We start from the raw sequence: 132436 nt of genomic DNA, 5'->3' as shown, positions 1-132436 counted from the left end.
AATAAGAAAGCTAAGAGTTAGGCTGTGTTCAACTGCCTATAAATAGGAAAGGATAATACATTTCTAACTTTTAAAGCACAATTCCTAAGTTCTACTATCTAGGGACAAGTACCTAAGTTAGAATGGTTTCACTACATGTAGACAAAGATTACTCTAGCCCTCTAAAGTCTAAATATAGGATTTAAGAGACAGTAGAATAACTTATTTAAACTTATAGTAGAGCACTTAACAGCGTATAATATAGAAAGAAAATAGAACCCTATCTATACCCTACCTAACACTATCCTAACTTAGACCTAACCCTAAACAGTTAATGTTTAGCCTTGTTCTAATAACCTACTTCTAACCTAACCTACCCCTAGCATTTAGAAGCCTTTAACATCTACTCTACCCCTAACTAGGACTACCCCCTAAGCCACACCTGTAAGAGAGCTAACTCTAGGCAACTGTTACAACTATAGTAAGGCAGGTTATTTTATAAAAGATTGCACTAGCCCTTAAATTTAAGAAATCTAAGTAGATACTAAAGACTACGTTAATGCTAAAGAAGACTTTAAAGAGGACCTAATACCTAAGGGAAACAGTTCTGCCTAGGAGGATAACCTTACCTAGGCCTGAATTAATATAACCTATCTAACCTCTCCTTATCTTATTTGTTTAGTAGACCCTATTTTCTTATTCCTTCTATTCTATTAAATTAAGGGCTAGGCGTACAATTCAACTTCTTAGTTAACACTAGTGCCTAAGGATTTTTATTCCTAGACTTAAAAATTGCGTCTTTAGTCTTGTTAGCGCTTAGGACTCCTATCTAAAAGCTACCCTTTAAGATTACTGATAAAGGATTCTAAGACTAAATTATAACCCTAGTAAACTAGTATATACAGTTACATCTAATAATTAATAGGCATAAGATATATAACTGCCCCTTTATAATTATTAAGCTAGAATCTTAGGATTGTATTATTAGTATTAAATAGTTAAAATATTTTAAGCCCTAGCTTAATACAGAACAGACTTAGCTAATATAGCTAGTAAAGTATCCTTAGTTATATAACCCTACCACTCTATTATTAATAACCCTTAACTACCCTACACCTTAAGCCTATGTCTTACAAGATATATAAGGTAGAGATTACTTATAGAATATAGAGGAATATTATTAGAGCTAAAGCCTAAACTATTCTATCTACTAGATTAGAGGAAATTTACAATTACTGAAATCTTAAACCTTAGCATTAGCCTAGACCTAAAAGGCTGCTAACACGCTTCTAACCTAAGCTGTAAATTTTATTATAACTTCTATAAACTCCTTTTACTTTTTTATAAAAAAACTATAGAATAAATTCTTTACTTCCAGTCTATATAAGATTAACTACCTTATTAATAACTATCCTAACCTAGACAATCTAGAAAACGCCCACCTCCTAAGAGAGTAATTGCTAGTGAAATATGCTTAATATACTAATATGTTCAGCAAAACAGAGTCTAAAACCCTTCTAGAACACCACCCTTATAACTATAAAATTATCTTAGAAGGATAATTACTAAATTCCTATTTGCCCCTGTATAAGCAAAACCTTAAAGAACTTAAGGCTACTAAGAAGTTTGTGCAAGATTAACTTAAACACAGTTAGATTAAACACAGTTAGAGCCCTTTTATGTTACTAATACTTTATATTTGCAAACTAAATAGGAACCTGCGCATTTACTTTAACTATTACAAACTTAATACTCTTACTAGGAAAGACTCCTATCTAATACTACGCATAGATAAGCTACTTGCCTAACCCTTAAAAGCTAAGATCTTTACTAAGTTTAATATCTAAAACACCTTTAACAGAATCTGTATAGACCTCACGTTAGAGAAGTACACTACCTTTTATACCTATTACAGCAGTTATAAGTGCAAGGTTCTACTTAAGATCATGTAATAGACTAGCTATGTAATAATAATATATAAATAACATTCTTATTAAATACCTTAACAACTTCTGTATTACGTACCTAGATAACATCCTTATCTACTCTAAAGACCTAGCCGCATATAAGCGCCACGTTAAACTAGTATTAGAACGTCTCTAATTAGCTAGACTACAAGTAGACATAAAGAAAAGCAAGTTCTATGTTACTTATACCAAATACCTAGAATATATCCTAACTAAAAGGGAATTAAAGTAGACTCTAAGAAAATATAAGCTATAAGAAATTAGACCCCTCCTACTACTATTACTAGTGCGAAGTCGTTCTTAGGCTTTACTAGGTTCTATCAACAATTAGTACCTAAATTCTTATATATAGCTAAGCCCCTTATCGCCTTATAAAGCCTAGCAAACCTATTTAAATAGACTGCTTAATGCTAATCTAGTTTTAAAAGCTTAAAAGAGGCACTATTATCTATACCTACTCTCTACTACTTTAACCCTAAGTATAATACAAAGATTAAAACTAATACATCTAATAGAGTTATTACAGGAGTTATGTCCTAACAACACCTAATAAATGGATAGTACCTAGTTGCTTTCTACAGCTAAGTACTCTCTAGTACTAAGCTTAACTAGGAGATACATAATAAGGAACTATTTACTATTTTACAAGCATTCTATAAGTAGAGATCTAAACTTACCTCCGCTACAAAACAGATCTGTGTCTACTCTAACTATTAATCCTTAGAATATTTTATAACTACTAAAGTTCTAAACGCTTAATAAGCACAATAGGCAGAAGCTCTTACTCTGTTACACTTCTGTATTAAATATAGCCTAGGAAAGAATAACAAGCGTGCTAATATCCTTAGTTAATAAGAACAAGATCTAGTAAACCTTAAATCTGTCTAGAAAGATAACTAATCCTAAGTACTGTTAGGTCCGCAGCAGTTACACAAATAGATTAATTCTAATTTAGCTTAGAAATACCTAGCTAAAACTAACCTAGCTGTATCTACTATCTAATCAATACAACCTGTTATAGACCTAGATTTGCTTAAATTAATCTAAGCCCTTATTAAAGAAAATTAGAAGTCCTTTAAGCAAGAACGCTTGTCTCTAGCATCGCTATATTAGATCTATAACAGACTCCTACTCTATTAGAATTAACTATGTGTACTAGCTAAATCCACCTTATGCACCTGCCTAATCAGAGAGGCCTATAACCAGATATTAACAGCTTATCCTAGTGCTAAGAAGACTTATTAGCTACTGTTACAACAGTACTACTAGAAGGGGATAAGTACTACTTATAAACGATATGTCTAGAATTATATCCCTTATTGTTAAGTTTACCTAAAACAGACCTAACTCCACAGATACTTACATCTCTTACTAATACCTAACAAACTAATATAACATCTGTGTATTAACTTTAAAGACTTCCCTAAGGACAAATTAGGCTATAACTAGATTATAGTTATTATTATTTGCTTAACTAAATAAGCTATAACAATCCTATGCTATAAAACAATTATAGCATATAGGATAGCAAACTTATTTATATAATAGGTATATTAATTTAGACACACCCCTAAAACTATTATAAGAAACTAAGGACTACAATTTATGTTAACCTTCTAGTTAGAATTCTGCTAGATTATAGGTGTAAAGGTTAAACTATCTACAGCCTATTATAAGGAAACTAACAGCTAAACAGAAATTATAAATAGATACATAGACTAGCAACTTCGCCTATTTGTCTTATACTACTAAGATAACTAGTCTAAACTCCTCTTAATTATTAATTGTGCCTAACTTACTCTGCCACATTCCTTTATTAGAATATTACCTTACTAAGCTATCTATAGTAGTAAGCCTAAACAGAGTTAGAATTAGAACAGTGCTAATTTAGGTATAAACCTAATTAAGAAAATTAATTATAAGGATGCCTTAGTATTAGTCGCCTACATGTATAACACCTAGAAGATAGCTAAAGAAAATATAGAGAACGCTTAAGACTGTATGCGCTCTGTAGTTAATAGTCACTATTACCCTATAAACTAGACTGTTAGTAACAAGTTGTATCTTTCCACCTAGAACTTAAAAATAGAGCAACTAAGCCAGAAGCTATCTAACAAGTAGGAGGGTCCCTTTAAAGTCCTAGAGCAGGTAGGTTACTTATATTATTTAAAACTTCTACTAGGTTTAAGAATATATAATGTGTTTATACTAAACGTCTTATGTAAGGATCCTAGCAACCCCTTACCTAGACAAGAAGCCCTAAAACCTGCAGGTATCCCTATCTAAGGCGTAGAAGAATAGGAAGTTTAAGAAATTTTAGCTAGTAGGATTATCTGCTAAAAGCTCAAGTACTGCGTAAGCTAGGTTAGCTACAACCTAGACCTAACCTAGTATCCTGCAGAGAACTTTACAGGAGCTCTACACAAGCTAAGGTTATACCACAATAAGTACCCTAATTAACCTAGGCCTCTAAAGGCACTAACTAAGTGGATTAAAGCGTGGGAAGAAGGCTAGGAGATTTAGTAAGCATAAAGACATCTTAATTCAGAAAAGGACAAAGGAAATCTATTAAAGCTAAAACGCCTCTAACTGCGTTGTACATCAGAAAAATAAAAGAAAGAATCTTCCTTACTGTATAAATAAGGAAACCCTCTTACAGTCCCTTAATGTCACTTATAACAGAGTTACTGTTAGCTAGGATGTCTAGCTTATTAGCACCACCCTTCTTCTTAGGAGGTAGAGCAGGTGCCGGCGCTACTAACACCTCTCTAACTCTAGTGCCCTAACAGACAATCTCTCGTTGCAGCTTAACTACCTCCCTAGTTAACACCTCTACATTCTCCACTAACTCTGCTATCCTCCTCCTCTCTAACACCCCTCTCTTAGTTAGGCTAACATAGTACTAGTGTAGCATTATGTTAGCAGCAGAGACTCCTTTAAGCTAGGCAGTTACTACCTATACTACACTTGCTAGATCCTTTACTAACTCTGTAATAACACGCTAGGCATCCTGCCTTAACTCTACTACCTCCTCTACTAACTCTGTATCCTCCTCTTCCTCCCTTACCTCCTACCTCTACGCAGTTAGGTTGCCTAAAAAAGTTACGTATTCTAGACTAGCGTAAACTAGAACCTAGAAACTATTAGTATTAGGTACAAACAGGAAGAGATTATACTTACTAGGTAACACTTCTTATTTTTAAGTGTGTAATAAGCATACTTAGACAATAACGCCTTAAGGAAGCTGTAATTAACCTCCCTCCCCCTTATAAAGGCTTAAACTAAATAAATATAGATAACCCTGTAGGCCTCTATAAGAGCTCTAGGCAGGACTAGTATTAGTATAGTAACTAAGTAACAAACCTATAATTATTAGTAAGAATATAAGGCAGTATAGTAAGTATGCTTATAGGAAGGAATAGTGTCTATTAGAGTAAGGAAAGGTATAGGAATTAACTGTTTATATACACATATAATGCGCCTAGACTATAACAATAATAATAAACAGATAGCATACTAAATAATAAAGAAATTAGCTTGTTTATACCCTAAATTTAGGTAATAATATTGTAGGCAAGAAAGAGTTATCTTTACCTTAGAAAAAAATAACAATATAAAATTAAAACAACATAATAGTAAGCTACTAATATACTAAAACAACACTAAATAGGTATAATCCTGCTAGAGGATAATAATAAGGATTTTTACGCGTATTAGGACAATCTGCCTATATAAGAGGGGGGGTAGTATAACACACTAGTCACCTAAAGCCTTATCTAATTCCTCTCTAACTTATTACTAACTTAGTGCTGTTACATCTGTGTCTACTCTACACCCTAGGCCAGCACTCTAATTCTTCCTAACTCTTATAAGGTATAAAAGGCACAAGGCTAACAGGTATAGAGAGCTAGTTTTTAAGTTTTCTTTCGTACAAGACCTATAGAAATAGAACAATTCTCTGTGTAAACTATCCTAGTGCTCCCATACACCTCGTAGCAGATACCCACCCCTTTTGGAGACTTCTATCATCCTGCGTCGTTACAGTAGAGATAAGAACAGAATAATGTGTTTAAGGCACTTAAGCAAGCCTGTATTACACCTCCTATATAAATTATGTTTTGCAGTAGCAAACTAATACACATAGAGACTAATACCTTAGATCTTGCATTAGGCGTATGTATTATATAAGAAAATAATAGACTATAGCACCCTATTGATTACTAATTATGTAAGTTCTTAGGACCTAAAGAACGCCACAATATGCATAACAAAGAATTACTTACAATTATATTAGCCCTAGAACATTAGCACCTATACGCAGAAAGCTGCTTAGAACTTACTATCTACACTAACTATAAGACCCTAGTATACGTTACTACTACTAAGGTCTTAGATAAATAGTAAGTATGTTAGTCTAAGATACTTAGGTAATATAAGTTTAAGATATTGTATACGCTAGGCAAAGATAAGGGTAGAGCTAAAGTACTTAGTAGACAACATAACCTTACTAGAGAAAAAACAATAAACAAGTTCGCAGTACTAGGAATTAACAACAATAGGTTACTTAGACTATTGCAGTAACTAAACAATATAATACAAATTAATAACAAACAGCGCATTACATTAGACGTACTAGAAGAACTTTATAATAAAATTATAGCTAATTACTATAATAACCTGCTACACAGACACCCTAGAATTACACGCATAATAGAACTTATTAAGTAACACTATAAGTTTAGCAATATAAAGGACAAGGTTACTAAATATATTAAGAACTATATTAACTATTAGTAAAATAAACACAGGACACACGCAAAATACAGAGAAATACAGGCAATAGAGCTACTAACAGCGCTATAGATAAACATTACAATAGACTTTATTACACAGTTACCTATCTTAAGAGACCCTGTTACTAGATACAACTATAACTTAATTTTTATTATAGTTAATAGATTTACTAAGTACACTAAAATAATACTGTTTTAATATAGCTATACTGCAGAGTAGCTTATATAAGTGTTCCTAGATTAACACATAAGGCATTATAGCATACTAGAGTTAATTATTAGCAATTAAGATAAACTCTTTATCTTAAATTTTTAGACTACACTCTTAGCAGCTATTAGTACTAAGAAGAAGCTCTTAACAGCCTATTATCTACAGACAGACAGATAGAACAAAAGAATAGATTAGACTATAGAAACATACCTACAGATATACAGCAACTAGCAGAAATATAACTAGGTTTTACTGTTACCTATAGCACAATTTACATTTAACAATTAATTATTAGAAGTAATAGAAGAATTACTATTCTTTCTAAATTACAGGATGCACCTAAATCACTTTACTAGAAGTCTAGACACACTAATTTAGACTAAATTAGTAATATCCTTAGTAGTAAGACTAAAGGAAGTACATCAAAAAGTACTATAAAACATTAGTAAGGCTTAAGAACAAGCAATCTTATATATTAACTAAAAAAGAAAAACAACACCTTAGCTAAAAGAGGGGGATAAAGTCTATCTCCTTATAAAAAGCCTTTGCATATAAAGACTAATAAGAAAACTAGACTACGTTAAAGTTAGAACCTTTTTTATTTCTAAGCAGATAAGCCTAGTTAACTATAGACTTAATCTGCTAAAGGATATAAAGATCTATCTAGTGTTCTCCATATTACTATTAGAACTAGCTAACCCTAGAACGCCTATCTAAGAGAACTTCTATTATTAAGCTAACAGCAAAGATAAATAGGAAGTTAAAAAAATAGTAATATATAAGGAAAATAGCAATTAATAAAGGTATCTAGTTAAATAGTTTAGATACCTAGACTTAGAAAATATATAGGAACTACCTACGCATCTTATAAGCTGCTGCTAATTAGTACGTAAGTACTATAATGTACTACAGACTCTTTAATTAAACTTAGAGCACCCTAGGTAGCTAGTAAGGCATTTATGCTATTCGACGCTACAGGATAATTAGAATTAACCTCCTTAGCTAGGTCTAACTTACTAGCCTTAACTTTCCTATTTGCTAAATATAACGCCTTTTATCGCGCACGTTTATTTGCCTATTTTAGGATTTTCTTATTACGTAATAATTGCGCAATTACAGTCATAAGGAGTAACTTGTCTACTTCTACCTTTTTCTTATACTCCTTATAAGTCTTATCTAATAACGCCTAAGACATGTTTATATATAGCTTGCTAGCCTTTATACACTTAGCACACTTTAGACCTTTTAGACTACTTAGCATAATATAGCACTTATAGCCGCGAAAGAAATAACAATTACAGGGGACTTTAGTAGGTATATTAGCTTAATAAGTTTCGAATATAAGCTAGATGTTATAAGTGTGTAAGAACGTTTAACTTATAGGTTACTAGATACTAGGATTACAGATTATATAAAACTCTAATAGACAATTATATAGTTTAAGGACAAACTAAAGAGGAAGGGGGGATAGTGTTATAATCCTGTGCTAGGGCACAGCACAAACATAAGTACTAGCCAACTAAGACCCCTAACTCCGCCCTGAAGGAACAAATAGAAGAGAACAATAGAATAGAAAGGGTTATTACGTAACTGCTTATTAATAAGCATAGTATAATATACTTATCTATAAGCACCCTTATATATTTTATTAGATTAACTCTAGTTACTTATTATAAAGTATTATATCTCCTTAATATATAGTTAGTAGGAACACAACCCTTATAGTTTGTGTTTAACCTTGTTAATTAAGTTTGTCTTTAGAATCTTAACCTGCGCTTAAACTAGACAGTCTACTCTGTACTATTTAGTGCACCCTATCTTTACAAGCTTTGCTTAGTTAATAACCCCAACTAATCCACCAGTACTCATCCCTAAGAACCAATAGAATTAGTGCTTACGGTCTTTAACTAAAGTACAACTTCAACAACTACTAGTGCAGTGGCATTGTAGGCTGCTAGGGGAGCTATTATAAACTCTATAGATAAGTCCCTATTCTACATCCTATTATTTATTAATAGGGCAACTTAGGCTAACATACTAGTAGACTTAGGGTGTAAATACTTTAGCGTAGTAAGTAATAACTTTACTGCGCGCTTAGGAGGAGACTTTATTAAGGTGCTGCAATAACACTTAGCAAAGTAGTAGGTACTAGTAGGAAGTCTATAATCTTCTATTTAGTCCTATTTAGGTATAACTTAGACAGGTAGCGCTTACAGGCTGTAGCCTACGTAGTGCTAGGTCTAAGCTAGGATATTATTTTAGGGAAACCCTAGCTTTAATAAGAGGGTGTAGTATTAGACGTAGAAAAGGGCATACTAATAATATAACAGGTAGGAAACCTTATAGTCTAGAAGTTCTTATAGTATATAGTAAACGTTTACGTAGCTCTTCTATTAGTAACTAAGTTTAATAAGACCCTAGCTAATAGGCTCTAGAAGCACCTGTCTAAGGACTAGTTTGTCTCTATAAGCATCTATAACATTACTAAAATCCTCTTAGTCTAATCCCTAGGAGCGCAAGGGACGGCAGAGGAGGTAGACTCTCTTCCCTCTAAGTTAGTCTAGTTTTAGGACCTATTTAATAAGAGTAAGGCCTTAGGCCTCCCCCTATATAGGGGCTAGATAGATTACTACATATAGTTACAACGCAACTAGTCTAGGAAGGATAAGCCTCTACCCTAGGGCCCTCTGTACAACATACTAAGGGACTAGCTACTTAAGCTATAGAAACAGGTGTTAGCACTAATAGACAAGGGGTAGATCTGCGCCTTCTCTTCCCTAGCAGGGGCCCTAGTCCTGCTAGTTAAAAAGTCCTTTAGTAGATAGCGTATGTTCGTAAACTATTATGCACTTAATAGCATTATAATTACTAACTAGTACCTACTTCTTCTTATTAAGGAGACCTTGCGTACACTAGGGGGTGCCTACTAGTTCTCTAAGGTTAATATTTATATAGCGTTTTACTAGATTTATGTTATAGAAGGAGATAAGCACCTTACTGCGTTCTGTACTTGTTTTAGGCTCTTTAAGTAGCTAGTCTGCCTATTTAGCCTGGCTAGAGCACTAGCGTCCTTTTAGCGTTGTATTAACAGCGCGCTTTAGGAGATATTAGGCAACTATGCTACTGCGTACCTAGATAATATCCTTATTTACAGTAGTAGGTCTAGAACAGACTACTTAGAGAAGGTTAGCAGAGTCCTTATGCTCCTACGTAATACAGAGCTGTATTTAGATCCTAAGAAGTGTGTATTTATAATAAAGGAGGTATACTACCTAAGATATATTATAGAAGCTAGAAAGGATATCTATCTTAATCCTAAGAAGGTTAGAGCTATCTGTAATTAGGAAGCCCTATAGTCTTTATGTAGGGTCTGCAGTTTCCTAAAGTTTACTATCTTCTACTAGGACTTTATCCCAGCCTTCTCTAATATTACTGCTCTACTTAATTAACTTACAGGGAAGAATATCCTGTTCTAGTAGGGGCAGGAGGAGGATGCAGCATTCTACTAGCTAAAGAACGCATTTATAACAGAACTAGTCCTAGCCTAGTAGAACCCTAAGTAAGAGACACTACTAGAGGTAGACTGCTCTAGCAAGGCGTTAGGCAGCTGCCTTTCTTAATAGAATAGGAAGGTGCTCTACCCTATAGTATAATACTCTGCTACACTTATAATAAAATAACAGAACTACACTATCTATAATAAGGAGTTAACTGCTGTAATAAAGTGCCTAGGGGTCTAGGCAGCTAAATTAGGGTCTGTTGCTAGGCTATATACTATCCTAACTAATTATAAGAATTTCTAGTACTTTACTACAGCATATAGGCTAAGTAAGAGGTAGTACTACTAGGCAGAGGAGCTGTTAAAGGTCTGTTTCTACCTTTACTTCTGCCTAGGGCGCCTTACAGCCTAACTAGATGCGCTAAGCTACTAGGAACAGGACTATAATAGGAGGTTAGGGGAGGTCTATAGGATAATAACCCTAGTTTTAGTATTAGCAGTTAGTATACTAGGCTCTAGTATACCTCTACTTTTTATTAACACGTATATATAATTACTATAGGATAAAGGTGTTTAGTAGGACGTAGGGTATATAGCGCACCTATGTACTATCTATAATAGGGCCTACTAGTTCCCTCTTAAGGCTAAGACTACTTAGCAAATTACAGATTACACGCTTAGTGCTTATAGCACGCTGCTGTAGCGCAGGGTTATATAGGTTCTATGTTAGGAACTACTTATAACTATAATAATCTAAAGGGCACACAAATCTAACCTAACAGGCTATCTAGGTGCTAACACCAAATTCTAAATTGTTAGACGCAACTTCTACTAGAACGGGATGTTATAGAACGTTTAGTGTTATATCTATAACTACTACTATTTTAGCGCGTATGTGTTGTAGCGCTAACAGCATGGCCTACTCTAGCTATTACCTATTACTAAGTATTTTTAGTCCTAGATTTTAATAGACTTTATAGTTAACCTTTCTTAGGCTAATAAGAACGTACTGCACTATCTTCTAGTTATTATAGATTATCTCTCTAAGTATATACAACTAGAAGTAATAACTTCTATAACTACAGAAAATTACACTAAGGTCTTCTAAAACATATAGTAGTAGTTCTAGGGCTTTCCTAGCGCTATAATTACAGACTGTAGTTTAGACTAGCTAGGACATTTTTAGATAACGCTGTGTAGCCTTGTAGAGGTAGACTAGCTACTCTCTACAGCCTATTACCCCTAGACAGACAGAGAGACAGAGTGCGCTAACTAAGAGGTGTAGGTAGTCCTATAGGTTATAGTTAACTTTAAACAGGATAACTAGCCTAACTATCTTCTAGCCTACTAACTAGTACTTAACAATTATAACTCTTTAGTTACTAGAGTTAGTTCTAACCTACTCCTCTACAGTTATAATGTAGACCTCCTACAGATAACAGTGCTACTAACTATTAGCTAGAACACACTACAGGGATAGGCAGTCTATTTCCTAGACTACCTCTAGTAAGGTATAGAGCTTACCTAGGCAGCTATAGCATAGATACAACAATATATCTAAAATGTAACAGACTACAGCTATAGGCCTATAGAGTAGTACTATATAGGAGATAGGGTGTAATTTTCCCTCTGCAATGTAAAAACTAACAGGCTAAGTTAGAAGCTTAACTAGCTACAAGCCTAGTACACAGTAGTTACAGTTCCTACTCCTCTAACAGTTACCCTAGATTTACTAGGTAACTTCTATAAGATAGTGTATGTAGACCTACTAGAACGTACAGCTTCTAACCTGTTACTAACACAGCGCCTATAGGAAAGTAGACTAGGCCTACTAGTTGTTCTAGAGGAGGACAACCTAACCCTAGCTAAATAGGAGTTAGAGGCTATCCTAAAAGAAAAGAGGGCTTGCAGATAGAATAGGTTATAGGTTCTAGTTAAGTAGAAGGGATATATAAAGCTAACATAGGAACTACTAGAAGCGTTATAGGATATAAAGGCCTAAAAGGCCTTTACAGTAATACACATAGTACCTAAGAAGTAGATATAGAAAAGAAAAAACTTTTGTTATTTATAATAACCCTTATAGAGTTCTATTAGGAGATACTGTATAGGGTATAAGGCCTAGTATAGGAGAGCTTAGGGACCTTACAGTAACAGTACGCTGCTACCTTACACACACACTACTAGGCAACTAGTAGTAAACCTTAGGACTTAAAAAAGATATTATTGTCTATAGATAGGGAACAACAGGTAGTAGTAGCTATATCTAGGGCCTAGTTCTGCATAATGTAGTAGTAGTAGTTAACCTTATAGTTATTATTACTGCCCTCTATATCTACCTTAATAGTGCTGCTATACGTTAACTAAAATATTTCCTTAAAGTTATAGTTAGGCGTGCGCAGCTTTATAGGGGAAGGTAAGTAGTAATAGTAGGTAGGCGTACGCGGCTCTATAGGGGAAAGAAAGCAGTAACAGTATAGGGGCGTAGGGGACCTTATAAGAAAGGGAGAGTAGCGCTAGCGCAGGGGCGTAGGAGACTCTATAGAGGAGGGAGAGTAGTAATAGCAGGGTAGTAAGTAGAGCTAGCAGACAGACAAGCAGCGCCTATTAGGGGAGTTAGAGTAGCAGTAGTAGGATAAGCAGGACAATAGGGCGTACTCTAGGCAGTAGCAGGGCATAGTAAGCAGGCGCTTTACTTAGTTAATAGTGTCTTTTAGATCTAGTTAGCTGTACACCTAATATAGACAGAAATTCTTATAGTAGTATAGGCCTAGACTACCTCTATGCAGTTTATATGCTTAGTCTAGGACTAGAAGGCTAACCCTATAGCAGCTATAAACTGTTAGAGGTAGGCGTCTAGCTAGTTACTGCTATAATGCCTAGACAACAGCGTAGCAGGCAGAGTAACCTAGGTACTAGGCTTAGTAGGGGAACAGGCAGCGTAAGAGGAGGTTAACTGCTTTGCCAGCGTAGGGTTAGCTATAGCTAGGTTAAGCGCAGCCTTATATACCTGCTAGTGCTTATAGTAGGCACCTAGTAAAAGTATTACATTAGAAAGGAAGACCTACAGTAGTAACAAAGGGGTAACTTATAGTAGAAGACAGGCCAACACCCCTGGTTAGCCTTATTACTGCCTATACCCTAGGTGCTAGGTGTCTTAACATAGGCGTCCCTAGCACGCACTAACGCCTTAGCTACTATTAGTTAGGAATAGGGGGCTAGAACAGGAACACGTACTTAGATGTACTGCTTAAGATTACACTAGGCACAGTAGAGCTTAGCGTTTATAGTAAAGAGGTTATTATTATAAATATAAACACACTTATACTTAGCGTAGGTATAGTAGGTCTTACTAGTGCCTAGAACGTAGTTAGCTATAGAAGGAATTAGCAGGTAAGTAGGCCTATAACAGACGTAGGCACTTATAAGACTAGCTAGTAAGAATAGTAAGAAGGCAGCAGAGGTAGCACAGAACAGCACTAGTAGAGATAGGGACTAGGTCCTTATTATCTAAGTTACCCTTAACTTTGTAGTTGCCTATATAATAGTAGTAAGCTTTCTACGTATATAGTTAGGCCCTATAACTAGATTAGAAACTATAGATAAGAAATACTAGAGGTATGTTGTAGGTAGAGGGGAGGGACTGTGGCAGACTACAACCGCCCCCTCTAGGGGGACTACTAGCTCCTTAACTAGTAGCCTAATAGCTATAACTAGAGGTAATAACAGATATAGTAGGTAGGGTAAGAGTACCTATAAATAATTTGGTAGGTATATTATAGGTAGTTTAAGCAGGAGTATAGAGTAGTACAGTGTCTAACTTAGGTAGGTGCGCTAGGTAAAACAAAAACAACCTAGGTGTGTGCAGGGACCACCCTAGGTAAACTACAGACTAGACAAGCAGCTAACCTACTAAGAGCTAGACCCTTACGCAACTACAACTAGCCCTAGGGTTTACCTGCCACTAGTATCTTCTAGGCCACGCTAAATATAGAAAGAACCTAATAATAAGTATATACAGCCTAGAAGGGATAGGGAAAGAAGGTATGTTATAGGCCTAGACCTTGTCTAAGCCTTAAGCAAGACAGGATGGTCACGTGCCCTATAGACATATTAGAAGGACACGCAACATTTTACCTCCTTAAGAGATACAATACTATATTAACCCTTATTGCATCCTACCCTAAGGCTAGTCTATAACAGGTACGTAGTGTATAGTAACAAGACTAATTACTAGAGTATTAGTAATAACCTCTAACACCTTTATATAGTCTAGGCTAACTAGCCCTATAGTAGCTTGCTAAGACTAGCAGAGGTACCTCTAGGTATAGCGCCTAACAGTAAGCCAATATAGTACTAGTGTAGCATTACAATAGTAGTAATAATCCCTTTAAGCTAGGTAGTTGCTACCTAAACTATACTTACTAGGACCCTTACTAACTCTATAATAACATGCTAGGCATTCCACCTTAACTCTGCCTCCTCCTCTACTAACACTAGATCCTCCCCCTCTTCTTTTACCTCTTACTTCTACATAGTAAGATTGCCTAAAAAGGCTATGTATTCCAGACTAGTGTAAACTAGAACCTAAAAACTATTAGTATTAGGTAAGGGTAAGAGCAGAAAGATATTATATAATTACTAGGTAACACTTCTTATTTTTAAGTTTGCAATAAGCATACTTAGATAATAACACCTTAAAGAAGCTATTATTAACTTCCCTCCTTCTTATAAAGGCGTAAACTAAATAAATATAGATAACCCTGTAGGCCTATATAAGAGCTCTAGGCAGGAATATTATTAGTATAGTAACTAAGTAATAGACCTATAATTATTAGTAAGAATATAAGGTAGTATAGTGGGTGTGCTTATAGTAAGAAATAGTGTCTATTAGAGTAAAGAAAGGTATAGGAATTGTCTGTTTATTTACACACGCAACGCACCTAGACAATATTAATAATAATAAACAGATAGCTTACTAAATAATAGAAGAAATAGCTTATTCTTACCTTAAAATTAAGCCAAAATGTTGCAGGTAAGAAAAAGTAAATTTTACCTTAAAATAAAAACAATAATATAAAATTAAAATAATATAATAGTAAGCTACTAACACTCTAAAACAACACAGGATAGGTATAATACTGCCTAAATGTATTAATATACTCTTTATGTGTATCTAGCACAATCTGCCTATATAGGAGGGGGGTAGTGTAACACACTAGTCCTTCTAAAGCCTGTCTAATTCCTCTCTAACTTATTACTAACTTAGTAGTGTTACATCTGTGTCTACCCTACACCTAGGTTAGTACTTTAATTCTTTCTAATTCTTATAAGGTATAAATGGCCTAAAGTTAAAGGGTATAGATAGCTAGTTTTTAAGTATTCTTTTGTACAAGACATATAGGAGTAGAATAATTCTCTATGTAAACTATCCTAGTGCTCCCATGCACATTGTAGCAGATACCCACGCCTATTAGAGATTTCTATTATCCTTTGTTGTTACAGAGACCTTACCTATAATGTAATATAAGATTAAAATATGTAGTTTTAATTAAGTGAAGTATAAATAGATGTTTAGTTATAATCTTATTAGGTTAAAATTATATATCTATCTTAAAATATACTATACTAATCCTATTTCCTTTTTTTAATAAACCTACTAGGAGTTTTCATTAAAACTTTTTTATAAAGCTAAAAGTTAGAAATAACCTTCCTATTACTCTATTTATTTGTTAGTATTCTATCTATTAACAGCTGGAACTAACTATTTATTGCTTTATTAAATTTTCTATCTAATTTACATTTAAAATTTTACAAAGCTTATACCCTCTAGTATTTTTACTATTAAGATATAGGCTTACTAGTAGTAATATATAGGATTAAAATTTAAGCTTACTAGGAATCTTTATTAAACTATATAAATTCAATACTATAATTTTCTAAATTTATGCTTAAACTAAACAAAATCTCTAAGTATATCTAGATTAATAGTATATAAAAAATTGGATTTATTAAATTTAGTTAAGGTATTATATCTAACGTACCCCACAGGCAAGCCGCTCAACAGGCGAGCCGCTCACTTTTGCCAAGCCCCCACCAAACTCCACCCTATTATGGCCCAAAACAACCTAGTTTAGTGCTGCAAAGTGCAGTATAGCCTGTAATACTATTTAGAAACTACTTCTACCTCTTTCTGACACGTTTGCGCGTTGTGTCCTGTCTAATTGCACTGTCCACAGCGTCTTTGGGAGGGCTCACCTCCTTTAGCGCGCACCTGCTTCTTTGCCTTCTTCCTATCACTACGCGCCCTAAACTCCTTCAGAGTTATTAATTACAGGCCATCCTTAACTGTTAGGGTCCCTTCTGCCTAAACTTGCTTTCTTTTGTGTAATTTTTGTTGTGTGGCTGCCTTATTAGCAGCTTAAAGCTAAGTAATCTCCTGTTGCGCCAACACTAGCTTATGCGCAATTATTGCTGCCCCTTTTGCTACCTTCTTAAACGCCTTAACTATAGAGGTAGGCAAACTATCTATATACCTCTGAATCCTTGTCTTTATAAGTGTTGATTGCAACCTAAGTTTAAGGGTGTTGCTTAGGGTTTGTGACTGCCAGAGCTCGTTGTTGACAGGTAGTAGTGGTAATAGAGTGCGCAACTTCACATTAAGGGCCATTATAACCCAGTCTGGGTCAAATAGGACTAATCTAGCACCTTAGAACCCTCTCTAGATATTCTTAGAAGTAATTACAGCATTGTAGGCGCGTATAAAGCATGGCAGGAACTCTGTCTTTATAATATAGTTAATCTAGTTATATATAAGTATTTTAGCTTAGCGCCTATACGCCTTCTTTAAAGCAGTAAAATAACCTATATTAAGGGGCTATGTAAGGTGTAATAAGTAAAAAGGCAAACAGAAAGCAATAATCTTGTTATTCTTGCAGTATTGCTAGAATTTAAGAGAGTTGTAGCTCTTATAACTATTAATAATAAGCAAACAGTAGGTGCTAATAGTACGCTCCTTTGTATGCCTGTCAAAGTGCTTTAACCAGTCAAGACCAAGCTTGTTAGTAGTCCAGCCGTTATTAGAGACTCTAATAACCCAGTTGTAAGGCAGATCCTCTTCTTTGTACCAGGCAGAGAGGTAGTAGTAGGCTTTAAAGATAAGGAAGGCTAGAATAGCCTATCCTTTGGCATTAATGCTTACTATAGCCGTAGCCCACTCTTAGTTGCCTGGCTGGATAGCCTTTAGCCGACCCTGTCGTTCTAAAGCTGTAACAACTGCTCCTAGGGAGATCTAGCCTATTATAAAGCCTGTCTTGTTAAAGTTGTACATGTCTTTATCCTAGATACTATACTTAGCTTTAATATTAGCTACTAGGCTAAACCAGCCCTGTAGAACCTTAGAATCCTTACAGAGGGCTCTCTTATAGTCGTACTTGCAATTAAACTTGACTTTAAGCTCTAGGTGTCGCTTAACAAACATACTAGGCCAGTTTACGCTAATAGGGCCTAGATTGTGCTTAGCGCGCAAAGAATTGGCTATAGTAGCTATATCTAAGAGCTAAGGGGAAAATCCTTACACATCTAGCTTAAGAACATGCTTAATAATTACCTCCTCCTTATTGTTGTCTAGCTTCTGTAAGTTAGCTATAGAATCTGCGCGTAAAGGTTGTCCTGTGTGTCAGTTGCTTAGTGTCTTTTAAGGGACCCTGTAGATAGCTGCAGCGCGTCACTAAGAGAGATTTGCGTCTTGTTTAAGAGCCTGGAGCGCAAGCTATATCTGAGCTTCCTTTAACGCGTCTAAATGGTGTTGTTAAGAAGACATTGGTGTAGGAGGAGAAGTTTGGTGGGGGCTTGGCAAAAGTGAGCGGCTCGCCCGTTGAGCGGCTCGCCTGTGGGGTACGTTAATAATTTTTTATATTAAACTAGAGTTTTTCAGCAAACTTAAACTTATAAACAGAAGGATTTTTAAAGTAAGTTCTTAAAGCTAATACACTATACTTTTTAACCTAAATAACTTTTATAATATTAAATTATTCTACATGAATTTAAATATAAGAACTAAGATTAATATCTAAAGATTTTTTTATTTAACTGCGTAATTATTTAGTAATTACTATTTTACTAGGAGATAGTAATTACTAAATAATAATTACTATTTCTAAAGTGTTACTTCACTATGTATTTTTACTATATAGTAATTACTATAACTATAGTGGAATAGTAAATACTTAGTGATTACTGTTTTACTATTTCCCCCATCCAAGCAGTGAAGGATCGAAGGGATGCGGCGAGTGGCTGCTTCCGGCAACGTCAGATGCTAGGCGCCGTTTAGCCGAGTACGTGGCTTGGCGCTTGTCTATCGTCATCGGCGTGCGGCCACTCAGGATGGAACGAGGGTGGAGCAGATGCGCTTGGCAGGATGGAACGCGTCCGCTCTGCCATGAGATGACGAGAACGTGAAACGCGGGCCTCGCAATGCTGCTGCGACTCGGTGGCGGCGACGGCGGAGGGCCCCCACAGCAACCCTGCTGGTGGCCCTGGTTTGTTCGACAGGTTCCGTGTACACTCGGTAGACACGGTGTAGTCGTTCGCTGCGCATTTGTCTTTCAGCGAGCATTCGTTTGTCTGTCTGTCTGTCTGTTTGTCTTGCATTTCCAGGTGTCGTTTTTCGAGCTCCCGCTTTTGCGATTAACCGTGTCACAAACGCCGCCATGATTGCGCGGTCCCTTGCCCTCGCCGGGCTGTACGTCTCAACAGCGCTCGCCGTCTGCACCAAGCTCGAGGACTGCCCGCAGTACGAGACGCTGAAGACGGCCGACTGCCAGCCGTACCACCACTTCCTCCTCCGCGGCTCTACCTCGCCCTACCCCGGCCATGTCATCGAGACGGTCGCCAAGGTGTGCGACAGGCTCAACACGGAGAGCACGCCCAAGGCCTGCGGGTACGAGGACATCCACTACGCCGCCATGAACGGCGGGGAGAGATGGTGCAAGAGCGCGCATGAGGGCGCCATCAACGGCGCCGCACAGATGCGCAACTACACGCAGCGCTGCCCGGACAGCCACCTCATCGTCATGGGTTTCAGCCAGGGAGGGAGCGTAGGTCTCGACATACTCGGCGGTGGAGGCGGCGAGCTCTGGGGCTGCATGCAGGAGAGCAACCCAGCCATGGACAGGTCGACCGCCCCCGGCTCCAAGGGTACCTCTCCTCCCTTCCCAGTGCTTGTGCGCATGCTGACATCCTCCAGTCGCAGCGGCCCTCATGTACGGCCCCACGCGCCGCTCAGCAAACCAAACCTGGACCGTCGGAGGCGGTGAGGTGAGCGACGGCGGCGCCCCTCGAACTGCAGAGCAAAACGCCGGCTTGAAGCCTTACGCCGACGCCGGCATCTTGCGCGAATACTGCCAGCCGCGTGATCCCATCTGCGCGCCCCACACAAAGGACACCGACATGTCCTTCCATCTAAGCTACTTCGACAAGTACAGCGACGAAGCCTCGGCCTGGGTGGTGGACCTGGCGAAGAAGGCGGCAAACAACAACACAAGCAACGATGAAAACCAGAGCGATGGAGACCACACGAGCGGGGCGGGCGGCATGTTGAAGGCTGGCATCAAACACCCCGTGGCCAACTTCGTCATTGGGTTCGCTGTCCTGATTGGGTTATTGTGAGTGCTCTTCACTGTTAGCAGTAGACAGCAAGTCAGCAAAGAATCACGAACTCATACACCACAGCTTCTTAATCCGACGCATCATGATGTGGAAAACGTCCTCGTCACAACTATCCTCGTACACGCCCGTCAACACGTCTGAGGCTGTTTGAGCCGCACGGCTGCGCCCGGAATACGAGGCAAACTGCGCCACGGTCTCAAGGCCTGAAGTCTTGGAAAGAGCTTGGCATTGCTGCCGGCAGCCGTGGTCGGTACCAATCGGCAACGGCATTGGACGGTCTTCACCCCTGATTGCATAGCACCGCTACCTGAGACCACGTGATTGATACGGCGACAGTGGCTGACACTGCTCACAAAGCCGCATGTACAACAATGCCCTTCTACCATTCACATTACAGCATATAGACTTTTGAATACCGGCCGGATCGGCACGATAATACCAACAGCTCTGCATGAACCTTCTTTCCTTGACTACGCAGAGACGCTGCTGTCAGCGCCACAATGACTCTGCGCGCGTTGAACTCGTCCAAAGGGGCTTTTTAATCGAACAGCTGGCAAACATGAATCAAACAAGTGTGCGAATTCGACATGGAGAGGAAAATGGCTCGTCAACCCATGAAGCGAAGTGAAAAGTCAATAGCCGACCCAAACAACCCATTTTTGGCAGCGGCCACCGTGGACGCTTCACCTTCACTTCCAGCACGCCCGAACCAAAGGAAAATCCCGCTTCTCAGCCCAAGACTTTGACCAGACGCAATCGCAACTCATACGCTCTCCTCACCCGCAAGTCAACTTTGATCCCCAACACCAACAATACAATGTGAAGTTACGACCGCTGCCCACCAAGGGCGAGGTGTTCAGTTTCCTAAACCTCCCAGCTGGTACACATACTACTATTACTGCTACTACTACTACTACTACTACTACTACTACTACTACTACTACTACTACTACCTGATAGAAGAACGCTAACGATCAGCTGTAGAGCTCCGCAACACCATCTACGAGCTTATCTGCAACGGAACACAGGTCAAGCGCATCTGCCGCCGGCAGAAGACCCACCAAACGCACGGCTACCAAAACCTCGCCCATGTCAACTGACAATTACGCCAGGAGTTCCTGCCTGTCTACCACCACAGCATCGCCCCGCGCTTCAACTTCGACGATGCAGTCGAGTTTACGCGCGACTTCCTCCTCCCACATGTTATCAAACTGAATAGTCAGATCATAACGCTCGATCTTTCTGGTATCACCGAAGACCAAAATCGTGCAGTCAATGTGTACCCATTGCTGAAGTTGACCACCGCCAACGCGGGCATGACGCTGAGCGTCCAACATGCTCCAAGATGGCAACAGCAGTACTGTCACACCATTCGCAGAAACTGTTTCCCGTTCATGGGTATATTCCTTTACGTCGGTAATCTCCAAGTTCTTCTAGAGACTCTTACCACGCCATCCAAAACACTAGTGCGGAGGAAGTGGACACAGTATTTCGATCGCTACGTCACAAAGCTCTGTATCACAATGCCGACTAAACCGCATGTACGTGTCGTCAAGAGTGCTGCGACAGAATGGTGGAAGGGCTGCGAACACCCTGCGCAACGAGATATGGATACCTGGATCCTGAAATATGGTTCTCGCGCCTGCAGAATTTTCAGTCCTTCGGTGCGAGACCTGATCCATGGACCGTGGAGGTCAGGGGTCCGTGAGCGGTGGCATCGATTCGACGAAGACGAGTAGGCCAATACACATGCCGTAAGTCAGCGACTAGACGACACTCAATTTCTCATGCTCCATCCCAATCAGGATCTCTGCTTCCGCTTTGATTGTGTCCTTAGGAGGCTTTTTATGTCGTCTTGCTCTTGATTTCGCGGATGTACCCACTCCTGCTGAATGCACTGTGCCAACAGCAAGAGTGCCGGCGGATTGTATATTCGCACAATAGTGGCACCGAAAGGACTGACGGTGTAAGACAAACAAGCAAGACTCTACATGAGCGGCAAACTCAATCCCTTCTCATGACCTGTTCCCGCCAGCTCGCATCTCTCCCCCTTCTCCCCTCGCACCCGCATCCCAAGTCTCAATCGCCAATGATCTCAAATCCCCCAAGATGTACTCTCTATTTTCCGTGCCGTACCTCCTTGCTACTTTCCACTTCCCTCTCTCGCCTCTCTCTCCATCCCTGCCGCTTAAACGCGCATCAGCACAGCCAATCCACAAGGTGATGCTACCCACCCTACCGCGGAAACCGCGTTAGAACATCCCAGTCCTCGTCGCTGTAGTATCGACAAGCCATCTGGAACTGTCCCTCGGGCATGCGAATGGTATGTTCGACGCCTTGGTCGTCTTTGTAAACCATTCGGTCTGGCTCTTTCGAACCCAGGCCAGAGCCTGGCACTTCTCAGCCGGCTTGGGGCATTGACCTCTCTTGTGGAGTCGACTGCGCGTGCCCGGATATGCTTTGGTTGGCTCGTATGGGGTTTTATCGCTGTGCTATGTTGGGCTGCAGAGCAAGAAAATTGCAGTCCAGGGATTGGATGCTGCAGGTTGACACTCTAGGTCCGCTGGAGGCTTTGCTGCGGAGGGAATGTCACGTCGTTTGGCTTTTTGGTTGGCGCAGTTTGGCCTAGCGATCGTGTCTGCAGCCAAAGGAAGCGTTCGCCCGCTGCTGCCTGGCGGTAGACGGGTTGTGTTCAACCAGTTGTCGAGGCTACATCCTGCATGCTCTTATGGTCTCAGCTTGTTCGTTCTACACCCGAGCTTCAACTTCAACACTACATTGCAAGGTAAAGCTAAAAGTTGATTGATATCAAGCGGAAGTAAACTACTCAATCGAATCTCAGGCAGTCGCCAGGTCTCTTACCAGTGCACGAGCTACCTAATACGACGCGACGTAACGCGACTCAACTGATTAAGAGGCGCGCATATTCCGTGACCGTAGATCAAGGAAACTACACGCCAGGCAGGTAACGGCAAGAAGTTGGTGAGGCGACAAAGAAAGTGCAAAGGGTAGGCAAAGCTAAACCTAAGCAGGTTGCTGACCCCTCTATCATCCCTTGAGGTGCGAGGTTTGGTTAGGCACAATGATGCCGTTTGTTACGTGTTAGAGCGCTCTTGAACCTGCATTGCTGTACCGCATGCTTCGAACTATCTATGGCTTCGTAGACGTTTCGCTGCATCTTGACGGCACCTCTCGCAGTCTTCATTGGTTACGAATGCGTGTTTGACAAGGCTAAGAAAGTCGGATTCGGCTACACGTCTGGGGTTGCAATACGGGATACTGATTGCAGTCGTCATCTGAGTTGTCGTAGCCAGCATGACATTGTCGCCGCATGGAAGCTGTTGGGTCTGAGTGCACGAGGCACTTATGTCTGCTGATGAGGTTTCACGGACAGATGGATGGCTCAGCAGATGAAATTATGCGCTGACGCAGCATTCAAGGGCGATTTTGACGCTTTGAGAGTTGTGCGTAATGTTATTCCACTGGTTGACGAACCACCAATAACAACACCAACTACTGCTTGTCAATATCGGCGTCCTCTTGATTGACTTCTCATGCTCCCTTGGGTTACTATGCGAGTAGGATTTGATTCGTACGACCTTTTACCACTCCATTCGCCCAATAAGCATCGCTTGGGCGGTTGTTCAGTCCCTGACCCTCGAGATTCGAGACAGACCTTAGCAACTCCACGCGCTCGAAAAGCCAAGACTCACACGCTTGTTAACGCCATGGGAATCCATTTAAGCTACAAGGCATGGCAGGGTAAATGACTGGGCTGGTTCATGGGCAGGGGGTAGAGTGAGGTGAGGCTTTGAGCTCGCAGATGCTCGGGACGGAGACCGGATGGCTGTAAAACCCGGAGCTGTCGAGATTAACAAGGTAACGAAAGACGGTGCCAAGAGTCTAACAGGGAGCGTTGACGATTTGTTGCTGTTGAGAAGGTGAAGACGGGACATAGTGATTCGTACCTGTACAACCCGTCCAGGCTAAGAATCGCACTCCAAATGCGTTCTTCATCATAAATAGCTTGTCCAAGACGAGGATGAACAATCGTCTCGACAACGCCCTACAGCCAAGGTCGAGACCAGCCTGCTTGAGCAAACAATGCGTTCAACTGAACCCTGGTCCCTCTTGCATCTACTCTACTGCCGGATTCCTGGAAGCCTCGCCGATTAGCCACATCTCACGGAGTTGTGTGTGATTACGGGCTAGCCTTGAATCCTTCAGGATTCTACGACCAACTCGCAGGAATCCAGATGCAGGAACGGGATCATACGCTCGCGTATCGGTGCCAAGTTCATTGCGGATGTGAACTGAATCGTCCTACGGATTCTAGAAGGATGACTCTGGTCTGATGGTGTGGTCTGTCGCGCGGTTGTGGGCATTGTTGTGCCGGGGGATCTGTTGGTGACCGAATTTTGCCATCAATGAGATGATCGTGGTGGCTGTTTGTTCTGCATCCAATTGCGTCTGTTCCCTTTTTCTCCGCGGGTACTGGCCGCGTGTTGGCGAACACATGTTGACAGATGTGGATGGGGGGGCTCTTCAAAGCGCGGACGAGCACGCTGCATCCAAAGCAAAAGCTCCAGGGCGGCTTATGCGACCTTTGAGCTGTCTGTGAATATAATATGGCACTAATCAGCAATCTGTGGATAATGTATCACACGACAACAAAATGATAATTTGGCCCTCAGAGTGAAAAGATCTCGCTGATGTCAGCGTGTGGCGCATGTTGGCGGGGTAAATTTGATCTTCGTGACACCACCAATTTCAACCTCATCCTCTTGTCGACCATCAGTGCATGCCTTTCGGGCTGCCTGTGTCTCTTCCTCTCCAGGACTGTGTCTGTGTCGCAGCAAGGCAGGCCATTGTGGCCGTCTTGAACACAGCACTGTCACGCCTCCTCGCTGCCACCCGTCCGCGTCACATTCCATTGCTTGGGTTCGACTGCAGCTGTTAGTCTCATCATCTGGCTAGGATTCAACGTCAATATATTGTTCTTTGCTGTTTAGCGTTTTCTTGCTTTGCTTTCTACACTTGACCTCTGAAGCAGATCACGGGTAAAGATGGCCGAAGCGGGACGAGCCTAGGCACGTACCTGCGTTACGTGTGCGACGCCCTTTTGACACCACTTCACACGTGGCTCTGGTCCACCTCGGCCTGTTTGCGCAAGCCTTCTCCAGGGTCTTACAGCCAGACTGACTGAAAACGTGGGAGAAAGAGCGGTCAACCTCGCAGCCCTTGGGGCCACTAGCCTACGCTACTCATGACAACCACTTTACTTGCGCCTGCGGCTCGGTCCAGGACGGTAGAATGTTAGACGCCACATCGACAATTCTAACCTCGTACTGGACATGCATCGCCAACACAGCAGGGTCTTTCCAGTCTTGGTCAAGTCCTTCCAGCCGCTCTTCACGCTAGAGTGATCTAGTGCTAATTTCAATCGGAGCGACAAAATGGCGCATTCAAAAACGTCAAGACACATTGGTTTTCACTTTTCGGTTTTTCTTCCTAGATCTTCAGACTTTCATTGCTCACTGTTCTTCTATCAAACACACAGACATTCAACGATGACTGCGAGTGAGATCGAGATATCTGCGGGGATTGCGCCCTACACGGGGCGGCAGGAACCGATAGGTGCGAGAAAATCACCGAGTGTCCTGTGCTTGCGAGAGGTCCAGAGGATAGACATCAAGGAAGTGTGCATGCCCCATGCTTGCTAGTGTCTGCGCTTGCGCGCGAATCACCTGCTGCGATGGTGCGCGTCTTTGGCGACACGTCGCCTAGCGATCCTACGGTGTGTCGCTGCGATCATGCATGTCCTTCCGTCAAGGACTCGTTCGCATGCCCCACAGATTTTCGACCAAAGCAACAATTCAAGGCCGCCAAGCGGGGCAATCCAGTACTGACCCGCCGTACGTGCAGGAGGCACAGTCCGATGATAGACTATGAAAGTACGAACGGCTGGCATGCACGCCTTGTGGCATGGCATGGTCGACTCGATAATCCTCGGTCAGAGCAAATGAAGATGGAAGATAGGTAAGACAACGATGGCTGTCGTGAAAGTCCTAACCGTTCTGACTCTTACAAGTAGCCCACTCAGCAACCCCATACCACAGGCATGTTCTTTGCCATGAACGTGCATGGGACTTGGCGAACTTTTCAACCGCCACGCTGCGATCGATAACTATCCACTGTGCTAGTGTACGCCGGCTTCTTTTGAAGACCAAGCGCACCCTTTGCGTCTAACGTCACCTGGCAGATTCCCGTATTGGTGCAAAGTAATTACGCTAATGTGTGTTGCCATACCCCTCCGAAGAGCTGCTCAGCCAGCCGAGTCGGTTCGTGCTGCATCATTGGTGGCTGCGGACTTTGAATTGATCCTCGGTCCTGAGTACCATGATCAGACACCCCGACGTATCTTAGATCGGCTGCCACATTCGTCGTCGGCGACCCATCTGCATTGTTCCCCCCATATTTTCTGGCATTCGTCCAACGCGAGCACGCGTTATGCAGATTGTTGCCAGACTAGATGATGCTACACACCTAAACGATTCATGCTGGTCTAATATTGTAAGGTCATATGTTCAGCTTAACGAGTTTTGCTCCAGCAGAATTCCACGCAACAACAATGTGGATTCTGGATGGGCGTTGAGATAGTAGGCGGCCAGTAGCGGATTTGGCAGCCCGTCATGTCCCGTCTATCGGCAGCCACTTCCAGACAACTGGGATCTGAAGACTAGTGCCCCGAATCGCCCGTCTGAACCTGACTGGTCAATGAGCCTGTAAGACGGAACAGCTAGAGGATGGCGAGGCCTGATCTGTTCGTAGAGCGCGGTAGCGTTGCAGCAGTGGATGCTAAGATGCTTGTCATGCATGATGCTACCATAGCCAGGTGATTCCCTCGCATGTACACGCTGTATAAAGATGTAACAGTTTGACATATGACATCTTCCCACGTTTTCACCCTACCTTTGCGGCCCGCAGTCTCCCCTCTGAATCATGGAGGGGCAGTTACAACTCAGCAACCTGTCTGGACTGACACCAGAAGACCAAGACCTTGTCTCGCGGTTTGGACAAGGCCCGAGGCTTCCTGTTCCTCACAACACTGTGCACCAAGCTTTCGAAAGCATCGTTGACGCATATCCTACAGTCGTGGCTGCCATACACGGGGACCGGGAAATCACATATCACCAGTTGGATCTCGCTGCCAATCGTCTTGCACACCACCTCATAGGCTCAGGTCTTCGACCAAAGCAACGAGTATGTCTCGTAGTACAACGGTCACTGGAGATGCTCATTGGTATCCTTGCCATCTTGAAAGCCGGGTGTCAGTACGTACCAATCGATGGAGGAGTCGCCTCGAACCATGCACTGCAGCACATCTTTGAGGACACAGAAGCTCGTTTCATCCTCTGCCTATCCAAGTACTGGGATAAGGTAAGGCAGTTCGCACGCAAGGAAGCCATCATACTGGAGTTGGGCATGGATACAGGAGCATTTTATTCTCCCCTCAGACCTTGCATCAAGGTATCCCCTAACGATGGAATCTATGCCATGTACACCTCAGGTGAGTCCTTCTTGGCTGTTGCCTAAACATTGGCTGACTGGGCTCAGGAAGTACCGGCGTACCGAAAGGTGTGGATGTCAAACATGGCACCATGACGAACGCATTGCTACTGGAACCTGGGAGATTACGAATCACCGTCGGCTCCAAGGTTGCTCAAGTGCTGAGCATCTCTTTTGCTATGGGTAAGTGGTAATGTTTCAAACAACAATCACGTTACTCATCAATACGCAGGCGCATGGGAGATGCTTGGTTCTCTTGTCAATGGAGGTACTCTTTACCTTCGAGGTTCTGATTGGAACGCCACACTCAAGCAGGTCGGTCTGGTAACATTCCTCAATTCTGATATCCACTGATCAGGTCTAGATCGACACTTTGATTTCTACCCCATCCATCCTCTCGAAGTATCAGCAACAAAGCTACTCAAACATCAAGACGGTCGTCGTCGCAGGAGAAGCATGTCCACAATCGTAAGTGCATCTTGCAACTAACTGCGACCAATACACTGACTTGGTCATCAGTCTCGCAGACGATTGGGCTCAAGGTCGTAGTTTTTATAACCTTCTTGGCTCGACAGAAGTCTTTCTGTTCTCTGCGCATCAACACGTGATAGGAGAGCCCCTCTCCATCGGTCGGCCACTGCCAAATACCACATGCTATATCCTCGATGATACAGGAAATCCTGTTCCCGTTGGCCAGAGAGGGACCCTGTGGGTCGGTGGTGCGGGCGTTTCCAAAGGCTATATCAATTTGCCTCTCACAACGGCCGAGAAATTCCAAGCCGATAGATTTTCAAACGACGGGTAAGCCATACACTTTACCACTTTGGGTAGCACTGATTGTAATCTAGCACCACAATGTACAACTTTGGCAATGTTGTGTGTTGGAGAGCTGATGGCTCGTTGGACTCGTTCGGACGCATGGATGATCAAGTGAAGATCAAGGTACGTTTTGCTTGGCGGTGGTTGCCAATGCATATGACTGACCTGCTCAGGGCTTCCGTGTCGAACTCGATGGTGTTACAGCGGTTCTTGAGGTAAGCTGCAGTAGCTACAGCGTTGCTTTAGTTCTCTGTCTAACCTATCGCAGCAATTCGAGGGCATAACGCAAGCAACTTCTCTTGTGATTGACGGCATTCTGCATGGCTTCTATACATCATTGACGCCCATTAGTGAGAATGGACTCGATGTTTTCGTCCGGAAACACCTGCCATACTACTCAGTACCCGAGCGCTGGATCCGAGTCGATACCGTTCCTTTGAACCCTAACGGAAAGGTGGACAAGGCGCAGCTGAAGGCAATTGCGGCGGAACTCAGCCTTCCTGCAACAGACGTCAAGCCTGCGAAGCCCAACCATCAACGAGTGGATTCAGCTTTCGACGATCTGGTCGCTCGCCAAGAAGTTGTGGTGCCACTTCCTGTCATCAAGCAAGAGTCTTCTCGAACTTCTATCCACGACATCGATCTCGAGAAAGGAGTGCGATGCAAGACTTCACATCTCAGCTCTTCATCCGGAAGCACAAACGCAGACGATATACTAGCTATTCTACCAGAGGCCAATGGATCACCCACTGGACATTGGTTACGCCACCGCGGGCTAATCGCATATCGCTGGTTTCTTATCCCGATCGTCGCTGTGAACATCGGGGTGGCATGCTGGATTCTGAATCGTGGCATCAAAGACCAACACTACCCTCTGTCATACGTCGCAACAGCCACAGCAGCGAACCTCTGCGCTTCAATCCTAATACGTTCGGAGCCAGTGATCAACCTCCTCTTTACTGTGTTTTCCTCGGTCCCTACCTGGATGCCACTGGCAGTACGTCGCATCTGCGCGAATGTTTATCACGTTGGTGGTATACACGTCGGTTGTGCTATTGCCGCAGTAATCTGGTTCATCGCCTTTGTGGTCGGTGCAAGCATTGACCTCGCCAAAGACGCAAATGCGCGAGCTATTACGCTGGCTCCAACAGTCTTGACCTACCTAATTCTGGCGTTACTTCTTTCAATGACCGTACTTTCGCATCCATTTCTCCGCAATAGATACCATGACCTATGGGAGAACTTACACCGTTTTGGCGGCTGGACGGTGCTCATTCTCTATTGGGTACTGGTCGGCCTTTCTACCAAGGACCTGAGCCGCGGATCTGGTCAGTCCACGTCGGGGGCCTATCTTCGCAATCCATCGATATGGCTGATCGCAGCGGCATCGCTAGCAATCATCTTCCCGTGGCTTTTCCTTCGCCGTGTTCCTGTCCGATCTGAGGTTCTGTCCTCCCATGCTGTCCGTCTACACTTCGATTCGGAGGTCGCTCCAGGTCAGGGTGTCCGTCTCGCCGAACGCCCACTCAGCGACTGGCATGGATTCGCTACCATCACCAATGCGCGTGGCAACAACCTAGACAGCAATGGGAAAGGATACTCGGTAATCGTCAGCCGTGCTGGCGATTTCACAGGTCGCGCTATCGACAATGCACCGACACATATCTGGCGACGAGGTATCCCTACCTGCGGTGTCCTACGTATCGCTACTCTTTTCAAGAGCGTGGTAGTGGTGGCGACAGGATCCGGCATCGGCCCATGCCTCTCTATATTCCCATATCACCAAATCGCTATGCGCATTCTCTGGACAGCACCAAACCACGAGAAGACGTTTGGTAGGTCCATCGTTGCAGACGTCCGTCGGCGAGACCCAAATGCGGTCATTTACAACACGCGAGAGTCAGGAAAGCCTGACATGAGTCTATTGACATATAGACTGTATAAAGAGAGCGGTGCTGAGGCGGTACTGGTCATCAGCAATAAGCGATTCACGCAGCAGGTCGTTTATGACATGGAGAAACGTGGCATCCCAGCGTATGGAGCGATTTTTGATTCTTAGCATATTTGCGAAAAGTCTGGCGGTCATTTTGGCGATCACGAGCTGCATGAGCATAATCTTTGAAATGATTTCAGATACACACGAGAGACGAATACGAACATGACTTTCAATAAAGCTATTCGTACACTTCCCACTCACGCTTCCAATACTCTGACCGACGGGTTAGCGCGGCGCTCGAATTACCCATAAACACGATGGCATTGTACTTGACTTTAAATGGGGATGCTGAGAAGGGCCACCTGCGCCTGAACGGGATTGTATTTGTTGTGCAAGAGTTTCACCGCAAGCTCTATACACCTACTCCACTGATCTACACCGCAGCTTCGGCCTGCATCTTTCCGAGGTACGTTACCCAAGCAGCATACATTCTCACAAACACATACATCGGGGTAGCACTGCAATGAACCCTGCATCGAAGTCGCCACTGCTGATCTTGCAAGCGCGCCGGGGAGATGTCACGGTAAATGGTACAAGGGGGGTGCCTGAACGGAGTAGAAATACGATTTGCTGCAGCCAGGGTCTTCTTTTTGTAAAAGATCACTAGATGCTCAGTGCAAGCGGCTCGTACTTCTACTCCGTTCAGGCACCCCCCTTGTAAGCGAGGTGAAGGTGACAAGCACGTGGCGGATGCATTCTCGGCGCCAGACGCCCCGACTCGCCCCACTCCCCCACGTCTGCGAGAACCAGTACCAACACCAGAGTAATACTACAACACAAACCGGACGCAACGATCATCTGTCGCCGAATTCACCCGAGCGCACCAATCCTGACCTTGTGCAGGTGTCAAGTCAACTATCAAGAGCCGAGCCGATCACCAATGTTCGCCGGGGCGAAGCCTTGCTTGCTCAAGCTCCCAGTGTGGTCTTTGGAGGTGGCACGTCCAAATTGCAGCGCTGATGCGTACAGGGGAAGCCAGAAAATAGATGACGATCTGAAAATGCCGAACTTCTCCAAGACAGAACATTCTGAACCCAGCTACGAACGGGGGCTCATGCACACAAGACTTCTTGCAAATCAACCTAATTCGCTTACAACAAGCTTCCCTAGCAGTGGCTACACTGGCTACACAGCGACAGGAAGATTTCTCTCCAAGGGCAATCTCGAGGACGGGTTCACTGAAACCTTCACTCTCACTTCGGCGACAAGGTACTGGCTCAGCCGATGACTATAGAAATCAACTCATCTATATATGCTTCATGGATCTTTAACGAGCCCCACTGAACCCGTGAGATCAACAGCCGCGAATGGAACATGAGCGTGATGGTGCAACTGAAATTCCCGACACGTGCAGACGCGTAGTGTCGTCATCCAAGACCCAGCTGGAATGAGCTTAGAAAGGGCTCATCGAGGAAGCCGTCGTGTTATTTTCGGAATGGAAGGTTGGCAGAATGAAGTGGATCGATTGAAGACCTTTTGGTTTGTTCGTTTGCGTGACAATAATTGTACATGGTATCTTAACGCTGAAAATGCTGCGCGGACAGGAAGTAGCTGTGCAGAGAACAAGTTGCGATCCCATCTCAAAAGCAGAAAGTTGGGTGTTAATCGTCGAACTGATACGAAGACAACGAGAGTCTCAGTTTGGCTTCGCTGTGTATCAGAACCTAAACTATACTCATGTGTAGTTGTCCGACTAGTATTGGATGCAGCATGTGTTATCATCGGCAGTAGCCATTGACCCGAGATTTCAGGCTCATGATTTGTCGCGTCAATTTGGAGTGGCTGGGACCGATACCTAGTGTAGGCCTAGCCGTGAACCTAAGTCGTGCCATGAGTCATGCAGTGGAGGTGCACGGATGCGCCTGGTGTGGGAGGTGGCGAGAGTATATCCCAGTGTTGCCAGATAGCCTCTGAAATATGCATAATGGCCCTTGCTTAAACTTCGAAAGCCTGTTCGAGGTCAAGTCCAGTTTTGCCATTGTGGCGTACTCGTGCTAGCGTTCCGCGAAGGGGATAGATGCGATCCAGGTGCGTTGTCGTGTACCTCTTCTGCAATAGTTGCTGGTAATGGCCAAGCTGGCCATACCGAATTTGCTGACGACCGTGATGGGGGTGCCTGGTGGAAAGCCATGAAGGGTCTCATCGATCGTGGCGACCTGGGTTTCTGTGGCATAGCGGGCAGCGCTTCGATATCTACGTCTTCCAGGACACCTTGAGACTGTAGATTCGAAGCATGCGATTTACGACCTGTGGTATAGCGACCCAACTCAATATCATCGTAGTATTGAGCACATATCATGTCGGTTGTGTCCGTGGATTCGCGCAATTCGCGTCGAGTGGGTTGAGTGCCGATGGTGAGCGCTGGAGAATGAGCAATGTGAACCTCCCTTCTAACTTGGACTCCGCCATGTACATCCACTGAGACATCTTCGTGAGGCTCCGACAGATAACCGTGTGTGCTGGTACTCTTCGAGAAAAATATCGATACTTTCTCCTTGAGTATGCCCGCTGACGATTTGCTGGACAGTGTGCCAGAGAGCTCGCTATTCTTCAAACCACCTTGACCAGATCCGATTGATTTCTTGATGCTCGAAGTGAGCTTGTCGTGGAAGAAGTATTTGAAGAAAACTTTCAGTGTAGGTGCATTGGCACAAAACAAACCAACGTGCAGCTCAAGCATCGTGATAAGGAACATGTCCCAGGAAACCCAGGTCACATCGTAAGTACTGTAGTAAATCTGCCAGCTGTAGTAGGCACGCAGAGCTCCTAGAGCAGCTACACCGTATCCAAGAGCGAATATGCCAAACAGGGCAATCTTCTGACGTATGGGGATGCGAAGGTTCCAGTAAAGGAACGTCGGCAGAACGGCAGTAATCAAGTCCTGGACTGTAGAAATGACCGTCGCAGAGAAGACGTCTGCGCCTTCGTCAAAGCAGCTATATTTGTACCCCTTGATCAGTTTGCTGTAGTTTACTTGGTCCCAAAACGCTGAGATTGGGTCACAACCGAAAATGGGTGCGATGGTCAGCGCGATGGTCGACCCGGCGATGAATCCGATCGTAAGCCAAGTTGCACTTCGAAACCGCTTGGAGACAACTCGGTCGGACAGGCGACGGTAAAATAGGAGGATGGAGATCTTGATCAAACCGGATGCGGTGCAAAAAATGCATAAAATGGCAAGAACGTATTTTCGCGCGACCACAATCTGCTCAGGGTTGTGAAAAATGTCTAAGTCCCAGAGGTGTCGATCGAATCCACTGCGAGCTGCTGCTTGATGTTAGATGTGACTAAGAATGATGGAACAAACTCACCAAGCGGAAGAATGACCGTACAAGCGATGGTGGGAATCTCGAAGCTATCAGCAACATCATGGAGAAGAGTATAGAGAGAACATACAGTGCCGGCAACCACCAGCCAGTCATCCCAGCCTGGGTTGCGTTGGTGGAAGATCCTGACCCATAGTCTGGCCATCAACATGGCGAAGGTTATGGGACCACATACGCATGCAACCAGGAGCATGGTGTCCGGTCTGGTAACAGGGTTGACGTAGTTCGGTGTAGGCCATTTCAGAATCACCTCTATAGGAGTGTGAATGCCTCCTGGCATCTTGAAGGTCGAGATCGAAGTGTGGTGCTGCACAGTCAATACCCTCGCAAGGAAGACGAAGACAATAATTGAGAAACTAAGGGCGTCCGAAGCTGGGGAGTGCCTGTCATAAGTGCACTGTGGCTGATGGGGGTAACAACCACTACATGTGCGGGTGAATATCTTACAGGGGCGAACACTGTCAAGGCTGCAGCGATCTTCCTTCTGCCAAAAGTAAACCATCGTTTCAGCCAATCTCATCTTAGGATGAATTCGCGGGTATTCACTGGTCGCACATTTGCAACGATCAACATGCCCAACGAGAATCGATCATGCAGTCCTCCAGATCCGATCGTGACAGCGGAAGACTGCCTCTTACAATGCAAGTTGGCAGACGCAATGGCTCTGCTGCACACACGAAGGATTCCGTGCGGAAGCCAGCATGTGCATGTGCAGGGTATCCGCTTAGCGATAGAGTTCGCGCCGTTGGGGTTGAGCCGTCCTAGCGTCGCTCCGCTGAATTGGCGGGATTAGGATAGATGTGCAAACGACCCGTTCGGGCGAACGGTCCAATCCGCAATCGCAGCAAACTCCCCGGACACTAATTTCTCGAGATCTGCTTCGCTTCGCCTCAAGTTTCGTAGTTTAGTGCTTAAGATGAGGCCGGGAAGGGATATTGGACGGAGCTGTAGGAAATTGTCAAGTTGATACAGAATCTCGGGACTTTCGGATACACTGCAGCCGCAGAACTTTTGCGCACCAACGTGGATCGCGGTGCCAACGCTGGTGGCTCATTGCTTTTGTATCAACGTCTCGAATCGAGCGGTCATTGATGCACGATTTGACAATTCAGGAACGACGGAGCCCATTGCCACGAGGCAGGCAGCAGACGTCTTACCCAATATGGCTTAGCGTGAAACTGTTCTTTTCTTGCCAATTAGGCCAACTTCAATCAGATTGCTGAACCGCAATATCGCCACGAGCAGATATTTCTATTGTACGGAAAGAGCCGTTATCTTGATGGCGAAAGCCCGACTCAATTTTTCTTTTGGCCGTTTTATCCGCTGAGAGTCAGATTCAGATTTCTCAATTGTCCCGAAAGAGCTGCTGGGTTTGGTAAGACTCATGTTGTGGCACACAGCATTTGCGTCTCTGACAACGAAGGAGCTGGAAGCCGGCCAGGTCGTCAAACCGAGAATCGAGGTCAGAGCCTTCAACCCTCGCTTTCGTCACCCTCAATGGCAGCGGGGCGTTTTCATTGCTGTCTTGAACCACAGTGCGCAAAGCAATTATACCTGGGGCTTTTAGCGGGCTCGACTGATCTTATGATACGATACAAATCGACTTGCTGCTTGGGTATAACCGCTTGCGTAGCCAAAAGGCTCATAGTTTAAGCTGTGACGAGACGCTTGAGATACTCGCGAAGGGTACAATTGGGATGCTCATAGACGAATGGTGTCGTTCTGCGATGTGTAGGGCTCGCCCAGCGAGCTGGAAGCACACGAGCGTGAAGAGCCGAACGATGCCCACTCCCTCGATATGGCGTTGTGCATGCAAATGTGCGGCATCATGCATACAGGCTAGGTTACCGTGGACCCTATCGCTGTCACATTAAATTAGGAGCCACGGCTTTCCGATATAATGAATGCGACACGGTTGAGCCGGCAGCCACTGTATCGTCTCCCGTCGTACAGACCAGGGCACCTGGGCCCAAACAATACCTTCATCGTGCCATGATGGTGTGACCAAGATGACACTCAGATTTCGGGCTTTGAAAGGACGCTCTCGGATCTCGATGTGAAGCTTTTCGCGCTCATCTCGGCGCTTGCGTATTGTGCAATTTAGCAGCGAGGAAAATGACGCAGGCAAGTACTGTTCTTGTCATTCTCGCAACCTTCTGCCGACGGCCGTCTGCAGAACAGTAAGCTATCGCAACTAATCTCAAACCCGCTCTGTCGCAATGCAGTCAGGGAGATAGCGTCTTTAGTCAACAACACACTTTACGCCCTGTGCCCAGTGGAATTCCCTTTTCTGAGGAACCGGGCTTTCAAGCATAGTCGGAAACTGTGCTGCCGCAACTATCACGGTTGAAAATCATGCTGCCGCAGTCGCTGCAGTGGGATGTCGTGCTGCCACAGTCACAGTGCAGTTGTTAGGGCTAGTAGCCACGTTGCCGCAATTGTTGAGGTTTAGAATCGCGCTGCCGCAACTGTTGAAGACAATGTTATCGTCGTACTTGCCCGGTATGGTGTTTGCCTCACTCCTCACTGTGGCAATGTCAGATCTGTATGGGCACAAAAGACCATGGATCGCTTACAATGCGTGGTATATCCTCTAGAATGCTCTCTGTTATGACAGTGACTGGTGTGTTAGCAAGCACCGCGAGTCGTTTGCTGTCATACTCATTGGCGTCTGTTCTGCCATTCTTCACTCCAAATTTATATGGGACGCGGAGATATGAGCAGAGAAACAATTCGCTAGCGCTAGTTGCATTCCATTAGGCTTATCCATCGTTGCTGCGCTATGAGTATGTGGAGATAAACCGAGAAGCAAAGGGCGGCGACACCACCGCGTTGATAATCTTGACGCCGTCTTGGCTGAACTTAGCATCAGCACAAAGACAGTTTGCATTCGTGTAATCTAGTCCTAATTTGAGACTATACTATGGATCTCCGATGTTCACAACCCATCTCGTGAGCAACCGCTTTTCGACATATCTACCACTCCCTCAACACATGAGCACAATGGATGACCACCTCAACACGAAGACCCTCTGCTTTCATATTGATGGCTCACTTAGCAGTCAAAGTCCCCTCAACAGCGCACTGATGCCTAAACCCATACTGATGATGAGGAGTTGCAGGATTGCGGAAGTGTCATGCTGTCCCTCGTGCATCCAGATCTCGTCGAAGCGTCTAGATCCCGGGCCTCAGCACATTGTCTTGATACTTGATGGCCCTGCGTTCTGATGGTAGCGAACTTCATCGGGGTGGCTTCGTCCTTATTACTAGTTGAAAGAACGGTTGCTCTACAGCGACACGGTATGAGCCGAAAATGCCCCATTCAATCCAGTAGAAACCTGCATGTAGAATAGACTCTCCGGCCATGACTCCTAGCAAAGAAGCCGGAAGTGGGGTGTAGAAGACGTATTGCAACGCTCATTCAAGGAAAATGGGACCGGCTTCGTACTCAAGCAGCAACTGGCCGCTCATGGCTCCGTAGACGAAGCACTCGGACACAAGTTTGTGCCAACGATTAGCAGCTGGTGTCAAAAGGAAAGGCACGCTGACTCCAGAGAAAACGCAACACAGGTCGCCGACCTCTGTGACCGCCCCTGATGCAAGTCCGACTCTTCCATTGCGCATTAAGAAGAGGCAGTTGTCCCTGGTGGATGCATTCAGGTAATCCATACACCGAACCGCTTTTGAGAGCATCGCTTCGTCAACAGGAGACTGGCTATCCAATGCATTCAACCCTCTGTACTCTGCGCGCACCACTTCACAATAAGCCTGGAATAAACCCCGGTAGTCTCCAAACCAACCAGTTATGTCCGCCTCTTCCATTGCCAAAGTCATCATAAAAGCTTCTTCGTCCAGTGTGAGACCCAACTTCTCAGCGGCTAGCTTCGCTTCTCTCCAGAGCTTGTCGACGAATGGCTCCTGGACTAGATATTTCTCTTGCTCTTGAAACTGGTGCAATGTGAACTCGCCCAGCTCGAAACGATCTGACCTCCACACAATCTCGTCAAAGAGGAAGCCAGCTATCTCAAGGGTGTGTCCTCTTCGAGGGGTCGCGAGGAAGGTGTTTACTGGGCCGCCTGCCTCGTATGTAAAGACTGGGTCTGCCAGCATGGGTCGATTATGGTACATGTTCCAATACGGGATCCATGAGGGCCGGCTAGAATCAACGATGACATCCCTATCCCCATGTTGTACAGCGCTGAGCATCCACGGCCCTTCTCCGGGGTGTTTTACCAATGTACGCGCGACATTATGCCAGACTTGCTCCAGAGACATGGAGTAGTCTGCTTGTATGATCGAACGCCCTTGCTCGTCCTTTGCGGGCGGGCAATCGAGGAAGGCAAAGACGTGGTCGCGGGGGTCCGCCGCTTGGAAGCTTTTCCCCGTGTTCAATACAGCTATGAATGTCGAATTGAAGCGTAGTTCCGTCTCGTAGGACAAAACTGGTTTCGAGCTTTGCCATCCGTGACCACGCCCATACAAGCAATGTATTTTCTCGAACGGTGTCCTTAGGTTGCCACAGTACCCCAGACCGTGCATCTCCAGGAGCATGTGCAGATCGACATTCTCGCGACACCACAGTGAGATTTCAAAAACATCGGCAATGTCGATACGGTGGGCCCCCCAGAACATGTGGCACTCTTTTGCTAGCGCACACTCCTGTACAGTCCACACACGGTCGAACCAGGACAGACTCAGCAGTGCACCCACCCTCAGCCAACTCTTCTTGTCTACTGGTATGGGGTACGGTGCTCTCAATCTCGGCATAGACGCGTAGTAACGGCCAGACTGTATGAACTGCTCATCAAGGTAGTCGTTTGTGTCCTTGATCATCTGGAAACAGTCTTTGGCAATGTCCTCCCGGTCAGCTCCCAGCCAGACCAACACTTTCACGGCGTTTTGAAAAACTCTCCCCATCCGTCCGACCTGGATGCTTTTCTCTGTGACGTCCCGTTGGTTGATACAAAGCGCGTCGGCCCATAGTTTCCTGATAGTTCGAGGATGACGAAACTGCCGCAGCGCGTCTGCAAGATTCCTGGTAATGGGGACAGGGTGATGGTTGCATTCGATATCGATCGTGTCGGTAGGATCCCCCCAAACATACGATATCGCTGCGTACTTGTTCTTCGAACGTCTGTGAGTTTGCACTTTCAGCTCACATTCGATATCGTCGTCGTAGTCTCCGGGTTGTAGAATAAGCAGCCTGATGTAGTCGCCGTCTGGGAGTGGGCTGTAAATTGGCGACCAAGCCTCCGTGCTGTCTGATCCTACACTAGATTCTTCGGATGATGATTCGAAAAGCGAATCGGAGTCCTCTTCTCGTCCTTTCCCCTTCTCCCACCGCGTGTACATTTCTGGCGAGTATGAGACAAAGCGAAGTTAGAGAAGATGAGAGGTAGGTGGGGTCAGGCTGGATATTGTAAGCACAGGCATGTCAGCTGCGCCTCTTCGCTACAACAACAGGGGTGTATGCAGCTGCAAGCCACACTCTTGACCTCGCTCAAGGCAGCCACGGGTACAAGCACGGACACAAAAAGCACAGCAACCCTTTACTCAACACCACGGGTGCCCACCGCTCGAACTTGGCCTTCCTCCCCCCCCCCTTGGACACAACGCTGACATGCACCCATCCCACCTGCAACCCTCTGCATCCGCAACCTCCACCATACCCGCCCCCAAGTCCAAGAAACTCACACTCAAGTCCAAGAAACTCACACTCAAGTCCAAGAAACTCACACTCAAGACCAAGAAACTCATACTCAAGTCCAAGAAACGCATAGACGTCTCCTACCTCTCAGCACTGAGTTTGTGTCCCTACTACAACCCGAGCGTCAACCCGCGGGACATGACAAACGTCCCATCCAGCCAACCCCCATGTTTGCGCAAACAGGTTCCGGCGCTCAAAGTTGTTATAAAAAAACGCAAGCTTTCAAGGCTAGATCCTCAGCCCCGGGGGCTTGTACCTAGTGCTTGCACAAGTGTATACGCAGTAGCAAGAGATACCGCCTACGCCACATGGGCCGTGGGGCGCGGTGTCTTGTGTCGTTTCGGATGCCTGGTGAATGTAGCACAGACGCGTGATGATGCGCAGGGTTTCAGCGGCTTTGTGGGTCTGTTTGGTTGTTGTTTAGAGCTGTTGAGTCCATTGCAGCGAGGAGGCACGTCGATACATTCACGTTCTTAGTGTAGGCTCGCCAATCCACAGTCGTGAGATCTGCTAGTCTTGATCGGGCGGTACGTCTGGTCCAGTCCAGTCCAGTCCAGTCCGATGCAGTCCGATGCAGCCCAGTCCGATGCAGTGCGCTCTGCTCTCCACGCATCCCAGGAGAAACTCGGAAACTTGGAGTCGCGGGTTTTCCGGTCCTGACTGCCTTCTCCCCCTCCCCCATCGACCTCGCCCATCGACCTCCCCCATCGACCTCCCCACCCACTGACCCTCTCCAAGTCTCTCATCGTACCCCTCCCTCTGGATGCTCCCCCTAACGACCCACCTCCCACCCCACCTCGCCGTATCCCAATTCACCCGCACCGCAACCGGGGGCGTCCAGTACCTCCAGCCCTGATCCCGACTCCTGGGGGTCTCGCTCCTGCTCACCACGCTCCTCACGCATTCGCGCCTCGGACCCGCAGGAGGCGGCGAGGTGGACACACTGGGCTGCGGCGCTCGCGGTGTATGCCATCTTCCCGATCCACGAACGCGTTGAGGAGATTGGTGAGGTGCTGAAGGGAGGTGATGATGGGAAGGGTGCGGAGAGCGGATTGGAGGCGTTGTATAGGCGGCAGCAGGCGAGGAATTCCAGGCGCGTGGAAATCCCGGCTGTGGGTGGTGTGATGGGGCAGTTTGGCGTTGTGGGGAGGAAGCGATGGGACGGGAAGCAAATAGTTGGATTGGAGTTATGGATTTGGTGTGGATGGAGTCATTGTGCAGAGTACAGTAGTGTTTTCTCTCCCCGCTTCAGAGGCTGTAAATCCCCCTACAGCGCGTAGGGAGGAAGAGGATCGTGCCGTGCGGAACAGTGCCTTGTTTGCAAATGTGCACTGGCACAGCACAGCGATCGACGTTCGGCGCATCGTGCAGTGTGGGGAGGGTGCCTGCCGACCTTTCGGCACAGCATTCGGTGCGTGGGAGTCAAGTTGGTGAAGTTCAATCACCAAACAAGCATAGAGCAGTGTAGTGGAGATGAGCAGCGGTGGTGGTGGTGGTGGTGGTGGTGGTGGTAGTAGTATGAGATGGGTATTACAACATATCAGCGCATGCGGTGCAATGCAATACAGTGTGATGCAGTACAATGCACGCACGCAGCACGCGACGAATCCAAACGGAGCGGAGAGAAGGTAACGGTGCTACTAGATGCGATGCGAAAGTCAAACGTTTGACTCGGAGACGTGTGATGTACGAACGCCATGCCTTGCTGGTATGTCTACAGCACGAATCTACGTCGACGTACTCCCCTGTCTAAGCGCTTCTAGCTTTTCTACCTGTCGCTTCAGCATAACGACAGCGCCGAGACTCACAGTTCGCAGCCCATCGCGCTCGCCTGCCTCGCCGGCGGCAGAGCTGCGCTGGACGACGTCGTTGGCAGCTTCAATGGCTTTGTCGAGCAGACGTGGCGCGTCTGGTGCGTCGCTGCGGTACAGGTACTGCAGTTCTTGTGTGAAAGGCGCGACTTCGTTGCTGAGGGCGTGGGTGATGAAGGCGCGGGCGCGGAAGTATGCGCGTTCCGTGTAGAGGGCGGAGCTGAGTCGGGTTTCGGGCGCGGCGCGTTGAACGTCGTAGCCGGCTTCGTTGTAGTAGGGGTCTTTGACGAGCACCAGGCCCATGATGGACACGAGGACCTGTAGAAGGGTACTTTTGGCTGGGCTCCAGCTCTCGTTGCGCTCGTCGGTGTGCCACGTGCCTAACAGGCTAAGGCAGATCTTCCCGTCCTCGTACAGGTTGGGGTTGACGGGACCGTTGCCGCTTGTCCAGCTGTGGAAGAAGGCTTCGGGCGGTGTTTGCGGGTACGAGGAGCCGAGATGGAAGTCGATGACAAAAGGTGCGTACTCGTATGGTGTGTCGCTTGGGCCAATAATGAGAACTCGAATGAGGTCAAGACGCGAGTCCCAGGTGCGGACAAAGATGTTGGGCGGTAGAGAATTCCGCAAGATCTTGTGTTCTTTCGCAATGCGGCGCATGAACGCCGATGAGGAGGCTGATGTGTTTTGCAGGTAGTGGTGGCTCGATGGAGGGGGAGTGTCGAGGATGAGGAACGGTGCCAGTGCGTCTGTGACCGTTTCCGTGGTCTCCTCTCGCGCCGCAGCGTCGTTTGTCGAATCCGTCGAGGCTGAGTTTGCAGGGTCTGGCGTTGTTTTGGACGTGTCCACGCCGTCTGTCGGTTCGAGATCAGGCATGGACGTGTCGTCGTCGTCGTCGTCCTCTTCTTCTGCCTCTTCCTCATCCTCGGTCGACCAGTCCGCCTCGTCTCCCACCGGTGGCTCGCCCTCCATGCCTTCGTACTCGATCCACATCTCGTTGAAAGAGGCCGAGTCAAAGTCAGACATGTCTTCCTCGGAATCTTCGATGGAGTCGCCATCCAGCTCCTGCGTGTTGAGGAATTCGTTATCCATGTCGCTGCTGTACGCCAGCGTGACCTTTTCATACACGACTCGAATGTCGGTGACGGGCTTCGCAGCGCCGAGGCGGACTGTGACTCTGCCGTCGAGGCCGAGATCAACGACCTCACCAAACCAATCGGGCCCGCTGACATGGGAGAGGTCCCCCTGCACGCCGGAGGGATGGATCAGGACGAAGTCGCCTCGTCGTCGTGTCAGGGCAGGGGAGGAATATATGTCGTACAGGCTGACGTCCTCTGCCGTCTCGGACAGCTCACCCGTGGTTGCAGGCCGCAGCAGGTCGGCGCCGAAGAACTTGATGTCGTGGTTTTTGAACCAGCGGACGCTGGCTATCCGGTCGCGTGACTTGACTGCCTGGACAATGCCCACCTTCAGCGGCTCCTTCATCCACTGGCCGACATCAGAGGCAGCAGCCTTGTCCTCCTTGCTGCAGATGACCTCTGCCGGCCAGACCTCGTCGTCGTCCTCGACATTCGGATCCGGTATGAGTGACGAGCTCACGTCTTCGGTGATGGTCAGGTCTTGCCACTGCACCGTCACCCGTGTGTGGGTCTGCATGACGAGGAAGACGTTCATGTCGTATCCGAGCGTGTCGGTGCGGGGTAAGCGGGTGAGCTTGCCCTGGGGGTAGCCGTTGGGTAGGGTGTGGGTGCCGTCGTACTTGAGCGCGGCGGCCGAAAGATCCTTGAAGCGCACACGGTCGCCGACGGCTACGTCGGCGACATGGTAGGCGCGATCTGTGCCGTTGGGCGAGAGGGGAAGGGTGGAGGCGGCGCCAGCCGAGGCATCGTATCGGTAGAAGCTGGCGCTCTCCAACTCGTCTCGGCCCAGGTTGGCCGGTGGCTCTTCGGCGGCGTACTGGGTGTCTGTGGCGGCGATGCTCCTCGCCAACCACTGCACGTCGACTTCGATCGGTCTTGTCTCGACGACGATGCCCTCGGGCTTGACGTTGGGGTCGAAGGCGCCGTATCTCCACAGGCCTCGGCGCAGATTGCCCTTTTTGGTCTTTACGGTGTCGCCGACGCTGAGGCGCTCGACGGCCACGGTGACCTCGTCGTGCTCGAGCTCGGCCGGGTCCTCGACGACGACGACCGAGTTGTTGGACAGCTTGATGGCGACCTGGTCGTAGACGTTCTCGATGCGGCCGACCCAGTCGCGGTAGACGACGATGGCGCCTTGGACGTATTCGTGGACGTTGAGGAGCTCGTTGGCGGGCACGTTGCGGATGGAGAGGTCGTCGGTGGTGGCCTGCGTGATGTGGCCGCTGTGGAAGAGCGAGGCGGGGAACAGGGTGCAGACGGCGGTTGTGCCGATGACGGTGCCGCTCATGTGGTCCTCGGCGCGGCGCTTGACGACATCGCCGACATACAGGGCGCGGTCGAGCAGCTGCAGGGCGGCCTCTGGGATGAGCTCGGTCCTGAGCTGCGTCTGCCACGAGACCAGGACGGTGCCGCGGGGCGGGATGCCCGTCTTCATGAATTTGTGGAACTCGGCGAGGGGCACGTCGGGGTGGCGCTCGATGTCCTCGCCGTAGTCGCGCTGGGGGCGGGGCTCGTGCGTGTCGACGTCGGTGAAGGAGCGGTCGACGACGCCGACGGTGTACTTGTCGTCCCTGAGGCCGACCGTGTCCTCGACGCAGAAGACGACATGGTGGGTGCGCTGCATTGGGGCAGCCGGGGCCGGGGGGCTGCTGCGACCGGTCACGGGGGCTGCGAGGGCGGCGGGGGCGCGGGCGTGGGCGTGGGCGTGGGCGCGGGCGTGGGCGTGGGCGTGGGCTTGGGGCGAGGCGAAGACGCTGGCGGCGGAGAAGAAGGGGACGAGATTGTTCGCCGGTGGTGGGGCGGCGGCGGCGGCGGGGCTGCTGGCGAGGAAGCGATCCTGGAACAGGCGCGAGAGAAAGCCGTGGACGAGGCCACAGTCGTGGTCGGCGGTGGGTTCGCGGGCGGGCGGCGAGGGCGAGTCTTGGTCAGCACGGGGCTTTTGGCCATCCATGGCAGACGACGCTCCGCACGCCGTGGTGCATGTGAAGTCGCGTCGCTGCCCGCGCACAGGGCTTAGCGCGTGCAGGGATGCCGCGCCTTCCCCGTCACCTCCGTCTTGCCCGCACAGACGTCGCGGACCGTGGCCGTGACGGCGAAGTGACGGCAAAGTGACGGCGACAGTAACAGTAACAGCAACAGTAACAGCAACAGTAACAGCAACAGTGACGACGACAGCGACGGCCAAGTGACGGCGACAGCAACAGCAACAGTAACAGCAACAGTAACAGCAACAGTAACAGCAACAGTAACAGCAACAGTGACGACGACAGCGACGGCCAAGTGACGGCCAAGTGACGGCGACAGCAACAACAACAGTAACAACAACAGTGACGGCGACGTTGCAGCATACCTCCCCCACACGTGACGACTCGCCGCCGTTGCAGCACACCTCCCCCACACGTGACGACTCGCCGTCATGGCAGACCCCCTCTACGAGCTGCTGACCCCCTACCTCGACGCCCATGCACCGCCCTCGTCCCCCGATGCCGTCACCAACACGTACCTCGCCCGGCTGACGACGCTCCCGCTCGACGCCCTCACGTCCTCGGAGCCGCAGTCGCTCTCGCAGAGCGCGCAGTCGGTCCTGCGCGCCCTGCAGGCCCTCGCCAAACGCTCCCACAGGCCCATCATCGCCTCGGCCGACCACCTGCTGCACCTCGGCCACGTCCTCCCCCACATCGCCCAGGAGGCAGCGACGGTCCACGCAGCGCTGCCCCGGCTCGAGACGGCCGCCCAGCAGTTCGCAGACAAGTACGGCAAGAGCGCGCACAGCCCCCTGCTGGACAGACGGCGAAAGGCCATGCTGCTGTCCAGGAACATCGACCGCGTGGCCGACGTGCTGGACCTGCCAACGCTGCTGTCGTCCGCCATCTCCTCGTCAGCCGCCGCCGCCACCCACGCTGCCTCTGCCACCAGCTCCCTCGCCTCCAACGCCAACTACGCCTCGGCCTTGGACCTCCACGCCCACATCAAGCGTCTGCACACGCTGTACCCCGCCTCGCAGCTGGTCGCCTCCCTCGCCCGCCAGGCAGAGCAAGAGATGAAGACCATGACCACGAACCTCATCGCCTCTCTGCAGTCGCAAGGCATCAAGCTAGCAGCTGCCATGCGCACCGTCGGCTGGCTGAGACGTGTCGCGCCCGAGCTCGACGAAGCCTGGCCCACCAAGCAGACGGGCATCGGCAGTGGTGAGGGCAGCGTGGGTGCTCTCTTCCTCGTATGCAGGCTGGCCTGTCTAGAGTCGATGCTGGGTGCCCTCGACCCTCTACGCGAGCTCGCAGACCACGAGACCGACCGACGCCTGGGCGCAAACGCAAACATCGACCGAGGCTGGTCGGTCGGCCAACAAACCGAAAAGTACCTGAAAAAGTACCTCGAAGTCTTTCGTGAGCAGAGTTTCGCCGTCATCTCCATGTACAAGAGCATCTTCCCATCAGCGCTGCCTGCGCCCGCCGCCGACGACGCTGCGCCTGCCGTCAAGCCCGTGGCCGAAGCAAACCCACTGCAGCCCATACCCTCGGCGCTGGCGACCTTCCCCTTGCACCTCGTAGAGATGCTCTTCGATACATTGCGCGCGTACCTTCCAAATGTCCGAGATCGCTCAGCCAGAGACTCGCTGCTGACCCAGGTCTTGTACTGCGCTGGCTCGCTCGGCAGGCTTGGCGGAGACTTCAGCATGATGATCGCTCTGCTCGAGGAGGATCTCAAGGCCGAGCTGGAAAACCAGGACGACGCAACTTCCGAGGCACAGGAGACAGAGGAAGAGTGGGTGGACGTCATGAAGAAGCACCGCGTGCAGGCTTCCAGGCTGGAACTACTAGCCTCGGGGGTAGGCACTGGCAGGACGAGCAGTCCCGTGGAGAGAGTCGTCAGCCCGCTCAAATGATCTAGCAGCAGGAATTTCGTCCCAACCTGCAATGGCGAGATGTTGTCAAAAGTGGCTGGCTCTCGCGGCTGTGCCGAATGAAACGACCACATCAGACGCGTTGCAGAGGCGTGAGAGTGGGCAGCAGCACTCGTACACGCTCGAAGAGAAGCCCCATAACTACCTATCCCGCACAGCAGCCCCGAGAGGCACCAGCCCAGCCGTCATCAAGACAATACGCGCGTATTGAGCCAGCATGGGCGCAGCCTCTCAGCACGCATACAACGGCACGAGGGAAGCTGCCGGGGCAGAAAAGTGCACAGAGGGAGGCATACCAATGGCAGCTACCAACAACATCTCAACAGACAGAATACCAAGCAAGCCATTGATCGCCAGAGCCATCCCAGCAACCGCACAATTCCGCTCCCGAGCGCTACCAACAAGACCACCACCCAAACCGCCGCCTGCTGTTAGAAATAGAAAACATACAATGCAATCACCTCACTCCTCTCATCCCTCACATGCCAAGTATCGCTCGACTTCAGCGTTAGCACAGTCTACAACAGGCAGAGTTCTGCAGGTGGCGATTGCGCCGCACAGCACAATTTGCCAACAACTCAACACCCTAGATCTCTTCTTCGTGCTCCAACGCCCTGTGGCTTTCTACTACGTGCTCTTCTAACCTCTTCTTCTCTCTTCTTCTCTCTTCTATACTTGTTTATTAAGCTTATTTAATAAGCTTACCTAATAAGATTACCTGTACAACACTACCTAGTGCCTACGCAGCAAGTCTAGACTCTAGAGTCTGTTTATAGCTAAATACAGCCTTGTACGCTTACGCTATATAGCACCAACTCTACCTCTACCTCTACCTCTTCTTTTATCAGACTGCGTAATTCGGTTATAAGCTAGTCTAGCGCTAGAATAGTTACTATGATATTCTCTTCTCTTTCTCTTCTCTTTCTCTCTCTTTCTCTCTCTTTCTCTCTCTTTCTCTCTCTTTCTCTCTCTTTCTCTCTCTTTCTCTCTCTTTCTCTCTCTTTCTCTCTCTTTCTCACTTATATCTCATGTGCGAGATGGTACAACACCGCACAGGTAAAGGACACCTAGAGGTGAAATCAATGGTGATTAAGATGGAAGTCAAGGTAAAGCACGTGTTGAGATGAGATGATGAGATGATAATAAGCAGTGTGTTTTAAACGGACGTTACATGCACGTGCCAAGACAGTGGGAGCTGCTTGAGGTGACGTCGACGTCAGACCGAGCCCAGTTTCAGCACTGTCCATGCAGAACACGGTGGTTGGACGGGAAGTTGGAAAGGGAGTTGGAAGAGGGGGGCATTATGCATTACGGAAGGAGCTGCGCTCTACTTCGATTTGTACTAGGCTAATTCTGTGAACGGCAGGTGAAGGGACTGTGTGCGCTACCGTTTGTGGTGAGCTTGATGATGTCGGCAATCGTGGCGTACGAGCCCGCACCCAGCGTGACGATGCCGACGACAAACGCCAACAGGCACGCGGCGCTCATGGCGAGGTTCTCGCGCGCGAACGGGCTGCCGGTGCGCAGCAGGCAGAACCACATCACGGCGGGAATGTAGAAGGAGAAGCCGGAGACGAAGAGCGCCGAGGCCAGGGACAGCAGGTCGGAGAAGATGGGGATGGCTTCGGCGATGATCCACGCGATGATGGTGAAGATGACGACGAGCACGATCCAGGACGCCCATCCTGCGACCGTGTTGATGTAGCGCAGGACTGAGTTCTTGAACATGCGCCCGTGGATGTAGCGCAGCGCGACGGTCGTGTTGATGGATCCCGAGATGAAGATGACGGGCAGGGCGATACCAAATGCAATCTTCGAGATTAGAGGGCCGGCGGACAGAAGCGCGGGGGACTCGACGCTCGAGCCGATGAAGGCGTAGCAGAGAGCGCCGGTGAGGGTGTAGATGCAGATCTGGATGGTGCCGGACGCCCAGATACTCTTCATGTAGTCCTGGGGAGTGTGCATCTCGTCCATAAAGGAGAACTGCCCAATGGCGAAACTGAAGGCGAAGATGACGTTGGAGACGGCGACAAAGGCCTCGGAAAAACTGAGGTCGTCCTTGGGCCATGCCGACCAGTCGACGGCCGACATCCCACCCGCGTGGTCGCCCGCCTGGATGCCAGTCGCGATGATGGTGATGCCGATGGCGATGAGAATAGAGGCGAAATCGATGTAACCTAAGATGGCGACCTCTGAGAACGAGGGCGGGATGGCGAGGATCAGGAGGATAACAGCAGAGACGGCGGAGAAGACGATGGAGCAGACGTGGCCGCCGTTGATGTTGATGAGCGCAATGCTTCCAGTCAGAGCGTGCGAACCGACAACCATGACCAGCTCGAGAACAAGCGCAGCACCAAACAGTTCGTAACCGAAGCGTCCGAGAAGCAGGCGTCCAGCGTCAGCGTACGATGCGATTTCTGGGTACTTCAGCTTGACCTGGCCGACAATGTAGCTGGTGAAGATGGCGATGCAGCCAAGCGTGATTGTGAGGAAGACACCAGCGAACATGCCGAGGGTTGCATATGCCTGAGGCAGGGAAAGAGCGCCGAGAGCGATAGCCTCGACGATGGTGACAACCGCGAGGCGTTTCCAGCCCAGGCGGTGGAAATGGGCGTTGCCATCTGCTGCGATCTGCTTCATCCGCTGGGAGTCGTAGACCTCGCCCTCGCCGAACATGTTGTTGTTGTCGGCCATGTTGTCAGAGCTCTCGTAGTTCTTCTCGTGCTTGGGGGCTCCGGTGATGTGGTCGGACATGATGGGAGATGCAGAGTCGGTGTGATGAGACTGCAGGTTCAAATAATGCAGGTACTCTGTGTGAAATTGGCCGGTAGCGGAGACTAGGGGACCAAGGGACTCGAGAACTCGAGACGGAGCAGCAAAGCAGATAATCTGCCTCCCTCCCCATGGTTACAGGTGCCCCATGGTACATATACATCTGAGCAGGTTCCCCGCAAGGCCTACCGGAGTAATGGAATTGACATAACAGATACCGTTATCTCTGCCCGTGGAGACGAGCGCACAGGTCGGCATACCGGGCAGGCTTCGCGCAGTCTGAGCGTCTCGTGGTCGGCCTCACTTGGAGCTCACGACGATTTCGTGCTGTAACGAGAAGCCTTCGAGAAGCTTTGGGCCTGACTAGACATGCAGACCCCTGTGATGCATCGCGGCAGCTTTTCCCGAAGAAGCAGCGCAGACGAGGTTGCTAGGCCGAGGACGGCATGGCTGGCCAAGGAACGATGCTTGGAAGAAATCTCTTAGCAAATTCGTTGCCTCGAAGTGGATTTTGTTTGTCGTTGATTCTTTATTTAATCTCTCGCTTGACCCCTAGAAGTGTAGTCTTGGCCGTTCTTGGCCGCAGCGTTGCACTTTCCGCGTTGGGATTACGTACCTTTCTCCGAGCTGCGACCTTCAATGCTGCGACACATGGAGTGGCTGGGCATGGTTCGACTGCGCTGGTTGATCGTTCGACCATGCAGGGTTGGACCCCGATGTTGACCGAAGGAAACACGCTCGGTCTGAGGCGGTTTGCCACGGTAATAGTGTCGCGTGCCGCGCTCTGCACGCGTATATCGGTGTGTTTCGAAAGAGCCAAGGCTGGAATGCAGTCTTGCAGATGACAAAGCGTGGACAGGGCGTGGTACTGACACGTCTGACCCAATACTCCATGCTGCTCGAAAGGTGCAGTTCTTCGGTGGTATCAGCACGGGGCGATCATAGAGCAAACACATGCACACCAAGGAACATGACGTAAGTTACTGGCACCGCACTTCGTTACGACTTTCGCCATCGTGGCTGGGGCTTCTGAGGCTTCTGGCTCGTTCTCGCTTTCAAGAACAATCAGCACAGAATTGGAGTCTGCTGCGACTGCTATCTCGATACCAGTCGAGATGCTGAGAATAGTCTTGAGTAGTCAACCAAGGCAGAGCGCATATCTGCCAAAACACCGCTTCAACGGATGGCACAGCAGCTATACATAAGCGACCCTTTACAGAACATGCGCTGTACAGACCTTAGCTTAGGCTGTACCCGTGGTAAATGTAACAATTGCAACAACTGCAGATGCTAACCTCTGACTCGCCGCTCTATTCCTGTCCGCAGGCTCTCTTTGACCACCACCGTTTCTGATTGCTCGATACCTTCATCGAAGGAATCCTATGCGAGTCGTTCTTTACAGCTCCAGATCCAGACCAACCGTCACCCAGCTCCAAAGAACCTAGTCTTATTCGCAGGGTTATCCTCCCACTCATCATCGTGCGCAATGATAACCTCCACACCCTCCTGCTCCAGCATTCTCGTCCGCCGGATCGTCTCCCCCGCTTCCTCACGGTCAGCATGGATGCAGCACACGTGCCCTTTGGCGTCGGTCCACTCCCCAATCTCCTTTACGCCAGTCAGCAGTCGCCGGTCATGACACGAATCGCCACCCAGATAGACTCGACGGCCGTCTGCGGTTCGGGAAAGTATGTTGATGTGCCCCGGGAGATGACCCGGAGCGTTGAAGATGAGGAGCGAGCCATCGTTGAACAGATCGAGAATCTGTGGGAGTATTCCGTGGGCAAGCCTTGGGCCGCCGAAGCTCAGCGTGCCTTGCGCCACGGCGGAATCCTGCTTCTCTGCGTGCGCCCGGGGGTTGGAAAGCTCGATGCTGCGTCCTGGGGGTAGTAGATCGGGTTCGAAGAAAGAGGGGCTTCCGCGAAACTTGGGGGAAGTGCCAGCTAAGAGTGAGAGTGCTCCATGACCGACGACGAAAGTAGAGGTGGGAAATTTGCGGGGCTCGCCTACATGATCCCAGTGAACCTGCATGGTCTCAATCACTATTCAAGAAGAAGACAACGTAAACTGACGTGCGAGTAGATTACGTAGTCGATATCCCCTGGAGTCAGTCCGCCTCTAACGAGATTCTTCGTCACATCTGGATCGGTACATATGGGTCTTCTGTTCTCAATGTGCTTCTGGATAAGCAGTGGAGATCGTGCAAGATCTCCCCTCAAGCCGAGATCGAACATAATCCGAGTCAACCTGCCTGTGCTGCTGTCTGTATGCTGTATAAGGAAAGCCAGAGACGGGACCGTTCTACATGCTTCTAACGATGAAAAAAGCTTGATGAACTGGTGTTCGGGTAGATTGAAGTGACCGCATGACAGAGCATGCACGGATACTGTAGCCGATGCCACTGGAGATGTATTCTGGGTCATGATTAATGACTTTGTAACAATGTGAGCAGTCGAAGGTAAACAGGAATTATGCTAACACACTCAGCAAGAAGAGGTGATAGAGGCAAGACTTATCTATTCAAATGTCTGCGGTCAAATATCATGGATACAGGCACGCTGGCCAAGCTGTATTGCCGAAGTTGGAATACCTTACCCCGCTCACTAGCCTGCTGTGAGTGCTTCCGTAAGAGGTGGCGTATGGTAAGTTCGTCATCGTGCTGAATCTGCTCCTGGCTGTTTGTTGCACATCTACACAAGCAGAGCAAGCAGAATCACAAACCCCATCACAGGGTTGCATTCACCAAACACCGTGACAGACTCCGTAAAGTTCAGAACTCTCGGATTTATCGGGCTTGGAGCTATGGGTAAGCCCATGCTCGAGCATCTAGCGAACAAGCTGCCCAAAGAGTCCCGTATATGGGTTTTTGATGTTGTCGAGCAAGTCGTGGACGAGGTTTGCGCAGCGTATCCGGACCGAGTGTTCAAAGGGAAGAGCGCCAAAGACGTGGCGCAACACGTGGTATGTCGTGCGCCAGTCGATGAATACGCTCCAGATTGCTGACAGATTAGGACACCATTCTGACCATGGTCCCGGAAGGCTCGCACGTCCGCATCGTATATCTTGACCGGAAGAACGGCATCTGCAGCTCCGACATCTCAAACAAACTGCTTGTCGACTGTTCGACGATTGACACAGCAACGAACCTGGAAGTAAAAGAGCACATTGCCCAGAACTTCCCTTCAGCTTCATTCTACGACTCACCAGTCAGCGGAGGTGTGGTGGGAGCCATCAAAGGCACCATCGCGATATTCCTGGGCTGTGCAGAGATCGACCCAAACTATGGCAGCTTGACGCAGTTGATGCAGCTCATGGGCAGGCAAGTGATACCCTGCGGTGGCCCATCCCTCGGACTCGCTGCGAAGCTATCGAACAACTACCTATCGGGGATCATTGCAATTGCATGCTCCGAGGCCTTCGATATGGGCATGCGATCGGGACTGGATCCACGGACGCTGGCGAAAGTGTATGCTGCTGGCACGGCACAAAACACCATCTGCGACAAGTTCTGTCCTGTGCCACACGTATACCCGGACGCCCCGTCTTCAGGGGGGTGGAAGCAAGGGTTCAAAGTTCAGCTGATGCGGAAGGACTTTGGTCTAGCAGTCGAGATGGCCAGACGTGTTGGATCGAAGAACGTCTTGGGGGAAGTTGGCTTGGAAACATACGATGGCGCTGCGAATGACCCGCGGTGTAGAGACCTCGATTCTCGCGTCGTGCATCGTTACCTGAGCGGTCAAGAGGACTGGCAGTCCAAACAAGACAGCTCTTGAAACCGCACGCGGTGATGCGGAGATGTCAATTTCCAGATAGTTGAAGAGGGAGGTAGTGTATAACCATGACGTAGAGGTGTAGTTGGGATGGCGGGGCATCTGGGGTACGCCGAGGTCGGCTGCGGGGTGCTCTCCGGATCTTATTCTTGGGCCGTACCATAAGAGCGGCGTGAGCATTCGTGTCTTTGGCAAGAATCAATTAATCCTGAACCGCAATTTTCATCTACCAACGAGTATCCTTGCTCTTTCCATCTCACGACTGAACAGACGCCATCATGCCCTCAAACGACCCAAAATACAATGACATGCACCAGCAGCTCTTCGAGGAGGGACTGAAGATGCGAAGAAGCGTCGTCGGCGACGAGTACGTCAAGACAGCACTGGAGAACGGATCCTCGGAGTTCTCGCGAGCCGGGCAGGAGCTCGTCACGGAGTGGTGCTGGGGCTACGCATGGACGCGGCCGGGGCTCGACAAGAAGCAGCGCAGCTTGATCAACATCGGGATGCTCATGGCGCTCAACCGTGCCCCTGAGCTGGCGGTGCATATCCGCGGCGCGAGGAACAACGGGCTGTCCGAGCTGGAGATCCGCGAGGCCATCATCCATGCTACGACGTACTGCGGTGTTCCGGCTGGCGTGGATGCGATGAAGACCGCCGAGAAGGTGCTCAACGACATGGCGGAGAAGGGCGAGATGCCACGGGAGTTGGGTTCACTGAGCGAGAGGGCGAAAAACAACGGTTGAGCAACGCGGTGTGTCGAGTCAAACCGAGCATCAACATCCGTATATACCATCGAACACCACTTTCTCATACCCAAGTGCTACATGGCCTCACGAAACCCTCTTCGCCGCCGAAACACCCGCAACCAAGCCGACTGGGCATCTTGAAAGCAGCAAGGAAAGTACGCTTCCCACCGTCCACCCTCACTCCGCTCAACATACACTGCCTACCCTACAAGCAACCTCACAGCTCTGCGTTCACCTCGGGATGAACCCCCCCAAGCCAAAAGCGCAGCAACCCAGTACCCTACCCACCCTCCATTCTCTCAACGCAACAAACGCAGTACTGCACAACAAAGAAAACAAACATTACCAGAAAGTGAAACACTTGATTTTTTCATCAGGGAGGAGAAGAAGAAGAAGAAGAAGAAGAAGAAGAAGAAGAAGGGATGTTAAAAGTTCAACACGCCATTAAATTGTGTGGTGTTGTGTAGTGTTTGGAAAACCGTGATTTTATTTATTCTTGGTCTTGGTCTCTTCTTTATGCTAGGCTAAGCTCTACTATGCAGTGCCATGCTTTGCTTCACTAAGAAAGCATCTCCGTGTGTTGAATATCGCTACAGTATCATATCGCAGACCCTTTCCGTCTTGGTCTGGTCATGTCTTATCCCATCTTATGCCATGCCATGCCAGGCCAGGCCATGTCCCGAAACGCCAAGTGCTGAAGAACGTCGAGTTGTTGAAAACATCCGCTTCTGTCTAATCCTTTAAATCTGCTGCGTCGCGACGGCGCGCTGTCTAGAACATGCCGTCAATCTCGCCCGTCTCGGTGTCGACGTCGATGTTCAGGTACCCCGGCGCGGTGGGCAGGCCGGGGATGGTCTGGATGTCGGCGGCGAGCGCGTACAGGTATCCAGCGCCGGCGGCCATGCGCACGTCGCGGATGGGGACGGTGAAGCCCTCTGGTGCGCCCTTGAGCGCCGGGTCGTGGGACAGCGAGTACTGCGTCTTGGCGACGCAGATGGGAAGGTTGCCCAGACCCTGCTTGGTGTACGTGTCGACCTTCTTCTGCGCGAGCTCGGAGAACTCGACGGCTGAGGCGCCGTACATCTTCTTGGCGATCGCCTCCATGCGCTCCTGGACCGTGTTGTCGAGGTCGTAGAGGAGCTTGAACTCCTTGGGCTGCGCAGAGGCCTTGATGATGCCCTCGGCGAGGTCCTTGGCGCCCTTTCCGCCCTCGGCGAAGTGGTTCGCGGGGATGGCGTCTTCAGCGCCCGCAGCGATGGCTTCCTCGCGGATGACGTCGATTTCGGCCTGGGTGTCGGTGGCGAACTTGTTGATGGCGACGACGACGGGCACGCCGTACGAGCGGGCGTTCTCAATGTGCTTTTTCAAGTTGACGCAGCCCTTGCGCAGCATGTCGATGTTCTCGGTGCGGTAGCACTCCTGGAGCTGCGCGCCGGGCTTGATGTCGGGACCACCGCCGTGGACCTTGAGCGCACGGACGGTCGCGACGATGACGACGGTGTCGGGGACGAGGCCAGAGGAGCGGCACTTGATGTTGAAGAAGCGCTCGCCGCCCATGGTGAAGTCGAAACCGGCTTCGGTCACGACGAATCCAGTCTTCTCGTCGTGGTTCTCGCCAGCCTCGGTGCCGGCAAGCTTCAGGGCGAGCTTGTCGGCGAGGACAGACGACGCACCGATGGAGATGTTGGCAAACGGACCGGCGTGGACGAAGACGGGGGTTCCCTCGAGGGTCTGCATCATGTTGGGCTTGATGGCGTCACGGAGGAGCGCAGTGAGGGCACCACCCGCGCCAATGTCGTCGCAAGTCACGGGGTCGCCAGCGCGGGAGCTGGCCACGACCATGCGGCCGAGACGCTCGCGCATGTCTGCGAGGTCGTTGCTGAGCGCGAGGATGGCCATGCACTCGCTGGCGACGGAGATGTCGAAGCCGGTCTCGCGGGTCTGGCCCTTCTCGGTGCCGGCCTGGCCGATGGTGATGGCTCGCAGATGCCTGTCGTTGACGTCGAGGACACGGCGCCAGGTGATGGTGTCCGGGTCGATGTCCAGGCGGGCGAACCTGGTGATCTCCTCGTCGGTCAGGTCATCCGGGTTGGTCTTGTCGATGCCGAGCTTCTTCAGGCGGCGGAACATGATGGGCGCAAACTCGCGTCCGCCCTTCTTCACGGGCACCAGTCGCTTGTACAGGGCGGCGTCCTTTTGCGTGTTCTCGTGGAAGATGCGGGTCTCGATGGCAGCGGCGAGCAGGTTGTTGGCGGCCGTGATGGCGTGGATGTCGCCCGTCAGGTGGAGGTTGAACTCGTCCATGGGGATGACCTGGCTGTAGCCACCACCGGCGGCGCCGCCCTTGATGCCGAACGTGGGGCCCATGCTGGGCTGGCGGACGTTGGCGAAGCAGATCCTGCCGAGGTGTGCGCCCAGCGCCTGGGCGACACCGATGGTGGTTGTGGACTTGCCCTCTCCCAGGGGCGTGGGGGTGATGCCGGCGATGAGGACGTAGCGGCCGTTCTTGCGGTGCTCGAGACGCTTCAGCAGCGACAGGTCGACCTTTGCCTTTGTGGCGCCGTAGGGCTCCAGCTCGTGGGGCAGGATGCCGACCTCCCTGGCGACGGCGGAGATGTGCTTGGGGTGCTGCTTGCGCGAGATGGCAATGTCCGAGGGGATGGGGTCCTCGGGCTTGATGGGCAGGGGCGTGATCTTGCGCTTCGTCTGGCGGTCCAAGGTGGCGTCGGCCGAGTCGACGAGGTTCTGCAGCAGCATGGCGATGGTCATGGGCCCCACGCCGCCGGGGACGGGGGTGATGTGCGAGGCGACGTCGGCGGCGGAGTCGTAGTCGACGTCGCCGACGAGGCGCTGGCCGCTCTTCTTGCTGGCGTCGGCGATGAAGTTGGTGCCGACGTCGATGACGACGGCGCCGGGCTTGAGCCAGTCGCCCTTGACCAACTGCGGCTTGCCAATGGCGGCGACGACGATGTCGGCCTGGCGCACGAGGTCGGGCAGGTTGGCCGTCTTGGAGTGGCACACGGTCACCGTCGCGTCGGCGTTCTTCAGCAGGTAGCTGACGGGGCTGCCCACGATGTCGCTGCGGCCCAGCACGACGGCGTTCTTGCCGGCAATCGGCACGCCGGCCTCGCGCAGCAGCACCATGACGCCCTTGGGGGTGCAGGGCGTGAACAGCGGCTTGCCCCCGCGCTTGGCCAGCTCGCCGATGCTCGCGACGCCGAAGCCATCGACGTCCTTTTCGTCGGCGACGGCGCTGGTGACGTCGTACTCGGACACGTGCTTGGGCAGCGGCAGCTGGACGAGGATGCCGTGCACCGCCGGGTCGTTGTTGAAGGCGTAGACGCGGTGCAGCAGGTCGGCCTCGCTCGTGTCCTCGGGCAGCTGCACCAGCTCGCAGTCGATGTTGGCCTCCTCGGCGGCCCTGAGCTTCATGCGCACATACGTGGACGAGTCGGAGCGATCGCCGACTGCCCGCACGTCAGCACTCTCTCCTCTGTGATGAAGCCAGGCACGACCACCTACCCTGCACAATCTTCAGACTCGGCCGGTATCGCGGGTTGACGGCCTGCTTCTCCTTGATGTACCCCCCGAGGCGCTCGCGGATGCTCTTGGCAATCGCCGTGCCGTCAATCTTCGTGGCCGTCATGATGCACCGCGTACTCGAGAAGTGTCGGACTGCGCGCGCAATCAACGGGCTGTGGACGAGGGGGCGGGCTGGGGCGGCGTGCGAAGTCTGCGATGGCGGGGTACTTGTATGCGCACACGGTAATCCGCGGGCCCGGCCTCTCCAAGCAGCGCGTCCTGCGCCGCACATCGGATTCATCGTCAGACTCGTCCTGCTGCTTTGGGCCAAGTCGGCGTATCTTATCCCAGACGGGCGGGGGGCACAGAGATGGCGACGGATTCCCTGGAGATACTGCGCTCTCATTACCTCAAACAAATGACTTGGAAAATCTCTTTGTCTATTACGTACTAACCGGGAAGGGAGACCCTGATATCGTTCCAGAACATGACCGCGCCGTGCTCTCTTACTCCCCCGGCTCACACATGTCCATCAGCACCCCATACAGGACAAAAACCTCCTGCGCGCACGCCTTCAGCTGCTCCTTGCGCCCAGCAACGCAGAACCTAGCAAACTTATCCGGGTGCCACACGTTCCTCTCCTCCTTGAGCCACGCGCACGAGTAGCGCCCAGAGCCCTGCAGCAGCGTCTGTAAATCATGCACACAGATGCCCAGCTGCGTGCTGCTCTTCAACGGCGCACATGCAGCGTTGGAGCAAGCGTTCGTGTACTGGTGTAGTCGTGGGAAGGCGTGTAGCTGGCCGGGTACGAGGAGTCTCCGCATCTCCTCTTGGAACTCGAGGTAGGTGGTTTGTGGATCACTGTGCACTTTGCTGCCGCACAAGTCCAGCCAGGATCCGTGTACCCAGCCCTTCACCCCCCGTCGTCCTTCTGCAATGAACCAGTTTCGCCCCTTGTCGTCCCATACCTTGATCCTTTGGCCCTTGTTCAGCTCCAACTCCCGTGACTCCCCACGGTGCGGGCGCCCGTCTCGCTTGCTGGTCGCCCATCGAAAGTGCGCCGGCTCGTCTGGTGTTATATCTACGCGCTGAAGGCGAGTGTCTTGCGTGGGTGGCGTGGCTGTTACGTAGATAGGCTCGCCATAGAAGTGAACAACGAAAGGCGCTTCCTGTGCGTCGTGCTGCTTCTTGATGAAAGCAAATGTCTCTCCAACAGGGGCATGCGGGTCCACGGCGACAAGCTGGGTTATGTTAGCATGGGCTTGTCAGCTGTGTCTATGCGCTCACCACCAGCTCAGACAGCTCCTTGCGGCTTGGTCTACCGCGCCATAGCCTGCTCCACGCTTGCTGCGTACTGTCAGACTCGAACTTCCAACCACGCCCCTCTTGGCTCTCGACGTAGTAGGAGCCGTCGCCGTGCCATGTAGCTTGCTTCACTTCACTCTGGAGTAGCCCTCTGGTGATGGTGTCGGACCTCATGTGCGTCCAGCTCATCTGGCACAGCTCTGCTTCGAGTGCTGCTGGAATGCCATGGCATGCCCACGATGTCTTGGACCAGGCGATGAAAGAGTTGTTGTCGCCAAGCTGCACGCGTAGAGTCGTAAGTAAAGGCGGTGTGGGCTTGATTTCTTCAATGAATGGATCGAGTGCTGGAGGAACAGCAGCGCCAACTCGAAAGGTACATGTGCCGTCGACCATTTCATAAGCGAAGAACCAGGAGTTGGTATGGGATCCGTACGATGCCCATGCCACTCGTTTGATCCGCTTGGTCGTTAGGTCAGCCAGAACTTCCACTGGGAGCTGGGTGCTGCACAGTTGTCAGTGTCTGATGCTTCACCAGTTGGAATGTCTCACGCAGAGTAGCCATTGGGCGTAGCGAAGAACTGTCTGCCATCCGGACCAAATGCTGTGATGTACTCGTCAGTCTTGAGTTTGTCGAGACGGCCGAGGGCTGTGGCGATCGTGACTGCCTCCGACGGATCAAGGTTGGCCATGATGTCGCGCTGCGCTATGTGCTGCTACTGCTAGAAATTGCGATGCTGAGGCTTTGTGAGTCGCTGCAGCCAGTCCAGTTAGCTGTCCCTGGCTGGGAGTGGAGTGCTGGGAGGGCAAAAGCGTTTGCGCCAAGCCAGCGTCATGATGAGCGTCTTCGACTGCGATTCACCTCGAGCAGGAGACAAGACTGGCATCTTTACCAACGCAGATGAATAGCTCAGGACATGCATGCTATCATTGATGAGTTCAAGACGAACACTGAGAAAGCAATGTAGGAACGTGACTTCAGAACAAGTCTAGAGCAAAGGCAGCAAACACCGGTGAATGCGTGCAAATGAGAAACAGAGAGTGGCAATGGATCGACGAGCGAGGTGTGGCTGTACAGGGCGCCTGAATATTATCATGGTTGAGATGCGAGAGGAGAGGTCTTTGCTGGTATGACTGGAGGTTGTAGTGAGTCAGAGATGGTCACTGATGCTCCTGGAAAGTCGCGCAGGTGGTCTGGCCCTCAGCGTGACTGTCGGTGCCCTGTTGCAAGGACCGACGCAGGCCTGTGACGCTTGACGAGTCACTTGTGCTCTGCGGATTGCAGAGGAGCGTCGAGTGTTTCTCATCATTGTGAGGACTGTGGATGTCTCTGCTCCTCCAGACTGCTTGGAGGTGAGCTTGGAGGTGAGCTTGGAAGAAGCATCATATTTCGCAGAAAAGGCCTGGCTCCGTCGATGCTGGAAGAAGCATCATTCTTCGCAGACAAGGCCTGGCTCTGTTAATGCTAGAAGAAGCATCATCTTTCGCAGAAAGGCCTGGCTCTGTTGATGCTGGAAGAAGCATCATTCTTTGCAGACAAGGCCTGGCTCCGTTAATGCTGGAAGAAGCATCATTCTTTGCAGACAAGGCCTGGCTCTGTTAATGCTAGAAGAAGCATCGTTCTTCGCAGACAAGGCCTGGCTCCGTCGATGCTGGAAGAAACCCTCTCACTCCATTTCCTTACAACCACGGCTGAAAACACGCCCTGACGTGCAGAGGTGAAGTGTGGTGGTGGGCAAAGGCAAATGCGGGGCACAAGCGGTTAGCGTCTTGTGAAATTAGCACATCGCAACAATTGAGCAGGGCGCCTGTCCAGAGTCACCGCAACCGCACCCGCAACTGCAACTACAACGGCCACCCACCCACGCCCCGACCCTCGAACCGCCGCCGCCCGCTCCTACACGCCCCGCAGACATGAGGCCGATTTTGCTCTCGGGCCACGAGCGTGCGCTCACCCAGGTCAAATACAACCCGGACGGCGACATAATTTTCTCCGTGTCCAAGGACCATGTTGTGTGCGCATGGTGTCAGTAGCCCAAGAAGCCGCCGGTGCCGGCCCAGCGCGAGCAGCCCGCTGACAGGACGCAGATTCGCACAACGGCGAGCGGTTGGGCACCTACCACGGCCACGTCGGAGCCCTGTGGACCGTCGACGTCCACCCCTCGTCCGAGCTGCTCGCGACCGGCGGCGCCGACAACACGATGCGCCTGTGGGAGGTCAAGACAGGCCGCCTGCTGAAGACATGGGAGTTCGCCACCTCGATCAAGCGCGTCGAGTTCTCGCCCGACGGCCGCCAGCTGCTCGGCGTGACGGAGAAGCGCTCCGGGCACCTGTCCACCATTGTCGTCTACGAGATCGACCCCGACGTCGACGCCACCCAGACGGACGAGCAGCTGCTGCGCATCGTCTGCGACGAGAGCAAGGCCACCGTCGCCGGCTTCTCCTACCTCGCCAAGTACATCATCTCCGGCCACGAGGACGGCTCCGTCACACAGTGGGACGGCAAGACGGGCGAGCTGCTCAGCAGCAACTACGAAGTCCACGAGCCGGACATGCAGAGTGCGTGCTCCTGCTGCTTCCACGTGTTCCATCATGCTGACGTGCGCAGTCACCGACCTCCAGTGGTCAGCAGACCGCACATACTTCATCACCGCCTCCAAGGACAAGACCGCAAAGGTACGACGCCCGCCTTCTCTCTCCTCCAAAACTAAAACCATACCCAAACCCAAAACTAACCAACCCAGCTCGTCGACGTCGAGACACTCGATGTCCTCAAGACCTACGTCGCCGACACGCCCCTCAACAGCGCCGCCATCACCCCCGTAAAAGACTACGTTATCCTCGGCGGAGGTCAGGCCGCCATGGACGTCACAACCACCTCGGCCCGCCAGGGTAAATTCGAAGCCCGCTTCTACCACAAGATCTTCTCCGAGGAGATTGGCCGTGTCCGTGGCCACTTCGGTCCCCTCAACTACGTCGCCGTGCACCCGCAGGGCACCTCGTACTGCTCCGGCGGCGAGGACGGCTACGTGCGCGTACACCACTTCGACAAGCCCTACTTTGACTTCAAGTACGAGGTCGAGAGGGAAGCGGAGCAGGCGAACCTGTAGTGTACCAGCGGGCGAAGGATGTTATGAGGGATGTCTGGATGGTGCATGCATGCAACGGCGTTCCGGTTCGGTTGGGTGGAAGGTTCTCAAAAGTTCTTGAGAGCGACCTGCAGATAGACCTCCATGTGAGAGCAATGTACCCGAAATGAAACACCAGTATCAAGCATGAAGAGCGCGGAGATGATGAACGTGCTTGTTGTCAGACTAGCCTTTGCAGCAGTTCTGATATGCCGTGAAGCAGGGAGAAGCATGTACCCTCCACCCATGCTAGACCCCATGCTAGACCCCATGCTAGACAACCTCTCGTGTTGCAGAGAAAGCGGACTTGAAGCTAACAGTTTATAGTAAACCAGGAGGTATCGAATGCTATACCCTCAATCATCTGCAGCATAAACATATGTTACCAGACTTCAGCAGCTTCTCTCAATCGCAAGGAGCAGTAACAATCACACCAAAGGCCTCCAGAAGCACTGATCGAGGGACCATGGCCAACACATTCAAGCCAGCTTGTTCCCGCAACGCGAGACCCAACACCACGCACGCCACGCCACGCCCCAGACCAGAAGCATGATTGGACCGAGTCGCTAGCGTACCCATGCCAACCCAGCGACCCCAACCCTCGCACCCTTATCCCACGACCGACATCACAACGTGCACGTGATGCTCTCCTCCCCCGATCTCTCAACGCACAGGCTGTTCAGGCCTAGACCCGCTGTCTTCTCGTCTGCCATGCTCCCCCCCCCCCGCGTTCACACACTGCTCGTGCTGACGACGGACTCCCAGCTTGGTGTTGCTCCTCTCCGCGCTGCTGTTCTTGCGCTTGTATGCTATGCCCTCGTCCACATCTGACGACGTCCCCGTCCCTGGTTCGGCGGCGCGGGATTACCACTTCCGATATACAGTGCAGAAGGGGATCTTTCTGCAGTCGGAGGAGAGCACGGATGATGCCGAGTTTGATTTTGTAAGAACTTTTTTTTGGTGTTGTTGCTGGAGTGGTGATGGGCCACGGGGGGTTTTGGTGAAGGAGAAGAATGAAGCCAATCTAATGATTTCCTGTAGAAGAAGCAACACTTTGGCCTGATACCCCGGACATACCCCAGCGCCAGCCCCAGCACCAGCACCAGCACCAGCACATCCCCCTCCACCCCAGCAACCCCAGCCACGGAAGAAACCCAATGGCGCCGCTTCACTTCCCACCTGCACTCGCTCCTCAGCACCGCCGCGCCAGACGAGCACTTCAAACTCGTCTTCCTAGCCCGCCACGGAGAGGGCTGGCACAACGTGGCCGAGGCCAAATACGGCACCTCAGCCTGGGACCAGCAGTACGCCTGCCTCGACGGCGCCGACGGCTTGACGTGGGCGGACGCGCACCTCACGCCGACGGGCCAGCAGCAAGCGCTCGCGGTCCACGACCTGTGGGCCGACGAGCTCCCCCGCGGCATCCCCGCCCCAGAGACCTTCTACGTCAGTCCCCTGACACGCACGCTGCAGACGGCGGACCGCTCGTTTGCGAACCTCTCCCTGCCGCACCCTAGACGCTACGTTCCCCGCGTGCACGAAGGCCTGCGCGAGGCGCTGGGCGTGCATACCTGCGACCGGCGCTCCTCGCGCTCCGACATTGCAATCGCGTTCCCGCACGCCGTGTTCGAGGACGGGTTCGCGGACGAGGATGGGCTGTGGGAGGCCGAGCACCGCGAGCCGCGGGCTGCGAGACGGTATCGCTTGGCTTCGTTTCTGGATCATGTCGTTGCGAGTGATGACGGGGTGGTGTGGAGTTTTACGAGCCACTCGGGTGCGATTGCGAGTTTGCTCGAGGCGGTGGGACATAGAGCCTTTAGGCTCGAGACTGGCGGTGTGATTCCCGTCTTGCTCAAGGCGGAGAGGGTCGAGGGGAAGAGGAAGGCTCCCCCTAAAGAGCCGAGTGAGGCGCCACCGATGTGTCATGGCCTGCTGGATGCTCATGTTAGCGGTGTCTGAATCACGTCATGTGTCAAGGCCTCTTGGGTCGTGAGTCGTAGATTCATCTAGTATCTAAACGTTCATACCCGTTGCCCGTTTCAGAGCAGGCTGATGTGGCGACCTGACTTCAGGCTTCTACAGCCGTTCCCAGTCAAGCATGCCGTTTTGATATTCCTCCACCATGATATCCATCTAACGCCCGCTAATCAAAAGACAAGATCCGTCGCGGCCGAAGCGCAGCTGATGAGCTCGTCGGCCCCAAAGCCTCGACTCTAGCCGTCTACATCCGCTCATTTCTTGTTGGGGAACTTGGGCTGACCCATCTTCTCACCGCGCAGGATAACGTTGAGCACACGCTCCATGTTGCCCAGCAGCTTCTGGTCCGGCGTCGCAGTGCCGCGCTCAAAGTCGGCGATGATGGTGGGTGTGCTGTTGCACTTGGTCGCAAGGTCCTTCTGCGTCATGGTGGTGCCCTTGTCGTTCTTGGCTTCCGAGCGAGCCTTGGAGATGGCCTGTCCGACGGCGATACCGACCGTCTTGGGCTTGATGATGTCGTCCGAGCGGTCGACCTTGGTCAGGCGCTGGCCTTCTGTGTTGCCGGACTGTGGCAGACGTCAGTCTCAGATCACAGATGGCGTGTTCGCCACAGGCATGGTTCGGTGACTTACGGCAGTGTTGGCGGTGGTGAACTGCTTCTTGTCGGTCGAAATGACAGCGCCGCTGCGCTGGGCGGCGTTGAGCGCGCTCTTGCCCTTGACAACAGCCTCGCGGGGACCAGCGGCGCCACCACGGGTGCGGCTGCCAATCTTGGTGACGGAGTTCCAGTCGTCAGACATGGTGATTGTGGTGATGAGAAAATGTGTCCTGTGGAGAGGCCGAGTGAGGAGCTGAGGTGGGGGTGAGCTTCTTGTGCTGGCTCGGCGATGTAACGGGCGGTGGAGGTGAGATTGGGTGCGTGTAGATGGATGTGAGGGGAACACCCAGGCTCGGCGAACTTACTGTGTACTCTTTATGAGGAGCGTGTGTGTGCTCTCGGTCCACGGCGGCGATGATTCACAGAACGTCACTGCCACTTGGCCCGTGCGCGTCTCGAGAACCTTCCATCCCGAGACGCCCTGACGCCCTTACGCCCTTTAAATTCGACCATCTCGAGTACTCGTTTTCGAGACTATTAGATAGGAGGCATAATGTAAGAGATGGCCAGATAGCTGTCGTAAGATATAAAACGACCCCCCTCACCAGCGAACGTCGTCCTCCACCTCAATGGGGGACTCGTTCAGCACACTTCTCAGAGGGGAGATGAGATACCCCGCTCCAAGCAATCTCATGAATTGTTGACCTGATGCTTGGGCGTCTGTCCTCTTCTTCCTACTGTTGGGAGAGCTTCTTGAGCAGATGCTGGTGCTTGCGGACGGGACATGGGTTTAGACCTGGGCCAGAATGTCCATTACGGAGGCTGCGTTGGAACCACCGTTCAACCCCCTGGACACATTCAATCCCCAACGGCATCCGTGTGAAACGCGCAAGACGTTCCGTGGAGCAAAGAACTGTAGGGTGGTATTGATATCATTCGTTCGCTGGTCATAGGTTGGCTAGTCTACAGAGCAACACTATCCACTGTGCAGCAGCAAACTTGCTGTTCGAAAGCATCGCCAACGCCGCTAAACAAGCACAACCCAGGTCTTCGACCAAGTCAGGCCTCAGATCAATCCGAGATTCGACATGGCCTTCTCGTAGTCATCCCACTTGGTGAGAGCTCCGAGGGCGCGACGCTGGTGCGCGCTGAGAAGCGTCATGCCGTAGATGTAACTGGCGTTGACCCAGCCGAAACTGCACACCGTTAGCACAGACTCTGTGAGGCCCCAAGGAAAAAAAACTCACCCTTCGCGAGGCACACCCTTGAAGTCGCTACCTTGGTTGCCGTACTCGGCCTCGACCCTGTGGGGGTCGATCTGCCTCGTGACGTCGTACTTCTCGACCACGACTCCGTTGAAGTCGACGAAAGCTTTCGTGACCATGTACAGCCATCGGTAGGACAGCCGCTGGGCCTCGGCGTCGTAGCCATATCGCTGCAAGCCAACCCAAGCCAGGATCTGCTGTGGCGCCCAGCCGAAGGGGTAGTCCCACTGTCGGTTGGGGCGGTCGAGTCCAACCTTGCCACGAGACTTCTCCGTACCCGACACCAATCCGCCGAATACCTCGAACAGCGGCAGCGCCTTCTCGACAAGGATCTGAGCTTGACGGGGGGTCGCGAGGCCAGACCACATCGGCCAGAAGGTCGTTGCGGATTCATAGTTGGTGCGCTCCTTCTTCTTCGTGTTGTAGTCGAAGTACATGCCGGCCTTTTCGTCCCAAAGGTACTTGTCGACATTGACACGTCGCCTTCTAGCACGACGCTCCCAAGCAGCAGAGTTCTCGACCTGGCCGGGCTTCATGTCCCCAGTACAGAACTCGGCTGGGATCACGAGCTTGTCGCCAAAGTGGTTGCGGATGACACGTCCAATGTCGACCTCGTACTTGTACAGCAATGCGTTGATGTCGACAACTGCCAGATCAGCGGCGACGGTCTCGAGGCGATACGACGTGTCGTGTCCAGACTCTCGCACTGCACGGTCGTGCAGGAAATATTCATCCAGCTCCGTCAGCGTCTCCTCGTCCACGCCGGTGCGGTAGTTGTAGGCTTCAACAAACTCCTTGAAGCTCATGTTGTGTTTCTTGGCATACGGCTCGAGAACGTGCTCGAAATGCGAGGCCTCGGTCTCAGGCGGCACACCCTTGCCGGTGGGTCGGTAGCGTGTGAGGCCGGACTCTGGGTCGCAGCGAGGGGCGGCCATCCAGACCGAGTGGTACTCCTTGATAGCTGCGAGAATGGCCTCTCTGAGAAAGTCCAAGGCGCCGTCTTCGTGCTTGATGCGTTCGTAGACACGAAGCGCCATGTCCGTCAGGAAGGGAGGTTGTGATCGGCAGAGATAGTAGGTTCGGTTTGCGTTCAAGATCTTGTTGTAGTGCTTGATGCAGAAGCAGAAGTGGATGACCATGGACTTGACCAGGTCGACACGATCATTGACAAGCAGGCCGAGCGACTCCATGTAGCTGTCCCAGCCGTAGAGCTCGTTGAAGCGGCCGCCGGGCACGACAAAAGGCAGGCCTCTGAGATCTCTCTTTCCCGTTTCAGGATCGTCCCACTCCTCCATGGCAATGGCAAGCAGGCCGGGGGCCTTGTTCAGGTCGCGCACGTACATCTCGTCGTCGACGGGCTCCTGCAGCCACTGGACGTCGAGGCGCATGTCCGGGTGCTCCCTGGCGATGCGGGTGTAGTACTCGTGCTGCTCAGGGGCGCCCTTGGGGATGTAGATGCGCGGGCGCGGGTCGTCGGTCCAGTCCTTGGGGTCGACGCCGACCTTTGCAATGTTGGAGCCGTCGATGCGGCGCGTCAGGCCGTCCCAAAAGGAGAACTGGATCAGGCGAGAGAGGCGGTTCACAGGGTTCTCGTTCAGGCGGGCTTCGTCGAGAACAATGGTCTTGCGGCCGTAGTCTTTGGCGAGGGTGAGCTCCTGGAGCAGGTTGGAGAGCATGTACGTGCCGCGCACATCGAACTTGTTGTGGGCATTGGAGCCGAGCGTGCCGAGGGACAGGACCTGTGCAGCGTCAGTGTTGGGCGCCGGCAGCATGCTGAGCCATGGCGAGGCACCTTGGGTCCTTTGTCGTCGATGGTGATCTGGTAGTTGCCGTCCGAGTCTTCGCGGGACAGGAGCGTCTTCAGCGTCTCGTCGACCTGGACGAGGAAGCGGCGCGGCTGGAGCGAGTTCTCGTCTGCGTCAGTCAGCGCGGGCATCCTCGTTGCTGAGGCCGTGGTGGCTGACCGTGGCTGATGCGGCGGCCCTGCGACACGCCCTCGGACAGCGAGGCATTGCGGGCAGAGCGGTCTACGTTCTGCAGAATGTCAGTAGCCGACATGGCCAGCGGGGCCGCGTGCCACTCACGGCCGAGTAGGTGCGTGCTCTGGCATGCTTGCGCGAGTGACTTTCGCCGTAGTAGACCTGGGGTGTGGCCAGGGGATCGTGCGCGACGGTCGAGGTACGGCGAGGCTTGGACGGTTGCGAGCTCATGCTACGAGGGTGTGGCAGGCCGGTGCTGTTTTGGGGCCTGAGCTTGGGATTGGGCGTAGTGGGCGGTGGGTGGTGGGTGGTGGGCAGTGGGCAGTGGGCAGTGGGGTGGGCAGTGGTGGTGGTGGTGGTCGTCGTCGTCTTCGTCGTGGTCGTGGTCGTAATGGTCGTCGTCGTCGACGTCTATCGTGGTGAAGAAAGATACTGTCGCTATGGCGTGGGCGATGACCTAGGTGGTGGGTTAGCACGCCCCGACTCGCTCGCTCGCTGCTGGTGGGGACGGGCAGGTGGGGCGTACGTGGTGAGAGATGAGTTAGGACGGGTTAGGAGCCAATGCTGTCACACGACGATGTAGAGAGAGAGAGAGGAGGGTTGGACAAGGAGCGTGGGCAGGGCGAGGGATGGATGGGTCGGTGTCGACACAGCTACTCTGGCGCAGGTCACAGTCCAAGCAGGCGCTGTCACGACACCAACGGCAACAGCAACAGCAACAGCAACGGCAACAGCAACAGCAACAGCAACGGCAACAGCAACAGCAACAGCAACGGCAACAGCAACACCAACACCAACACCAACACCAACAGCAACACCAACACCAACACCAACAGCTGAACCCAACGCCAATGCCTGGGGCCAATGTCAACATGTCCACATGTCAACGCCGGCCAATGTCGACCCACCCCCGTAGCAGCCGCGAGAGGGCTGCCGTGGTCGGGAAACCTGTAGCGTCTGCGGCAACAGCGACGCCGTCACGGGCAAGTCGTCGTGTCCTCCCCCATCCATCTTGCCCTCCTCGAGCTGAGACCCACCTCTCTACGTCACCTCGTGCACACTTGCCGTCTCCGTCTCCGTCTGCTCCTCCATCTCGACCCCCGTTGCCCTTTCCGTGTGTCTCTGTGTCCTGCGTATTATGCGTATCCTGCGTGTCCTGCCTATCCTGCGTGTTTTTGTTGCTCATGCAGCTCAACGCGCGCTGCAGGCCTGTTCGCGCTGCTATTGGCGTACCTGCAGCTCAGCTTGCCCTGGAGCGTGGGCGTGCAGAGTGACCCCCACGCTGGACCGCAGAGCCTCCTGCTTCACCGACACGCACAACCCTCTCCCACCTAGGTCTCGTACGGCGTCACATGATGCATTGCGCCGCAGCTGTCCGAGAGTATGCTGTGCATTTCTGTCCCTTCCCGTCCATGGTGACTACCTACCATGCTCAAGGCCACTATTGTACAACACGAGGCCATGCGCCGTGTCTTCCAAGCATCTCTTGTGTGCAAAATACAGAAATCTGCGCGCTATGCAAGTCCAAAGTCGAAACCCAAACACCAACGCTAAGTCATGATCCACACCGAAGCCATTCATCGCCAACACGTTGCCAATCTTCGCATTCACGCCACATTCACGCCGCCTTCCTCTCCTTCCTCTCGCTCCGCCTCTTCTTCCCCAAACTTGTCCACCTCCATCTCTTCTCACCCCTCTCTCGTGCGTCCACGCGACTCAGGGTGTCCGAGTCTGGGCGTGGGCTGCCACAGCTCCCGGTACACCTCGAACCAGTCTCGGTGCTGCCGGTATCCACACGAGCCATGTCTGAGGCGAGTCTTTGCAGATCGAGCCCCTCGGCGTCACGACACGACAGGTCGCCGTCGTCCATGTCCCCATGTGTCATGGCGAGGAAGCCAGAGGTAAAGCAACCCCCGTAGATCTGGAGTGCTTCCAGGGACGCGGCTTTCCTCAAGGCAATGTTGTATCTCGCCGTGTTCACGTTGTCCTCGCCGGATGCGCTCACGTCGTCTTCGAATCGGTACAACTCGGATGACTCGGCCCATGTGCGGTCTTCCATCACCGAACGGTTGGGAGATGTGGTTGCAGGCTGTAGGTCCATCGTCAGCTACGCTCACAGTCCACGCACACGTCTCTCGTACCTTGGCGCATGCCGAGCTGTGCAGTCGTAGGTTCTCTTCGGTCAGAAAGCTGCGCCCAGACTGGGACGTCTTTTGGGTCTTCCTGTTTAGGCGGGCGACCATGGTTGGTTTGTGTAATGGGCTAGAGAGGCGGACTGTTTGGACTCGAGCAAGTGCTTCTTAAGAACCAATGCGTAGGCTGATGACGAGGCAGTCGTTTGCTGAGCGAGCGAGGTTGCCGGTGGTCCCGTGAATAGCTCCCGGTACGGTGCCTTTCGAAATCTTATATATAAGCCTACGGCATGATACTTCAGCTGGCAGACAGCGCGTCTTCCCGCGAACGGACAACTTGGCGCCGCCTGCGTCCTCCTCTTCCAGGATTCTTGCCCACCACCGAGCGCCAGTAAGGTGGTACAAGCCAGCGGATCCTGCCACATCGCATTCCTGCTGTCGCTCCTCGGCCTAGATCAGCGCTTGCTCTCTTCCGGATCTTCCCAGCGCAGGGTCCCCATGTCTGATCCCCGAGGCCCGAGCGCAAGTGCCCGCACCTTTGTCAAAAGCTGGAGACCAGTGGCTTGCAGGCCCAAACATGCGAGCTGACCGTGGCGCTGGGAGACAGCAAATCGGGCCCCCAAGCCTTCACCCAAGCCACACTGGCGACACGTGGCCGGCTGCTCCGAAATTGGCACACCGTTGCTTTTGCGTGTGCCAATGTCGGATCGTCCTCTCCCTAACTCTCTCGAGCACATGAGAAGGCAGCATGCGTGCCCAAGGGCCCCGATTTCCTTTGTTCGTTTCGGGCGTTATGCTGGCAGTCGCCGGCGTTACGCAGAGAGCACAGATGGCAATCAAACCTGTTGAAACACCTCGTCGCAGACCCGAAGGCTTCCGCATCAGAGGCCCACGGCAGCCTCACTACTACTGCATCTTGGGGATTGCAAATCGAGCTTTGCAGTCATCATCGGAAGATGGCTCAGGTGCATGGTCCATCAAGGGAGTGCGCGTCACTCTAGGGCGTGCAGAACAAGCAGAAGTCTATGTGTTGTCTGCGGCAGGCGAAACGTCCGTCGCAAATCTCAAAGCCTGGAGGAGAGAAGCGTTCACCAATCTCACGGCGATGCAAGGAAAGCGTTCCTGACAGCCTGGGTGCAGGGGGTCTACCCATCCTGCATCAGGCTGCGACACAGGAGCTGCTTGCCTGGCCCCTGCGCCTGCCTCCACCGTCACACACGCCTGGCCATCATCGCAAATCATAGGCAGCACCTCCTATTCCCTGCAGCGCCTTTGTTGTTCTCTGTCTCCATGCGTTCCAGCAACGCATGCCATGCTAGACGTTGGATGTAACAGCTTGCCCAGGACAGCGATAGACGCTATGCTCTCCGAGTCCGCGACACCTAGCTCAGCTCAGCCAGAGCAGAGGCCAACCCTCGCTAGCTGCCGTGAGGCGTGAGTCTCGCTACCCCCGTCTGTACCTCTCGCGAACGAACTAGGCCTGTTGCCGTGGATACCGTGCTGGTGTCCATGGTTCTTCGTCTGTTCGCGCCGTCAGACTAGACTGCGGACGCGCCGTAGTCGTTCTCCTGAACTGCGGACGCGCCGTAGTCTCCCTAGAGCACAGGCTCTCACTACAGGACTCTGAACACACATTTACTATCTCCTTTTACAAACACGCTCCTTAAATTACTAGAGTAGCTTAACTGCTCTCGTCTTATATAGTCTTAGACTCACACAGGACGTTAAACTTATAAATCAAATCAAATCAAATCGACGCGCCGTAGTCGTTCTCCTGAACGGCAGACGGCGCAGCACGCTATTGCTTCGCTCCACGCTGGGAGAAGCGTGGACGGGTGACGGACTACGCGACTAGATACAACAGCAGTACCTGTACTGTTGACACAACGCAGCATCTGCACTATTGACACAACAGCAGTACCTGCACTGTTGACATAACGCAGCATCTGCACTGTTGACACAACAGCAGTACCTGCATTATTGACACAACAGCAGTACCTGCAGTCTGTGAGAGCTGCTCCCTGTCGACCGTGCCAGTGCACGCAGTACAATTGCTTTTCTCAACCTCATCTCGGGCTCGTGGAGCCCTACTACCCCACCGTGAGGTCACCTGCGACTGCACATCTGAACGGCGATCCAACAGGCAAGGCGAGTCGCGTGCCGTATCGTGTTCGCAAACCGCACATGTCGTGCCGTCACCGAACGGCAAGCCCCTGACATCAGACCCCTGCTCACATCCCCAGAAACCCGAAAACGAGGCTGCGGACACTAACGAGGCTGTGCGATGCGATTGCGATTCGGTGACGCCCGCCCACACTCACAACCCCTACAGAAAAGGCAAGCATTTGGAATACACCCTGGTCCCATCTCATCGCCGAAAGGATTCGGATCTCTTACAGCACACGATTTCGCGGCACAGCACGCAGAAATAGCGGACAGGGTGCACAAAGGATGCGACTGTGCATTCCAGGTACACCCGCCTCGCCGACCTCGAATGACTCCAAGCCTACCAGCCCCCTCTTTTCCAGCAGCCAGGTTCCGGAAACGATGTACCCGTGTGAGCAGACGTTGAAAGTAAGTCGGCGTTCTTACTATTGGAGATACAGAAATGACTCGTGCGAGAAAGTGGAGATGCTGTGAGATGCGCTTGTAGGAGTGATCTGAGAAGCCGTGCGACGTGGGTGTCGTTTGGCTGATCCGGCGGTGAGGTCGTCGGGTTCAAGGCTCGATGGCGGAGTCTATGGCGTGGAATCGGGTGTACAAATAGGAGTGAGGCGGAATCCTGTACCAGCCATGGGACAAGTAAAATCTTCCCGTGACTGCAAGACCTGATTGCTGACAGTCTCGCCATGACTCGGCTTACAAGTCTCGAGAGCAGGACTACTTCGGTCTCCGTCTGCACTCCAAGCACGTACAGTGATCATAAGTGGACACTAGAGGTATACTTTGGACTACCGCTCACCGCTTACTGATGTCTTGGTTCAATGAGCCCAAGGGCGGACTATCTTGGTCTCGGACCGAGCCATGAAATCACTAGAAAGTGAGTTGACCTGGGTCCTTACAAAGGATTGAAGGCTGAGAACGATACTCCCATGGCAAGCCTCTCGCACTTTGAAACGCAAATCGCTCACAGTCTTTACCTCATAACAGAAATAGATGTGGCGGCCGTTTTGTGTTCCACAGCCAGCGCACCGTTTTGGGCGGAGTGGTTGAGGCCCAGCGCAGATGCGCGTGGGCAGGAGGGGTAGAAACCCCCGGACACAGACGCCAGGTTCCAGATTCGTTAGGTAAGGAAGGCGAGCGAGACCTAAAAAACCCTGGCTGGTTCCTAGGTCGAGGGCAGATGGGGACACTGCGAGTGCACAAGCAATTGGTGTTCAGGTACTGTATGAAACCGGTTCAGCCAGAACATCGTACGCCTGTCGGCTCCAAGGATCGCGACATTCATCCTGGATACCGCGGTTTTCAGAATTGCCCTTTTGTCGACATGTCCGGGCTAGCAAGACACACACTGCAGCACTACAGCTACGCTTTAGCGTGGTGTTGGAAGCCTCACAATGCCCGTAGCTCGTAAATCTGGAACTAAGAAGTTATACAGCTTCCACGCTATCTCGACTACCTGAATCTAGTCAATGGCAAGCACTTATATGCATGCCAGAAATCTGCTTCTACCGACAGGACACCACTGGAAGACGCTCACTGCAGTTCGTCTCACGATGGTTTGGTTGGTTTTCTACCCTTGATGCAGCTCTCCCAGATCGTTGTTACACGCATCCAGATTCTTCCATCCCTTTCCAGCAGCAACTGAACCTTCCCGCAGTACTCTGCCAACCGATCTCGCTCTGCGCCACTCACCACCGGAGAGCAAATCCAGTGTGCCATCCCTGGTCTTCCTACATCAACGAAACACGATCAGACACACCAGATTTAGTGACTTCCTCATCGATGACCAGTTCTACTGACGAACCGAGCATGCCTTCGACGCCGAGCTCAACACGCTCCATACTTAGACTGTCTCCCATCACCACATCCGGCTACGCCGCTCCTTTCCACACTTGGCCATACGGTCGGAGACCCAATCCCAAGATAGCCATGGTCCGTCGAACGCAAGTCCCGTCTACTTTGCAATGGGAGGACCGCTATGATACGACCATGCAGATTGGAGGTGGGTCTTACTAGCTAGATCAGTAAACTCAAGCTACTCCGAACTTGTCAGACTTGGAGTCTGAAGGTGTGCGGCTCACAGGCTTACTCCTGCACACCCGGCTTTGCCCATCAGGCGCGTTCCCGCCTTTACGGCCCAGCACTGCATCCGCAGACGTGATCGTTCGGTTGAAATCGAGCATCGCTTCCCTTCCTCCAAGATGCCACGACGTGAAGGCATACCGTGCAGCTCCGCGCCTTGTTCAGTTGCGGACACGTCCGCTGGTTCGACAACCAGTTCCAAGTCATCGTCGCTGCGCAACTTCATGAACTTCGACAAGATGGAAGTAGACACCGACATTGATACCAGGCCAGCACGTTTCCACTTCACCAAGACAAAGACACCCAGTCGACAACCTGCACCACCGCATGTTTTTCCTCGCCCCAAGGTCCCTACATCCTACTCGCCTGCTCCACAAACCCACATCATGAACGCCGCCAGGACAGGTCTACCGATATGGAATCACAGCGTAGCGTACGTCTCCCTTTCCACCTTGCGAGCCTCGGTCTGGGTTTCATACTAATGCAACGCCAGGAAGAGAATGGCTGACGGGAACTCCGACCAGCGACACAACGACAACGAGATTCCGATCGTTCCGCGCCGCCCATACCCCGTCGATCCAGAAGCTGCGAGGATATCGTCGCGGAAGCAACGTGCGCTGTTGAGGAAGCTGAAGCGAATGTCTTGGACACGGAAGGTCAGGGTGGTCGCCTGTAAACCGGAGAGCTGATTGGGTTCGACGGAGATGTCATCCTCACTTCGGGGGCTTGATACACAGGCTGGGTCTGTTTGGCGCACTCACTTCCTGTTTTCAGATGGCTGGTGGGAGTTGAAGGGCACGTGTACATGTGGTCGTCTCCCCGTATACGTCCCCTCTTGGACGATGAAGCATACCTGTTCCTTCACGAAAAGCTCCCGTCATATCGAGCGCTCTGATGGACACTGCTTTTGTCCTTTTTCGAGCATGCTTATAATAATAAGACGTTGTTCATGAGCGTAATCAAGAACTAGCAAATCGTCGCATATGACATGCAGCAGTCTCTTGCAGACATGGCGGCGCATCGCTTGCTCAGATGCATCTTGCTCGCTTGCCACAAAGCTCTCCTTCACTCTCACCTACCCAACACGTCCCGTCTGCCTACCCACCCATATAGGTCACCTCGTCCCGGGACCTACAGTATCTCTCTCAACACCTTCACGTCCCCCACCAACACTCACCCTCACCCCGCCCCGGATCTACCAACACCCGGCTCACAATGCCTTCCCCCCCCCCCCCCCCAGCCCGGCAAATCGCCTACCCACCCACCACCCATCTTCCCACGACGACAAGTCTCGCCTCCCAGCACAGAAACTGCGCGGGATATCGCACCGATATATTATCCCCACCATCACACTCGCAGACATCCTGCACCTTAGCCCTGAAAGAAACTAAATTACTGGTTATTCCACCCATCATCCACGTCGCTTGGTTCCTGCTCCACTGCACCACTATCAACGAGCATAATGCGCGTCCACTGAGAGATAGGGACTTCCTTTCTATCAGGCGCGATTTTCTTCTTCTTCTTCTTCTTCTTCTTCTTCTTCTTCTTCTTCTTCTTCTTCTTCTTCTTCTTCTTCTTCTTCTTCTTCTTCTTCCGCTTCTCCCCATCCCACTGATTCTAGCGCCACTTGGACGCCACGCGCTGGAACTTTGACATGGCTACTGCGCAGCTGATCCAGCAGGCGCAGGCACAGCAACGCGGGTGCGCAGACCGGCTCGTGGAGAGTACCGAGGAGTCTGTAGTATGCGATCTCAAGACTGCGACCAGCGCGGTGCAGAACACGAAGCGGAGGGCCCATGTTTCCATTTCGGATGCGAGATAATTCCTCCCGCCGTCGACGCGCCGCGATGGCTCCACACCTCCAGGATCCGACGCGGTTGGACGTCCCTCGCTCGAGCGCGGCTCGCAGGGGCGACTCGCCGTCTATATCGCACTGGGATCGCGCATCAACGCGATGGCGTGTAGACACGGCGGTTTGCGGTTTGCACGCACGGAACGCCGTTGGGCAGGAGGTGGGGAAAGCTGTGTTTTGCAAATAGAGCACGTTCTAGAGATTCTATCGAGCGAGATGCGAACTAGGACGTGACGCGGAAATTCCGTGTCTCTGATGCAACGCGAATGGGTGGGGTATCTAGCGAACGTCGAATACCTTTATCTCAAAAAAAAAAAAGGGAAGAAAAAAACAGACCTTGAGACGCCTTTAAAAAAAACCCCAAAGGCGCCGGTTTGTCCAATGAACTCGACTCGGAAAGCAAGAGAGAAGAAAGAAAGAAAGGAAGGAAGAAAGAAAGGAAAAAAGTCACACGCAGCTCCACCTAAAGCAGCGCAGCAGCCGGCTTCGACTCCGCGCGCAGCAGCTCGGCCCTCCACTCCGCCACGCCAACGCGCCTCCCGACATCCTTGACCAGCACCTTTGCAAACCACGTCTTGAGGTCCAAGCCGAGGGATTCGGAGAGGGTCTGCATGACGCGCACGTTCCTGATCCCGACATCGTCGTAGGCCAGACACTGCAGCGGGTTCCCCGTCTTGATCATCTCGCGCTGCTGGTACTTGTTGTGCCGGAAGGCATCGAAGGGCGAGGCGCCGATGATGAGGAAGAGCAGCGTGATGGCAAGAGACCACAGATCCGTCGCGGCGGAGGGTTCGGTGGGCGAGGAGCTGCTTAGCAGCGAGGGGTCGAGGTAGTCCCAGGTTCCGGCGCCGAGGGGCGAGGCGTTGTGGACCTCGATTTCAGGGGCGATGAGGATGGTGGAGGAGAAGTCCGAGTAGACGGTTGCTGGCGCGGTGGTGCGGGGTCCTGCGGGGGTGGGTGAGGTGAGGACGTTGGCTGGTTTGATGTCGGCGTGGATGCAGTTCTTGTCTTGCATCCACATGAGGCTGTCGATGAGGGATAGGGCTAGCTGGGGAAACACAGCTGCGAGTTTGGTGGCACGCGAATCTTCGTCGAGCGTGTTGAGGTCCTTCTTGATCCAATCCTCAAGTGTACCGTCCATAGCTTTTAGCACTAGCGCATCGTTGCGCGTATCCTGGCCAAAGAACTGCACAATGTGGCGATCGGAGTTGGGAAATTGAGACAGGTAAGACAGTATCTTGGCCTCTTCTCTCAGCACCTTGCGTGAGCTTGTGGACGCAGGCGCTTTGATGGCATACAATGGTGGTATGGCGGGAAAGGGGTATGATCCAACCGCTGAATCGCTCGACTGTACGGGGGAGACAGGGGGTGACTTGGTAGCCGAGGGCGGCAACAGAAAAGGATGATCAGCGGGCTTGGGTAAGCTTGGTGCTGCGAGATATATATCGCTCCATACACCAGATCCAATGGGTCGCTTCTTTCCCTTCTCATCGACCAGGACCACATACTCAAGCGTCTCGTGATCGAAGACCTGGAGCGCGACAGGATGGGAGTGTATCGAGGGTGAGCGAGGGGCGGAAACATTCGATGATGTTGATCCGTGGCGTGCTAGAAATATCCCAGCAGCGTTACCGTCGGTTGGTGTAGAGCCAGACCTGGAATGGGAGGTGGACGTCGGTGTTGCTGGAGGCGTCATGGCACCGCTATCGTGCATCTTGCTATTTTGCACGTCCATTTTGGTGGGCCGCAAACGCGTCGGCGAAGCTGGGGGCGTGGATTCTGATCCTAATGGTGGCGAGGCCTGGTTCTTCTTCGACGCTGCCGCGAAATGTTCTAATGTGCAGCGGTCCAAGTCCAGTTGGTCGTGAACAGCAACCGCGTTGGCAGTTGCAGACCTAATAACAGCCTGCTGCATCGAAGATCCTGACGGAGAGGAAGCGAGACCTTGGTGACTTGCCATGGTGTTACTGTGTCCTCGTGACAAAGGTTGAGTTTGAGAAGCGGTACTTCAGTCACGGTGTGTGAGAGGGTAACCTTGTCCGTGAAACACGACGCCCAAAGCCAAATGGTTTGAGGATGCAAGGAAAGGGACAGAACTTTGACAGAACCCTTGAGAGCGACGACCCGTTTGGTTCTGGCAAGAAGTGGTTTGCGTGGTTTTTGTCTGGCCAGCAACCAAGGGAGGGCCTGGGCTATGGCGGCTGAACCGAACAAAAGGACGGAAATAATGTTACAGATATTGGTACAACGAATCCAGGGCGACAAATCGCATAACGCGACTCAACATATCATATACATTCTTGTGTTGGTAGAGGCGGCGCGCGCGGAGTGGCCACGGTAAAAAGGTGATGTGTGCAGCCTCGACAGATGCGGACGGCCAGTGACTGATAATAAAGCACCGACGGTTGCATCCCGTCAAGGCGCGCCAAACCTGCCGGGGTGACACATGGGGGCAGGGCTGTGCGCTTCAGAATCGGGATGCTGTTTCCTGCAACTTTGGGTGGAAGAGGGAGCAAGCCCTGCATCCAGAACCCTTTCACTCGAGTTTCCTGGTCGGGCTGTCGCGCTGGTTGCCGGAGCGCGAAAAGCGGATCCTGAACCTCGGATCCCCAATCAGTAACCACGCTCGCGTCAACGTGCGTGACTTGATTGGCCTCTGCAACGTCTGAAACTACCCTGACATCTGCCTCTGGTTCGACGTGTGCAACACGCTGCTACGCGTGCCACTTTTCGAAATCCAAATGAATCGACACCTCTGACGATGCTTCGGCGTAACTCCACCGTGATCTGGGAGATCAGTGCATCGTGACGTAGTTAGCAGCCGTTGCAGACTCATATCGTCAGCTGATGATCGAGCACCTAAGGCTATCTATCTAGTTCGATAAGCCGCCTACCGGCGGCACTCAATGTGCCGGAGCCCTAAATGAGGTGTTGAGTGACTGTGGCTGGCGTTATCGTGTTCTCCGGACTGCAAGAGATATCAGCAATTTCCAGTCGACTGAAGATAAGGAGAATCTCACCTCGCAACTCTGCGATACCATCCATCTGCATGCACAGTCTGTCGTACGTTCGTCTCCCTCTTTCCGGCCAAAGGCATGCTTTCCCCCGCCTTGTCACACAAGTGGCTAGCCGGTAGGTCCGACTGGTCTACTTCGCGAACGCACCATGGTGACACATTTAGGCTCGGCCGTTGGACGCGCCAACGGGAGCTTAGCAGCTGGCCGCAAAGCGCCCTGATGGCACCAGCACCGTGGTAGGACTGCCTAGAGAATCCGTGTCTTGTGCCATTGCCGTTGCGACACTCGCGGAGCTCGGTACAGTCGAGTTCTGTCTTGATGGTTTCGCGTGTATGAGCAGCATCGTGTTGACAACAGAAGGCATGTTCGTCGTCGTGGGAAGAGACTGGATTCGAGTTTTGGGCTAAGAGCGCTTGCTACACTGCAGCTTCACGGCTACCATCACTGCGCTGCTGGGGTCAACACACAGCACGCAAGATGTAGGTGAGACGGTTTTTGATATTTGAGCTTGATTTGTGGATTGCACACCTGGCTGTATTCACTATACATTGCTTTCTCAGACGCTAGAGTCTGCAGGTTTCGCACCGCTCGCTGTGGCTCATTCGAGCTGGCTGTGCTGTGCACGCCTGATACAAAAGCAATGACTGATGGTCCCGTATGCGCCGTTGACAAAGGAAGGTTGGCTGATACCAGAACACTGAGAAAGGAAAAAAAAAGGAAACGAGATAAGAAAGGGAGGTGTACTACCCTCTACGGAATGAAGATCGAGCCGCTTTTTCCAATTGGCAAGAAGAAGCCGGCAAGTTAACGCCGCCGTTCATGAGCAGATTCCAATGCTCAACGACATATCGTGAATTATGTATTTGAATACAGGATATATGCACACGCGATGTTTCCAATCAATATTTCAGAGCTTGTTTTGCACAGAGGAGCGACCATACATGTCGATGATCTTGCCCACCTGCTCCTCGTGCTCCTGGCGTCAATGGTCGTAGCCAGCACCTCGTTGCCATGGGCTAGAGTTGTTGGCCGCTCGCTGTTGCACGTCGCTTCGCACGCTGCCCTCCTGCCCGTACGAGGGGGCTGGGCTGGCGTTGCTGCGATCATAGAACGAGGGCGGTGCGTGTTGTGTATGAGTGGTGCTAGCAGGGCTGCGGGGAGGTGCGGGTTGGTAGTGCTCGTTGAAGCCGCCTTCCTTGGCAGCGAGTTGGCGCTGCTCCTCAGAAGAGTAGTCGTCATCATCATCGATGCGGCTTCGGGAATGTGTACCCTTGCCCTCTCCACGTGCAGTCGCACCCAGGGCATCGAGCTCGGTTGTCAATTGGGTTTGGGACTTGATGAACGAACCGCGATCATCGCGCATAGGCTGGTAGCGTGTGTCGGGGTTCTTGGAGAAAAGGGCAAATCCGGAAGAAACGAGGAGCATGATGAGTAGAATGAGAGAGAAGGCAGCGTTGAAGACGAAGAAGATGACGCCCATGACTCCGGTCACTATGCCTGGCTGGTTGAAGACCTCTGTGAACATCAGCAAAAAGATGGCGCTCAAGAAGTTGACAGCGGCAATGGCAATGTTGAAACCGTTGGTCTTCTTGTCCATCCATGGGCGAAGGACAGAGACGCCGATGAGCAGGGCGGCCTCGATGATGACCAGTGCGATAGCCTGGACGGTCCCGCTGGACTGAGAAAGACCGACGAACATGGCCTTGATGAAGAGGTAGGTGAGCCACGGGATGATGAACCAGTACGCGGCAGCCTTGAACTGGACATACAAGAAACCCCACTTGTTGAGAGCGACGGGATCCGAGTAAAGAATGTAGGCGGGGTTCTTGTGCATTGCGATGGAGCGCTGCGCGATGCGAACGACCTTGGAGGAGGCCCAACCAAGAACACCAATCATGGTGATCATGGTGAGGATAGCCAGGACGACCTCTCCCGCCGAGTCGCGCCGAGTGAGCTCCCACAGGCCCAACATCATCATCTGAGGGAAGCCGATCAGCACGACACGGAACAAGATGCCCTTGAGCACAGTGCGCCAGCCGTTGCGGAAGTCGATGAATTTGTCACCCTTCATCCTGCCCGCCTTGGTCAGGCCCTCGCAGATGAACTTGAAGGCGACGACACCAATGATGGTGAAGAGAACGAAGATCATGAAGAAGGTGTATCCAGTGAAGAAGATGTTGGTCGTCTCAATGCGAGCCTTGAAGCCAACGCGTTCAATGCCGTGCAAGACAAGACGCTGGCCACCAGCCTGGGCTTCGGTGGCGGCGGAATTACTGCGGTTCATGAGACGCTGGACAGCGCGTGTAGCGAACTTGATCCCCTCCATGGCACGCTTCGCCTTCTTGTGCTTCTGGACCTCGACAGAGATGTAGGCCAGCTGAGACAAGTAGGTGGTAGGGGTACCTCCTGTCGCGCGCTGGTACCAGGTAGCCATCTTCTGGAGGAAGTCGACACGGATGATACCCATGGACCACTGGAAGTTCTGGGTCCAGGCAGCGACGATGGGAGGCAGAGGCACGGCGGTCATGCCAATGAAGGCCTGGGCCTGCATGTAACCAAACAGCGACATGGCATTGGCGGCAACGTGAGCGGCCGTGTTGGAGTGTCCCAGTCCGGAGGTGACGGCAGAGGCGACAAGACCGAGGCCGGCGATGACAGCGGTTGTCCAGGCGACCGCCTTCTGCTCGACCGAGTGTCCGTTGGAAAGCTCGGCCTCGACGCAGGCAAGCTGAACCTTTGTGTCCAGGTCTCTGATCTTGATGCGGACAACGGCGTCCAGGTCGGGGACGGTGTACGCGATACCGGGAATGGAGCCCATGATGTCCTGGCTAATGTCCAGGTTGGACTTTATGGTGAGAGGGCCGCTGTTCATGGGACACATGCCGGACAGATCGTCGTTGCCGCAGGGATCGAGCACTTCGTCCAGGGCGACATAGCCGTAGACGAGCAGCTGCAGATCAGCCTCGACCTTGCCGGCGATGTTGGAGATGCCTTCGATGTTGAAGGCGAGACTTCGGTTGGCGGGCGTGAAGGTCACCTGGAAGAGCGTGGCGGAGAAGCTGGAGTTGGACATGCAGGGGTTGAGCGACCTGGACTCGATGCGGCGCTCATCGTCGGCGGCGACCAAGGGCAGGGCGGTCGCCGCCAGGGCAAGCAGCGACTTGGAGAGCGATAGACGCATCGTGTGTGGTGAGGTGAGGGTGTATTAGGGTGTCGAGGCAGTCCGTGTCGCACTCTCGGGGAGCACTGCGTCAGGTGTCGGCCAAACCAGCGGCGGCGAATTTCCGGAAACGAGGGCGTGGAGATAAGCTGGAGCCGGGGGCCGGGGCGCGAGGGAGGCGTAGGTATATCGAGTAAATGCGAGGCTGGAGGTCCTGCGGGTGAAGGAGCGGCGGCGTGGGGACAGAGGCGGTGGTGGTGGTGGTGATGGTGGTGGTGGTGGTGATGGTGGTGGTGGTGATGGTGGTGGTGGTGGTGATGTCGAAGTGGCAGGCGCGACTGGGAAACCGGGCACGGGGGTGGTGGCAGGAGGTGGCAGGGGCAAGCTAAAGAAGGCGCAAAGGCAAAGGGGTTGAACGGGTAACGATCGTACAGGAAGCGATCAGCGGGTCTTCCGCGTCCACGCAACCCAGGAAAAGGAATTAAAGCTGTCGTCACAGGAAGCCTGCTGGTGGGAAGAATGGGTGGAGGGAGAGCGAGAGTCGAGACGGAGAGAGCAGAGGGTGCAGCGGGTGCAGCGGGGCGTGGACAGACGTCTACCTATGCGAGTGGGTGGATAGGGGGGTGCGAGACAGCCAGCGTGCGACGGTGGGCCAATGGACACTGGACAGTGGATTCCCTCTACGCGCGGCTGGTCCGGCCCAGCGCCCAGCTTAAGAGAGGATCCCCAAAACCGCACTGCACTCACTGCACCGCTGCCAACCCAACCCAGCGACGGCGCCTTCACTGCGAGCGGCCGCCTGCTGAAGGCGGCCTCGGCGCGGGAATGCGCGCTGCTGCTAAAAACTGGCTCCTCTTGGATGGTCTCTTTGAGCCTCTGCACTGTGCAGACGCCGAAAGCGGACAGTGCAGGGGAGTGGCACCTGCGACACGCTGCTCCGCCACAATCAACACGAAGCGTCCAGCGCGCGCTCTATCCAGCGCTCCCTCCATAATCTCGCGCCTGAGCAGCCGGCCAACCACGATGCTGCTCGACCCTGTTGCGTGCTGACTGATGGCCTCCGCCCGCCCAACGCGTGCATGTTCCAACAATTTGCGAACCCCGGCTTCTCTCTGCACTGTTCAATTCCAATCTCACTCGCGCCGCACTTGACCATGTTCGCCCACACCACCAGAGCCCAAGTCGTTGTCCTCGCCGTCGCTGTCGCTGTCGCTGTCGCTGTCGCTGTCGGCCGTCATCCTACTGTGCAGCCCCGGCAGCTGTTGCGCCCCGGCAGCTCTTGCGCCCCTTGTCACCACGGCCTGTGGTGGCATGTCCGTCCTGTCATGCTTGCTCCTCCTGTCATGCCTGTCCGTCCTGTCATGCCTGCTGAAGCACCTCAAGTCTGAGCCTTTCTCGTACCCCATCCGTGCGCCTCAGGCCTTGATTGCGAAACCAGCGATGCAAACGGCCCAGCAGCGCCAAGTGGTAGCCACCATGCTATTGGTATCCAGCGTACTAGAAGCATGCAGCCACTTGGCGCGCGAAGTCGATGTCTCATTGACATGAACATCTCCGTTAGCGTCTCCTAGGTCCCAACTCTGGTGTACCACCGTCAGCGATGCGTCACTAATTGCACGCATTCCGGACGGAGGAGCCGGCTGCAGCCACTGCCAACCACGTAGCCTCGTCGCAGCTAAGCGTTTACAGCTGCTCAAAGAACGCTGCACACTTGCATTGTGCACACTCGTGAACGGAGATGAACTCGTTTTGAGCGCCCCAAAACATTCGCTTGCACCCTCAGAAGCGGTCGTGTGGCCGTACACACAAGTCACGTGATGCTCACACGAGCCTCTCAAACGTCCAGGACCGCTCCACAGGCCCAACTCATCTCCTTGCCACGGTGACGAATGCAAGACCGCCCTGCGGCATTCTGAAACACAAACCTACATGAGACAGCCGCTATCCCGCGTTCCTGAGCAAGCCCATCTTTCTCAGATCCACTCTGCACAGCCTCTGATCTCCACTCGCCAACCTGCTCAACATTCTGCCCACAACTGTGTCCCTGGCGATCATCATCTTCATTATCGAGCAGCCAACCGCTCCGGGCGCTGGATGTATATATAAAGGAAGCAGTCGCCTACGTGTGCCTAGGACAACGTGATTCCCCTTCTCATGCACCTGTCACATCACGGTCACGCTGTTGTGTGCTATGCAGCTGCAGTCCTACAGACTCCACGCACCCCACGCAGTCTCTCCAGCATGCACCCCATTGACTGAGACTGATGTTGAATCGATTGCCAGCATGCACCCTATTCACCAAGGTAGATGATGAATTAATTACTAGCATCTACCCTATAAACTAAGGTAGATGATGAATTAATTACTAGCATGCAACCCATGAACCAAGGCAGATGAATTAATTAATTACTAGCATACACCCTATTTACTAATGCAGACAAATGAATTAGTTACTAGCATGCACCCTATAAACTAAGGTAGATAAATCGAAAACTAGCATACACCCTATTCACTAAGGCAGATGATGAGTTAATTGCTAGCATACACCCTATTCACCAAGGCAGATAAATCGAATACTCAGCATCGAGACCCACAGAGCGTATGGGAAGGCCCCCAGGACAACGTCCACTCCAACCCCTCCTGCACCTCGCCGTGCGCGCAGTACTCTCACGCTCTCCTCCCAGCACAGCTGATTCGTTCCTCAATGAAGCCTTGCGAGCAACCTTTCCGTGTACTGAAGACATTTGCCTGAAGAACATGGCCTGAAGTCGGTTGCTCAGCTGTCTTTGCTTGTGCAAAATTGGGATCATATATTTAATGGTCGCTCATTCCTTCCACATACGACCATAGGACGTTGAAAACAAGGCTTCCCGTTCGCTCAGCCCTATTTAAGCAACGTACCGGCGGATTAGTAGTTAGGTGGGTGACCACTAGCGAATACCCGCTGTTGTATGTTTTTTGCCCTTGTGCGGACAGTTCTGGTTTTTGCTACTTCGTGTTTGCTGTCAACGAGCCTCAAACAGTAAAGATGCCGAACATGACAGAGATGGCGAACAAGGCAGTGCGCAGAATAGATACACTGACAAATGCTGCTAACGAAGCTACAGTTGGCGTCGGGCTGACCGTAGGGCTAGAAGTGGGAAGTGACGGCTCCACAACGCTCTGCTGGGAATAAGAGTAGCTTGAGCTTGGGACAGGCCCGGCTGCGGGCTCTTCAGAACGCCTGGCCAACCTAGAGGTACTGATCCATGTCGGATCGGTATCGAAGTCTTTGTACGTGGCCATCGTCGGCACTCCAGACAAGGTCCTAGTCACCCCGGATGGATACAGCCAGGTTGTACAAGTCAGAATCTCAGCCTCCTGCGGATGCACGAAACATCGCCTAGCCCCTCGATTGTTCCAGATGTTTTCGTAGAAATGAGGCAATGGGGCTGGCGCAGTGGTTTGCTTGTTGGTATCGGAGTTGATGTATGTTAGTCTTCCGTTATAGGGAATATTGAGGAAACCTAGAATGTTTACGCGCGCCTATGATGAGGTCAGTATTTTAAGCGTTAAATGCTACCAGGGAGTGCTGTATAACCTAGATAGACAATTCACTCTCTTTATTCTTGACTATGGAAAAGATACGCATGTCTTTGTCTTAGAGTTTACGCTTTTATACGCCTAGTTAGTTTAGCTTACCTTCCTAATAGCACATTAGTGCACTCTAATAAGAGGTAAGACTAAAGTAATTAGCTATTTTAGGGGCAAAGGCTTAGCTGCATGCAGTATGCACTCTTTTAGTGGTTAAAAAAAGGTGTGTTACCCTCTAGATGCAACAAGAAAAGCACAATACAGTCCCCGAGCCATTTAAACCGGAGTAAAAATTGTGCCTGTCTTGGGAGGCGTACTCGGTTTCGTAATGTGAGTCCTCCACGTATGCGCTTGAGAGGTCCCTCTTGATAGCAGCCAAAAGAATCGTAAAGGAACAAAGTATTGTTCGGTATTTAAGAGCCAGGTATGGCCTAATATGCCTTCCTAATTTCCAGGCTGACAACCGGTGAAGAAGTGGACCGATCAACAACTAGGCATCACGCGAGTAGCCCGCCTTTCCTTGAACCTGCGTCGAAGTGTGTATATCCACTCATCTACGAACATCCAGAGCCAAAGTGCAGCGAAGCACGTCGTAGCCAGGCTAGTTCCTGCAAGACTGACGATGCTGAACCAGCGACACAGATGCCAGAACTTCGTCCATTGCGCCCCTACGCCGATCAGCTGCTCGACGGCCAGACCGACCTGCATTGAATTGAGGATTGTCGAGACCAGGGCGAAGATGAAAAGTACTGGTCCAAATAGCCGCCCAAAGAAGTCACCACACTGTCCGTGGAGCTGCTCGTAATTGAATTTGCGTAGAAGTAAAGGAGCGTAGAAGTTCAGCCGGGTCAATCTGAGCTCTCCGTAGCGGTAGCGGGGCGAGACCATGTCGTCCTCGATGCCGTGAAGCGCAGAAGTAAACCGGCAGAATTGCCCCCAGGTTGCATCAGATGGCACTAGGCCTTTCTCTTGGGCTATTCGGAAGTCTGATTCGTATCGTATGAGATGATAGTAAGACCGGACGAATCCTAGCGCAGCCTTGCGGGTATTGATCATGGGGTCCTTGGTCTGGTCCTGTGGAGCATCGAGGAAATTGGACCAGATGAAATGCCAGCATAGGTACCGGGGCAGAGGCTTGATGAAATTTCTATTGTGTATCCATACCATATGCAGTCGAGGGTCTTCTGTTATGACAATATCGCGGTCCTTCACCTTCTGACGGTGTAAGCAATTGATATTGCTGCTACAGGATGTGGTCATGATCCAGAGGTACGGAGCCATCTTTTCCAGGTCATCGCAGTAGAACTCTGTCTTTAAAAAACCCTGAATCTCGCCTGGGTTCTGGAGAGTTTTTGCTGGGTATCCGGGTAGGTATGTGGGTGGCACATCGCTGCTCCTGTCGTTTGTCTTGCGATCTTCGGCAAGCTCGTCCGCTTCAACAAAAAGTGGCATTCCGAAAATAGGAATGTACAGGAATGTGATGGCTGAATCGCTCAAGAATACATTGGTAAGGGCTAGATGGGGAGAAGGGTAGCGCTATAGGTGCAGCCAAGCGCTTGCCGCCCCCAGTTCTAATTGCCTCATGCACGCTGCAGCTGACTGATGTGGGGACATATGGGACCCGTTTTATCCTGCTTAGATGGTCTGTTCTATGCACTTTCCCTTATCTGAACTCTATACTCGAGACTCTCCGTATTTGCCACTTGGTCCTACGTTCTTTCTACTTCGAACTTCCCGAACTCGATTGAAAGGTCTTTCTAAGATGGTATGTAGCATGTGTCGGAAACATCGATTGGTGATGACTTCTGAACAGGAGAAGAAACGCAAAGATGCACCGCCCGTGAGCGACGACGAAGTAGGAATCAAAGTCCTGCGCGAAGCACTAGAGGATGCCTTGTATCCGATTGAGTATGTTACAGGACATGATGTCAACCATGTTCACCCCTAATCTTTATTAGTATCGTTGCAGCCCATGGCTTGGGCGCACATCCGGATCATACCTGGACCAAGACAACCACCACAAACAGTGTGGAAGAAGAGATTAACTGGTTGGTCACAGAGCCATTCTTACCTTTAATCGCGAAAGAAGCGCGCATTATGCGCTTTGGTTACAAGTCTGCTTGGTTTGGCAAGACTGCTATGGACACTAGTGTGAGAGACATAGCGGGAAGATTGCTTAAATTGCTAGGCAGAAAGCGAAAGGTATTGTACACCTTGTTGCTACAACACGTGACTTATAAGAGAGATGCTGAAGCCCTAAGGACTTTCCTTATCGTCCTCTCGTATTCATTGCTCATTGCTTTGGAGGACTTGTTGTCCTGAAAGTGAGTTAGACTTAGCCACGTCTCGCAGCTCTTTACTGACCTTGATCCGGCCTCCGTCTTAGCTCACAACCGCGCAAAAGAATATGAGGGCATCTTCCAGTCTACTGTTGGTGTTCTGACTCTTGGAACACCTTTTAGAGGTGTGCATGGGATGAAACACAGTGTAATGCTGGCAGCGGCCTTGGAGGAGTACACTGAAGATCAGGTCCGCATCGGAAGCCTCAACATCCTCCAGAATGAAGATGAGACGCTGAAAGGACTGCTCGATGAGTTCAGCTCAGTGTACAAAAGCGAACCGAGAGCGAAACTTTCTTGCTTCTACGAAACAGGTCAAGCAAATCCAGAGAAGATCGTTGGAGGCAAAGAGAGATATGTGAGTAAATTTTGTTTTCGTGCGTCACCTTGGCTTATCTACAACTACTAGGCCATCGTTGTCACTGAGAGCTCGGGCTGTCTCGACTTCGCCGATAGGTGTTCGATATCGCGCAACCACTTCAACATCAACAAGTTTGCCAAACCGACAGAGGACGATTTCGAGAACGTCAGTGATGCATTGACAGAGATTATCGAGCACTCGAGTAAGCAAATGCTTGAATATCCAATGGTCTAATTCCGTAGTAGTATTTCTGAAATACCATAGGCACGATCGTAGATGATTATGTATACATAGGTGAGCACTGTGCCATTTACTTCTAGCATGTGCTTGAACTTTCGAGCAGGCTGCAAACGTGCACTATACGTCTCCGAAGATGTGACCAACAATGAGGAAATCTGGCTCTTCGAGAAGCCTGGATGGTTCTTCGAACACAAGAGCTACACCAAGTGGAACGATGATGACCCCAAAGGCAGTCGGTCACACGCTCTGTTGTCACTGAGAGGCAATCCAGGAACCGGAAAGACTGTTCTACTGACTGAAATCGCCAAAAGATGCACAAGTGAGGGGGCTATTCTTATTCGACACAGCTTTGGAGATGTCGAGGGCCGAAAGATGCCGCCAGCTGATCGGCTGCAGCGTCTCTATAGGTCCTTGCTCTGTCAACTTCTGAATAAGGCGCCAAAGAAACCATGGTATTTCCTTGAATTATGGAAAGAAGCCTTCGAGGCCACAGATCGGTCCCGAATATTGGATTACTGGACGATCAACAGGACCAAGAATGCCTTGAGGGAGATCATGTTGGCCGATACGAGCAGTCGGATCCGTCGTGTCCGCATTCTCATCGACGCTCTTGACGTATGCACGGAGTCTTTGGAGGTACTACAGTTCATCGATAGTCTCCTGAGAGACGCAAGCATTGCCGGAGCTGATATTCGGGTCTGCATTTGTCGAAGGGTTCACCCTGACCACGGAGATCTCGAACCTGAGACCTTGACCATTATTGTTGAAGATCAGATCGAAAGGGCTGTACAGCAATTTATCAAGAACGGAGTGCAAAAGATCAACGATCGAGGAGTGCATCTGCTAGTTTACCACAGATTGACTCGACACCGTCTTAGAGAGTTCAAGTGGCTGAAGGTAGTTCTAGAGCGAGCTGTCTGGTGGAATCTGAGCTCCAATCATGAAGACGTCAAAGAGATGATGGATGCAGAGTTTCTCGAGCTCGCCTAGGGAAAGGGATCGCACAAATACGAATTCGAGAATGTCGTTGGGTCACAATGTCTAGACAGCCCGGACACAATCCTCTTGCTCCAGATCATCTCTGCGGCGCGTCTGTTGATGACACCAGAGCAGGTCAGGCAGGCGCTGGCTTTCGTTGATGGCAGTGCTGTCACCGAACTCCGTGACTGGGAAAACTCGGCAAGAGGAAGAAAACCCGGACCTATATTTGAGTCCTATCTCCGCAAAGTCGGACTCGGCCTGTTGGAGATATATCGAAGCGAAGGATCAGATGCTGTGGTGCGCTTCGTCTTTCCATCAGTGGAGGGCAGCTTGCGACGCACACGCATCTCAAAGTCAATCGAGCCCTCAGATTGGGAAGCGCAAAGTCATTATGCACTCCTTAAGCTATGCCTTGGGGCATTGAAGAATTGCTGGAACAGCAAGAACCCCTTTCCGTTCTTGGAATACGCCTGGGAACACTGGGTTTACCATGCAAGGCAGAGTGAAAGGGTCATGGACGCTCTGTACAAGATGCCAAATTTCGTGGATTCCTGCGTGCCCAAAAGTGCGGCAATAGCCGTCGAGAGGCATCTGATGTTGCTCAAACAATGCAGCTTGAAGGCGACAAACTTCATCTTTCGAGCAGAAGAGCTCGCCACAACGCTACTGAAGAAGGACGACGGCATGTTGGTTCTCTTCGCGACCCATGGATGCACCGAATTGCTGAAGCGACATCTGGATGTTTGCGTTTCTTGTCGAAAAGTACCGCATCACTTACACGATGGTCCCTTTCAAAGAGCACTAGACAACGCGGTAAGCACTGGCTGTAACAAAACGGCCAAATGGCTTGCAGAAAATTGTGAGAGTGCGGGTATTAATGCTCTTCGTATGGGCAGCACTACGCGATATCATGCCGGTTACTATGGAGCAACAGAGGTAGTGACTGTACTACTCCGTAAAGGCGCAGATATGTTAGCGCCTTCGAAGGCTCCATACCGTTTCCCTCTTCATATGTCGGTTGAGATTGGCCGCAGAGATCTACTCTGTCAGCTCCTCGGACATAACGCCAACGCTGACGTTTTCCAAGCCCAGTGTGGACAGGGGAAGACAGTTCTTCATGCCGCTTTAGAATGTCGTCGAAAGGGTGAGACTGTAAGGGCCCTGCTGGACAGAATGCCTAGTGGGGTCTTGGAGAAGCTGTTGACCATGAAAACCAAGGAAGGAAACACTCTACTCGACATGATTGAAGCAATGCGACAAAAAGGTGATACTGCAGTGGATGACATCGAAGACGACCTTGCTGTGAAACGGGCGCAGGACGCAGACGAGAGGGAGCAATTAGAACAGGAGGCGCGGATGCGAGCGGAAGAGACGAAGACAGATATGCAAGTGCAATCCATGTGGAGCCACCTTTTCGATAAGATCTCGTCCACTGTTGTCTCAGAAGAGGAGATTGTTTACCCGGTCGGCGCATTTTGGGACTAATGGTTGTTGTGCTCTGAACCCAGCACATATAGGAAAAGGCTCTGTAATACCATAGGACTTCATGCAAATCACACAGTCTATAGAGAAGACTACGCCTAGCACAAGAGAAGAAAAACTAAAAGACTACTACTTCTGCCCCTGGAACAAGGATATAGCATACCAGGCTGAAATCTCAAGGCTACTAAAAGAAGAAGAAGCAAAAGTACACAATACGCAGATGCTACAAAAAGTAGGAAGTAATATACTAGCTATCTACACAGACGCTTCTTCTATAAAAAAAAAGGCTTAGGCATAGGAGTAGGAATTACAGTCCTAGACTACAAACAACAGCCTAAGGAAATCTACTCTATAAGCTAAAATATTAGTAAAGACTAAATTATATAAAATAGAGAACTAAAAGGTATAATAAAAGGCATTAAAATTACAGCTACTATAGCTATAGTAATATAGGACATCTAAGTCTTTATAGATTACTAGACAGTAATCCTAAGACTAAAAACCCCCTTAAATAAGCCTAGACAAGCCTAGCAAATACGCTGTATAAAAGCAGCTAAAACTATTAAAAATAAAGGAGCTATAATTAGCCTTAAATAGGCACCTAGACACTAAGACATTGCAGGAAATAAGAAAGCAGACTTCCTAGCACCTATACAGTAAAATACTAGCTAGAACTAATAAATAAGATAAAACTACTAAAAAATACTAAGAGAGAGTTAGCTAGTGCCTATTACTAGCTAAAACTAGAATATAGCTATAATAAGGCATACCTATATAATATATAGAAGGTAGATAATAATAGATATATCTATAGCTATATATAAATAATACAACACCTCCTACTAAGCTATAAGGAATAGAGAGAAGTAAGGAAAATAATGCAAGACAGCCTATAAGGACAAAGGCTAATAATAACCCTACTACTACACACAAACTAAGGAATTATAGCTACTTTAGCTTTTATTTTAGAGACTGGAGTAGGTATACGTAAGTAGTACCTATAACAAACAACAGACGTCTAAAACCCTCTGTTTACTTCTAAGAGTAACGTACCCCACGGACGAGTCGGACACCGGACGAGTCGGACACTTTTGCCAAGAATTTAGATTTCTCTTAATAACTCTGCTAAGATAGCAGCTACTAGTCTAAAACTCTTAGTAGAGATATATAGATATATAACGCAGAATCTATTAGAATTGCATAGGTATAGAAGTAGTATTAGATAAGCTGTATAAGTTCTAAGTAGATAGATTTTAGAGCTACTTAATCCTTGTAAACTATATTTTAACTACTATAATAAATTACTATGTTTTTATAATATTATATACCAACTATAGTTTATAGATCTCTAGAATATCTAGGCTCTAGAGCTAGTGCTTCTTCAGATATAGAGTTTAGGTACCTTTAAAAAGTAGAGTTATTAGACAGCTATACCTAATAAAGTTAGCAGTATTCTAAAATTCTAATAGATTACTTATTATATATAGGGAGATACTCTATAGAAATCTTAAAAGTTTTTATTAAGTGGATTTGGAGTAATTAAGCCTTAGATTCTTGATTTTCTCTAGTAAAACGACGTGTCCGACTCGTCCGGTGTCCGACTCGTCCGTGGGGTACGTTATAGGCTCTTACTATAGGACTGCAAACACATATTTACTATCCCTTTACACCAACACACTCCTTAAATTACTAGAGCAGCTTAACTGCTCTCGTCTTATATAGTCTTAGACTTACACAGGACATTAAACTATTCAATCAATCAATCAATCCCTGTGCGATGGGCTTCCCAGCTGTAACCTTCATTTGAAGCCTTTCCATATACCTTATGACGCGGAGCCTTGTTACACACGGTCGATCCTGTGCCTTCCGAGCCTCCGGACGATATGGTTCAAAAGGAATCTCTATGGTGCTGTTGAGAAGATCATACAGCACATGGCACGCGCTTCCGATGGAGATGTTCGAAAAGTCCGCATCTTCGACCGGTCACCCATCGTGAATGCTGCTTGGTGTGACTTGAGTCGAAGACACACGCTGGACAATGTGTTATACGACGGCAAGTGTAGCCAGAACAGTGGCACAGCTTGCTTGGGAAATGAGGCCAGGCCGATGATCTCGGAACTGGCCTGGGATCAGTTAAAGCCCGCGCTTGACGCGTAACGATGGCTCCTAGCCGCACGGCCGTCTCATTGCAATTTGAGGCTAGCGGCTGACTCGGCTCCGCTCACTGTAAAGACAGTATCCTTCGAACCTCTCATCCAATATAGTAGAATTTGTTGTTCTGATATGCCAGGTGATACATTTTAGGCAGCTGGCTTTAGCCGTCTTTGGATACAGTAGATCAAGCAGTGGATGTCAGCCTATGATGTTGCTGAGCAGCGGTTGGCCTGAGGCCCAAAAGCCCGTTTGACTTTGACGCCACTAGCAGCGCGGGAGAGAGCCGACCGCCGACAGGCTTGGTTATCCTACTCGGTTTAGTTCAATTTAGTCTAGTTATCCTACTCGGTTTCAGTTTCGTTCTGCGAAGCTGGTGCCCGGGATGACAGGTTGTGGCAGACAGCGATCCGCGCCGCCCCACTTCATCCCTCACGAGAGGAACCAGCTGCCCCAGGAACCTGCCGTTTTCCATCAACCACTATCTACAATTTGCCCGCCAGCTCATTTCGACAGCGGTTGTACTGACTGCATGCTATGTTTCCAGGCTCGTAGAGGCGCATAGCCTTGTCTGTCTCGTCCGCTGTACCTACAGTCTCCCCCCAACGCTCAGCGTCGTCTGCGTATCTCTGATCCCCACTTGCCTAAGGATCTGCGTTTGCTCTATATACTTAATAGCTTTAGTGGCTAGCTGCAGCGTGCTTAGTAAAGTCTTAAGGCTGTGTCGTCCAGATAGGTTAGCGAAGATGCGGTTCCGGAGGTACTCGTGCTTGCTGCAGCGGAGCAGGACGTAGGCAATGATTTGTCGCCTTTCTCCACAGCTGCAGCGGGAGCTAGTGATTTTCGGGACTTCTCGATTGAAATGGGAAGTTGCTGAGAACGATCTTCTCGGTCTGCAGCTGCACCAGCAGCGCGCTCTCCCTCTTGCTAAGCCCCTTGTAGGGCTGCAGCACCCTTTTAGTTGGCACCGGCATGTGCCTGTATGTCGCGCGGCCTTTCTTTTCTTCCCTCCACGCGCTGATCCATGCTCTCTCTGCCTGCGTCTTGCATGTTCGACTGTTACTTTCATCGATGTCTGGTTTGGCGGCGATCCGGCGAATCCAATTCCTTTGTGGTCATGGATATCGGCATATACTGGCGGCATTGAATACATGGAAGCTGCATTCGGAAAGTGGTCGTGGGACGAGGATATCCAATCACCTTTCAAGTCTTACCAAGATCATCGTTCGTTCTTAGCAGAAGAAAAAGCAAAAAAACATACAACAGCGGGTATTCGCTAGTGGTCACCCACCTAACTACTGATCCGCCGGTACGTTGCTTAAATAGGGCTGAGCGAACGGGAAGCCTTGTTTTCAACGTCCTATGGTCGTATGTGAAAGATATGGCCGTTTTCTATGTATAAGTACTACTTGTTGCGGCGCGAAACGTTGTGTTGAAGACGGGTGAGTCGGATGCCAGTCTCGATATCGACTCGTTCAGGTCAGGACTTGCAGCAGTACACAGGCTCACTCTTAAACCCTTCTTGGCGGCATACAACATCTGCACGGCTTCGCATAAGAGACTCGCGACCCAAAACTCGAGGCCCCTTGAAGTCAGCGACCACTGTACTGAGGATCCATGCTGCCATGCAAATCTATGAAGCTGAATGCGTCCGTGTCGAATGAGACATGGAATCAAACCGCGAGGACATGGGGCCATTGGAGGCGCGAGGAGCCATTCGAACGGAAGGGCCTATGAGGCTGTCTACTTGTTAGGGTCTCGCAGTGGACATCTTGCAGGCCATAGGATAGAGTCATCCAACCTTTCTTGTTTGCGTCCTATGTGTGCCTTAGCCTGGCGCCGTAGTTGTTGGCTGTGTCGCGAAGCAGGTCAGGACTGGCTGGTAGTTGCACTCCAGTCAGCAGCCTAGCTGTTCCAATCGGCGAATGAGGGTTTAGAAACAACGTGACATATCGCTTTCTATTGCCTAGCGGGAATGACAGGCAGCAACAACCAGCTGTCTTCACCCCCTACATGAACGGAATTCGTTCCACCAAATACTTCCGCCTTTCGATCCTCCAAATGGTCATGAGAGAAGGTACCTACACCCTGGGTGTCATGTCCCGCGACCTCGAAGACCAGCGTCTCGCCCTCCTCCAAAACCACATTCGTGGGCCACACTTCCACGTCAACTTCATACTTCTGACCAGCTTTGACTTCTCGCACGTCCGACGAGAGGTAGTTGCGATACGGCAGGTATGGTCGGTGAAGGGCGTGGGAAGGATCTGTTGTCCGCAGCGACACTCGTTGCCAGCCCTTGACGACCGGGACGGCGTCGCCCATTGTGCCGGTATAGAACACTTCCGATCCATCTTTGGCGAGCTTCCGAAGAGTGACAAACAGGTCAATATCCGTGGGCGAAGAGGTGCCGTTGGCTGATGCTGAGACGCTCAAGTGCGCTACGATGTGGCCCGTCAATTCGAGCGTTTGCGAAGTGGTGTAGCGGAACTGCACGGGCTCACCAGCCAATGCATCGTAGGAGAATGCATGACTCTTGCCCTTCGCATCTTCGGACAGCTTCTGGTCTGCTGTGAGGTAGAATTTGGTGTAGGCTGTGTCCGGAATAGGCCAGTCTGCTTCGCCACGCGTTGGGAACGCGAGCTCACGTTCTGGGTCGTCGACGCCGCAGTCTCCCTTCCTTAAGCACAGTTGGACGCGCGGCTGCTCACCGGACTTCCAACCACCGTAGTCGTTGTCCTTCAAAAAGGCATCGAAGAACGATAGCTGCAGCTTGGCCGAGTGCTCATAGTAGAAGGGCAAGTCATGCCGGCCGACGACGAAGTGGAGAAACTTGTACGGCGAAGAGGCACGCATCCAGCCAAGTACGTTACCACGGAGATGCAGAAGGATTCCCCCCTGTTTTTACCGGTTAGCGGTCATGTTCCCAAATGGTAACAAGGGGTCTTACCCAGTTGGCCACGCTGAGCAGTGGGACTTCTATGTTCTCAACTTCGAAGTTACGACTAGCGTAGTATTCATCGTCGAGGAAGCGGTGCGCTGCTGTATCCTCCATCTGGTTCCTTCGATTGGCAACCAGAGTTGCGTCGTCGAGATCACCATCCAGGGTATCAAGGCCCCAATTCTTAGCTGCGCGGCCTGGTGTACCGTATTGGTTCTTAACAACAGCATTCTCCCACCAGAATTCTAGAGAAACATTAGCTTGCGGCGCTACATAGTGGAGATTTCATATCGCCGAGCTTACTGATGAATTTGTCGGATAAGACACCGCCATGCCTCACGCGGTCTCGATAGTAATCGCTCATGCCCTCCCAAGGAATAATGGCCGCCAGTCCTTTTGGACGTCGTGCAGCAACCCTCCACTGTGTGCCTGCATAGTAGCTGATACCCAACAAGCCGACTTTCCCAGACGACCATTCCTGTTCGGCACACCACTCCACAACATCGAAGAAGGCCTCGCTGGTGCCGCGCGACATAGTGTCCAGCTTGCCTGGGCTTTGGCCCGCGCCACGCTCATCGACACGCACGACCACAAAGCCTTGAGCAGTCCAGTAGCCTGGATCGGGCGTTTCCCAGGCGGCGTGGGCCGACTTCATTTCTGGGTTGAGTTGCGCCCATGACTTCGGGTGAAACACGCTGTAGGGAACTTCTTTGCCGTCTGGCTGTCGTCAGCATATCAACGCCGCAATTCAGATTCCGTGTACACAACTACATACAAGGACCGTAGGTTGCAATCACCGGGTATTTTTTGTTTCCGAACGGTGCTGCATCCTTTGGTAGGTAAATGTTACTGCGCAGGAAGCCGTCATCGCGCTGTTTGCGTGGGATGTCCTTGTGTTGCATGTACACATAAGGAAAGTTGTCCCGATCGGTAATCAAGAATTTATCAGAAGTCATGATGTTTGCGAAGAAGGTAACAACTGCCGATGGTAGTTGCGAGGGAGGCGGCTATTATGCGTGTACGTGGATATACGCCGGTTGCCTCCACACCGCCCTGTGTGCTAGGTTAGCCATCGTGATTATGTTACCTCGGTAGGAGTATATCGTTAATGCTGGCAGCCAGGACTTGGATTGTGGAATGGTCGGGTGTGGGCATGAACGTCGGGCGGACAACCTTGCACCGGCTGTTTCCGGCTCGGACCGGCTCCACACAATGTAAGAGCTCGGCCACTTGTGCTCTCCTTCGCACCCAGTTACGATAGAGTAGGTGCTCTCAAAAGTGTCCGGTCCAATGCGCACAAGTCCAACAACACCATGGCCGCAGTATCCTCCACCACCGTAATACAGAACGATGGCTCTCGAAGCCAGAGAGTCGACCCAGGTCTTCTCACTGTACTCGCCGACTACGATATTCATCAATCAACCCCCGGCCCTAACGATACTGAGGGAGATATTTTAGTTGGAGGACACACGCTTCGTCAACGCCAGCCGGATGACTTCGATCCAACGCTTGCTGCTCATCCTACCGTCCCATATGCTGTTTCCAATCCGCCATGGTGGGATAACATCAACAGAAGGGTCCCACCCTACCGGCCTGCGAACCGAGAGCTAGATATGGAAGAGAGGCGCCAGAATCCCGTCTTTCAGCTCGTGGGAAGGATCATGATCACTGGGTGCATGACGATTGCCGTGAGTCCTAAGTCACAGATGCTCTTGCAGTGCAAAACTAACACTGATTGCAGTCTGCGAGCTGGGCTTGGAGAAACACTGTAGGGAGATACACAGACATTGGATTGAACAAGGTCGGCGGGGAATGGTGAAGAGCTGACCGGTATTACAGTAGCTGTTAGTTGCTGGTGCAGGCGTTTGGTATAGGAGATGATTTCGGAATTCAGTGCTCGACAAAGTAGACAATACCAGAACTAGTTTTCCTCTGATGTTAACTAGCCTAATATTGCCGAGGGGAGGCCATCTTAAACTTGGATAATGACAGAGTCAATGTGTCACAACGTTGTGTTCATCAATTAATTCACTATGTGTAGCCAGAGATTTACTTCGGATCTCTTGTCTGCTGTGAAATAATGGTACAGCCAAGTTATCTTAAAGGGTTGAAGCGGTGGCGAGCACTCCGCCGTACTGTGGTGGCCCTCAAATTTCTCAGCAATTTGGAAAACTCACCACGCAAATGCAAAAATATTGCAGCTGGTTGATCAGCGAATTTCAACAGTACCGAGTCGTCTGATGCATACAAGACACGAGCCTAAATCTCCGCAATGTGAAACAATCTCTCCGCGGCTGATTATTAGGTGATATGCAGGCCCGTGTATTATCTCTAAACCGTAATGGCTGAGCGAGAGAAAATGATGATGTATCGAAATTATTATCTACGTTTACATTTTCTTGTAATCGTCCCAACTACCGAGCTGATACTGCGTGTTACACATGTTGACAAGCTCCCAACACTCGGCAATCATTGTGTTTGGGCCCACATCGTCCTTGTGTCCCGCTGCGCCGGCTACAAAGGGAGACGCCATCCAATGATCATCCGTACCATGCGCCTCTTTGTATCTCGGGTGCTTCATCAATCTTGTTATAGCCCTTCGAAGGTCCGGGCCCGTGTTGTTGGTGACGGCGTCTTCCACCGCCTGTCTGAACTCAAGAGCCCATGTCCCGGGCGGTACAGGTTGAGCAAAGTTGTCCCGGTAAAGCAGCATGTCAGCCCAATGATTGCGGTATAAATTGTGTACCGACCCTCCGCTCCCGATTATGAGCGTGTCCTCGTAACGTAACGGGCGAAGTGCGGTTCCAAGCTTGAGGTGGTAATGTGGCTCGTAGCGTGCGTTCATGGACACAATGGTGGTTGGAAGTGGGATACAGTGTGGAAACATGCGAATGATGACGAGAAACGTGTCGTGTATCCAGTCAAACTTGGGTGCTGCCTTGGCGTTGAATCCCGCCTTGGAGAGGAGCTTGATGACCCTTTCTCCGCCCTCAAGGTCTGGCACCATCTTGTAAGGCATCCAACGGGAATCTTTGACGGAGCCGACAGGAAGTAATTTAGGGTTTGGATTCATGCTGACCTCGATCATGTCGCCGGGAGACTCCCAGTGTGCGCCCTGTTCACTTTTGATCAGCCGATTAGTCTGTGGAACCACGAAGAGGCGGAACGAACCATCATCACTATTCTTTTTATGCCTCTGCGCAGAGCCTCGTTTCCGACCTCTTCCCATACTCTTGCCGGCTCAGAGTCCTCGCCTAGCATCATGGTCGAGCCATGAGCGAATAAGAAGACCGGTGTAATTGCTATGACAGTCAACTGCCCGTGAAGATGGATCCTTTTGTGCTGTCTTACCTTTAGACGTCATCGTTAGAGTCTCAACTTGCAAATTGTGAGGAGAACCCGCGCCCCTGAAGACACGAAAGAAAAGATGCGATAGGTACTAATACCAAGTAGAGGACTCCGTGAACAAAAGTGGCTCGCTAAAATGTCAAAAGATTGATAGGTTAGATAGATCGTTCCGAAACTGAGTGCTTGCCCGTTCGAACAAGTTGGCGTTGTACGTGGTGGCGGAGAAGTGGAGACGGTACGGCTGCGGGTGGAGATGGTGCGGCTGCGCGTGGAGCCGATACTGTAGCCTATCGGAAGTCACGGTGGGGATCGGCACTACGCAGAACACTTGAAACAACTCTAGCTACCCAGACCGTATCTAACAGATCTATAGGTAATTCTCATTTTTGAGCTTGCATTGCCATTCCCTAAACCGTGTGCTTAGCTTCTCAGCGTCTTTCATGAGGCCCGGTAGAGCTATGTCCACCCACGAAATTGTCGAACGCATTGCAGCTGCTTGGATTGAAGGCCGACTAGAAAATGTTCTAGAGAGGCAGAAGCAGCTAGCCGTTTTGCATCAGTCGCTTCACAAGAGGATTGCTATCTTTGTGCGCGCCCTTCAACAAGGTATACTACCATGAGCTCAAGGTCTAGGAAACTCGATCTTTTGTGACGCTGGGAAAGCTAATTATTTGTGTTCTCAATAGACACCAACTGCTCTTCCGATCTGGCGACATCTGAAATTGTCGTTGCCCTTGACAATATCAATTCCTGGTACGAGCGACTCGATTTTCAGGACACATTGCGAAATGAACGAAACATAAAACACGAAAAGGGACCGGCGACTTTCCAAGTGCCTCTGGGCAGAACATTAATTGTGCAGTCATTTTGGTCTCCAATAATTTCTGTATTGAGTCCTTTAGCTGGCTCACTAGCAGGTGGCAATCCGACAATCGTTCTCGGCTCCCATTTGTTTGCAGCAACCAATAAACTCCTCAAAGAGATCGTGGAGGAGAGCCTGGATGTAGAGGCATTCCATTTCGAACCATCTATCGATACATCAGACCACGAGGCTTTCACGAATGAACAGTTTGCAACTGTTGTTCTCCACAGTCATGAGGCGAGTGAGAGATTTGGTCCGCTTGTGCGAAATACCAATCCTTCGGTTCGGCTGATCGAGCCATACTATGGAATTCCAGCGGGTATAATTGATCGCAGTGCTGGTGGCTCCCTGGACGCGGCCTTTCAGCACATCAATTCAAGTTTGCAAGGTAAGCGCCACGTCTAGATCCCCATGCCCTCGGCTACTGGCTTTCACGATGACATGTATACCGGAATTCTACGACTGGTTTGTTGGCATATCTATGCCTCACACGGTACATTGATGGGGACAAATTCTACGTTTCTGTGAAGGATGCTGACGGCTGTCACGTAGTGTCCGGTCTGCCAAGCAATCCACTGAGAATTCCTCGACTCTTCTTCGTCGATGAGGCTCTTGTGGAGGTCTTCAAGAAGAAGTTTCCTGTTCATTCTGAGAAGTCAGTTGGCGCCCTTGAATCCTTGCTTCGAAAGCACTATAGCGATCTCGTACCAAGCTTTGCGGCGAAAAACAAAAGCGGGATACAAGCGTCTACATTACCTAGAGTGGAGTAATTGCCCGCATGCCGATTGACTCGTAACTAGCTTATATCAATACAGGAATATCGCCACAGTCAAGACGGACAAAGGCGCCGAGATCATCTTGGTTCCCACCAGGAGTTTAGACCATACGATAGATCTTCTGAACAAGATGTAAGTCTGCCTTAAAAAAGCTCAAACATGTCGTTAATACTTCGAAGCAATGGCGGCTCGGGCGCCCAGGCAGTCTATATCTTCGCTGCCGGTAAAGAAGCTTTCTATCTAGGAAACTTCATCGCCACATCGCAGGTGTACATCAATGAGATACCGATACGTTCTATTGGTCAGTAATATCAGATCCATTAAATTGTTCGTTGTTAATAAGTTGTACCAGTCGGTGCAAACGGCCGTTCTGCCTACAATCTTGAGGACTTCACCGAGACGAAGACCATGGTGCATGCTTCAGCATCACCCCCACGCAATGTTTCTCTGCAAGCCTCAAAGCTCAACACCCAAAGGGTGAAGCAAGCCAACGGTGGCCGTATGTCGTACTTCGAACAAGGATTGATACTGGGTCTCGCAATGGGCCTGGTCGCCTTGACTGGAATCGGGTACGCTGGTTATCGTGGTCTCGGAAAATACCTTAGGCGGTGAATAGTTTCCCTACAGGCACATAGTCAGACAGAACGTAGAATAATCAACATGCTGTAATCTCACAGCATCTACCACATGGGTTCACCAAAGCTGCATGATCACTCTTCAATTCAGATAGCCGAGTCTAGTGGTGTCCAAAACTGTAATTAGTTTGTGAATTGAACCAACAACAGCGAAAAAATTGCTGATATCCATAGCAGGGACGTTGATCGACGTTTCTTTTGAAGTGAAAAGCCTCGCCAGAAATCGCATTACCACTAACTATTGCAATGCCTGTGAACAGTGAGCGTTCGAGAACACCACTCGATGAAATGAAAGCAACAACATTAATTTATCCCGAGAAGGGTATTTACGGCCGGCGGGCAGACCAACGGAACTTACCAGTTGCGTGCCCTGAATACAGCAGTACTAACTAACCATCGTCAAAGATCGGGGACTGGGTCATCATCATCGACATAGACTGGGTAGAGTCAAGTATCAAGTACCCGCGACCTGATGTAAAAAGTCAGAAAGTTTAGCTCCACACTTGTTTCACCACAGGTCTACAAAGTAGAGAGCAGCCAGATTGATTTCAATACGGTCTCTAGCTCACAAGGTCTCAAACGCCGAAAGGCGCGGTAAGGGGTACTTCGATATAACTCTCATGCTCTCCTCCAACGAAAAGGTTGTGACGTCCTTTGTTTTCTGTAATCGTCTTGCCATTCAATGCGTCCACTTCCATGGGCGACATGTAGTGTCCAGAAATTTTGATCGCCAGCGATTCTCCAGCGTCGAATGCCATACCACTCGGCCAGATGGGAATTTCTAAGCGAACTATCTCTCCTGGCTTAATTTTCTGCTGGCGATCGTTTGCATATATCGGCCAGGAGTCGTTTTCGGTGCTATCAATCTTAGTCACGGCATGACTGGCTCGCAGGCTGCCGTTAGGACCAAGGTACTTGAGGAAGCAACTGTTCGATACCTCGGAGTCATCTTTGACTGGTGGAATGAGCTTGTTCGCAGGAACATTGAGCTGAACCGTTTTTTCGCCGGACTTGTTAAGCTTGCGCAATTGGACAAAGACGTCGAGGTCGTCAGCTTCATCAGCTGACAAGTACAGAACGGCTTTCGAGTAACCAACGAGCCAGGTTGGCTTGTCAAACTTGACACTGTAAACGAGTTCTTCGGGATCGTTGTCCACGCCCTGAGGGATGATATCGGATTGGTATGATGCAGTTGCCGATTCTTTGCTGGGCTGAGACGAAAGCGTATTGGTTCCAATCAGATAAAATTTTGTCTGTTTGGCTTCTGGGATCGGATAGCGTGTTGTTTCTATGCCCTCTGGAGCATTCTAGTTCGGAATGTTAGTAATTATTCTGTCGAATGAAGTGGTCACGCTTACCGAGGTATCAAAGGGAAGGACCGAAAACCGAACTTTTGAGGTTTCCTCCCAACCATTGTCAATTCCTTTCAGGTATCGGTCGAAGAAGCGTTTCAGATCGTTTGTAGCGTATTCCGAGTATAAATCGTACCACTCTTGCGTCGCATGGATCCGAAGCCTAACGATTGATCAGTCTATGATGCACGCAGAGCCGTGTGATTTGCGACATACCACTTCTTACTGGTATTAATCTTGTTAAAACCGGCGATCGATCCAGATGTGTGAAGGGAGGAGGAATAACTGGCAAGGACGTATGCCGGCGTGGTGATGTTCTCGACCTTCGCGCGTTTGTCTTCCCAGTAGGCGTTGTAAAGGGGATACTTCTCCAGCATTTTAATCACTGCTTCAGCCTTTCCCCGACCAATCATTGTATCTTGAAGCAAGCCCCAGAGAAGGTTGTACGGATATCCAATACCTCCTCTTGCTAGCGTATCGCGGTAGAAGTCGACCGCACCTTCCCATGGTGCAATAGCTGCCAGGTGGGGCGGCCGCTCGGCCGCAATAAACCACTGAGCTATACCCAACCAGCTGTTACCAGCAGTGGCGACTTTTCCTGAACACCATGGCAGCTGAGCAATAAACTCAACAGCATCGTACCCATCGATGCCATCTTGTTTACCAAGCCAACTGTTGAATACAATCAGCTCCTGTGCGGGCAATCTATGATCGGGATACATACGGAATGATCCCTTCGGAGTCCCAGGTCCCCCTCAAGTCAAAATTGACAACGGCATACCCCTTGGCAACCCACTCTGCTGGATCAAGGCCCTCGAATTTCTCATAAGTGCTTGTTCTCTCGTATGGGACGCCAAAACGTCCGGGTTGAAGATGAAGGCCGTGCACACCTAGTGTCGGAAAATTAATCTGAGATCATTTATCCGCCAGTCAAGGGACTTACTGACCATTGTTGTCCTTGCCATAAGGGCTCCACATGAGAATAGCAGGAACTTGATCAGATGTTGTGGGACGGAAGATGTCTGCACGAAGCTTGACCCCATCTCTCATCGGGACAGCAAAATCCTTCTCCCAAATTGTATCGCACTGGAAGGCAGCTACATCGTCGCGACGCTTATGACCTTTTGGTAGGACTTTACTTGAAGGATTGAAGCCGCTGTAGGGGCCAGCATGCTCTGAGCCAGGCGGATTCGCGTCGACCAGCTCGACATCAAAGCCATTGATCTTGAGAGACATCGTGAGGGTTTGCAAGGGGTTTGCAAGGGTTTGTGAGGTTTGGGATAGTTCGGAAACTGCAGAGTTTGGGAGTTTTGATGTCGCCCTCTATTATTCGACTAATAACAACATTCGCAAGAACATCGGCCAAACTCAAGAGGTGCTGTTTGGAATCAGCCGTGGTGTGGAGAACTTCCTGCACGGGCCGTGGAGATCCCGGGGGTCACCGGTAGCCGTGTGGAAAATGTGTGCGGAGCCGTAGATTAACTGCGGCGCAATGCCGCACCAAATACGAAACATTTCGGAACAGGAAACCTCGGAACCAAGTGGATGTGTCTGAGGTCTTGCACTTGGCACTGGAAACTTCAGATAGCAAACAGGGTGAGCCAACATAAACTCACAACCTGTTTCAACTGCTTTTACGATCTTCCACCACATCGCGCAAGCATAACCTGTACAAGCAATCATGTCTAAGCCAATTCGACGTGTAGTAACGGGCCACAAAGAGGGCGCATCGACGGTACTCATTGACGACAAGTTGGATCCTGCTCCAGGATTTGCCTCGAAAGCCGCAACCATCTGGCAAAACCATCAGTATCCGGCTGAACTCGCAGACCACGATGCAGCACAAGGAAAGGCTTATATATACAACAAAGGCTCTCTCATTCGAGTTGTCGATTTTCCTCCAAATTCAACTGGTCATAATCACCGCACTGCTTCACTCGACTATGGTATCATTATAGAAGGAGAGATCGAATTGGAGTTGGAAGATGGGTCAAAGACCATTGTACGAGCAGGAGACATCGTTGTTCAGCAAGCAGTAAGTAATCGCAATTCTTCGCACCGTGTATTTCACATGCTGAGAATCGATAGACTATGCACAAGTGGAACAACCATACGGATAAAGTATGTCGAATGATTTTTGCATTGCTTCCATCAGAGACCGCGAAGGGACCGGATGGAAAGGAATTGAAAGACCATGGTATTCCCAAGAAGTATCAGGTTGATGAGCAGTAGCTTCACGGAAATTGTGTTTGATAATGTTATCCGATTTCACCGTATGATATGGATGTTGTGCGTGATACCAGCCCCAGCTAACCAGCGGAACCTTCGGACCTTTGTTGCACCTACCTCCTTACCTGCACCTTTACCTCCACCTACACAACACTGTTGTATAGTTAGAGGTAAAGGTGCAGCGTGTGCCTGTAAAGGTGCACTAAAATCAGAAGCTCTACCTGACCTTTTAAAGGGTGAGGCAGGTATTTCGCATTTTGTGACAAGGCTAATTCAATCTGCAATTTTATTCCTCTTCTTTGTAAGACGTAACATGGCCCATATTAGCTAGTGTACGTGAATACAGCGCCCTACTTTCTCTTCAACATTTGCATCTGCAGTTCATATAAGATTATCGTGGAAAGTCGTTTATTCGAGACTGTGACTAGTGTAGATAGCAACCTTCCACCTTGTCCAGCATTTCTCGCATATGATCCATGGCGCTAAGATGGATTTTGCTCAATCGCTTTCGTGACCAAGTCTCTGCATCTGCGTTAATCCTCCGATACAACTACGTCAACTGGGGCACTTACGTATCCATGAAAGCGATGAGCTTGACAATCATGTCTCGGTCATCGAAATGACAAATCCAGACATATTCGTTTGTAAACTTCAGGCCGTTTTTGCACTCAACATCCACAGCTTTTAGCTGCACTGCAGCTTTGTTGCCCCCATCGTGGATGATATCTTGAACGACAAGCTTGAGTGGTGTAGCCCATGTAGATGACAGCGCGTGAGTACCGTCGTGAAAGGCTTGCTTTGAAGTATAGTGGCCGGAAATAGGGCAGTATGTGCCTGCACACAAATGCATCAGCTGGCTGAAGCAACAATCTTATGTGATGATCCACGACTTACCCTTGACAGTCCATTCTACATCATCTGCAATGTGCTCGAAGAACTCTTTTACCTGGCCCGAGCCGATGAGACCGAAGATGGCGTTGATCTTTTGCAGAGATGGCATGATGAATGTTTTTGGGATACAATACTGCAGAGACCGAGACAGTGTATAGGTAATGTTTTGTTCTTACGCCCCGAGCTTTATGACGTACTACCATAGGCTAACAATACCCCACAGCCGCGTGTGACCATCTCTAATGTTCGGTGAGGACACGCTGGACTTCGCACACCGTCCCGTCGTAACCGGAACTTCTCCACCGGAACTAGTGCGATATTAGTACATCCGCCCTGACTTCTTCAGCCGAGGGTTTTATTATTGCGAAACACGCACTTCGCACAACAGGGGTGCGCATAATGCTCTGCCCTCATGAATTCTTGATGATCTCCACTCGGCCGAATCCGCAATCAGGTCACGCGTGCTGTAGTTCGGCTCCTCTTGGTATATGCACAGGCTATGTGGACGCTACAAGCTTGGTGAAGGCGTCACTAGGTCCTTAGAGCGGAATTTAGGAGTCTTGAAGTCTTGTGCTCAAGGAGGTGTCATGTAATATTGGTCACGAGTTCTTCCACCGTGCGCGTATTTGAGAACTGTACAGAAGCGCACAGGCTCGCACCATTACCACATTTTTTCATCTTTGAAAATCCTTCCACCAGTCTGATCATGCCCCTGAAAGTCATCATTGTTGGAGCAGGTTTGGGCGGTTTGGCCACGGCGATTGCGTTGACCAGGGCTGGGCACGATGTTGAGGTTTGTCCATGCAATCCTAAGCAAAACCTCGGAATTTGCTAAGATCCCGCAAAGGTATATGAGAAGTCTTCTTTTCATAACGAAGTGGGTGCAGCGATACACCTGGCACCGAATGCCACCCGCATCCTGAATGCATGGGGTTTCAACCTGCAGAAAATGAATCCTTCCCCCTGTAATCACTTGAGCGTGTGGGGGAGCCAAGGCAACCTCATTGCCAAAGTAGCAGTAAGCTCGCTATTGGTTACAGATCTATGCAAACGATGACTAACGAGGCAGGACACCGAGGAGTTGCAGAAGAAATTGAACATCAACGACCCGTGGTTGTTGGTGCACCGCGTAGATCTCCACAATGCTTTGCGGGAGAAGGCAGAAGAAGGATTTGGGGGAAAGAAGCCGAAGATACACTTGTCATGCCCAGTGAAATCAGTTGTGAGTTGTTGCTGTTGTCGAGAGCGTTACCGCAATGTCCACTAACCCTTGACGAAGGACTCTTCGACCGGAAAAGTATTCCTTGAGAACGGGAAAACGCTTCAAGCCGATCTTATCATCGGTGCAGACGGAGTTCATGGAAGTAACTCATCCCTATTTAATTCTGCCCCGCTAATAGCTGGATAGTCTCGAACCATAGAGAGTGTCACTCACGAAGCGAAGAAGATAATCAGTACCGGCCAGAACTGCTTCCGCTTCTTGGTGCCGACAGCGAAGCTGCAGGCGAATCCGATCACCAAGAAGCTCGTTGACCAAATTGGGTTGCAGTCTCTCAACTCCTTCGGCGACAAGAAGCGAAAATTAGTTATATACCCGTGTCGATCAGGAACACTTATGAACATGGTCATGTTCTATCCAGAGCATGGTGACGTCCAAGTAAAGGAATCGTCATGGTTGAACTCGGGAAACCTTGACGACCTGAAGGAACAAACGCAGAGCTTCAGTCCCGAGTTACGCGAGTTGTGTAGCATGGCTGAGGATCTCAAACTTTGGAGTTTAGCATCCAGAGATCCATTGCCCCGCTTTTACGACGGTAAACTTGCGCTTATCGGAGATGCAGCCCATCCCACGCTCCCTCGTAAGTTCGTGATAGCTGGAGTTGGATGATGTGCTAATCAAGAACAAGACCAAGGCCAAGGCGGCGCGCAAGCTTTCGAGGATGCTGCAGCCCTGGGAGCGCTGTTCACATCGGATACAAAGGTGGATGATATTACCAAGAAACTGAGCTTGTACAACGATGTTCGGTACAGACAGGCTGTCACGCTACTGTTCATGTCGAGGGTTGACGGTCCATACACGGATACCGTGATGGGAGATTTGAGAAGGTTTGTTCCTGACGCGGAGAAGCCCGAGAACATCTGGCTGTTCGCGTGGAATTCCTTCCCTGTCAAGGACGCACAACGGCGTCTGCAAGCATCCCTGTAGGTGCTTCGGAGTCAATAGCTTTCCTATAGGAAGAGGCTCGTTTCTTTTGACTTCAGGGTCGAGCTCACGCTGAGCAACGGCCAAGTTTCGGATTTAATGGAAACAATCTTTTCGATGCTTAGAGTAGTATAGTTTGTAAGGATCACAGATAGCAAATCAAAAATACTTGTTTCTAGCGTATGTCAATGAGACTCAACAAAGTGAGAGAGCCGGCCGCGCTTATCGAGAGATGTGAGTAGAACTTTTTGCCCTTCAACCCCGTCACCGGAGAAACAAATGTGACACATGATAACGATACAGGCATGAGATCTTCACAGCAATTCGGCAGGTTGCGTGGGTGGGGAAGCCCGTGACTAACGGCGCAATATATCTGACGGCCATCTCGGAGTGGATCCACAGCGAGTACTTGGCGGTGGGAAGATTCGGGTACCACTTCAGACCTACGGGTCCAGACTTCCCGGGTATATAGTGATATCGGCTCTTATAAATACATGGTAGGTGCCTCAAAAACACAGATAGTATCCCAAAATTCAGCCATACCAAGCTTCCTCATCATTGTGTTTGTTATCATCATCGCTCAATATGTCGATCGATCCAGTTGTTCCCGATGGCGGGCAAAATGGAAACGGAGTAGAGCCTCCTCCTCAGTCGTTTGATGACAATGCCGAGCACGTCGAATTTGGGTCTTTCGACCACAGTGAGATTCCGCTTGAAAAAGAAGAATGGCCAGTGATTATCATCGGATCTAGCATGGTGGGTATGATGACAGGTTTACTTCTTGGCTACCACGGGTAATTACACACCATTCATAGGGGACCAACGTGCGTACCTGATCCATCACTAGTATCAAGTCGATCTCCTTCGACAGCCACGCACCGTCAGGTACGCATCCCAGAGCTGCAGGTCTCAACTATCGCACCGTGGAAATACTCCGCCAGCTGGGATTGGACAAATTGGCCCAGGCAGAAAGCGCAAAAGAATTTGACGTGAATGCGGGAATGCTGGTGGTAGAAAAGATAATCGGTGGCAAAGTGATTGCACAGGTGCAAGAGAAGGATGCTGAGATAATCACGGAAGTGACGCCAGGTGAGGGCTGGCTTTGGATTACTCAGGCCATGTTTGAGCCACTATTGCGGGCAAATGCGGGCAAGTTTGGCTGCACACAGCTATACGGGAGACTCGTCGTACATTACGAGGAAGATGAGGACGGGGTACTGGTGGTTGTGAAGGATTTGAACAATCAAGAGTACAAGAAGTACAGAGCAAAGTACCTTGTTGCTTGCGACGGTAACCGAAGCAGCACCCGCGTCAAGGAAGGCATTAAATTGAGTGGAGCCGGAGTCTTGCGCAACAGTCTATCGTTGCGAATCACTGGAGATATGAGCCCACACCTAGGTACCCGGTCAGTACACGGAGTGATCTACGTGCTCAACTCGAACATCAGCGGAGGGTTTCGATTGGAAAATCAGGGACAGTCAGCGATTGTCATGGTCAACCGAGCCGGCGACAAGAATGACTTTCCAAAGGGCAGCGTAACGCCCGAAGAAGCGCGCAAGTACGTGTACGATCTTTCTGGGTTGCCCGAGGATATGGACCTGTCAATAGCGCCATGCTCGTACTGGACCATGACTTCATACGTGGCCGACAGACTCCAATCACGACGTGGCCGCGTATTCATTGCAGGCGATGCTGCACACACAATGCCGCCAACGGGCGGTCTCGGCGGCAATACAGGCGTCGCCGATGCTCACAACCTGGCATGGAAACTCGCTTTTGTTCTGAAAGGACTCGCGTCTACCGAGCTACTAGAGACTTACAGTCGAGAACGACAAGCCATAGATGCCTTTGTGGTGGACCAGGCAACTAGGCGTTTTTACAACCGCGTCGATCATGTGCAGCCGCCAGTTGAGGAGGAAGCGGATTTGGACGTGGAGCTTGGGGCCCGTTATGCAGACGGTGCAACGGTGGGCGCGGACAAAAGCGTCACAAAGCCTTTTGAAAACATACTCGAGCCCTCGGGCGGCGTAGGGTGCCGGTTTCCTCACGTGTGGCTCTCTGGTAGTCAGACGCGCATATCCACGCTGGACCTAGTAAAGCAGAAACTAGTTCTGGTCGCAGCTGAGCCGCAATCACCTTGGATCGCAGCTGCAGAGAAGTTGCCAGTCTCGCACGTGATCGATTCCTACGAGCTGCACAAGTCTTCGGCACCCTGGCAGGATGCTGAGGGAAAGGTGCGTGTCAAATGCCAGCTGCAGCCAGGCGAGGCACTGCTTGTGCGTCCGGATGGCTTCATCGCCTGGAGAAGCCGCACGAATTCGAAGAATGATGTGGACCAGGTGAGCGAGCTCCAGGGGGTTCTGCATCAGCTGCTCGGTATACGATAAAGGATGCCAGCAAGGTACGGGCGAGTGTTTGTGGAAGGGGGTGCCTGGACGGAGTATATAGTGATATTTTACAAGAAGAAAAACCCTGCTGTGGCAAATCGTATCTCTGCTCCTTTCAGGCACCCCCCCGGAGAATGCGGGGTAGGGCATGGACAAGGGTATGGACAAGGGTATGGCAGGCTGACGCATGCTGCGGCTCGCATCGGGACAATTCCGTTTCCCCAAGCCTTGGCGCAGCACCAGCTCGAGTCAGGTCCCTGGACGCCACATCCGTTAAAATGCGGAGGTAGCGGAACTAGTGTCTGCAGCTGCCGCTGTTGTCTCCCTCTATCCACTCTTCTCCCCCTGCTCCCTCTTCTTGTCTTCCTCCTTCTTGCCTTCCCCCTTCTTGTCTTTCTGCTTCGGCTCCTCCTGTTCAAACATTCCCAGCACTGAGGCTTCATGTGCCCGCAATGGACGTGCGATGCATGCGGCGACAGCTTCAATCGACGCGAACATTACCAGCGCCATTTCCGCACTCACACCAAAGAGAAACCGTTCGCCTGCTCTGTCTGCGGTAGTAGCTTTGGACGCATCGACTCTCTCTCTCGCCATCACGCCTCAACCCACATGAAATCAACAACAGACCCGGCCTCTATGGACCGTAGCGAGCGCCAGCGCGTCGCTCGAGCTTGTAAGCGTTGCAGTACCGCCAAGGTCAAATGTGACGGCAAGAGCCCTTGTGGGAAATGTTTGCAGGCCGCGACCGAATGCATATATGAAGCACACAGAAAGAGACGTGGTCCTCGCCGATTATCTGCAGATCCTCATCCCAAGCGTCGTCAATCTGAATCCGAATCCCAACATAACCTCACCTTTGATACTACCGTCAGTCTTGCTGCGGCCACTATTGAACCTACGGTCGGCTCCCTCCCCTCTGTCAACGCCGCAACTCCCGACTTCATGCAACTCGACTTTTTCGACCCGCCCAAGACCAATGGTCTCGACTGCGAGCAAGACAGCATGGACTGGTTTTCAGTTGACCTAGATGTCGGCTTTTGGCCACCTACCCTTGACCTCCAGGCCGAGAATCAATTCCTGCAAGACATCTGTTCTGCCGTACCCCCCGTCTCAAATGCTTACCAAGACGTCCCTTACACTAGTACATGTACGGCGCCGACTGCCGGTTCCGACATCGCCGACCTGCTCAAGAATACTCATGCGCCAGTGCTTGACAAGGATGCGGTCGACGTTCGACAGTACGTTCCCACCTCCATTGAGGTGGATGCGCCGTTATCGTTCCCCAACATCGAAACATCCTCACTCCGTCAGGCCGGCTTAGAGGACTTCGCACATGTCGATGCTCTCTCTGCTGACAAGCTTGATGCTGTGCACCAGCTGCTAAACGACGTGCAAACAAAGCCGCACTACCCTCTTTTCGATAACATAAACATGCCGCCCCCTGCGATTCTTAATGCATGGGTTCAACTCTATTTTGAGTACTTCCATCCGACGTTTCCCGTTCTCCATAAAGCAACCTTTGCATCTCCTGAAACCCAGCCCCTTTTGATCCTGACGGTCGCTGCGATCGGTGCACAATTCTCCAACCTAAGCAATTCTCTCGCATGTGCACGTAGTCTTACCGAGCTTGTTAGAAGGATATCATCGCGCGAAGTAAGCTCACGTCTTTCTCCCTTGGATATATTTGAACTGATGTTATTGGATTGCAGTGCGAGTTCCAGAATAAGCACGGTCGCACTGTCTGGATGACACAGGTCGTAATGCTGAACGCTTTAGCTAGGTCGTATTCCGGGGAGAAACGAGCATTAGAGGTTTCTGAAATATTACAAGCGGTGCCGGTAGCCTTGGCTAGGCGGAAGGGTCTGCTAGATGATGTTTTGACGCACGAACGAATGTCCCAGCTGCAAGCGCCACTCCACCAGACTTGGCGACTATGGATAATGGAAGAGGAAAGACGGAGAACAGGCTTTGCAGTCTGGGTAAGTGATGGTCACGGGGCCTAAATTACTTGGTGAAGGCTGACACTAATCCATAGCTTGTCGACTCTGCCTTTCGTTCTAATTTCAATCTCACAACTGTCATGGATGCCCGCGAACTTCGAAATTCCCTTCCTCAGGCTGAGCAAAGATGGAGTGCAAATAGTGCTCAAAGCTGGGCGAGCTATCCACCAGGCCTAGGTAGGCTCACATACGCCAGGTCGCCCTACATCTGTCACTGACTGTTGTTCTAGGCTCTGGGCGCACGCAATATCTGGCACAGGTCATTGACAACGACGAATACATATCCACGTGGTTGAAAACAGGGACGCTTGGAAAGTTTGTGTTGTTGCAAGATCTTATGGACCGAGTTCGGCCAACAAGGTCGAATTCCCAGGCTCTGTCCGCACCTTCTTCTGAAGGCGCACACGCAGAACAGGTACTAAAAGACATCTTGTTACTGTTACAACAAGAACAAGACACCCCAGTTGAAGACCTTCGAGCCTTGACTGCGCAACAAGCGACCTGTCTGGCAGCACTCATGACATCCTCTGGCCCTACGATGGACCTTACAACGGTGGCATTGAACCAAATTTACAATCGTACAACAAACCAAGAACTCTCCCGTATTGCTCAGGCCTGGAGAGAAGCTCCTTGCCAAGGTCGGGAAGCAGTCGCTCATGCAGCACATCTGTTTGAACTTATCCGGAACAACCACACAACGCATTTTTCGATGCCTTCATACCTCCTCAATGCTGTCCTGGTTCTCTGGTCTTACTCGTTCCTCTTCGAGAACCCAGAAGTGACGGATTTTGCGATTGAGCAGGATTTACAGACGTCCGTGGCTCTTGGAACGACTACCGTTGGCAGCTTGCAGGTCCAGCAGTGGATATCTGATGCTCGTGGTCGGGTCAAATTACCAAGTATCGCCAGTCTGCTGTCCAGGCAGGGCAGGCGGAAGCTTCTTGAGCATGCTATGGTCGTCATGGGATCTCTCAAGAGCTGGGGCATTAGCAAGAGCTATCTGCAGCTTTTGAAGCGCCTTCAAGCTAGCGAAATTATTTCTTAGTCTGTTTGAATGCCTCACGTGCCACTTCGATTTTAGGAACATCCCATGCAGTCAGCTCAGTCGCAATGCTAACCCCCTTACGAATCATTAGCGGTTGCGGAATTGTAATCATCCCTGCTAGTATAGCGAGTACACCTTAACTGACCGCTCATTCTGCTGTGGTCCTAGTGAAGTAGCAGTCAAATCAGACGGCGGCTCACGAGCGTAGCCCCAACCCCTACGCCCGCACCTTGCGGCCGAAGTTATGCCGAGCGATCATTGGCTTGGAGACCTAGGCATGGTGTGGGAACTTTGCATGACAGGGTTCTTTGCACCCTCCCTCGGGATCAGGATGGAACACGGTTGGCGCATTTGCAGCAAGGTGGGGGCGTGCTGAGGGGGCCGGTGGGACAGGCCGACCGACAGTTGTGGAGCCGAGCCGCGAAACTACATTCTGCCTGGGTCACAAGGCTCAGAAGATGAGAATCCACGTGCGCAACACAGTTTAAAGAAACACTAATTGTCTAGTAGGATTCCCTCTCTCGAACCCCCCAACGCAGAACTGTATCATGGCTATCATCGTCTATGGAATTCCCTACTCAACTCGCACGCAGCGGGTTCTCTTCGTACTAGAGAAATTGGGCTTGCCCTACCAGTTGGAAAAGATCGATCTTGCATTGGGAGAGCAAAGTGTTAGTGCTAGTGTTCGTTCTCCTGTCGCAATCTAACCTTGTGCGCACACTGCAGTCGCCTGAGTTTATCGCGTCCCACCATCCGTTTGGCAAAGTTCCAGCCATCGAACACGATGGAGTCCGGCTTTTCGAATCTCGTGCGATTGCTCGATACCTAGTGGCTAAAAAACCTGGTGCTCTGACCTTACCCACTGATGCTGTGGCGCTTGGCACGTTCGAGGAAGCTGCTAGTGTCGATTATTCGTATTTCGAGCCTGCCGTCAGCAAGTTGGCATGGGAGAAAATATTCAAAAAGAGGTTCACAGGACAAGAGCCAGATCCCCAGGTCATTGCTCAGCTAGAACGGGACCTCAAGCAGGTATTAGATTACTATGAGAAGATCCTGGCGGAACGAAAGTGGCTCTCTGGAGAGGTATGTACGCTGGTGGGGGATCTAATTATGCGAACAGTGGAGCTAACAGGTTTCTTTAGGACTTGAGCCTGATCGATGTGTTCACTATCCCATGGTTCCATTTCCTGAACACTGGGCTTGGGTATGGAAACGAGATTGAGTCCCGCCAGCACTTGAAATCATGGTGGAACAAGGCCAGTCAGGATCCCGCATGGAAGAAGGTCTTGAGTCTTTGAGTTTAGTCACCTGAAATCGATGATTTGGTAGCACTAAACCTCTACTTTATGAGCAACATTATATATTGTACGCACATAGGACCTATTCCTGATATACGCCTAGATGCCTAGGGCAGTCTACACTATAGACTTAAGGATATACCTCTAAATAACCTCTATAGAAATATCAACGCTGGTACTTAACGTCTTCTCATTCTGCTTTTAGCATGAACTTTTACAGTTTGTAAATAATTTGTATACAGTAACATGCGCTATAACTTTCACATACGACTGTAGGACGTTGAAAGACAAGATTTGCCGTTTGCTAAGCAACATACCGACGGATTAGTAGTTAGTTGGGTGTCTACCCGCGAACACCCGCTGTGTTTTAGTTTACAGGACGTCCTCGCTGCAGCCAATACTTGTCATCAGCAACAAGCTGCATCTCGCGACCAACAAATCGAGCTTTCGACCCGGCACTTCAACGTGGCGAACGAAAATCTTAATGAAGCGCACAGGTGGATCGAGGAAGGCAGTGATCATGCCCGGTTTTGAAGATGTGCTCGCAATGTTGGGTGTTAGACTGGGGATACTTGCGTCGAGCATGATTGAGGTGTCGAGGTCTTGGCTGTTTTTTCGTATAACGCGGCTAGGAGGCACGTAGTCAGCGTAGCCTGTTCATTTACACACACGCTGTCCTTGATGCTTTCGTGATTGAGTTGTGCGAATTGACTAACAGACTGCATCCTTCGAACAAAGTATCTGCAACATACCTTCCATCACAAATATACGTGTCAAGTGGTGGTTGTAGTGAGAGTTCATTAGATACCAAGATTGTATTTATTCAGTGAGACTGGTAGCTACTGATTTGTAATCTTGGTTTTTGGGGAAATGCACTTGCCAGGCAGAATAGCGACCCCGCTCCGCTCATAGATTTCATTACCAAGCGTGTTTATGTCCAGCTTTTGAGCAACGATAAGCACACAGTGCTTCAAAACGTCAACTGCATTGGTACCCTTTGTTCTTCCGAACAACGCACAAGGGTTTTCCTGCAATAGGAGCCCTTGTTTATCAAGATGACGCTCGATCTCAGTCTCAGTTGCAGCCTTGAAATGGCAGATCGGGCATGGCCAACCAGAGTAGTGCGCAATGTGCTTGGGTCAACGTATGAAGTCCTCTCCTCGTGCTCGATATTCTAAGGTGACGGCAATCTCGCCCAGTCCCAGTGGTCAAATTTCAGGTTTGAGATAATTTATACCACCTTCGTAAGCCTTCCATGACCATGATGGCACTGATATCATCGCTTGGCTTTTCGAGAAGTCTATGGGGCGCAGGCTCGACACCATCGAGCCCAGACGTCATAGTAAAGTTCGCCGGAAGAGACCTTTGGTGTCGCGACCATCAAGTATGCCAAAGTCTCCTGCGACCCTGTACCTACAGCTCGCCAGAAAGGTTGTCAATAATCAGATATGACTCGAAGCTATGACTCATTCTCATTGAATCTCTTCAAAACAATTTAAAAAAAAAGCTCCTTCGCATCTTGGAATCGGCCAAAATTGATAGAAATACTTCCATCTGTCACGTGTGTTAAAAGCTGTTTGAATTCTGTCACATGCAAGCTTTTAAGAATATTTGTTAAAGCAACAAAAATTTAATTCTCCACAGTACGAAGGAGCTCGTTTTTTTATTTAGATTAAAGTAGTTCCTCTCTAGTTTGGAATTTTACCTGCTACTAGCTATTTTAAGTATAATTAAAATATACTAGAACCCTAACACTAATCTCTAGTACTAGGTTTCTTGCTTACTAAGCAGGATAGAGTAACGTACTCCACGGGTGAGCGGATTAAACAGGTGAGCGGATCACTCTGCCAAGACCACACCAAATTTCTACCCTATTATAGCTTGCATTAGCCCACTTTAGCCTTGTATATAGTAGTGCAGTACATAATATTATTTAGAAACATCTTCTACAGCCTTCTTATATGTACGTAAGTTATATCTAACGTACCCTACAGGCGAGCCGCTTAACGGGCGAGCCGCTCACTTTTGCCAAGCCCCCACCAAACTTCTCCTCCTACACCAATGTCTTCTTAACAACACCATTTAGACGCGTTAAAGGAAGCTCAGATACAGCTTACGCTCTAGGCTCTTAAATAAGACGCAAATCTCTCTTAGCGACGCGCTGCAGCTATCTACAGGGTCCCTTAAAAGACACTAAGCAACTAACACACAGGACAACCTTTACGCGCAGATTCTATAGCCAACTTACAGAAGCTAGACAATAATAAGGAGGAGGTAATTATTAAGCATGTTCTTAAGCTAGATGCGTAAGGATTTTCCCCTTAGCTCTTAGATATAGCTACTATAGCCAATTCTTTGCACACTAAGCGCAATCTAGGCCCTATTAGCGTAAACTGGCCTAGTACGTTTGTTAAGCAACACCTAGAGCTTAAAGTTAAGTTTAATCGCAAGTACAACTACAAGAGAGCCCTCTGTAAGGATTCTGAGGTTCTACAGGGCTAGTTTGGCCTAGTAGCTAATATTAAAGCTAAGTATAGCATCTAGGATAAAGACATATATAACTTTAACAAGACAGGCTTTATAATAGGCCAGATCTCCCTAGGAGCAGTTGTTACAGCTTCAGAACGACGGGGTCGGCTAAAGGCTATCTAGCCAGGCAACCGAGAGTAGGCTACGGCTATAGTAAGCATCAATGCCAAAGGATAGGCTATTCTGGCCTTCCTTATCTTTAAAGCCTACCACTACCTCTCTGCCTGGTACAAAGAAGAGGATCTGCCTTACAACTGGGTTATTAGAGTCTCTAATAACAGCTGGACTACTAACAAGCTTGGTCTTGACTAGTTAAAGCACTTTAACAGGCATACAAAGGAGTGTACTATTAGTACCTACTGTTTACTTATTATTAATAGTTATAAGAGCTACAACTCTCTTAAATTCCAGCAATACTGCAAGGATAACAAGATTATTGCTCTCTGTTTGCCTCCTTACTTATTACACCTTACACAGCCCCTTAATGTAGGTTGTTTTGCTGCTTTAAAGAAGGCGTATAGGCACTAAGCTAAAATACTTATACGTAACTAGATTAACTATATTATAAAGACAGAGTTCCTGCTATGCTTTATACGCGCCTACAATGCTGCAATTACTTCTAAGAACATCTAGGGAGGGTTCTAAGGTGCTAGATTGGTCCTATTTAACCTAGACTGGGTTATAATAGCCCTTAATGTGAAGTTGCGCACTCTATTACCACCACTACCTGTCAACAACAAGCTCTGGCAGTCGCAAACCCTAAGCAACACCCTTAAACTTAGGTTGCAATCAACGCTTGTAAAGACAAGGATTCAGAGGCATATAGATAGTTCGCCTACCTCTATAGTTAAGGCGTTTAAGAAGGTAGCAAAAGGGGCAGCAATAATTGCGCATAAGCTAGTGTTAGCGCAACAGGAGATTACTTAGCTTTAAGCTACTAATAAGGCAGCTATACAATAAAAATTACATAAAAGAAAGCAAGTTTAGGTAGAAGGGACCCTAACAGTTAAGGATGGCCTGCAATTAACAACTCTAAAGGAGTTTGGGGCGCGTAGTAATAGGAAGAAGGCAAAGAAGCAGGTGTGCGCTAAAGGAGGTAAGCCCTCCTAAAGACGCTGTGGACAGTGCAATTAGACAGGACACAACGCGCAAACGTGTCAGAAAGAGGTAGAAGTAGTTTCTAAATAGTATTACAGGCCATACTGCACTTTACAGCACTAAACTAGGTTATTTTGGGCCATAATAGGGTGGAGTTTGGTGGGGGCTTGGCAAAAGTGAGCGGCTCGCCTGTTAAGCGGCTCGCCTGTGGGGTACGTTAACGTTGTAGCACTTTGTACAGCGTCTTTAGGTTACTTCCCCTCCTTTAGCGCGCACTTGCTTCTTTGCCTTCTTACTATTACTACGCACCCTAAACTTAGTTAGAGTAGTTAATTAAAGGCCTTCCTTAGCTGTTAGGACTCTCTCCTGCTGTAATTGCTTTCTTTTATGCAATTTACGTCGCGTAGCAGCCTTATTTGCTGCTTAAAGCCTAGTAATCTCTCTTTAAGCTAACACTAGCTTATGCGCTACTATAGCTACGCCTTTAGCAAGCTTTTTAAAGGCCTTAACTATTAAAGTTAGTAAGCTGCTTGCATGCCTTTAAATCCTCTCTTAAACTAGCGTTAATTGCGACCCTAATTGCAGGGTAGTGCTTAGGGTTTAGGACTGCTAGGGCTTATCTTCTATAGTAGGTAGCGGTGGAGTACGTAGGCGGACATTAAGACCTATTATAACCTGTTCTGGGTTAAGGGGGACTATTCTAGCGCCTTAGAAGCCTTTTTAGATATTGCTAGAAGTAAATATCTCCTTATAGGCGTCTATAAAGCATAGTAGGAACTTAGTTTTAGTAATATAAGTAATATAGTTGTGTATAAGATTCTTAGCTTAGCGCCTATATACCTTCTTTAGAGGGGTAAAATAACCTACATCTAGTAGTTATAAGAGATAAGATAAGTGTAGAGGTATACACAGTGTAACAATCTTTACTTCCTTACAGTATTGTTAGAAGTTAAGGGAGTTATAGCTCTTATGGCTATTAATAAGGAGCAGCTAGTGTACTTCTTAGGTGCGCGTCTTTGTATAGGCATTAAAGTGCTTTAACTAGTCTAGACTAAGCTTATTAGTAGTCTATCTGTTCTTAGAGACTCTAATAACCTAGTTATAGGGCAGATTGTCCTCTTTGTACCAGGCAGAGAGGTAGTTACAGCCTTTAAAGATAATAAAGGGTAGAATAGCCTACCCTGTGCTATTAATGCCCTATATAACTGTTGTCCACTTTTAATTACCCTACTACACTGCCTTTAGCTGTCCTTAACGCTCTAAGCCTATAACAACTACTCCTATTAATATCTAGCCTATTATAAAGCCTGTCTTATTAAAGTTATATATGTTATTGTCCTAGATGCTATACTTAGCTTTAACATTCGCTATAAGCCTAAACTAGCCCCTAATAATCTCTAGATCCTTACAGAGGGCTCTCTTATAGTTGTACTTGCAATTAAACCTTACTTTAAGGTTAGGGCAGCGCTTAACAAACGTGTTAGGCTAGTTTATACTAACATGGCCTATATTAGGCTTAGTACGTAAAGAATTAGCTATATTAGCTACAGCAGCCAGCTAAGAGGCAAATCCTTGTGTATCTAGCTTAAGGATATACTTAGCAATCACGTCCTCCTTAGTCTAGTCTATAATCTGTTAAACTGGCGTATAATTAGCTTATGTAGGTTGTTCTGTGTATTAAGTATATAGTGTGCTGTAAGGCATGTTATATATAGCTGCAGCGCGTTACAGAGTAAGTGTTACGTCTTATTTAATTGCCTAGAGCGCAAGCTGTATTGCAGCTTCTCTTAAGGGCATAGATTAATGTTGTTGTTAAGGCATTGCGTGGTAAGGTGGAGGTTTAGTGTGGTCTTGGCAGAGTGATCCGCTTACCTGTTTGATCCGCTCACCTGTGGAGTACGTTACTAGCATAGACCAGCGCTAGATTTTAGTGTTTATTCTTTAGATTAGCCCTTACTAAAACACACCTCTTACTTTAGCGTAGACACCCTAGCTACGTAACCTAGATTAATTATAAAATCTTTACTCCCTTATAGTATAAGTAAGGTCCTATATAGTTATCTACTTTTTATTAGAATTATATCTGTTCTACTACTAATATAGTACGTGTAAAAAGCTACTATTAAGAGGAAGTAGAAGATCTCTTTTACTACTTTCTTACTATAACGTACTCCACAGGTAAGCGGATTAAACAGGTAAGCGGATCACTCTGCCAAGACCACACTAAACCTCCACCTTACCACACAATGCCTTAACAACAATATTAATCTATACCCTTAAGAGAAGCTGCAATACAGCTTGCGCTCTAGGCAATTAAATAAGACGTAATACTTACTCTATAACGCGCTGCAGCTATATATAACACACCTTATAGCACACTATATACTTAATATATAGGATAACCTATATAAGCTAATTATACACTAGTTTAACAGATTATAGACTAGACTAAGGAGGACGTGATTGCTAAGTATATCCTTAAGCTAGATACACAAGGATTTGCCTCTTAGCTGGCTGCTGTAGCTAATATAGCTAATTCTTTATATACTAAGTATAAATTAAGCTATATTAGTATAAACTAGCCTAACACGTTTGTTAAGCACTGCTCTAACCTTAAAGTAAGGTTTAATTGTAAGTATAACTACAAGAGAGCCCTCTATAAGGATCTAGAGATTATTAGAGGCTAGTTTAGGCTTATAGTAAATATTAAAGCTAAGTATAGTATCTAGAACAATAACATATATAACTTTAATAAGACAGGCTTTATAATAGGCTAGATATTAATAGAAGTAGTTATTATAGGCTTAGAGTGTTAAGGACAGCTAAAGGTAGTATAGTAAGGTAACTGTAAGTAGACAATAGTTATACAGGGTATTAATAGCATAAGGTAGGCTATTCTACCCTTTATTATCTTTAAAGGCTGTAACTACCTCTCTGCCTAGTATAAAGAGGACAATCTGCCCTATAATTAGGTTATTAGAGTCTCTAAGAACAGATCGACTACTAATAAGCTTAGTCTAGACTAGTTAAAGCACTTTAATGCCTATATAAAGACGCGCACCTAAGAAGTATACTAGCTGCTTCTTATTAATAGCTATAAGAGCTATAACTCCCTTAACTTCTAATAATACTATAAGAAAGTAAAGATTATTACACTATATATACCTCTACACTTATTACTACGCTGGTAAAAGGGTAGGGGGTACCCTAGGGTTGGGTAGGGGTTGGGTACAGTCCGCACGGACGTTAGGTAGGGGTAGGGTAGGGGTAGGGTCTACATAGGGTAGGGGTAGGGTAGGGTCTGCACGGATGTTAGGTAGGGGTAGGGTAGGGGTACCTCTAGCGTAGGGTAGGGGTAGGGTATAGTCTGCACAGACTAGGGGTAGGAGTAGAGGTTAGGTAGGGTAGGGTTAGGTAGGGGTTAGGTAGGGGTTAGGTAGGGGTTAGGTAGGGGTTAGGTAGGGGTTAGGTAGGGGTAGGGTAGGGTAGGTTAAAGTTACCTAATCTTCTATAATACTACAGATAATATACTTAATATTATACTACTTAGAAATGCTGTATACATAAAGAACTTAATTTTAAAAGATATAAATAGAGGATAGAATTCTAGGAGTTTCTCTATTTATAACAGCTATTTATTATAGAACTATGTATCCTAATACTATAGTAGCCTTACTCTCTTTTATAGCTGCTGTTCTTACTAAGATAGAGTTAATAGACTAGTTTCTTTAGTACTACTACTGTGTTACTCTTCTTCTATAACCTCTGTTTCTAGACTAGGACAAGCTAGTAGCTTAAAGAGATTATCTAGCTTATCTAAAGCTGCCTCCTCCCCTTCTTATATCTGTGCTAAAGTAAAAGAATCCTTTAGAATTATAATCTAGCGTATTGTAGTAGCAGATAACCTATGCTGTTAGTCCCTAATTACATCCCTAGCTGTGTTAAACACCTGTGTAACTCTAACTTCTATTATTAGTACTGTAAGTATATCTTTTACTACATAAGTAAGTTATAGATAAGTTACAGCGTTAGCCTTCTACTAGTCTAGTAGATTAAATCTATCTCTCTGTTGTATGCAAGGGGTACTAAGATAGGCCTCTCCCTCTTAGCAGGTGTAAGCCACCTCCTTGTTATTATTAGACAGGTTTAAACTCTAACTATAGGATAAGAAGCTCCTATTAGGTTACTAGACTAATGTTGCAGGTTTTTAGAACTAATTATCTTCTACTAACTGTTAAATAGGGTTGTAAGGTACTTATGTAGAGCAACCTAAATTATTGTTATTATAACAATCTAGGTATTGTAAGAATTGCTCTAAGTACATGTGCTTATCTTAAACTTCCTAGGTATTATCCTTATAACGTAGTTAGTAATAGTATATAATAAACTGCTGTAATAATATTACCTTATACACAGTAAGCTTCTAGCTTAGATCTAAAATAGTTGTATAGTTAAACAAGATCCTATAACTATCCTCTGTTTTTAAATAGTATTTAGACAGCTTAACATAACCCTTTTACGCAGCTGCTTTCACAACTTCTAGCTATTCTAAGTTATTAGCCTAACCTAGGTTATTGCTAAGCTCTTTAGTTATCTAATCTAAGAAATTAAATAGCTGGTTGTATATTAGCTAGATATGCTAGATAAGGGGCTTATAAGTCTTGCTAAGGGTACTAGATGCCTTCTTAAATTACTGTAGTATTATTGTAACAGCCTGCAGGTGCTGCTACTTAGTTGCTGCTAGTTAAAGTTTCTTAAGATCTTTAAAATCAGCTTCTGCTACCTTGTTATATATAGAAGCACCTTCTCTACAGCTTAGTGCCTTTAGTGTAATTTCTTGCTCTAACTATTTGTTAATGTAGACCTAAAGCTTTAGTGCATGCTTACACATACTGTAGGTAGAGTTCTACCTAGTCCTAATATCTTATATAACTAATAGTTAATTATTTACTAAAATAGTACTCTATAGTGCAAGAAACCTTTTAAATTGTTATAGTAATAAATCTATTACAATATAGAGAGCTTAGATCTGTGTTACACTTAGTATATAATAAAATAATATAATAAATAATTTCTACCTTCTAAAGAGAGTTTAGAACAGACATGCTGTTTTTAATACCCCTAATATAGCGTTGCTGCAGTCTTTATGCATGCTCTAGTTCTAGTAATGCCTTAAGTTAGAGATAGTAAATAATGTCTTATATAACAAGGTTAATTATATATGCAAGATAAGAAATAGTGTTCTCTCTACTATTCTAAGTAATGTTATTCTACTGTAGTAACCTCTCTAAGGTCTGTAATAATGCACTGTTATTACTAGCATTATTGTAAGTAATAGCAAGCAGTTGTTTTATAGTTTTAGTTTCCTAAAGAAGTTAAAGAACTTGCTATGCTATAGAGGATCCTGTATATTTTCTACGTATAGGAATAAAGTCTAAGAGGACTTCTTATAATTTCTAGCTCTTATTTATATAGTAACCTTTAATAGCTAGAAAGCTAAGGTAATTACTTGCAGTCTAGGCATCTAATACTATAGACAATTTAGTACTAGAACTAAGATCCTAGAGAAGAGCGTGTTCAGCAGCCTTAAATTGGCTCTAGAACATCTGGCTAAATTTATAATAGGTAGTTATTACAGCTTCTACCCTTAGGAAGTAGATAAATTGTTAGAATAACAGCTGTTTAATTGTTTAAAATAAGAGGTTGTTATTAATAACTAATTACATAAGCTCTGTTTTAAAAGCTAAAGCAGAGTATGCAGGATTAGAAGAAAACTAGTTTTTGTTTTGCTGGCGGGCAGTGTGTAGATATAATAGGAGGTTTAACAAAGCATAAGCAGGATTCTTAATTTGTCTGCAGGCTTGTAAACTAAGGTGTTAGATAAGATACTTAGTCCTACAGCCTTTTATAACTAGGTGCTAAAGAACTAACCTATAGTTATAACAGTATACGTATAGATAGCTATCTTATACCTAAGAGACTTTGCTATATCTACTCTAGATCTAGCCTAAGCAAGTTAGTGCATCCTAATATAGCTTTTTAGAAGCAGGATTGCTTCCCTAAAATATAGTTGTCTACTACTAATCCTATGCTATAATAGTTGCCTTACTATTGCTAGTATTAGGGTCTAGGGATACTGGCTGTTTAATAAGATATAATTGTTTTAGAAACGCCCCTTTAACAAGTTGTGTAGCAGAGAAAGTAAGAGATAAAAGAAGCTTAGGTAGAGTAGAAGGTGTGTCTACTAGTAGTAATAACATACATGTTATATGTAGACGTAACAAATATAGATATTTAATCCTAAGGCAATAGGATAATAGAAAAACCTTTTAACAAACTGCCTAGGGCAAGCCTAAGCCCTAACAGCAAGATTGTTATATTTAGTGCTAGGAACTAGTTATTTTACTATTTTTTTAGGGTTAGCTTAGATATCTTAAGCGAGTTTCTAATTAGGTAGAGATACAAAATAATAAATTAAACAGAAATTAGTAGATCTTGCGAAAGAGGCTATGTATGTATTAATTAGCTGTTATTTTAAGCTAAAACATTAGCTCTATATCTAATCTAGATCTATCTTATTATTATTGTTAGATCCTTTAGATCCTAATTCCTCTATATCTTTTTTAGCTAATAACTTGTAAAATTGCTTATTAGTCTTATACACATTTGGCATAGATTAATAGTACTCCTCTAGCTTAGAATTAGACTCTTTAATCTCCTCCTTACACTTATTATTGTTAGGTGCTAGAATAAATAGGCGATAGCTAACAAGCTTAGTATCCTAACTAATCTTATCTAAGAGAGACAGAGGTTTAGTTTAACTACAGTAATTAGTAAGTGTATGTAATAATATAATGTAATAACTTATAGCTAGGTATTATTAGTTATAACTACTATGCTCTTAGGTAACATATTATTACAGAAGGCCTCCTATTCTTCCTTCTCCTTCTTGCTCTTAAAGGTGTTATCTTTAAGTTTTTAAAGACCTTACTAATACTCTTAGCGGAGCAGTTTCTTAACAACGCTGCTATTAGAAAAGAGCTGTTTGTTACCTTAGCCTACAGTAGTCTAACTAGTAGTAGAACTGTCTTAAGCAAGTTCTGCATGCTTTCTAAGGGCCTGTTAGTGTGCGCAAAGATCTATTTTATGCTTAAGATTATCTTACTTCTTATAAACAGTCTTAAGCTTGTTTTTAAGCTACTTAGCTGTTCTTAGTTAGTAAATGTTTGTAATAAGAAGCTGTAATAACTAACTACTAGCAGATAACTTAAAGCGTTGCTAATCTACATCTTCTTTAGTCTAGGCTACTATTACAGGTTAAATATTAAGATCTGCTAAAGCATAAGACTGTTCTTAACCTAACTTTAGCCTAGGCTGGTATTTTGCTGCACAATTAGCAGCCTTTGCCTTATTAATAATCTCCTTCTCTTTGCTACGCAAGGTAGCTTAATTTCTTTGTTAAACTGCGCGGATACTGTCGCTGAGCTCTCCCTTAAATAAGACTTTTGTGCTAGTCTTTTAGCCTGCAGCCCTAATCTAACTATAAGAATTAAGGACTTAATTAATCTTATAGTCTCTTAAATAGAAACCCTAGTATTATTAGCACTAACTGTTTTAACAGGCTATAATAACTACCTTATTTAGTTAATCCTACTCCTTAGCGGTAAAGCTAGCTAGTATACTAGTACCTGTAGTGCTAGTAAAGGGTAGCATATCTTCCTTCTCCTCCTTCTTAATATTATTAGCGTTAAGATTAATTATGCTAACTATAATAGGAGGTAGTAATAACATGTAGTATTATATAAATAGAAGGTATTATAGATGTAGAAGGTGTTATAGAAGAGTAGGGCGGTAGTAAGCTTTTTAGCAGCTAGTCTGTGCTTAACCTGTCCTAGTTTTGCTAGCGCAAAAGCAATAAACGCTAGCGCTGTTGCAATAAAAAACATTAAAACCCCTTCTAATAATATTAAAACAGCTTAGAGCTAGGTGCAACCTATGTTAAAAAAATATGCTTAGCAAATATATAAAATCTGTAGGTTATTATAGTTTAGTATTATATAACTATTTGTGTATTATAGTTGTAATAATCCCTACTTGTAATAGATTTTAGTTTTCTTGCGCTAGGCAGCAGCCTCTACTAGCGCTTAAACAACAAACGCTAGTGCTAAAGCAATAGGAAACATTTATAACACGTCTTATAATATTAAATTAAATTAGAATTAGACGTAGCCTGGGCTAAAAGAATATGCTTAGCGTATTTATACTATTAATAAGTTATTACAGTTTTTTATTATATAACTGTTTGTGCATTATAGTTATAATAATCCCCTACTTATAATAGATTTTAGTTTTCTTGCGCTAGGCCGCAGCCTCTACTAGCGCTTAAACAACAAACGCTAGCGCTAAAGTAATAGGAAACATTTGCAACGCGTCTTTTAATATTAAATTAAATTAGAATTAGACGTAGCCTAGGCTAAAAGAATGTGCTTAGCGTATTTATATTACCTGTAAGTTATTATAAGCTTTTATTACAGTTATACTAGTGTATAATAGTTATAATAACTTTCTACTAGCTACAGATTCTAATTTTCTTACATTAGACAGTAGCCTAAACTTTAGCAGTGTACAGACCTCTGCACACGTTATTACACTAACCTATTAACAAACTCTACTATTACCTTTTACACTATAATACTACACTATTATAACAGCTATACTACTACAATTTTGCTGTGTAACCTAGGCGTACTATAATATTACAGCCTACTATTACAGCTATTACAGCCTGTAAGCTTTTACACCTGCTATTACACTTGTTTTTACAGCCTACTACTACAGCCTACTATTACAGCCTTCTACTACAGCATACTATTACAGCTAACTATTACAGCTAACTACCTAATTGCTAATATAGCTAGAGGTTGCAGAAATAAGGCTGTCCTAAGCTAAGGATTAGCTGTAACTAGCGGCATGCTGGTAAGGAAGCCCTTAGCAGCCAAGTCTGCCTACAAGGCGCCTGCTCTGCTACTAAAGCGCAGGTACTGTTTTAAGGCTAGCAGTATGTTATTATATTCTATTATTATATTTAATAACTAATACTAAGGTAGTAGTTGCACTGCGTAATATCTGTTAATACTAGAAGTTAACTAAATTATTAATACCTAAGATGCTATTCTTACGCGTAGTTTAGGAAGTTGCTCTTTAACTAAGGAATAATCTTTAGTTCTAGGCTAGCGCTCTAGAGGCTCTTTAGGAGTCTGCTAAGTCTTTCCTTATTAGTGTCTTTAAAGGTATGTGTTAGTTTCTTACAGAAGAACATAAAACTAATATTTAAAGATGTAAACATAAATGCTATCTATGTAAAGTAAGTTACTATTTAGGTAAAGGATGTAGCTCTTACAAAGTAATACTACTAGAGGCTTATTAGTGCCCCCTACTAAATAATTATATATTATAAGAGAAGAAAAAGAGAGAACTAGGGTTTTATAGAATATTTATATAATATATACTGCTAATAAATAAATACACCTATATGTAATAATTATCTGTAATAATATTTAAAGCTTAACAACTAAAGTATTTAAATAAAAAAGGCTTTAACAGGATAGATGTGTAGTTATGTAATGTACCTAACCCCTACCTCTACCCTATGTAGACCCTACCCTACCCCTACCCCTACCCTATATAGACCCTACCCTACCCCTACCCCTACCCTATGTAGACTCTACTCTACCCCTACCCCTACCCTATATAGACCCTACCCTACCCCTACCCTCTTAGCATAGAATTAGCGTAGGTAGGGGTAGGGTACGGTAGGGGTACATCACCTAATGTACCCTACCCCTACCCAACCTCTACCCTTTTACCACTGTACTTATTACACCTTTTACAGCTACTAGATATAGGCTATTTTGCCCCTTTAAAGAAGGCGTATAGGCGCTAAGCTAAGGATCTTATATATAACTATATTACTTATATTACTAAAACTAAGTTCTAACTATACTTTATAGGCGCCTATAAGGAGACATTTACTTCTAGTAATATCTAAGGAGGCTTTTAAGGCGCTAGAATAGTCCCCTTTAACCTAGAACAGGTTATAATAGGTCTTAATATCTGCCTACGTACCCTACTGCTACCTTCTGTAGAAGATGCTCCCTAGTAGTCCTAAACCCTAAGTAATACCCTGCAATTAGGATTATAATTAACGCTAGTTTAAAAGAGGATTTAAAGGCATGCAAGCAGCTTACTAACTTTAATAGTTAAGGCCTTTAAAAAGCTTACTAAAGGCACAGCTATTATTGCGTATAAGCTAGTATTAGCTAAAAAGGAGATTACTAGGCTTTAAACAGCAAATAAGGCTGCTATATAACATAAATTAAATAAAAGAAAGTAGTTATAGGAAGAGGGGGTCCTAACAGCTAAGGAAGGCCTTTAATTAACTACTCTAACTAAGTTTAGGGCGCGTAGTAATAGTAAGAAGGTAAAGAAGCAAGTACGCACTAAAAGAGGGGAAGTAACCTAAAGATGCTGTACAAAGTACTATAATATTAGATATAACTTACGTATATATAAGAAGGCTATAGAAGATATTTCTAAATAATATTATATCCTACACTACTGTATATAAGGCTAAAGTAGGCTAATGCAAGCTATAATAGGGTAGAGGTTTAGTGTGGTTTTGGCGGAGTAATCCGCTTACCTGTTCGATCCGCTCACCTGTAGAGTACGTTAAAATAAAAGAATATTCCTATATAACTTTTTTAAAGAAGTATTTCTTTACAAGATAGCTAGGTCTTATAAGATATAACTACGTTATACTGTTGTTATTCTACTATTTGTAGGGTATGATTCGGTGAGGATTAGCTGATTTTTAATGTTCCACGCGAATAATTGACTAAAAAAAACGAACTTCTTCGTACTATACGGTAGTTTGAAAGTGCAAAGGCAGGAAGCACAGACTCTGATGTTTCGAATTGCAGCTGTCGGTGCGACTGTTATATTGGCTGTTTATTGGTCTTGCTGTGCTAGCCATCTGGTTGTTTAGAAGCTGTTCTCTGGGACATGAGAGCTGCAGTACTTCTAGCCAGGGGTCAAGTGTGTGAGTGTGGGTCCACCGAACGCGTGATCGATGAAGAGCCGTTCCTACGCACACTGGCATTGTAAGACTTTACGAATAGGTCATGCGTTAGCACTGCGCGGATTGGTGGCACCGCGGCCAACAAAATTTTCATTGAGAACTAGATCCTTGATCCGTTTTTTATACAGATTTATGGATAAGAAAAACCTCGATTTCAAAACACATCGTGTTGACTCAATAGACTAGACAGGAGGACTCACTACCCACGCGTTATCGTCAGAGATGCCGAATCCAACCTCCCAAGTCTCCTCCGCAACCTTCTTTCTGCCAAGAAGTCTACCGGTGCCCTCTTCTTTCAACAAGACCCTGTCACGGATACAAATTGCGCGGCCTTGACTTTGATTTCGATGCCGTTCCTCGCAATGGACGATGCGAATCTCAGCAAGCTGTACACCGTCTGCAGAGACCCTTAATCCATTGCTGCTGTCCCCCCCCTGCTCGACGATATTAATCAACATGCCGTAGCGAAGTTCATTGTTGCAGTTTTCCTTCTCAAATCTTGACGCGGGAACGAAAGAGAGCCTCGTCCCTGGTTCGCCAGCTCTCGCCACGGGTTTACGAGCCGCACTTGCTGCCTTGGAATTTTTCCAGTAATGACGAGCTGCAATCGATCCGCCCACAAATGCCATACCAATCGGACCAGCTATCGCAGACGCTACAATGCCAGCACCCTTCATGGTCCTCTTGACGACCTTGCTCTGTGCGACCAAATTCTCTGAGATTGCCAAACAGCGTCGCTCGGATGGAAGGCGCAAAAGATACGTGTGACCAAATTCTACGGCCTTGAAGTGGCTCTGTGCAACCTTTAGAAGTTGGGCGTCATGAAAGCGCATCTCTGACCGTGCCACGGCTAGGAATGTGCCAGAGGGTGCGTCTGACATTGTCTGTGTTGTTTCGCAGTAGAGAGACAGCACTTCTAATCCGACCTCCTCGGCTGCTGTGACGTTAAGGTTCCATGCTCGTGGAGAGGAGCCAGAAGGTCCGGCGGCAGTAACATTGAGCATCTCGACGAAATGCATAGTGGCTTGACCAATACAATATGCCTGTTGGCTGAGCCATGCTTCAGGGTCTGCTGGCATGTCTGAGCTGCTGTACGCTGGAGGTCCAGGAGTCCCAAGTCGTCGGCCCGAACCTTTGATTGAAGAAGTCGTGGCTCGCTCAATTGTGTCGAGGTCAAGGTTTTGAGACGCAATGATGAAGGGTCGTACCAAACACAGAACGTCTTTCAGGTCCATGATGCGCGCCCAATTGTCCTCGTCCCACAGCGTCTCCTGACCCGACGGCTCGGCGAAAGATGCTCGAGCAGGAGCTTTGAGATAGGAGTTGATCCCACCACTAACTGCGGTACAAGCGGCCTGAGCCATGGCAAATGTGATGATTGTTGCAGGCATATTCGATGAAGAGAAGAAGGTTCAATGGTCGGGCGTGTTCTTGAGGATGTCGAATCTCGGTGGACACTTGGTGCTATTTGTATCGGAAGCCGCTCGTACAATGCGGTTCTGTTCCACATGGCGGAACCCCTACAGACACAAGGTGCAATATGGCTTGACAGCCTCATGCATTTGCTATCGAAGAGACAGTACTAAAGTCTGACAGTGCAAGCTTTATTGTCAAGCCTATGCAGGACAATCTCCAATCGAAAACGCTCTAGAAAGCCACTTGCATGCTTCGGGTCTGGACGGAGCGAGCTCAGTCTCAAAATTCTAGCCGTTGCGAATCGTGACGCTGGTTGGACGCCATGGTGCGGCTGAGGTCCCATCATCACACATCTCGTGGCATGCTCCGAACTGTCAATCGCGAACTGCGAACTGCGAACTGCGAACTGCGAACTGCGAACTGCGAACTGCGAACTGCGAACTGCGAACGGTGTGCAGCGAACTTTGTATACAACTAGATCAGCTTGAGGGGCTCGAACGATGTGCGACGGAATTGTGGATGAGACTAGAGCGCGGCGTATTAGTAGCTGAGCTCTATGATGCCATAGCCACCTAACCACCTCCATTCGGTATCAGCTAGTTGCTGTAGCACCATGTTGTGGCTTCCCACCTTTCTTGAACATAAATGCACGAGTCTTTCCTCCAGCATTGGAAGATCACTAAATTGTACTTTCACATATTTTCTACTCCAGCCGCTACCTTTAGCAGCTTCTATCATCACGCACTAGAAAGCCATCATGGCTACACGCACACGCACTACTCAGGCCACCAAGACACGAGAAGAATCACAGCAAGCGATAAATCAACCACGTCCACTGTTAGCCGACCATCCTGGCTACATCGCCGTAAATCCAACTTTTCTATCAGCACCGCTCCGGGCACCAACTGGAGTTACTTATTTTGCGACTGCTCAACCTGAGGAAATGATCCAACGGCCTATATACTCTTCGCCCTCTTTACAAAGCCAAGTCCTCCTTGGCGGACTCGCAGCTGGATTGGAAGGAGGTGCAAAAGCGCATATGAAGATGGGGCTCGTTCAAGAAGCGAAAAAAGAGACGCCTTTGGACCAGTGTATGAAGGTTCTTGATGGAGGAGTGAGTATCATGTCACTCATGATACCGTGAGTATATGGCGGATCAGGGTGGCTTGAAATGTTTATCGTTGCATTCGCTGCGACGGTGCTTTTTTGCTCAGCGCATCCAGTATATTTGAAACCATAAATCGTTTTCACTCCCCTTCAACAACGTCTTTGATTTTCATCTCCAATTCACTGACTCAGCGAGGCTCTCAG

General features: G+C 49.3%; 40 protein-coding genes across 40 annotated transcripts, besides 91 other annotated features; 20 read left to right on the top strand and 20 right to left on the bottom strand.

Annotated features, from left to right (window-relative positions):
* Nucleotides 1–1808: part of a mobile genetic element that runs on past the window's edge.
* A 2948-nt stretch (nucleotides 1809–4756) lies between these two features.
* Nucleotides 4757–4940: a mobile genetic element.
* Nucleotides 4941–5093: 153 nt separating this feature from the next.
* Nucleotides 5094–5097: a direct repeat.
* Nucleotides 5098–5417: a long terminal repeat.
* Nucleotides 5098–15372: a mobile genetic element.
* Nucleotides 5287–5349: a tandem repeat.
* Nucleotides 5931–6003: a dispersed repeat.
* Nucleotides 5989–8880: a mobile genetic element.
* Nucleotides 7112–7174: a tandem repeat.
* Nucleotides 8877–14656: a mobile genetic element.
* Nucleotides 14651–14789: a mobile genetic element.
* Nucleotides 14791–14897: a mobile genetic element.
* Nucleotides 15062–15372: a long terminal repeat.
* Nucleotides 15373–15376: a direct repeat.
* Nucleotides 15377–15490: 114 nt separating this feature from the next.
* Nucleotides 15491–15507: a tandem repeat.
* Nucleotides 15508–15545: a tandem repeat.
* Nucleotides 15546–15894: 349 nt separating this feature from the next.
* Nucleotides 15895–15953: a dispersed repeat.
* A 1-nt stretch (nucleotide 15954) lies between these two features.
* Nucleotides 15955–16475: a dispersed repeat.
* Nucleotides 16470–18353: a mobile genetic element.
* Nucleotides 17396–17613: a mobile genetic element.
* Nucleotides 17411–17613: a mobile genetic element.
* Nucleotides 18354–18373: a dispersed repeat.
* Nucleotides 18374–18621: 248 nt separating this feature from the next.
* Nucleotides 18622–18633: an inverted repeat.
* Nucleotides 18622–18684: a mobile genetic element.
* Nucleotides 18673–18684: an inverted repeat.
* A 384-nt stretch (nucleotides 18685–19068) lies between these two features.
* Nucleotides 19069–19096: a tandem repeat.
* A 64-nt stretch (nucleotides 19097–19160) lies between these two features.
* Nucleotides 19161–20269, top strand: EKO05_0010486 (Acetylxylan esterase; the record flags this gene model as incomplete). The annotated part of the gene is made up of 3 exons (XM_038943063.2): nucleotides 19161–19647; nucleotides 19697–20114; nucleotides 20182–20269. 3 exons carry the CDS (start codon nucleotides 19161–19163, stop codon nucleotides 20267–20269), a joined length of 993 nt encoding a protein of 330 aa, XP_038794189.2.
* Nucleotides 20270–21005: 736 nt separating this feature from the next.
* Nucleotides 21006–21071: a tandem repeat.
* A 6049-nt stretch (nucleotides 21072–27120) lies between these two features.
* EKO05_0010485 (uncharacterized protein) lies at nucleotides 27121–30565 on the top strand (the record flags this gene model as incomplete). The annotated part of the gene is made up of 8 exons (XM_038943051.1): nucleotides 27121–27688; nucleotides 27736–27870; nucleotides 27920–28002; nucleotides 28052–28155; nucleotides 28207–28488; nucleotides 28536–28629; nucleotides 28680–28721; nucleotides 28775–30565. The coding sequence occupies 8 exons, from the start codon at nucleotides 27121–27123 to the stop codon at nucleotides 30563–30565; spliced, it is 3099 nt and encodes a 1032-aa protein (XP_038794190.1).
* Nucleotides 30566–32462: 1897 nt separating this feature from the next.
* Nucleotides 32463–34348, bottom strand: EKO05_0010484 (uncharacterized protein; the record flags this gene model as incomplete). Its single annotated transcript, XM_059637761.1, has 3 exons — nucleotides 32463–33769; nucleotides 33814–33850; nucleotides 33899–34348. 3 exons carry the CDS (start codon nucleotides 34346–34348, stop codon nucleotides 32463–32465), a joined length of 1794 nt encoding a protein of 597 aa, XP_059493744.1.
* A 2897-nt stretch (nucleotides 34349–37245) lies between these two features.
* EKO05_0010483 (uncharacterized protein) lies at nucleotides 37246–39180 on the bottom strand (the record flags this gene model as incomplete). Its single annotated transcript, XM_038947065.1, has 1 exon — nucleotides 37246–39180. One exon carries the CDS (start codon nucleotides 39178–39180, stop codon nucleotides 37246–37248), a length of 1935 nt encoding a protein of 644 aa, XP_038794192.1.
* An 891-nt stretch (nucleotides 39181–40071) lies between these two features.
* Nucleotides 40072–40128: a tandem repeat.
* Nucleotides 40129–41017: 889 nt separating this feature from the next.
* Nucleotides 41018–41047: a tandem repeat.
* A 29-nt stretch (nucleotides 41048–41076) lies between these two features.
* Nucleotides 41077–41122: a tandem repeat.
* A 140-nt stretch (nucleotides 41123–41262) lies between these two features.
* EKO05_0010482 ((E3-independent) E2 ubiquitin-conjugating enzyme) lies at nucleotides 41263–44433 on the bottom strand (the record flags this gene model as incomplete). The annotated part of the gene is made up of 1 exon (XM_038947067.1): nucleotides 41263–44433. One exon carries the CDS (start codon nucleotides 44431–44433, stop codon nucleotides 41263–41265), a length of 3171 nt encoding a protein of 1056 aa, XP_038794194.1.
* Nucleotides 42223–42275: a tandem repeat.
* Nucleotides 44161–44222: a tandem repeat.
* Nucleotides 44269–44308: a tandem repeat.
* Nucleotides 44434–44582: 149 nt separating the features above from the next.
* Nucleotides 44583–44810: a tandem repeat.
* Nucleotides 44595–44645: a mobile genetic element.
* Nucleotides 44678–44740: a mobile genetic element.
* Nucleotides 44742–44782: a tandem repeat.
* Nucleotides 44783–44809: a tandem repeat.
* Nucleotides 44810–44821: a tandem repeat.
* A 77-nt stretch (nucleotides 44822–44898) lies between these two features.
* Nucleotides 44899–46368, top strand: EKO05_0010481 (uncharacterized protein; the record flags this gene model as incomplete). The annotated part of the gene is made up of 1 exon (XM_038947068.1): nucleotides 44899–46368. One exon carries the CDS (start codon nucleotides 44899–44901, stop codon nucleotides 46366–46368), a length of 1470 nt encoding a protein of 489 aa, XP_038794195.1.
* Nucleotides 45335–45417: a tandem repeat.
* Nucleotides 46369–47286: 918 nt separating the features above from the next.
* Nucleotides 47287–47403: a tandem repeat.
* Nucleotides 47404–47733: 330 nt separating this feature from the next.
* Nucleotides 47734–49140, bottom strand: EKO05_0010480 (uncharacterized protein; the record flags this gene model as incomplete). Its single annotated transcript, XM_038947069.1, has 1 exon — nucleotides 47734–49140. One exon carries the CDS (start codon nucleotides 49138–49140, stop codon nucleotides 47734–47736), a length of 1407 nt encoding a protein of 468 aa, XP_038794196.1.
* A 1440-nt stretch (nucleotides 49141–50580) lies between these two features.
* EKO05_0010479 (uncharacterized protein) lies at nucleotides 50581–51189 on the bottom strand (the record flags this gene model as incomplete). Its single annotated transcript, XM_038947070.1, has 1 exon — nucleotides 50581–51189. The coding sequence occupies one exon, from the start codon at nucleotides 51187–51189 to the stop codon at nucleotides 50581–50583; it is 609 nt and encodes a 202-aa protein (XP_038794197.1).
* Nucleotides 51190–51960: 771 nt separating this feature from the next.
* Nucleotides 51961–52931, top strand: EKO05_0010478 (3-hydroxyisobutyrate dehydrogenase; the record flags this gene model as incomplete). The annotated part of the gene is made up of 2 exons (XM_038943143.2): nucleotides 51961–52119; nucleotides 52170–52931. The coding sequence occupies 2 exons, from the start codon at nucleotides 51961–51963 to the stop codon at nucleotides 52929–52931; spliced, it is 921 nt and encodes a 306-aa protein (XP_038794198.2).
* A 275-nt stretch (nucleotides 52932–53206) lies between these two features.
* Nucleotides 53207–53674, top strand: EKO05_0010477 (4-carboxymuconolactone decarboxylase; the record flags this gene model as incomplete). The annotated part of the gene is made up of 1 exon (XM_038947071.1): nucleotides 53207–53674. One exon carries the CDS (start codon nucleotides 53207–53209, stop codon nucleotides 53672–53674), a length of 468 nt encoding a protein of 155 aa, XP_038794199.1.
* Nucleotides 53675–54059: 385 nt separating this feature from the next.
* Nucleotides 54060–54097: a tandem repeat.
* Nucleotides 54098–54192: 95 nt separating this feature from the next.
* Nucleotides 54193–54233: a tandem repeat.
* A 93-nt stretch (nucleotides 54234–54326) lies between these two features.
* Nucleotides 54327–54354: a tandem repeat.
* A 94-nt stretch (nucleotides 54355–54448) lies between these two features.
* Nucleotides 54449–57323, bottom strand: EKO05_0010476 (tetrahydrofolate synthase; the record flags this gene model as incomplete). The annotated part of the gene is made up of 2 exons (XM_038943116.1): nucleotides 54449–57144; nucleotides 57200–57323. 2 exons carry the CDS (start codon nucleotides 57321–57323, stop codon nucleotides 54449–54451), a joined length of 2820 nt encoding a protein of 939 aa, XP_038794200.1.
* Nucleotides 56485–56523: a tandem repeat.
* Nucleotides 57324–57705: 382 nt separating the features above from the next.
* On the bottom strand, nucleotides 57706–59193 carry EKO05_0010475 (uncharacterized protein; the record flags this gene model as incomplete). Its single annotated transcript, XM_038943191.1, has 3 exons — nucleotides 57706–58440; nucleotides 58487–59006; nucleotides 59054–59193. 3 exons carry the CDS (start codon nucleotides 59191–59193, stop codon nucleotides 57706–57708), a joined length of 1395 nt encoding a protein of 464 aa, XP_038794201.1.
* Nucleotides 59194–60321: 1128 nt separating this feature from the next.
* Nucleotides 60322–60359: a tandem repeat.
* A 56-nt stretch (nucleotides 60360–60415) lies between these two features.
* EKO05_0010474 (translation initiation factor eIF3 subunit) lies at nucleotides 60416–61611 on the top strand (the record flags this gene model as incomplete). Its single annotated transcript, XM_038943076.1, has 4 exons — nucleotides 60416–60527; nucleotides 60590–61060; nucleotides 61110–61177; nucleotides 61246–61611. The coding sequence occupies 4 exons, from the start codon at nucleotides 60416–60418 to the stop codon at nucleotides 61609–61611; spliced, it is 1017 nt and encodes a 338-aa protein (XP_038794202.1).
* Nucleotides 61203–61236: a tandem repeat.
* Nucleotides 61612–62440: 829 nt separating the features above from the next.
* Nucleotides 62441–63588, top strand: EKO05_0010473 (putative phosphoglycerate mutase pmu1; the record flags this gene model as incomplete). The annotated part of the gene is made up of 2 exons (XM_038943180.1): nucleotides 62441–62572; nucleotides 62671–63588. 2 exons carry the CDS (start codon nucleotides 62441–62443, stop codon nucleotides 63586–63588), a joined length of 1050 nt encoding a protein of 349 aa, XP_038794203.1.
* Nucleotides 62708–62744: a tandem repeat.
* Nucleotides 63589–63860: 272 nt separating the features above from the next.
* Nucleotides 63861–64406, bottom strand: EKO05_0010472 (multiprotein-bridging factor 1; the record flags this gene model as incomplete). The annotated part of the gene is made up of 2 exons (XM_038943124.1): nucleotides 63861–64172; nucleotides 64239–64406. 2 exons carry the CDS (start codon nucleotides 64404–64406, stop codon nucleotides 63861–63863), a joined length of 480 nt encoding a protein of 159 aa, XP_038794204.1.
* Nucleotides 64407–65270: 864 nt separating this feature from the next.
* Nucleotides 65271–67679, bottom strand: EKO05_0010471 (Alpha,alpha-trehalase; the record flags this gene model as incomplete). The annotated part of the gene is made up of 5 exons (XM_038943148.1): nucleotides 65271–65400; nucleotides 65452–67208; nucleotides 67262–67383; nucleotides 67434–67503; nucleotides 67554–67679. The coding sequence occupies 5 exons, from the start codon at nucleotides 67677–67679 to the stop codon at nucleotides 65271–65273; spliced, it is 2205 nt and encodes a 734-aa protein (XP_038794205.1).
* Nucleotides 67680–67740: 61 nt separating this feature from the next.
* Nucleotides 67741–67758: a tandem repeat.
* Nucleotides 67759–67795: a tandem repeat.
* Nucleotides 67796–67869: a tandem repeat.
* Nucleotides 67870–68009: 140 nt separating this feature from the next.
* Nucleotides 68010–68288, top strand: EKO05_0010470 (uncharacterized protein; the record flags this gene model as incomplete). The annotated part of the gene is made up of 1 exon (XM_038947072.1): nucleotides 68010–68288. One exon carries the CDS (start codon nucleotides 68010–68012, stop codon nucleotides 68286–68288), a length of 279 nt encoding a protein of 92 aa, XP_038794206.1.
* Nucleotides 68147–68285: a tandem repeat.
* A 224-nt stretch (nucleotides 68289–68512) lies between the features above and the next one.
* Nucleotides 68513–68564: a tandem repeat.
* An 11-nt stretch (nucleotides 68565–68575) lies between these two features.
* Nucleotides 68576–68619: a tandem repeat.
* A 447-nt stretch (nucleotides 68620–69066) lies between these two features.
* EKO05_0010469 (uncharacterized protein) lies at nucleotides 69067–69691 on the bottom strand (the record flags this gene model as incomplete). The annotated part of the gene is made up of 2 exons (XM_038943087.1): nucleotides 69067–69537; nucleotides 69590–69691. 2 exons carry the CDS (start codon nucleotides 69689–69691, stop codon nucleotides 69067–69069), a joined length of 573 nt encoding a protein of 190 aa, XP_038794207.1.
* A 1480-nt stretch (nucleotides 69692–71171) lies between these two features.
* Nucleotides 71172–71331: a mobile genetic element.
* Nucleotides 71332–73944: 2613 nt separating this feature from the next.
* On the top strand, nucleotides 73945–74514 carry EKO05_0010468 (uncharacterized protein; the record flags this gene model as incomplete). The annotated part of the gene is made up of 2 exons (XM_038943114.1): nucleotides 73945–74258; nucleotides 74319–74514. The coding sequence occupies 2 exons, from the start codon at nucleotides 73945–73947 to the stop codon at nucleotides 74512–74514; spliced, it is 510 nt and encodes a 169-aa protein (XP_038794208.1).
* A 534-nt stretch (nucleotides 74515–75048) lies between these two features.
* Nucleotides 75049–75105: a tandem repeat.
* A 230-nt stretch (nucleotides 75106–75335) lies between these two features.
* Nucleotides 75336–75419: a tandem repeat.
* Nucleotides 75420–76071: 652 nt separating this feature from the next.
* Nucleotides 76072–76119: a tandem repeat.
* A 21-nt stretch (nucleotides 76120–76140) lies between these two features.
* On the bottom strand, nucleotides 76141–77412 carry EKO05_0010467 (uncharacterized protein; the record flags this gene model as incomplete). The annotated part of the gene is made up of 1 exon (XM_038947073.2): nucleotides 76141–77412. One exon carries the CDS (start codon nucleotides 77410–77412, stop codon nucleotides 76141–76143), a length of 1272 nt encoding a protein of 423 aa, XP_038794210.2.
* A 2264-nt stretch (nucleotides 77413–79676) lies between these two features.
* Nucleotides 79677–81875, bottom strand: EKO05_0010466 (Putative flavin carrier protein 3; the record flags this gene model as incomplete). Its single annotated transcript, XM_038947074.1, has 1 exon — nucleotides 79677–81875. The coding sequence occupies one exon, from the start codon at nucleotides 81873–81875 to the stop codon at nucleotides 79677–79679; it is 2199 nt and encodes a 732-aa protein (XP_038794211.1).
* A 229-nt stretch (nucleotides 81876–82104) lies between these two features.
* Nucleotides 82105–82171: a tandem repeat.
* A 209-nt stretch (nucleotides 82172–82380) lies between these two features.
* Nucleotides 82381–82417: a tandem repeat.
* Nucleotides 82418–82987: 570 nt separating this feature from the next.
* EKO05_0010465 (uncharacterized protein) lies at nucleotides 82988–83260 on the bottom strand (the record flags this gene model as incomplete). Its single annotated transcript, XM_059637760.1, has 1 exon — nucleotides 82988–83260. The coding sequence occupies one exon, from the start codon at nucleotides 83258–83260 to the stop codon at nucleotides 82988–82990; it is 273 nt and encodes a 90-aa protein (XP_059493743.1).
* Nucleotides 83046–83084: a tandem repeat.
* Nucleotides 83261–85910: 2650 nt separating the features above from the next.
* Nucleotides 85911–86879, bottom strand: EKO05_0010464 (uncharacterized protein; the record flags this gene model as incomplete). Its single annotated transcript, XM_038947075.1, has 1 exon — nucleotides 85911–86879. The coding sequence occupies one exon, from the start codon at nucleotides 86877–86879 to the stop codon at nucleotides 85911–85913; it is 969 nt and encodes a 322-aa protein (XP_038794213.1).
* A 346-nt stretch (nucleotides 86880–87225) lies between these two features.
* Nucleotides 87226–87749, top strand: EKO05_0010463 (uncharacterized protein; the record flags this gene model as incomplete). Its single annotated transcript, XM_038943171.2, has 2 exons — nucleotides 87226–87335; nucleotides 87386–87749. The coding sequence occupies 2 exons, from the start codon at nucleotides 87226–87228 to the stop codon at nucleotides 87747–87749; spliced, it is 474 nt and encodes a 157-aa protein (XP_038794214.2).
* A 168-nt stretch (nucleotides 87750–87917) lies between these two features.
* EKO05_0010462 (uncharacterized protein) lies at nucleotides 87918–88361 on the top strand (the record flags this gene model as incomplete). Its single annotated transcript, XM_059637759.1, has 2 exons — nucleotides 87918–88124; nucleotides 88176–88361. 2 exons carry the CDS (start codon nucleotides 87918–87920, stop codon nucleotides 88359–88361), a joined length of 393 nt encoding a protein of 130 aa, XP_059493742.1.
* Nucleotides 88362–88448: 87 nt separating this feature from the next.
* On the top strand, nucleotides 88449–89357 carry EKO05_0010461 (uncharacterized protein; the record flags this gene model as incomplete). The annotated part of the gene is made up of 1 exon (XM_059637758.1): nucleotides 88449–89357. The coding sequence occupies one exon, from the start codon at nucleotides 88449–88451 to the stop codon at nucleotides 89355–89357; it is 909 nt and encodes a 302-aa protein (XP_059493741.1).
* Nucleotides 89358–89465: 108 nt separating this feature from the next.
* EKO05_0010460 (uncharacterized protein) lies at nucleotides 89466–90833 on the top strand (the record flags this gene model as incomplete). The annotated part of the gene is made up of 1 exon (XM_038947076.1): nucleotides 89466–90833. The coding sequence occupies one exon, from the start codon at nucleotides 89466–89468 to the stop codon at nucleotides 90831–90833; it is 1368 nt and encodes a 455-aa protein (XP_038794215.1).
* A 59-nt stretch (nucleotides 90834–90892) lies between these two features.
* Nucleotides 90893–91478: a mobile genetic element.
* Nucleotides 91477–91877: a mobile genetic element.
* Nucleotides 91876–91929: a dispersed repeat.
* A 336-nt stretch (nucleotides 91930–92265) lies between these two features.
* Nucleotides 92266–92452: a mobile genetic element.
* Nucleotides 92451–92599: a mobile genetic element.
* A 971-nt stretch (nucleotides 92600–93570) lies between these two features.
* EKO05_0010459 (uncharacterized protein) lies at nucleotides 93571–94134 on the bottom strand (the record flags this gene model as incomplete). The annotated part of the gene is made up of 1 exon (XM_059637757.1): nucleotides 93571–94134. The coding sequence occupies one exon, from the start codon at nucleotides 94132–94134 to the stop codon at nucleotides 93571–93573; it is 564 nt and encodes a 187-aa protein (XP_059493740.1).
* Nucleotides 93848–94005: a mobile genetic element.
* Nucleotides 94135–94940: 806 nt separating the features above from the next.
* EKO05_0010458 (uncharacterized protein) lies at nucleotides 94941–96875 on the bottom strand (the record flags this gene model as incomplete). The annotated part of the gene is made up of 4 exons (XM_038943014.1): nucleotides 94941–95876; nucleotides 95929–96164; nucleotides 96223–96636; nucleotides 96695–96875. The coding sequence occupies 4 exons, from the start codon at nucleotides 96873–96875 to the stop codon at nucleotides 94941–94943; spliced, it is 1767 nt and encodes a 588-aa protein (XP_038794216.1).
* A 357-nt stretch (nucleotides 96876–97232) lies between these two features.
* Nucleotides 97233–97738, top strand: EKO05_0010457 (uncharacterized protein; the record flags this gene model as incomplete). Its single annotated transcript, XM_038943048.1, has 2 exons — nucleotides 97233–97607; nucleotides 97661–97738. 2 exons carry the CDS (start codon nucleotides 97233–97235, stop codon nucleotides 97736–97738), a joined length of 453 nt encoding a protein of 150 aa, XP_038794217.1.
* Nucleotides 97739–98308: 570 nt separating this feature from the next.
* EKO05_0010456 (uncharacterized protein) lies at nucleotides 98309–99283 on the bottom strand (the record flags this gene model as incomplete). Its single annotated transcript, XM_038943110.1, has 3 exons — nucleotides 98309–99034; nucleotides 99091–99221; nucleotides 99271–99283. 3 exons carry the CDS (start codon nucleotides 99281–99283, stop codon nucleotides 98309–98311), a joined length of 870 nt encoding a protein of 289 aa, XP_038794218.1.
* Nucleotides 99284–99707: 424 nt separating this feature from the next.
* EKO05_0010455 (Aldehyde dehydrogenase (NAD(+))) lies at nucleotides 99708–101517 on the top strand (the record flags this gene model as incomplete). The annotated part of the gene is made up of 6 exons (XM_038943055.2): nucleotides 99708–99873; nucleotides 99954–100517; nucleotides 100682–100895; nucleotides 100945–101037; nucleotides 101085–101206; nucleotides 101258–101517. The coding sequence occupies 6 exons, from the start codon at nucleotides 99708–99710 to the stop codon at nucleotides 101515–101517; spliced, it is 1419 nt and encodes a 472-aa protein (XP_038794219.2).
* A 598-nt stretch (nucleotides 101518–102115) lies between these two features.
* On the bottom strand, nucleotides 102116–104128 carry EKO05_0010454 (uncharacterized protein; the record flags this gene model as incomplete). Its single annotated transcript, XM_038943026.1, has 5 exons — nucleotides 102116–102847; nucleotides 102899–103055; nucleotides 103109–103564; nucleotides 103617–103782; nucleotides 103840–104128. The coding sequence occupies 5 exons, from the start codon at nucleotides 104126–104128 to the stop codon at nucleotides 102116–102118; spliced, it is 1800 nt and encodes a 599-aa protein (XP_038794220.1).
* Nucleotides 104129–104573: 445 nt separating this feature from the next.
* On the top strand, nucleotides 104574–105124 carry EKO05_0010453 (uncharacterized protein; the record flags this gene model as incomplete). Its single annotated transcript, XM_038943138.1, has 2 exons — nucleotides 104574–104927; nucleotides 104981–105124. The coding sequence occupies 2 exons, from the start codon at nucleotides 104574–104576 to the stop codon at nucleotides 105122–105124; spliced, it is 498 nt and encodes a 165-aa protein (XP_038794221.1).
* Nucleotides 105125–105231: 107 nt separating this feature from the next.
* Nucleotides 105232–105270: a tandem repeat.
* A 333-nt stretch (nucleotides 105271–105603) lies between these two features.
* EKO05_0010452 (uncharacterized protein) lies at nucleotides 105604–106121 on the bottom strand (the record flags this gene model as incomplete). The annotated part of the gene is made up of 3 exons (XM_038943041.1): nucleotides 105604–105643; nucleotides 105694–105955; nucleotides 106016–106121. 3 exons carry the CDS (start codon nucleotides 106119–106121, stop codon nucleotides 105604–105606), a joined length of 408 nt encoding a protein of 135 aa, XP_038794222.1.
* A 597-nt stretch (nucleotides 106122–106718) lies between these two features.
* On the top strand, nucleotides 106719–108218 carry EKO05_0010451 (Salicylate 1-monooxygenase; the record flags this gene model as incomplete). Its single annotated transcript, XM_059637756.1, has 6 exons — nucleotides 106719–106805; nucleotides 106860–107030; nucleotides 107082–107234; nucleotides 107292–107366; nucleotides 107421–107871; nucleotides 107920–108218. The coding sequence occupies 6 exons, from the start codon at nucleotides 106719–106721 to the stop codon at nucleotides 108216–108218; spliced, it is 1236 nt and encodes a 411-aa protein (XP_059493739.1).
* Nucleotides 108219–108800: 582 nt separating this feature from the next.
* Nucleotides 108801–110602, top strand: EKO05_0010450 (uncharacterized protein; the record flags this gene model as incomplete). Its single annotated transcript, XM_038943101.1, has 2 exons — nucleotides 108801–109009; nucleotides 109063–110602. The coding sequence occupies 2 exons, from the start codon at nucleotides 108801–108803 to the stop codon at nucleotides 110600–110602; spliced, it is 1749 nt and encodes a 582-aa protein (XP_038794224.1).
* A 609-nt stretch (nucleotides 110603–111211) lies between these two features.
* EKO05_0010449 (uncharacterized protein) lies at nucleotides 111212–113647 on the top strand (the record flags this gene model as incomplete). Its single annotated transcript, XM_059637755.1, has 4 exons — nucleotides 111212–112255; nucleotides 112312–112581; nucleotides 112638–112779; nucleotides 112833–113647. The coding sequence occupies 4 exons, from the start codon at nucleotides 111212–111214 to the stop codon at nucleotides 113645–113647; spliced, it is 2271 nt and encodes a 756-aa protein (XP_059493738.1).
* A 548-nt stretch (nucleotides 113648–114195) lies between these two features.
* EKO05_0010448 (Glutathione transferase) lies at nucleotides 114196–114945 on the top strand (the record flags this gene model as incomplete). The annotated part of the gene is made up of 3 exons (XM_038943082.1): nucleotides 114196–114318; nucleotides 114374–114730; nucleotides 114790–114945. The coding sequence occupies 3 exons, from the start codon at nucleotides 114196–114198 to the stop codon at nucleotides 114943–114945; spliced, it is 636 nt and encodes a 211-aa protein (XP_038794226.1).
* A 1774-nt stretch (nucleotides 114946–116719) lies between these two features.
* Nucleotides 116720–116924: a mobile genetic element.
* Nucleotides 116915–116996: a mobile genetic element.
* Nucleotides 116925–118807: a mobile genetic element.
* Nucleotides 117787–117995: a mobile genetic element.
* Nucleotides 117790–117995: a mobile genetic element.
* Nucleotides 117796–117992: a mobile genetic element.
* Nucleotides 118801–120476: a mobile genetic element.
* Nucleotides 120477–120735: 259 nt separating this feature from the next.
* Nucleotides 120736–121751: a mobile genetic element.
* Nucleotides 121752–121787: 36 nt separating this feature from the next.
* Nucleotides 121788–121872: a dispersed repeat.
* A 47-nt stretch (nucleotides 121873–121919) lies between these two features.
* Nucleotides 121920–122041: a dispersed repeat.
* Nucleotides 122042–122176: 135 nt separating this feature from the next.
* Nucleotides 122177–122326: a dispersed repeat.
* A 451-nt stretch (nucleotides 122327–122777) lies between these two features.
* Nucleotides 122778–124101: a dispersed repeat.
* Nucleotides 123620–123644: a tandem repeat.
* A 784-nt stretch (nucleotides 124102–124885) lies between the features above and the next one.
* Nucleotides 124886–125039: a dispersed repeat.
* Nucleotides 125040–125313: a dispersed repeat.
* A 364-nt stretch (nucleotides 125314–125677) lies between these two features.
* Nucleotides 125678–127324: a dispersed repeat.
* Nucleotides 127238–127295: a tandem repeat.
* Nucleotides 127325–127706: 382 nt separating the features above from the next.
* Nucleotides 127707–127885: a dispersed repeat.
* A 332-nt stretch (nucleotides 127886–128217) lies between these two features.
* Nucleotides 128218–128317: a dispersed repeat.
* A 43-nt stretch (nucleotides 128318–128360) lies between these two features.
* Nucleotides 128361–128390: a tandem repeat.
* Nucleotides 128391–128405: 15 nt separating this feature from the next.
* Nucleotides 128406–128433: a tandem repeat.
* Nucleotides 128434–129303: a mobile genetic element.
* Nucleotides 129304–129891: 588 nt separating this feature from the next.
* EKO05_0010447 (uncharacterized protein) lies at nucleotides 129892–131100 on the bottom strand (the record flags this gene model as incomplete). The annotated part of the gene is made up of 1 exon (XM_038947077.1): nucleotides 129892–131100. The coding sequence occupies one exon, from the start codon at nucleotides 131098–131100 to the stop codon at nucleotides 129892–129894; it is 1209 nt and encodes a 402-aa protein (XP_038794227.1).
* Nucleotides 131101–131505: 405 nt separating this feature from the next.
* Nucleotides 131506–131574: a tandem repeat.
* Between the last annotated feature and the right edge of the window lie 862 nt (nucleotides 131575–132436).

The sequence above is a fragment of the Ascochyta rabiei genome, chromosome 19, assembly GCF_004011695.2.
Source record: "Ascochyta rabiei chromosome 19, complete sequence".
Lineage (NCBI taxonomy): Eukaryota > Fungi > Ascomycota > Dothideomycetes > Pleosporales > Didymellaceae > Ascochyta > Ascochyta rabiei.
Note: the sequence above shows the minus strand (reverse complement) of the source record. Positions and strands in the feature narration are given on the sequence as shown.